At 36.7% G+C, this 144179-nt stretch overlaps 1 protein-coding gene across 1 annotated transcript; it reads right to left on the reverse strand.

The window, feature by feature from the left end:
- Nucleotides 1-17907: 17907 nt before the first annotated feature.
- tmem200a (transmembrane protein 200A) lies at nt 17908-104387 on the reverse strand. Its single transcript, XM_039747466.1, has 3 exons — nt 104220-104387; nt 103010-103380; nt 17908-21754 (listed from the first exon to the last, which is right to left on the reverse strand). Exon 3 carries the CDS (start codon nt 21736-21738, stop codon nt 20263-20265), a length of 1476 nt encoding a protein of 491 aa, XP_039603400.1. The 5' UTR covers nt 21739-21754; nt 103010-103380; nt 104220-104387; the 3' UTR covers nt 17908-20262.
- Between the last annotated feature and the right edge of the window lie 39792 nt (nt 104388-144179).

The following is a 144179-nucleotide window of genomic DNA, read 5'->3' on the forward strand; positions in this document are numbered from 1 at the left end:
ATTTAAACAGCTTGTTGTTTAAATTCCTATGCAGATCATTAATATACTGTATATTAAAGATAGCAGTTGCCCCTATGGAACATCACTGTTAGCATCAGTCAGTTCTGATAAGGTTCCTCACACCATAATCCTCTGCTTCCTGTGTCTGATCCAATTTGTACCTATCTGAAAACATCACCTGAACTCCCACTTCTTTTAGTTTGATGCCCAATCTCTCATGTGACACCTTATCCAATGCTTTCTGAAAGTCAAGATAAATAATATCATATACTCGACTCTGATCATACTCTTTTGTTGTTTCTTCATAGAATTCCAGCATATTAGTAATACGTGACCCCCGTTTTCTGAACCCATGTGACATTTACCCTGTGTTTGTGAGTTTCCTGCAGATAACTCCTCTGATTTTTTAACAGACATCAACATAATTGTGGAGGTTGCACATGAGTGGGCCAAGCAGTTGACCAGAGCAGGCTAGGCTTCTGCATGGGTTAAGGTCCTTCGGTCCTCAGCCATACAATTGAAAATGCAACACCAGTTAATGGACAGATCATTTAAACATATCCAGACCAAAAACTGTCAAAAATAGATGCATGATGCTGTTACCCAGGCATGGAAATGCACTATAGTTTGTTAACTCCAGGAAGTTCATAAGCTTTATATAAATGAAATGTGAGAAGTTTGTGACACCTGCAGGACAAATTGTGAATTACACATCCTGCAAGGATCTACCCATCTACATTCCAAACTAAGTGACTGAACTCAAGCTTATACCAGAATCTGCCTGGACTTCATCTGATAACAAAGGTGTAAATCAGAATTGTACTGATATCTTTCAAGAGGTCCCTCTGCAGACCTCTTCAGCCAGAAGGTGTGAAATGGACTCCAGCAAGAACAAAGACCAGTAATAAAAGGGATGACAATTATCATGGACAAAGATAACTCACCTATTAGAAGACACTGATTATTGTAACTGAAAGTGATTTAATCCAATTAGGAGAAGGTTCAACCATCATTTCAAGCCACCTGCCCTCCATCTTTCAACGGAAGAATAAAAGAGAGGCAGAGAATGACAAATTAGGATTCTCTCAGGGCACCCTCTCTGGGAATCCCTCAGGGTGGGGGAACTCTCCAAAATGACAGAAAACCTATGAAATCTGCTCTCTGAACCAAAAAGTTATGAGTCACGTGGAGAGCTGAAGACAACAAACTCTTCTCTTTGTGAGCCTAAGAGCTGAGATCCATTCTGCCAAGCCAAAGCTGTACAGTATGTCAGTACTCTGAAAAGGGCTGAAAAGCTTTTGTACATGACACAGCAAAGTGCCTAACTGAGGAGGGCAAAGTATACCATAAAGAAGGATCATGGTGCAAAGCATGAAGAATCCTCCACTTAAATCCGGATCAACAATAAACCACTCAGCAGCGGACATCATTCATAAATGACTCGGTATCATAAAACTGTTTATCTGTGCAAAGATAAATTAGGATTCTATATAGCAAGTAAGCATCCAGCCTCTCTATGTTATATGCTTGTCTGTCTGTGTCCAGTCTTATATGTCGATATTTCTATGCATTTGTCATACTTCTATACTCCTTGTGTTTAATAATACAATACAATACAATACAGTTTATTTTTGTATAGCCCAAAATCACACAAGGAGTGCCGCAATGGGCTTTAACAGGCCCTCCCTCTTGACAGTCCCCCAGCCTTGACTCTCTAACAAGACAAGGAAAAATTCCCAAAAAACCCCAGTAGGGAACAAATGGAAGAAACCTTGGGAAAGGCAGTTCAAAGAGAGACCCCTTTCCAGGTAGGTTGGGCATGCAGTGGGTGTCAACAGAACAAATCCTCAATACAGTATAAAAATAAAAAGTTTAGAAGTACGTAGCAGAATTTAACAGAAGATGAAATCAGATAATATGATTTGGATTTGTTTAGAGTCCTGGAGACCTCATCCATCAATCTGCCACCACCATTTGGCCATTCCACGGCTGAAACAGTGCTGGGCCAGTCAATCCAATGAAAGGGCCCCTCTTTCCTACGATTCCTGCGATCCTCCATCAGGGATGACTTTACCTTACACAGGCAAAACAACTTGGCAGGTGGGCCATGGCACCAAGGGCCACATTTGGGTACCGAGAAGAGAAACAGAATAGGTGAGGGTTAGTATCCAATTATAACTATCATGTTACTTATGTTTTAGTGCTAGTGACTAACAACAGAGATGCAATATGTACAGTTAATCAGCAGCTCTAGTCAGGATATGCTAAACTGAAGTAGCGAGTCTTCAGCCGGGATTTAAAAGCTGACACCGAAGGGGCATCTCTTATAGTAGCTGGCAGACCATTCCACAGTTTAGGGGTCCTGTAACTAAAAGCTCGACCTCCCACTGTTATTTTATAAATCCTTTGAATCCTAAGCAGACCGCCATCTTCAGATCTTAATGTGCGCTCTGGTTTGTAAGTCATGATAAGTTCCGACAAGTAAGCCGAACCTTGGCCATTTAATGCTTTATATGTTAAAAGGAGGATTTTGAAATCTGCCCTAAACTTAACCAGGAGCCAGTGTAAGGATTTAAGAACTGGAGTTATGTGTTCGTATTTTCTTGTTCTTGTAATAATTCTTGCAGCAGCATTTTTATTAACTGGAGGCTGTATAAAGAACAGTTTGAACATCCAGTGAACACCACATTGCAGTAGTCAATCCTACTAGAAATAAATGCATGAATTAATTTCTCAGAATCCTGTTTATTTAGAATTAATTTAATTTCCTAACATTTTTAAGATGGAAGAAACATGATTTGGACAACTTTGTAATATGCTAGAGTCAAAGATAACTCCGAGATTTCTGGCTGATTTAGTGAAATTAATGGGGATCCCAACTATGTTAAATAATGACAAAATATTGTTGTGATCAACGTCATTCCCTCCAACAATTAACATCTCTGCTTTATCTGTATTTAAAGATAAGTAGTTCTCATCCATCCACTCCTTTAATTCACTAACACAACTAATTAAAGGAAACATTGGAGAAACTTAATTTGATCTAAATGAAAGGTATAACTGGGTGTCATCTGCATACGAGTGAAAATTAACATTATGTTTCCTAATGATAGATCTCAGTGGAAGCACGTAAAGTGAAAAAAGTAAAGGTCCCATAATAATAAATTGTATTATTCTATATCCTAAAATGAGTGTGCCACAGTTACCTTGATTCGAGTCTAAACTCAGGAGACCCACCTCCTATAACAGAGAAAGGTAAAGTAAATAAAGTAGGAGCCTTGGTGAAATTTTTTGCTTAATTACCGGTATTGCCAAAGGCAAACCTGATAATTAATTAATCAACTTAAAATTCACTCAATTCCTATATTTAAAATGACTGTCCCTGGGTGGGCAAGTTAAAATTAATTTTTCAAATCCTATACACTGACTGTAAGTGTCTTTGTATTAGATCTTCTGAATCAGATGACTTTATTTTTATTCACAAAGTAGCTGTATAAGCCCATGCTGTAAAAAAGCCCGGGGTCCCAGAAACTATTGAAATGTAGAGATGTCAGGTAATTGAAAGGAACTACTCTGGGCATCTCCTAGGAGGATTATTTTTGGTGACATTCTCACCTCACTTGTGTATTAGCAGCAGGAGGAAAAGTAAAAGGGATACTGTTTTACCAGTGAAAGCTGCTAAGCGACTTTGTCTTTCTTCTGATGTTTCGTTTTGCTGACATGCTGGCTTTGCTTGTGTTATTTGCCGTTAAGTGACCCCAACTCCACCTCTCACTTCCAGGCCGGACAGACACACACACACTTCCACACGTAGACGTTTATATGAATGTGTGTATGTGTGTGTGTGTGTGTGTGTGTGGCCTCAGATGGATGGATGTCTAGTAGGATGTCGATTATAGCCAGTGCTACCAGGATATTTCCCCATACTGTGAATAAGTAGATGTGAAAATTAATGGATTTTTATTAAACAGGAAAATTTGGTTTTCTTTCTGAAATATGTGTGGTCAAAGCATTACAACTCTGGAGATGACTGAAGTGATTTTTAATTTCCTTTTCAATTTAATTGTTTTTATGTTTTTCTTTTGAGATTGTTTTAGTGCACTTATACTTTGGCTAAGGCAGCTGTAAAAAGAGCCAGAACGTTGAGTGTATTTATGATCAACTATACCTTTTACTATCACATTACTTGAAAGTGTTTCTGTCTGTTTCATAATAGAGGTTCAATGCTGATGCTGTAATCCAAATAAAAGGTATCAAAAAAGTAAATTCTCTTTACCTTGTTTCCACTGCTGAAAATGTGTCAGTATGGAAAGGTCTCCTAAGTAATCTTGACTGCTCACCCAGCTCCTAATCAGAGAGCCAATGTCTGTTCTGGCAGAAACAAGTTCAGGGACCGTCTCTTAATGTCTGATACTGAACACACTGGAGATTGTGGGTGCACATTTGTTTTGACATAACCACCCTAAGTGAATGTCTTGTCTTGTCTGGGTGAAGCGTGTACATTCTTCCCATTCTCTGATGTTTTATTTTGTGTGTTGTCTTGTTTCATCCCATATCTCAAAGTTAGTGAGTGAAATAGACTGGCACACATTGAGGCTGTTCTCCTGCTACAGGGATTAGATTCTGCTTCCCAATTAAAATTAAATGAACAGATAGATAGATAGATAGATAGATAGATAGATAGATAGATAGATAGATAGATAGATAGATAGATAGATAGATCTTTATTTGCCCCCAGAGGGAAATTTGGCTTTTTAAAAAAGTGCTTTAAATAAATAAATACATAAATAGGTAGATAAATAAGTAAACAAATAAATACACACACACACACTGTTCTGAACACAAGCTGGAGTTATTATAAAGCAAAAAAATTCAAAAGAAAGAAAATTTCTGACTTGGCTGTAACAGTCGTTGAGTTTAAATATAAGATAGTTGAAAGGAGTATGCAAAATTTGCTAATTTTTTGTATATTGTCTCATCATTGTGAATGGCTCTATTACAATTAGTGTCCCAGTAATTCTGAAAAATTATGAAAACATTTGTATTTATTACACAGAGGATTTCATATTTTTGATGGCACTTTCATACTTAAAAATAATGTATGCTTTCAAAACAACGTTTCTTGCAAAACACCCAAAAGGCAGTGGGGAAACATATTCATATTTATTCACAATCATATCCATTAAAAAATAAAAACATTGAATGTAATTTGGCATTTAATTTTGTTGGCTTTTCGCTTTTTTTCAATTTAATTATTACACAAACAGAAGAAAGCTCTATTTGTATGACATGTGAAATGTATACATTTAGCTACATTAACATCTTTACCAGTTACTGCAGTGGCACCCAAAATGAAGAAAACAATTAACACAATCATAAGGGAAAAGACAAATAAAGTGCTTGAAACTGCCTGCCTGTTAAACTGTCTTCATTTGTACCAGCAAATTTGTCTTTATGTTGTTTCCTGGTAGCAGTTTACATATGAAAAATCCAATTTCTTATACTTAGGACTTTTAATACATTTGGGACTTTACATACCACTCAATGCAGAGGTGTGTTTATGGAGTATACCATTTATTTAAAACCAATAATAATAATAATAATAATAATAACACCTTTATTTATCATACATTTACATGCATCTCATCTGTTTTCCACAGATTAATCAACAAAAACAAAGATATACCAAAGTTACTTGGATTATTATCATTAATTAATACTATCACAATTTCTAATACTGTAAGTATACAAAATCAACCAGGTATTGTTAAGCAAAATGTAATCATTAAAGTGCAAAACAAACCTTCACTTTTATCAGAAAAAGGTTTTCTTATTAAAATATGTATACATAAAGTCAGACAATAGAACAACCAGATCTAATTAATATATATATAAAAATAAATACAGTATATTCGGTATATATGTTCATTTTACCTAGGCATATGTACATGGTAACCCACTGAGTAGAAACAGTTTGATATTATTAAAGTTAATGAAAAGATACAAAAGCAAATAAAATAGTCCAAAGCAGTTTCAGTTGATTTAGAATATAGATTGAGGGTTTTTTTTTATTCCTGGATGTGATTAGTTGGCCAGCTGACACGGAGGAAAGGAAAACAAAAAAAACTGTTACGATGGGCCATAGGAGAAAAATCAACCTCTGGTGGACCACATTTGGAAGGCAGAAGCAATCACATCAAATAGTTAGGTGTGAAGGTTACCAGTTTCTGCATCATGAAAGTCAGAGTGACCACCGCTGGGCACAGTTGATGCTGTCATATAGTGATATTTATGACAGTAGTATTATTGTAAAGAAAAGGGGTGTGGCTAAGCTACGGAAGGACAAGAAGATACTTACATTGGGGTAGCGGTGTATGTTTGTATGTGAGGCATTCAATACAAGTTTCTGTGTTCAAGATACTTATCCCCTACTGGACATTCCATGTTATGACAGATACAGTTAGCACCATCGATAATAAAGTTATCCAAATCCTCCTTGTTTCCTCCAGTACCCCAGGTGATTGAAGAGAGAGAACACTGGGCTATGTGCCACCACACAGGATAAGGGCAAAAAAACTAAAGGACAAGCAATGGATTAATGCTGGGTACTTGATAAAGCATCAAAGAGCTAAACTTATAATCAGATCACTATATTATGATATATTTACTGGAATGCCAGATTTAAAAAAGAGAATTTTTAGAAGTTTTTTTGAAATGATTGGTGATATATAAAATATATTGACATGTGTTGTGTAAATGAACTGAGCTGATAAAAGTGCTGAAAATCTTTCTTCCGTCTGCTCAGCTGCATTAACAAGAGCACGTAGGCTTAATTAAAGGATGGCCATGTGTGGAGTTCATTTAGAGTATAACAATAGTTCAAGAGTCTGCTTTATTTACTAACTATTTTTCACAACACAAGTGAAAAGGAAAGCAGAACTTGAATTAAAAGGAAATTGAAATGTCTGACAGAGGCCAAACTTTTGTCTTTCAGTAAATCAATTAGCTAATCTTTATTTCACTAATTTTTAGAGTGAGACTGCACTAAGCGGTTAAATAAAAAAAGCAAAATCATTTTATAAAAGTACAACATAAGAGCATTGAATATTATAAAAAAAAGTAGGTGTTGTGGGAAAAATGGACTGTTATACATACAGTAAAACGGATTTCTTCTCCAGGTAAAGAGGTTCAGTTAATCATGACACCTAGGGGACCTCCATTTCTCATTTATTCAGAAATTTTAGTGCAGTTATATTTATTAATCATTTTTGTAACAGTACAGCTTCAGTAAACAGCCAACAAGGCACTGCATACCAGTATGAAAGAAGTTCATAAAAAAAATATTGGGTATACTTTTTTGTATGATCATTTTATAGCTTTGCATTAAATGCAACAAATATAATAATCCCAACCCAAGCAAACTAGCCAGGCTTGGGATTTGCAGCTTGTTGATTGACAAATCATTTCTGCTTGCCATTTTAAAATATTTATCCATTTTCCAATTAACCTTTCTTTCTGACCAACGTAAGGGCAAGCTTCTGTGCTTTTCCTACCAAGCAAGAACAGGAACTGTTTAAAAATTGATGTCTTATTCAACCATGCCCCCATTATGTTCAGTTCCATCTTTGAGTTGGGTCAGTGTTAAAAGAGAATGGGAAAGAGTAACAGCCAGTCATGATGATTACTACAATTATAGTCTAACAAAAAAGTCAGGCATTTACAGCAGACATTGTGAACTGCCACGCCAGCAGCTCCAACAGCTGTTCACTAGAATACAATAAAGGTCCGTAAACCTTGAATTAAATGGTGGAACTGGTAAGGTGCCCATTATTTTGGAAAGATAGTTCTGGTTGTGGATGAGAAGTAATTAAATAAGAAATGTTTACGTTTAGGGCGGCACAGTGGCGCAGTGGTAGCACTGCTGCCTCGCAGTTAAGGAGACCCAGGTTCAGTTCCTGGGTCCTCCCTGCGTGGAGCTTGCATGTTCTCCCCGTGGGTTTCCTCTGGACGCTCTGGTTTCCTCCCACAGTCCAAAGACATGCAGGTTAGGTGAATTGGTGATTCTAAATTGGCCCTAGTATGTGTTTGTGTGTGTCCTGCGGTGGGTTGGCACCCTGCCTGGGATTGGTTCCTGCCCGGGATTGGCTCCAGCAGACCCCCGTGACCCGGTGTTTGGATTCAGCAGGTTTGGAGAATGGATGGATGGATGTTTACATTTACTGGGGAAAAAATTATACTGAATGTCACCATAAAAATCTAAGCCATGTTTATCAGAATGTGTCAGATCTTTCACAGTTTGAAAATGTTTGCTAAGGTCAATCATTTCCACATGAAAGTGAATATTAAATTTATCTGCACATCATTTATTAGTAGTGATATCAATGCTGCTAAAAACATCGAAGGGGCAGAGTGTGATATAGGAGTAATGAAAATTAGTAGTCTAATCTAATTCTATGATTTACTTTTACTCTATAATGTCAGTATCTCAAAAGAAATAAAATCATATTGGAGTTTTAGAAGAAATTTGATTTTCTTCCTTAAAAATAATTCAAAATAATCTTTTTCAACCTACAATGTGAATTGTGTGTAAATCAAGCAAATTGACTTTTTATGTCATAGCATTGAAATACTGTATACATTTTAATACACATTTATTAGGAGATTAAAGTGTTCAAGTCTTGGTTCCTTGGCTTCACATCTTGTCTTCATGTTAGCAGCTGCTTGGTCTTTATTTTGTCACAGTTACTTTTTACTTTATTGCTCATTTTGTTTCTATTTCTTTGTTTATCATGATCATGGCTAAATAGTCACCTCAGTTAACACTTGAGGTTTGAACTCCACACTGCCAAGGCTATCTTGACCTCCTCCATCATCATCTTATTGATGCAGTTTTCACACAGGGAATTCATGTAGGGGTGTATAATGTCTTTTTGATTAACAGAAGTTTACAAACCAAAGCAGATACAAGGCTGCCTCTGTTATCTATTAGAAGAACTGGGTGGGCATCTGACCATCTGTGTACCCACTTCAAACCAGCAGCCATAATATAACTAACTAAATGCTTATGAACTCTGTTCTGGGGAATGTTACTTTTAAAATTAACTTAGTTACACTATTCATTACTTACAAAAAAGTAACTAAATATGATAAAGTTACTTATTATAAATTGGTATGAGTTACAAAAAGCATGTTACTCTTTGTTAGTGTTTCTTTTTTGCAATAAAAACTGCAACCATTATTGGCCAGCATTTTTATTAAATCCCAAACCCATATATGAACTGTTGTGAACTGAAGTTCCACACATGCCCAATGGGTGTGAGGTCTCCAGATGCTCCACAAAAAGGCTTTATGGACCACACCAGGCCAGGCCTGTTTTGCATACCTGGAAAAAGCCTCACTTTAATCACTGCACAAAAAGATCAAGAGAGCCAGAAAATCCAGAGAAAAAATACAATACTTCCCAAAGAACAACTACAGTTGCAGTATACAACTTCTGGCTCTCACTTCTGACCAGAATGAATGGCCAGTAGGAGGAGCCAACAGCCATGACATCATGGTGACCTTGCCTGCTGGGACAGCCCACAAACACAGGGAATGGAAACACATTTAAGGGGGTAGAAACAAATAACAAATGGTAAATGAAACCAGCAGAAATACCAAAAAATAATAAGTCGAAAAGTACCTAAAATAACAGTAACACATAAAGTACACATACATTCAAACTAATACATAAGCATGAACCTTTGTAAAGCTGACTAGAAATACAACCACAGCTGATCATTTTCTTGTGTTTTATAAGTACATTTAGTCCTTTAAAGGGTTGTGAAGTAAATGACATCCATCTCTTTTTTCCATCTCAACATAAGCCTCAAAGAGGTACATTATGAACAATGGTGCTGCACCATCTGATCACACTGCTTCAACATATCTAAAGCAAATACCTGAATTTAAAAAAAATTGATACTTTACACTATTCATAGGCTTCTCTTACTAGATTACATGGAGCAAACAATTTCCTGATTGGCTGTGCGATTGAACCCAGCAAAAGACAGGCATACCCGTGCTGTCCTTAAAATGACCAGTCAGCTCAGAAAATCGGAGTGTAACACAGGAGAAAGAACAGTCAAGACAAAGCAAGGCTCAAAATCAAAAGTCAAAAAGAGAGAGAACATCAGAGGCAAATCATAAACCAAAGATCAGAATGAAAAGGCTGAGCTTTAGTTCAATAACAAGTAAAGTGAGTCACTAGGTTTGGTCCAGACTCAGATACAAAATGTCCATTGAGACAAACTTTTTATCCCTCACCAATTACCCAGAAGTCATGACCCTAGAAGCCACGCCCTTAGCAACCAGGACATTCATCATGATGACTGACACCACAAAATGGCCACCTTATTTTAAGAAGTTCAAAAAGATGTTAAATCAATTTCTAAACAAAGGCATGAATCAAGAAAATAAACCCCAGAAATGACACATAGGTGATTTTAATAGCTTTAGAAAAGGCTGGACAAAATTTAAAAGAAACTCTGACTATAACAGTACTGTCCACCACAACTGTATCTTGCCATACACCCAGTGCTGCTGCAGCAATCACTGGCTCCCTGTGAACCCTAAACTGGGTGGATTAAATTTACCCCTCAGCACATGCAGGAATACATGTTGTAATAAAACAAGAATCTTCCACAACGAGAAAAAGAGTTGGGGGCGTCCCTGTATAATGTCCAATGGACAATGAATACAAAAAAGGCAAAATTACAATCAAAGTACTTTACAGTAATTGACAATGGTACAAGACAAAGATGGTGTTTTTATACAGTGAAAAAATGACAGGTAGAAGTGCGTTGGCAGGAGATAATATCATAACCGTCAGATGGAAGTGACATCATCAGAGGGAGCCAGAAGTAAGGTGATACTGGAAGTGACGTCATAGGGATGAAGCCAAAAGTGACTTCATGGCGAAGGCGCTGGAAGTGACATCATCATCGGGAGTCAGGAAACCACCGAAGTGACGTTTGGAAGCCATCTTGGAACCTGGAAGTGTGGAAGGTAAGTTATTTTTCTTCTTTTTGTCTGACGAAAGAGAGAGAGAGAGGCATTAGTACGACATATCAATCCCTTGTCTCGTGCTATTTCACTCACCACAGGGCTTGTTGACTGCTTCCTAAGCGCATGTGTGTGACAATGTATACTTATAACTTTCGTTTTGTTCCTTTCACTTGACAAGCGGCTGTTAAATTTCTTCCTTACTAGCTGTAAACAGACGCCCAGAACATGCCTGTGGAAGATATTATACTGACATAGCATAGCATATACTATTTTCTAATTGTACTCAATGGACTCATTTTTGTGCACCAGACCCACATGTTGTTAATGAGTTTGTTTTAGATCCACCCATTTATATCAAAAAGCATACAATACATTATTTTTCAACAGTTGTTCCCAAAATTAGTAGAATTCTTGAGAATAATACTGACACAAAAAACAAACACCTGGGGCCTCATGTATAAATGGTGTGTACACCCGTTTCCACACACTCACATCGCAATGTATAAAAACTGAACTTGGCATAAAGCCACGCACATTTTCACACCAACTCAATCCCTGGCGTAGGCAAGTTCTCTGCTTGGTTTTGCAAACTCGCAGCACCCAGCATCAAAGCAGTGCTTTTGTTCCAGTGTGGTTTCCCTTTCTTTTTTAGATCCACATCCATGATGCGGCTTTATCAAATACAGAGAAATTAACTGCATATTGTTTATTAGTTTAAGGCATCTGATTATAATTAACCCATAACAATATAATTGTCCATGGAATGGCCAAACTATTCAAAATACCATAGCTGCTTTAGCGTTGTTACTCACACTGTACCACTTGGAGTATTTATATCACTGTACCTGAATGTGGAATCATAGCTGTACAGCAGCTGACTGGAAAGAGAATTATCGTTATACAGCATCAAGCACACACTGCCTCAGCCATGCGCACAGTCTGTTGAACTGCTCTCATATGACAAACGCTTCAGAGCCTTTCCTGTAGGGACCTCGCGGTTAAAAAACAGTTTCATCTCAAGAACTCCAAACGCACTCAATCAGTCCATCAAGTGCTCTTTGTAGAACTGTTTGTACTTATTAGTACAATCACCTCACTGTAAACTTGCGATACAGTTACAATGCACAACCTGAGCCACTTTACAAAACGCGTATTTACATATGATGACAATATCATTTTTAAGATGAAATGCAGCTAAGTATGTTTATTACATTATACAGATAAAATGTTAACATTATTTAAATAATCCATATTGTTAATAAATCAACATGTGAGGACACGGTGTCGCAGGACTAGCAACGAGCTGGTGCCCCGTTCAGGGATTGTTCCTGACTTACACTGTATTCTTGCTGGGGCTGGTGCAACACTGGAAGAAAAGATGGATAGAATAATGAAACATGTACTACGAAGATATTTCAATGTTCCTTAAAAGTTTTAAAGAATCAGCGTTCTCAGATTACAGATGGATATACATCTATTACAGAGCTGATTGTGTGGTGATTAGTTATTTGGAGAAAGAAAAGTAAGGACAGGAATTGGAATTAGTACTGCTGCAATAAATTATTTCATTGATGGTTGTGCAAGGCGAAGCAAGAATCTTGTGTGAGGCATGAACAATCTCTGGACGGGGTTCCCATGTTTAATAACATGCTTTAACTCATGAAAATGATATCAATTATACATCTCAGTATTTAAATTATTCAGAGAGCTGTAATATCACGAATGTAATGGATTCTGTGTCCTGTCGGAAAAAGGGATTGAGAAAGCCTGTTTAAGAAGCACGTAGTGATTCACACACATAGAGCACATATGAAGATCAAATACAAAACAAAGCATTTAACATGCTACTTTAGTTACGATGGGATTTGAGAAACTAGTAAATTAAGTGATTTTAAGATGACGCTTATGATGTTCTACTTTAATGACAAAATAAACTACAAGATTAAAGTGGAAATTTCAAGATTAAAGTTGACATTTCAAGCTTTTTTCCACTGTGTGCCTATTTTTTTTCTTTTCTTTGTACCCTAATTAGCTTCCATATGACTCTGAGATGGTGGGCTACGAGTTCACTTTTCACGGCGACTTTGATATCTGACAACTTCTTACTTATTTCTGGCACTATACGCCTTTCTGAACTTGAGCTTTCGAGTTTCTCCACCACTCTGTCACTCGATCATCATCCTTTTGCATATCCTCATGCATAATGCTGTGCGAAGAATTCGCATTATAACATGATGTAAGCACAAAAGCCGAAATGTGCTTACGCACAGAAAATTCCAGATGCAGGAATCTGTGCGTACTCCAACTTCCGGGTTCTTCCACTCCATAAATCCCAATCAGCGTGAAAACTAATGCACGTGCACGCGCCTTCTGTCCCGCCCCGTCTCCTCCCAGAATTACGCCTCTTTGAATATGCAAATCAATATTAATAGACCTTAAGCTCAACGTTCTGTGAAAAGGCAATGGCAAAAGCAAGAGTGAAAATATAAGAATTTCAGCGAGGCAAAGAAAAACGTACTACTTGTTGGTTTATACAGTGGTGTAATCAACAAAAGGTAGTTGATCGAGTGACATAGCGTGTTGGAGTAACAAGCTCAAGTTCACAAAGTCGCATAGTGCCCGACATAAAAAAGAAGTTGTCACATATCAAAGTCGCCGTGAAAAGGCGAGATGTAGCCCACCGTCCAAGTGCCATATGGAAGCTTATTAGGGTACAGTGAGAAAAAAGGCACAGAGTAGGAAAAAAGCATGAAATGTTAACTTCAATCTCAAAATATCCACTTTAATCACGTAGTTTATTTTGTCATTAAAGTAGAACATAAACTTTATCTTAAAATCGTTTAATTTACTAGTTTCTCAAGTCCCATCGTAACTAAAGTAGCCTGTTAAATGCTTTGTTTTGTATTTGATCTTTAATGTGCTCTATGTGTGTGAATCACTACGTGTTTCCGTTCTTTCTCTTTCTCCCACAGGACACAGAATCCATTACATTCGTGATATTACAGCTCTCTGAATAATTAAAATACTGAGATGTATAAGTGATATCTTTTTCATGATGATAGGAGTTAAAGCATGTTATTAAACAGGGGAACATGGTGCGTGATTGTTTGCGGCCTTCGATGAAATTATTGTAGCAGTACTGTCTCTTTCAAACATAATATCCTCCAATTCATGTCCTTACTTTTCTTTCTCCAAATACCCAATTGCCACACTTCTGTCACGTGCTCAGGGTGAACCTTCTCTCATCTGTGAAAAGCACAGGGCACCAGTGGTGCATCTGCCAATTCTGGTATTCTATGGCGAATGCCAATTGAGCTGCATGCTGCTGGGCAGTGAGCTCAGGGCCCATTAGAGGACATGGGGCCCTTGGGTCACCCTCATGAAGTCTTTCTGGTTGTTTGGTCAGAGACATTCACACCAGTGGCCTGTTGGAGGTCATTTTGTAGGGCTCTGACAGTGCTCATCCTGTTCTGCTTTTCCCAAAGGAGCAGATACTGGTCCTGCTAATGGGTTAAGAACCTTCTATGGCCCTGTCTAGCTCTTCTACAGTAACTGCTTGTCTCCTGGAATCTCCTCCATTCCCTTGAGACTGTCCTAGAAGACACAGCAAACCTTCTGGCAATGGTACATATTGATGTGCCATTCTGGAGAAGTTGGACTACCTGTGCCAGTAGTGACACTGACTGTAGCCAAATGTGAAACTAGTGAAGAAACAGTCAGAAAAGATGAGGAGGGAAAAATGTCAGTGGCCTCCACCTGTTAAACTATTCCTGTTTTGGGGGTCCATCTCATTGTTGCCCCTCTACTGCACCTGTTGTTAATTTCATTAACACCAAAGCAGCTGAAACTGATTAACAACCTCCTCTGCTACTTAACTGACCAGATCAGTATCCCAGAAATTTCATTGACTTGATGCTATACTCTCATTAAAAAGTGTTCCTTTAATTTTTTTGAGCAGTATATATATACTGTATATAAACTGTATATATATATATATATATATATATATATATATATATATATATATATATATATATATATATATATATATATATATATATACCTTGTACACTCCGGCTCACTTCCTGGTTTCACAGTAGTCCTTTATATTGTCCTTGACCAGGAAGTGCTTCTGTCCTTTGGTCCACGTGACTTGTCACCCCTTCCGGGTCAGATGGAGAACTTGTAATTTCTTCAGCCCGGAAGTACTTCTGTACTTCCGTCCCCATGACTTTGGAGTACTTCTGGGCTATGTAGACACTAAGGACTCCCCTGTCTCCCTGCAGCAGCTCCTGGCGGCTCCCACGGCATCCAGCAGGGCTGTGAAGCCAAACTCCAGATCCCATGATGCCTTGCGTGAATCTGGGGCACCACTATGCTGCAGGGAAGTTGCCAACTAGCAGTTACCTTTCCATGTGTTTTGGCCACATGCCAATCACTGCCAGAAACTGCCATTCACCCTTTCTACCTGGAGAGTCTTCCACAGTTCCTGGTTTTTATTGTGAACATGCTAGGTAGTTGGTGAGGATAGTTGTGTTAATTATAATTACTCTTTATTATTAGCTCTGGGATTTTTTTTGCCATTCTGCTCAGTTTCTTGACTTTACTTTTGGAAGCTGTACCAGGACTTGTTTGATCTGGATTGCCTTTACATTTCAGCCAGTTACATTTTGCCTTTGTGCTCAACGGAGCAACATGGTGAATGGAATATTCTTTTTGTGAAGAATAAATTTTTTATTTAACAATGATTCAGTGCTTTCCCTTAATCCTAACCAGGGTTTCAAAAAGGAGAGCAGATACTTCTTAGTGTAAATCTGAGGGGTCAAAATAGAAAGCTGCTAGTAGACAGAGGAATGAATTTGCAAGTCTGTTATGGACCATTCAACAGAGTTGATATGGAAGCTGTCACAAAAGCAGACCACAGACATCGAAAAAGTTTGGGGCTGCCATCCGTATTTATGCCTTGGTTGCAAATGGGTTGATTTGGTTGTGATGTTCACAGGTTTAAGTCCAAAACAGAACTGATTGTAAAATGAAAAGATGACTTTAAAGGAAGTGATGTCATCAGGACCGGAAGTGATATTATCACTTGTGCCAGAACCGGAAGTGTCATCATCTGTGGTGCCTGTGCCGGAAGTGACGTTATCACTGGCATCGGGACCTAGTGAGATATCCTGTGGATGGTCTGCAGAAGATTGAGGAAGGGAGATTGTGCAGCTTGCCACCTCCTGGTCTGGCGTGGTATTACTATTCTTAAGGCCTGTCAGCTGTCTCCCAATCGCATGTGTGTGACAAAGCTTATATCAGTATCAAACAGCTAGTTGGGCATGAACCTGTCAGAATTTACAGGCTTCAATTATCCAAATATAAACATGGCACAGAAACAATAAAATGTTTCACTTAATTTACTGTATCAATACACAAAAAGATATTTAATATTTTGTAACAATCAAGACTGAATTCATGCTGTAGAGGTAATTTAACCATTAGGAAGTTTGAAAACTCCTGAATTTAATTTTAACATGGCAATATTTCAGTTTGAAACAAACTAACAGGAGCATAGTTTTATAGTATGTGTGGGAAAACTTGAGGAGCAGTGGGACAAATGGCTATGGTACATTACATACAATTCAGGACAATTTAATTCTTTGGAAGCTTAAGTAAATTGAGGAAAACCCATTACTGGAGGAATAAAGAAGTAAGAAAGAAATTTGAAAAGAAAAAAAACAGCTGTATATAATGTTGTATGGGAAAGGTCATAGACGTAATGAAGTGTATTAGGAACAGTAAAAGGAAAATAAAACATACAGAAAAGGAAATGGCAAATGTCATCAATTCACATTTGGCCAATTTTCACTTGTAAGTAAATATGAAAATACATCATTAGCTACAAAAATAATGATGAAATACTAAATTTGGAGGGTGTGAACCACTGACTCATAAGAAATGGATAACATCTATCCAAAAGTGCTCATGAATGGTAATGACATTAGAAAATATTTGCTCATTTAAGCAAACAGCCTGCTCCACCAAACATGTAGTTGCAACTTAGTACATATACAAGTATATACATCACGATCATGGTCCATGGTATGATTGTTGGTGCCAGAGTTGGTGGTTTCTGGGACAGGTTTAGTAACTTTTCCTTGCTGTCTTAAGCAAAATGCTTTTCCTACTGAAGCAGCCCCATGGTTTAATCCTGCCATGCCCATGCTTGACAGCTTTTTCTGGTTTTTTTTGGTGATGATCAATGTTGGCTTTATGAGGAATGTGTCTTACAAAACTTTGGCCTTATCAAGCAATATGACATTTTCTGCATGGCTTGGGAGATTGAGTCAGTTTTATTGCAAAATGTGTATGGGATTGCATGTTCGCTGTTGACATTCTACCGAACTTTTCAGACTTGTGGAAAAAATGGGAATTACTGTAGTTATAATATGCACAGATTTGCCAATTACTGTCAAAAATTCCTACAGCTCCTTTAGGTCTGCCAATGGCTACTCTTAGTAACCTCCTTGATGAGCTTTCTTCTTACAGGTTTCACCCAGGTTTGGAAGGACCTCCTTGTTTCTTGGTGTGCTATATTTCCTCCACTTTGTAAGGATGGTTTTTAACAGTGCTCTATTATATGCTATATGTGTACCCTCTCTGGGTCTATCCATTTTAACATTAGGTTATCTTAGAAATTTTTTCTAACGATTTTTTGATGAGAGTCATTTTACTTGATGTCTGGTGAATTAAATTATTTTTGTCCATGACTAGAATTACTTTTTTTTCTTGCTGTTTTGTAAGTAGTGTTAAGTAGAGTCTAAGAAACAGAACTCTGGCATCTAAAACCAAGTTATTGATTACAATATGTTATAAAAGGGCAGATTTTAATATATATTTTATTTCAGAAACATGTCAATTATACATTTTGATTGAGGCATTTTGGTATTTTTATTTCAAAAATAGCAATGTATATCAAGAACAATAAATATATTTAGTAAAAGCTCATTAGCAAAATATCTAGCTAGTCTGGTACAGTATACAGACATAACGTACAAGAAATACTCATATATCCAAACTTAATGAGTGCTAGTGCTCTTTTGACACAAAAACATGTTTTTGGTATAACCAGAATTATCTTCTTATACTAAAATTGCAGGGATAATATAATCTGGCTAACACAACATTAAAATGTTGGTTTTAATTATAATCACAAAATTACACAGATAAAACAAAAGAAAACATTCTGAATGAATACAGAGTTCAATACCTGAGCACTGACTTCACACAAAACTGCTAGGAAGCCCAGTATAATAGTAACAGAGGAAACATAACACCAGAAAAAGCGAAAACCTTAACATTAAGGTCTTTGTTTGAATGATGTCCAGAAGACAAGCATTTCAAAGTATACACATGGATACCATGGTTACATTTCCATAAAGACTGCTGAAGATTTTCTTTATGGATTATGTTTTACCAAAAACAAAGTTGTTGCACTGCTCAGTTGTGATCTGCTAAACCAATCCTGCACTACACCCTGACTTTGATGGATCAGTACAACACAATATAACACACTAATTCAGACCTGTACAGTTTCTTTCTAGTTTCTGTGGTTGTTACTACTGAGGGACTGTGGTACCTCACAGCTCCAGAGACCTTGGTTCAATTTCTGGTGCAGTCAACTGCTTGTCGGAAACGTACATTTTCCCACATTGCCTTGGGAGGTCCTATATTACCAAAACATTTAAGTCTGGGTCATTGATGACTCAAATTGAGAGAGAGATTTATTATTTCTTGGAATAAAGTATTCTTTAAACAGACCAAAATCTTCCATCCATCCATCCATTTTCTAACCCGTTGAATCCGAATACAGGGTCACGGGGGTCTGCTGGAGCAAATCCCAGCCAACACAGGGCACAAGGCAGGAACCAATCCAGGGCAGGGTGCCAACCCACCACAGGAACAAAATCTTGAGCACCTCAGTTAGGTCTTTATATAAAGGTCTGGTAGCTACATGAAAATAAAAATATATGTTCAGCGATTCTGCTTACAAGTAATGTAATACATTATAGGCCAGTAGTGGTCACAGTTTGGATATGGCCAAATTTTGCTTTGAGTGGTAGAATTATTTTAGTATTTAATCGGGCACAAGGTATGAAGTAACACTTAATGGGATACCAGAACATGCCAGGTTACACTCAAGAGTCTGCAATTAAGATAACCTGCACATTTTTGGACTGTGTGTGTGTGTGTATGTGTGTGTGTATTTGTGCATGCTGTGACTGATTAACCAGATAAAACCCCACATGCACATGTGCAGAACACACAAACTCTATCCAGATACTGATTGGTCCAGGTCCCTGGAGCTAACCATTAAATTCATGGCACAAAAGGTACCATATTATAGGATCTTTTTAGAATCTAGAATACTGTACCTTGCTGAGCCCTACAGTCTATCTTTTCCATCAATGTGTAAAATAATTCTATTCCTTACAAAAATCCCATTCACTGTTAGTCAATGCGTACAGAAAGAAGAATACAGTAGATAGTTACACAATTAAAAACATACTGAATACAAGGATAAAATCAGTGGCATAAAACAAAGAAGATGCATGAAAACAGAGAAAGTGGTGTCTTATTTTGTTGCTAATTTTTATTAGGTGCTAAATTACCTGATTACAAATGTGTTTGCTCTTCAGTACTTCAGTATTCACAGTTATCATTTATTTTTGTTTAGCAGATATTATTTCCTTTAATCCCTATACTCTCACTTGTAAGATGGAAAGGTGATAAACTGACATTGTTTTCCATCAAACATTTGGATATTTGGTGACAGTAATAAGAAAGCTACCCCTGAGGAACACTTCCTTTTTGCCCATGTGAATATTCCTATGTTTGAAGCCAAACAAAAACAATACCCTTTCCCATAGATATCTAATTATTGAGAAAATGTGTTCTTTGCTACAATATTTATTGGTGCTGTTTACCTTTTGTAAATGTAATGATTCATTAAATGAAATGAGCAATACTTCTTTTTTTTCAACACACAGGTATTGTTGAACTGAAGTCCTTCAATGAAAAACGTAACGCATGACAACAGCGTTCAAGTTAATTCAAACGTCTGCGTTGGAATCTATGACAATGACTGTTATACACACATTTTTTATTATTATAATAAACACTTTTTACGATACACACAAAAAAAGTGTTGCAAAGCTTTTTCCAAAGTTAGAATCTTGTTTCCGATGTGCCACGTTTTAATGTGTTGCTGATAAATTCATTATGTTCAAAGCTCAGATTATTATGAGATCTTGAGATCATGAGTAACTTCTCCTTTTTAGTATAATCCCTTTTGTTAGCGACCTGGGGCACTGGCAGGCGGTCCATTGGATCTTCATTGTTCTCTAGTTTCACGTAGCCTTTGCTGTTACTTCGATCCAGTCTTGGCCAGCTTGGGTGTTTCCGCTGCTCTGGATACACTGTTAAAGTACAGGGTCCTCTGTCTAAGTCCAAAGATTTTGAATGGGCAGAGAGCATATGAAGGGAAGTGTTGGAGCCAAAATCCTTTCGAGCAGCACCTGGTGATAAATATGTCCCTCCTGTTGATACAGGAGATAAAGATGATTTGGATGAGCTCTGGGATTCAGTTGCTGAATTGCTTCGTAGCAGCACAGGAGTGGGAGGTTTGTATGTTTCAGTAATATCCATTGAGGGAACAGCTAAGGAATCCATTGAAGGCTGTCTCGGCCCATTCCTGCTATATTCCGAATCCTCAGTTATGTTATCAATGTCAGGCTCATCAATAACACAGTTGTTGAGTTTAATAACAGGCAGGGTGAAAGCACTAATAGACGATGAGACAATTGACTTTGTGTCACATTTTTTTGAGCTATAATTCTTGTCATCTTTCATCCTGTTGCTATCTGGCTGGAGTCCAAAGACTGACCCAGATCGGTCCCTGCATATGGGAAGAAGGAGATCTGGACCACCTTTGGCTTCGTCTGCTAAACCATATTCATCTTCTGTTGAGCTAGTTCTGCGGGATACCCTAATATCATTGCCAAAGCCAGAGAATGTCAGCAAAGTATTAGCAGCTAACCTTGAGGCACACTGGTTCTCATATATCTCATTTTCCCCTAAAGGAGCAGTGTATGCCCCATTCATGTATTTCTGCTCTTTAATTCTCAAACTGTGGATATCAATGACAGTGGAGTAAATGTCTCGCATGTGTATAACTTTGGTCTCTTTATCTCTGTTTTCATGAAGAATGGCATTTGCGCAAATAAAAATAAAAATTCCAATGCCCATTGTGAATGGTCCGAGCATTTTCATTTTTTCCGAATGTAAGTGTTGCTCAAAAAACTGAGCTACTATTCCACCATTGTTCCTTGCCAACTGCATTTCACTGGTTGATGAATCAGAGTTTTCTGTTAAGGCAATTTCTTTCTGTGGCCAGTATCCAAGCACTGCCATTGCAATCCCAACCACTGAGATCAATATCCCAAGAATTAGGAAGAATCCAGAAGGAGAGTATAACCGTATCTTCCCTCTGACGACTACAACATCAGCTCTGGGTTTACGCTTTGCTTTTTTCTTCTCCTGCTCTGCAGGTGTAGAAGGCAATGGCAGATGATGCTGAGATCTGGCTGAATCCTGCCTTTTCAAAGCAGCCAGGCCAGTTATTACTCCACCAGTTGCTATCATAGTTCTGTCTTTTTTTCTGAAATAAACCAAATGAGAAAAAAACATTAGATAGATCATCATTTTTGACACAGTCTCTTTTCACTTTATTGAGTTTAAAGTATGCAGTAAAACAGTAAAACAAACAGTCAAACACCTAATTTAAAGTAAATCACATAGTCTGTTACATGTTGTGTAGATGTTTGGAATAATAAAACAGGTCTACCACTCAAAAAGCTTCATTGTGCCATGATATATTGTCATTTTTGTATTGCCAAGCTGTACCCTGTTTGCCTTCTATGACTGCCGAATGGCCGAAAACTCTAGGCCTCTTTTTTTATATTGTCTTCTGTAAAATGTTAGGTGTCAATCTTCAGTTCTTTATCTATTAACCTAAGGCTATTTTTTTATCTACAGAGGACCTTTATGTGCACATAAACTATGAAGGTCAATGCAATGAGGTATTTTTAGGGATAATAATCAATCAACAAATTTCCTAGGGACAAGCAAAGAAACAGTTTAAACTGTGTCTGCCCTTATAAGGTAAGAATTACAGTAATTAATTCATTAAGAAGGGACCTTGAAGATCCAAAGGGCTCCCCTCATGCAAAATCCACAAAGCCAGCCATAAAAAAGTAATTGGCACAATAAGCTATTGCCAGATTATACTAACGAAATCGTTTGTGTATAAACTATCGGTGGAAGATGGAGTTGGTGAAAAGTTACCAGTGTGAACCTAACATCATGGCACACTCATCAGAAAAGGAGTCTTTCTCCTTGTCCTCCTTGCCCAACTGTTCCCACTGCAGATGACCATTAGTTTATTAATAAACACATGCCCACATGTGACTCCAGTCACAGGTAGAAATAACAATAGGCAGCATTTTACCAGAAATAAGTAAATAAAAACACTGGAGTCTCAAAGGGTTTCATTATTATTATTATATTAATTTCACAGAAGTCTTCCCATCAACTGCAAAAAACTGGCCAAGAACAGAATAGGATTAATTTTAGTTTACCAATGAAGAAACATTTATTTGAATATTTTCTGAATTCAGTTGAAAAGTAGGTTGATTTTAAATACAGTAAAACCCACATTTCGCATTTTTCCAGTAACCAATGAAAAAAGATATTAAATGTAAGAAATTGTCACTGATTTGTCAGATCTTATTATTACAGGTCTGGGTTTATGATGTTTAGCTTTCTTTTTTTATTCACTAATTATGGTCAGGTTTGAACATTGGCTAATTAATTTAATTGTCCTTTCTGTTGTTTCAGACTGTCATTCCTTCTTATGGGCATGGACATGTTATTACTAGCATCTCTGCCAATTTCTAAGCACTGTAATGGTTGTATCTTCAGTTAATTCTAAATAATGACGCTGAGGCAGGTGTGGAAGCAATAACTGCATTTCTTCTTAACAAGATGAAGAGTTCAACAACACACACTACCCAAAACGCTACCCTGCTTCACCAGGCACCTTTACATTTCCAGTCCACCAGATGATTGCACAACTTAGAAAAACAGCTAGAATTCTCCTAATGGAATATAATACAATATATACTGTAAGTAGTACATCACTTTACTATAGTAAAATATCAAATAGTTTTGATTCATTTTGTACATGCAGGGCACATTTAGGAAAGATACATGCTCTGTACACATTCATAACAGATTTAGATCACTTGCAAAATTTATTTAACCAGTCTTAAAAAATCAAGTATAAGACATATTTAACCCTAAAAAACATGCATTTGTTCAGGCAAGAACGTTTTTATGTTAATAATAGTATCCAAAAGTGTTAAATGCAGCAATAGCTAAGTATGGTAACGTTAAATTGGGGTTCAACTGTAAATGCTGTTTTTTCTGGGTTGGGGGCCCACAAATTTTGCACAAAAATGAGAAAATAAGAAGCATCTTAGTTGAACAGGCACAAACCACTTGCATGCACTTTGTCAAAAACGGTCCTAAAACTTCATACTTCAAATCTCTTATTTGAATATTGGAAAAAAAAAATATGAAAACTGGAGTCTGGATTTTAATTATATTTTTTTGTTTAATTCTTTAAAGTTGAGATGAGAAATGAAGGCAACTATTTTTCTTATATACAGTATGATGGCACTGTCTAATATCACCTGGCAGCAGTTGTGCAAACGCTTCAGTAAAAGGTATAGCCCATGCTGAAAACGCAGAGGGTAACTGAGAAGTCAGCTAAGATGTTGTACAAAAGTACAAATAAAAATGAAGTTCTAGTCAATGAAGGATATTTACCACAGCAAAATAATACTAACACCCTAACAAGAAAAGACTGAAACTCAGATCACATGAAAAGCCAACTAAGGAGTCATAAACACCACAAAGAAAAAAGTCACCACAATATCCAGGAGTTAAAACAGAACTGTATAGTCACTCATGAAGCAGGAACATGGGAACATTTAAATATGCTGCTAGATACCAAACTGGCTTCAGATGAATGTGCTGCAAATGCCACTGCCAAGCACAGTAAATGAAATTGAAAGACGCAAAGGTAAAAAATAAGGATGAATAGAGACATGACAATAGTTCAATTTATAATATGTGCTGCACACGCAGACATAATTAATTGTGATTCACCCTAGAAACTAATTATAGCATATAGAGGGGAAAAAAGTAAAAGAAACAGGTTTACTGATGGACGGTGAAGTCTGATTACAGTATTTATGACGGTGGATAGAGAATCTGCCTCCTTGGGATTTGGCTTCAAATATAGCTGTGGTCTGTTTGGGTTTTACCTGTTCTTCTGCATTTGTTTTCTCCGTAATCTCCATTTTTCTTTCACTTGCTAAAGACAACTGTGGCAGAATGACTGGCAATGGTAAACTGACATAAGGTGGATATGTATGTACACCATGTGATGGATTGTGATGTGATGTATTGTCCATAGTTCATTTTCACATTGTACCTGATTCTACCAGGGTAGGTTTTAATTCCCTATGACCATGTAATGAAATAACCTGCTCAGAAAGTATTTGGAAAATCAAATAATTCAGTCATTGAAAATCAAAGTAATAATGGATTTCAGTTTGAAAAGCAAGGCTGAAAAAACATAGTGAATTCTTGTGTATGGCTTTAAGGAAAGTTACGTAGCAGAAATGAAAAAATATGTTCTTTTTTTAAAAAGAAATCATTGGTTGACTTTTCAGTTATGCCACAGAGGTATAGGACACACTTTTGAAATGAAAATGGAAAATTATTTAGTTCATCAGGCTTGTAAATTAGATGAATGTGAAATGGTTTCAAGCACGTGTACCAATATTTTAATAACTCTATCACATTCTTTACATCATGAGGTACTACTACAATTATGTCTGTTAAACACAGATCTTAAAAGCAGATATGGGGAGGATAGCGATCTTTAAGCAAAAATTGTATAGTATTTTCTTTTTGATAACATTGCTGTATTAACATAATTAAAAAATGAACCCAAAGTGCTGCAAATCACTTTAATCATAGTCATCAAGAGAGGGAAAGCCAGGTTTGACAGCCTGCATTAGCTGCAGGCCTTGGCTTCTCTATCATACCAGGTTCATTAAAATGCCATGCACTCATCTTTCAACCCATCTATCCATTTTGTATACCAACTTAATCTAATTCAGTTGTTTTGGAAGACACAGAGTACCCCAGAGGCACTTGACTTAAGTCAGCAACTAAATGACAGGACACCAGTTGATTACAGGGTGCACTTTTCAGCCACAGTACTTTAATACAATTTTAAAATGTCAATTAAAAGAACATACTTATTTTTAGGATGTGAGAGGAAAATGCAAACAAAAACTCACATGGAAAAAAAGAAAAAGAATGTGCAGACTCCAAAGAGACAAAGCTGGGCTCAGCCCTTGCCTTGTATCACCTTTCTGTGGCTCAATTCCTGTTCTTGCCAGGCGTCTTACTCTGTTTATATATTTTGATTAAAAAAAAGGCTAAATTTATAATGGATAAAGGTCTGCTGTTTTTAATATGGAAATGTGACCCAGATTTTAAAATATACCATGAGTGTTTCAGATGTGCTGTAAAGAAAGAAATAAACAGAATTTGGATTAACAATGTAGGACACTGATGACCCACTCACAATGTTTACTTTCCAAATTTACTTCATTTCCTCTGAAGCTCTTTTTTAGGGAAATGGCTGTTAATGCATACTATAATAATCATCATCTCTATAGTATTGTTGCTACTAGTGCTAATTGGCATCTGTTTTGTCTGATGGAGCTTAGGGAAACCAAATAGAAAACTGAAGGATGATAAGAATAGAATCAGAATAAAAAGCAGCTAAGAGAAACCCACAGAGGATTACCACAGTGAAATACATCTGAGGGCAATTAAGCCGATTTACATTTTGACTGCCTACACAATACCTGATATAAAAAATATTCTCAATTTTCTTACTGCTGACATTTTGTATTTTTAACATTCCTAGACATATTGTAACAGACAGTAAAAAAGAATATCTATTATTAAAATTATATACTGAAAAAGAAAGAATCAAAGTGAACAGTCTGAGAATGATTACAATTTTGGAATCTTGCAAAAAAAAGTGAATCACACCACTATGATGTGTAGGTAAGTAATACCATCATAATTAGGAGCTATTGTAATGGACAGACAAATACAACAAAAGGCTAGGGAAGCTTTATAGCCTGCCTGAGTGCAGAAACAGGCAATTTTTTTTCTTTAACTGTGTGAACTGTTAAAATGCCTAATAAGTCAGTCGGAAGAGAGGGATATGGTGAACTGGACCAGCGTATTAAGAAATGGTGTCTAAGGCATGGCACATTTTTGCTGGTCCCCTTTAAATAACCTTAACTGGCTTGAGATAATACACTTAATCCACATACAGTACATATTGCGATACAGGCTTGACTATATAATATTCCCACTTTACAGTGCATCTTAACAACAATTTATTATTATTATTTTTAGAGAAAAATAAATAAGTAAACACTATATATTATTTTGAGAAAAAATGTAAAAAAATTAAAAAGATTAGCTTTACAATTATGAAACACATTTCCTCCAAGTGCTCCGGTTTCCTCCCACAGTCCAAAGACATGCAGGTTAGGTGCATTGGCGATGTTAAATTGGCCCTAGTGTGTGCTGGGGGTGTGTGTATGTGTGTGTGCGTCCTGTGGTGGGCTGGCGCCATGCCCAGGGTTTGTTTCCTGCCTTGCACCCTGTGTTGGCTGGGATTGGCTCCAGCAGACCCTCATGACCCTGTAGTTAGGATATAGAGGGTTGGATAATGGATGGATGGATAATGAAACACACAAAACAGACATTAAAAAGTAAAAATGTATACATTCTTCACTGTCTCTGTTTGAATTCAACCCCCCCAAAATACATTTTTATGAGTTTTTGGATTTCAGAATTGAATGTGAAACAAACTTTGGCTATTTCATTCATCCTGTATACTTCTACAAATGCCCTGGCAATATCAAAATGTACAGTGCAAACTTAAGGGGCATTTAACAGATAATTTTACTGGCACCTTAGTAACATTCCAGAAATTAACATTTTACAAAATAACATAATCAGTATATATGACAACAACAACAATTTCCTTCATTTATAGCCCAAAATCAAACACAAGGAATGCCTCCGTGAGCTTTAACAGACCCTGTTTTTTGACAGCCCCTCAGCCTTGACTCTTTAAGATAACAAGAAAAAAGTGAACAAAAAAAACTTGTAGGTAAAAGAAAATGGAAGAAATCTTGGGAAGGGCAATTTAGAGAGTGAGACCTCCATGTTAGCAGGTTGGGCATGCGATGGGTGTCAAAAATGGTGCACACACAATACAATATGTGAAAATCAGGAAACTGAGAGGCAATAACCGGCACTGATATTATGTAGCTTTCTTCTTCAAGGCTTTGTGAAATGTGTTAAGTAAATTTTAAAACTTTTATATTTAAAATATAAATTTTAGAAGAAGTACATAAATAAACCACTGGATATGTATTTCATTCTCAATAATTAAACCTATTTTTTGCATTCTTATTTTGTAATGCTAAAAAATTAATATTACATATTACGGCATGAAAATGTTGCCCTTACCTACAGCGATCACCTTGTCACCGCAACCCACACACCGGCCATGGCAAGAAAAGTGAGAGTTTTATTGTAATTTCCTTAAAAAATGACATGGGATTGACAACATAAAACTGACAAATCTGTCTTTTGAAAATAGCATGCAATGTCTGTGCAGAAAGGTTTCTTAATTTTATAGGAAAAGTAAGTGTTAAAAAAGTAATTTCTTGGTGAAAGACAAAAGGGTTAATTTTGTTGTACTTAGAATAATTTTTTGAGAACTCCTAACTCCAAAATTATCTGTAACTAAAATAAAGGAAATGTTTTTAAAGCTTAAAATCATAACATACTATCAAACATTTTACTAATTACAGTTTCAAGAGAATATACACATTTCAGGCACATTTATTAGGGGACCATGGGCTTAAACGTTCATGGTTAACAAAATGGCCAAAATGACATCATAGGCAACACCAATGGAGACTTGCAGCACAGAAAAATATCATTATCAGATGACTCATGTCTTACTGAAACAAGCACCAAGAAATATGTATGCATATGTTCCTGGAGGTAATGAATATGCCACTCAGTTGCCTGAAATTTAAAGACAAGGACAAAAAATTCTGAAAATAGCATGTAGCATAAAAGCCCTGGCCATCCATACAACTTGAGCTAATTATGAAGGTTTAAAGGATAAATCCATAAACATCTGATTTGTACACATACAGTATGTCAGTAGCTGCTTAACATAAACTAGCTCCTAGAGAACAAGACAAGAAACCATAAATAAAAATGTAAGCAAATAGGAGCACAATACAACAAAATACTAAAGGAATTAATGTGACAAAACATAGATGTACTGTACATGGAAAAAGTATTTCAAATCTAAGAACAGTAGATTTATTCCAAAAGAGAATAGCTGAATATCTAACTATTCTAGGACTGCTTTTAACACAGGAGAAAGGTAGTCACCATGATTAAGCAGCCAACGCACAACTATGACAGAAAACATGGTCCACATTATGTTATCGTGGTTGTCTTGAATTCATGGTACAAGGTGGCCAGTCAAGTATATAAAGGAAAACAAAGAAAACAAAAACTTTCAGATACTTAATTGACCTCAGAACCTTGAAAGTGAAATTATGTAAGTGTTCCGCGCTGTACTAAATCCTGATGCTTCCCATTTAGAAAGGACTACTATGTGTATGTGCAGTGCTACATTGAATATTCTAAAAATTGACTAACTACATAAAATGTAAACATTTAAGCATATGAACAACTTTAATTGGGGTCTGTTCAGAAAGAGAGATTTAATAATCTTGGAGCTCAAAAAGAATCTTGGTTTGCTATTGGCCAGTGCCAGAACACATGTGTTTCAATTAGCTCATGAAAACCCAGATAGGCTGATCCAGATTAACACGCATTCATGGCATTATCTACAAGCCCTTATGCGTTAAGCAATACACAGTTGATCAACCACAGATTACAAATCTAATAAGTGGGCCAACAACCTTCCTTCAAGCCTGCAGGGCAAGATTATCACCATGTCCAAGAAAAGTGGAGCAAAACAACAGCAGCAGCTGCTAAGGAAAGAGAGATTAAACGGAGGAATATCACCAACAGAGTGAATGAGTAAGACAGTTAATCAGTGAATTTCATGTAAATTTTGTGCATGAATTAAAATATTGAGCAAAATGCACCCCTGATAACATTAACTTACAAGAAATGTGATGTGCGTTGAAGCAAGCATTGTATTCTGTTTTTGCAATATTAATGACATTCAAAAAGTGTGAAACCCATGCTGTTGAGTGTTCAACATATACAGAGTTGTTCTAATTTTACTGTGAACAATTATGAATGTTATCCTGTCTGTCTGTTTTGTCCTGTAATTACATACTGTACCAAAAGAAAGCAAAAGGTAATTACTTTCATGTAAAAATTTTCAAAAGAAGATTTGGAACAGCACTCACTCTTTGAATGGTAGCTTACTCTGTTCCAACCTGACACCCTGGATATTTGGCCTCAACATTAGTAATTATGCGCAAGGCATCTCAAGGCGTTTATCCAAAGCAACTTACGAGGGATGAAATCTAGTTAAATAACCATCTGTCCAGATGAGTATGGCTACAAGTGACTCACAACAAGCTACCTAAATAAGTAAAAGCAAGAGGGAGCCTAGGAAGTGCTACAGACAACAGCAAAAGATATCAGCCAAATTAACTACAATACAATACAGAATATTGTTGCCTTATTCCATTAGAATACCCCAAATTGAAACTGCATTAATAAGCATATTAGGTGTTTGCGGAAGAAAGGGGGTTGTCAAAGGTTTTTCTTTAAAAGGCAAGGGGCTCTGCAGGAGTGATGAAGGTGGGCAGCAGGTTTCACCAGTGAGACTATTATCAGTTATTATTGCTCAGAATATGCTGCCATTGCTTAAAGTAGGTTGTTGTACTGGCAATTCCTCTTTGATGGTTGTTATTTTTTTCATTCATTGTGTGTGTCTGTGTGTGTGTGTGTGTGCGCGCGTGCAGATACTATTTCAAAGTTAGGCTGCATACTGTATTTTTAACCCTTCACTGTAAAGCTGCTCTTTTGCAGGTTAGTTTCAGAGCATTGGTTACTCCAGTAACTGAGCTGGATTTTGTCAAAATCTTTCTTTCTGGAACAAGCAAATCCTGAGACCACTCCAAAAAGCAGGATTAGCAAGTCATTCATATTTTTGTCCTCACAAATAACAAAACTCCGGCTTAATCTGTTCCAGAATTGCAGGTATTGTTAAATCCAGTATTTCTGGAAAGGAATTAGCTGCATTTCTGTGAATCCTAACTTACTTTAATTGGATTTTACACTAACCCTGCTTTCTGGAACAGACTACAACTCTGAAATTAAGGCTTGCTCATTTGTTTGGCAGTGGTTAACTTGCATGGGACTCCTACTTAATTTAACAAAACCCTTTCGTAATTGATTCCTACTGTTTTACTGTTTGTAGCTAATTAATTGAAGCCTGAAACATTTTAAATAAAACAAAATGTAGTCAAACTCGGACAGCAAATGTATTGAGTAGCCAGCTTAACTATTGTTACTCTAATTACGGCACTCAGTGCCACCTCCAGTTCCTGTTACAGTCGTGTCCTTGCACAAAATAATGGCACCCATAATAAAGCATCATGATAAAATAAAAATAAACAATAATTAATTTATATCATGCCATAATGTACATTTATAAAAAAAAATATAATTGAAAGTTTTATATTTTGAAATATGGAAAAATGTTAAAGAATTGTATGAGAAAAATTTACTAAAGACAAGATAATAATATGTATAAGCATGAATTCACAACAGTGCTGAACTAATATAATTGTATCTTTAGAGACAAATGTATAGTTGAGGAATTCCTTGTGTGCTCATGTTCCACTGCAATCCAACTCACTCCAGTTGCTTTTTATACATAAACCAATATTCTCCTCACTGGACTTTAGTAGTATAACAACCACTTTGAGTAAATGCAAATGTTGACTTTCCATACACATCTCACACAAACTGAGCCTTCCAATTTTAAAAAGGACATCACAGCAGAGCAGTAGTCAGTGCTTCTGCCTCATGGGTCAGGTGCCCAACATTTAATTGCCATGCCTGGTTGTTATGCATGTGGAGTATAAACATCCTTCATTTTGTCTGCCTTTGTGTTTCCTTCCACATTCCCACAGATGTACTGTATGTGCTAATGTGCATGAGCAGGTTCTGCAATATACTGGCACCATGTCAGGGTTCTGGCCTTGCATATGATTATGTTATACTAGTAAAAAAAAAACACAGTCATTTGTATAGAATGCATTTGTCTATTAAGGTTCATGACAATGTGAAGCCTGCAAGAATAGTATGACTACAGACATACTGTGTATATATAAGGTTGATACAGAGTTAATATAGTTAAAAGCATAATGAAACATGCAGGGAGGTGAAATGCAACAAAAAAGTCAAAATGATGAAATTTAGGGTTGTGTACTATGTTCACTTTTAGCACACTAGTTACTCTATTCTACAATGTTTCTTGGTACTTTCTAAAGCACTCTGTGCTCTACTCACAATTAACCCAACATTACACTAAACTGTTTCAGCACCTTACAAAATGTAATTGAAAAAGGACTCAGCAACAATTCCCTCAGAAGATGTCTTATAAGTATGCAAGTAAGTGACTCCAAGTGTGACTCGTTTACTTTTCTTGCTTCATGAACTGCTTTAAACCTCTCTGTCATTTGAAATGTGCACATTATGCTCTTCAGAGTTACAAAGGGAGAAGTGTCTGTCATCTTATACATCATCATCATTATCATCATGGATTCTTGAAAGCATGGAATAAAAGAGTACTGAGAAAAAAATATCAATTTATACTGTAAGCTGAAGTCTTGTTTTTGACCAATTTGATTTTGATCTGCTTGGCTTTCGTGAAGCATACTACCTCTTCCAGTGCTTTTTAATTAAAACAAAAATAGGAAATAACAGCAGTATTAATTACTTTATATTTAAGTCACTGAAAATGTTTTACCTTAACTAAAATTAGGTTTTAGGTGAAGACCTGAGAACATATAATGTGAAAATTTTGCAATAATGGTTGAGATTAGGACAGACACAAATACTTTTAATGGAACTGTTATTAATGAAATATTTTAAAAATACTGTACTCCGGCAGACCCCCGTGACCCTGTGTTCGGATTCAGCGGGTTAGACAATGGATGGATGGATGTACTACACTTTTAAGAGCTATGTTTACTTGATAATGGTCATATTCAAAAGGAAGGAGAGACAGATTGTGTAGTAAGTTATCATCTGCTAATGCTGTTATGCAAGATATTAAGCTTTTTGGGGTGTGCCCCAATTTTTGTTATTCTAGACCCAAAAAACCCTAATGTTTAGGCCATATTTGGACCATATTTAGTGCAGGAAATTACACCCTTAAGATAAAGGGAAAACAAATAGATGTCTTTAGCTAAAATAATTAGAAGGACTTGAAATTGTGTGTGCCACATCAGTAAAACCCAGGGGTTCACCCCCAATGAGATACAAGGGTTCTAATTTACTGCTATTCACAAAACTTCAAAAAAATGGATATTGATAATATGGGTCTGTGGAGTATTTTTTTATGCTACTTCAAGGTTGCTGACCACAAATATGAAAATAATTTTTGATTTTTAATCTGTGGTCCTAACAGCCAATCCCAGAAGGGTAAAAATGACAAATTTCAAACATAAGCATATACAGTATAATTTTAAACTATTCTAAGGTCACCAATTACAAATATGGTGTTATTTTTGATTTTTAATCCTTTATTAGGCATCTAGCCCTTTAAGGACCTCTGTCCTTGAGAATAATTAGACTTTAAACATTTAAATTGAAGCATACATTTTAATATTTCAAATATATTTGACACAGCTTCTCTATTACTTACTTCTATTTTATGAAGAAAATCATTATATCTCTTATGAACATCCCAAATTAGGGCAGTTCATTCATTCAGACTTTTTCCATAATGTCATGCTGCCTCCCAGTATTTGTCCTTTTGTCATGGTCTCTTATGGTGATGGTGTTGCTTAGTGGTGGTAAACGTGGTATACTTTTAATTTGAGGATTGTCTATTATTAGGTACGGGTTAAGGCTAATAGTCAAGCTCAATATTTTCAAGTTAAAGTTATTTTTCACAGTCATGGTATACATTAAGTTGCCATGGGCAATTGTTTTCTTAAGTGAAGCACTTTTTTGTCAATAAATTTGAAAGAATACTGTGCCTGTTCTGCGGTGGGCTGTCACCCTGCCCGGGAATTTGTTCCTGCCTTGCACCCTGTGCTGGCTGGGATTGGCTTCAGTGGAACCCCCTGACCCTGTCTTAGGATATAGCGGGTTGGACAATGACTGACTAACTGACTACTGTGCCTGTTTGCTTAACTCTTTTCATGACCATCTTCCAGGAAAGAATGGCTAGAAAGGAAATGTGCCCTTTCTCTGTCACAGAAGTTTTTTTTTTCTTTAATATTTCCTTTCTTGTATCTTTTTTTTTTGTTTCTCCATCATGTTGTAGACCATTGGCTTTTGTTATACCCACTCAATATTTTTCTTGCCCTTTGGGTCTGTTGGCGGCTAGCTTGCACTTTAAAGATATCAGTTCTGAGACTTTCTGTGCTGTTTTCCACCTGCTTCCACTCTGTTTCTACTTAATCTTGAGCTCTTTGACCCCAAATTTCGATTCTCTTTTAGCAGTCTTGCAACCACTGCGTTTTTAGTCCATATGCTTTTTGCACTAAGCTGAGGTTAAACTGAAAGCAAAGTGTAAATGTCAATGGAGAGACCTATTGAGATGTCACCATCCAATGCATTACAGTCTGTCACAGACTGAATGGCGAAGTCGAAAGTGCCATTTCTCTTTGCAAGCTGTCAGTAGCGATCAGCTCTCACATTATTAGTTTCCCTTAACACTTACAACCAGACTGGCTACATCCATTAATGCATTAATTATTACAGTAGCGAAAACCATAAAAAACCTGCATTTTAAAGAGTTGAAAACTGTTGTTTTGAGACTGGGCATAGCTCCAAAGGAAAAAAGACATTCAGCAATAAAAGTGGTATGAGAATAGAGATCCATTAAATAAACCAAGACACTGCAAAAAACCATGAAGTCACTGATTTGATTGTGCTCAAAGTTATCCTTAGACAGAGCTGGCACTCAGGTGATGAAGTGGAATGATATGAAAGATAAGTATTTTAAATATACATTCTTGAGGAATTTTACAGAAGAAAGACTGAGGAAAAGCACATTCACTCATTAGAGATAGATGAAAGGAGAAATAATCTGCTGCAGCCTATTCAAAGTTTGGTTCACCATTGTTGAAGGTGAAGTTAGTGAACTTAGTGAAGTTTAAAACAGGAAATACAAAGAGAAATGACAATTCTTCATTAGTAACTTAACATTTTTTTTTAAATGTTCATGGCAAACTCAACTTAGCCACCATAATCATAATAGTCCCACTGCCCTCATCTCAAAAGAAAGAATAATTCTGGAAAAGCCATGTGCAAGTTATATTGAGTGCCACAAATGATATACAAGCATCAAGAATGTAAAACGAATGAATGGATTTACCTGTGTATTTTCAGCCCTGCTCGTCACCATTTTTATAAATAATAAATGTTTAAATGTGTTGATGGTAATAACAAGCAAAGGAAATTTTAAAAACAGCTCATTGTCCAGTCATTGCCCATTCAGAACAAAGTGTGGAGCTACACCAGGGGTGCCCAATGCGTCGATCACTATCGACCGGTAGATCGGAAAGGGAGTGTAGGTAGATTGCGTTTTTTTAAATGTTAGTTTATCATATATCCTCCCTATGGCATTTGCCACTTGATTGACATACAGGGCAGCCAGTCTGAGATCTCTTTTCTTCTCACAAACTGGTCATGCCAAGCGCACGATCAAACGCGCAAGCTACTGCAAAACTCCAGCTATCTAAGTGATCTAGTTAGCCTTCCAATTTATATCAACTAAAGAAGGGATTTAAACAAAAATTTGTTGTTTATGGGCTGGATGTAGAATTGGAAGAGGATTTTTTTCTCTCACAATGTCACAATCAAAGTGTTTGTCTGATCTGTCAATCTATCATTGCTATTTGAAAGAAGGAAAATGTGGAAAGACACTTTCGAACTGTTCATAAAAACTATGAAACTGACTTCCTTCCGAAAAACAATCTGAGAAAGAGAAAGGAGAGGGAACTAAAATCGCAGTTAATCGGACAGCCGTCATTTTTCACTTGGCTGAATTCAAAAGCAAAGGCAGACACACCGAAGCATCGTTCCGGGTGAGTCACTCGATCATTAAGCATGAGAAGTCCTTCCAAGATGGAGAGATGATAAAAGAGGCCTTTGTTGAGGCAGCTGGCTAGTGAGAAATTCCTACTCAGATTTCAAGACCCCTGGCTGGAGAAAAAGGAGTTTCTCCTTCTCATTAAACATGCAGAATACAAGCAACCTAGTGACGATCAATGGCCGCTAGACTTGGCATTTTTTTCCAATCTGACCAACATGTTGAATGAGCTTAATTTACAGCTGCAAGGAAAAGAGAAAACCATGGTCAATATGATGCTTTCAAACGAAAAATGCAACATCTGTCCTCAAAGCTGCAGTGCCTTGATTTGGGGAACATCCAAAACCTCTAGTCAGATTAGGAGATGCAATGGAAGGCGTGTGTGCAACTTGATAGCATACGCTACATAGAGAAGATTGAAAATTGTCTGTCAGACTTTATCTAATGGAAAAAAAGTAACGATTTGAGTGTTGCCCAATGTAGCGGAGTAAGAGTAGTGTTTCTTCTTCACAAATTTACTCAAGTAAAAGTAAAAAGCATGGTGCAGTAAAACTACTCTTAGAAGTACAATTTTTTTAAAAAGTTACTCAAGTAAATGTAACGGAGTAAATGTAACTCGTTACTATCCACCTCTGATACTCAGTATATATAATTTTTAATGTAGGTAGATCATTTTGACCTGGCCATTTTAAAAGTAGCTCGCAAGCCGAAAAAGTGTGGGCACCCCTGAGCTACACTGTATCAAAGTCTGTATTGTTAATATTAATTTGTACTGAAAAATTTTATTTATATTCATTTAATGCTCTGCGGCTACAAAACTATAGGCTATTGGCTATTTACCTTACTCCTCTTTAAGAGTTAAGAAACAATATTTCAGTTGGTATCATTTATACTTTTCAGATAGTATTACTCTACTTTATGCCAATTATGCACAGCAGTTATATTCATGTCTATGAATGAATTCAAGATTAATTTTTTTTAAAAAATACATACAAAATGAGTCTTAGAGTTGATCCATTGTAAGACTGAGGTCTAAAACAACCTAAAAGCCTATTGATTTGGTCTAATTCTAAATTGGACTGCTGAGATCAAGTTATTTTAGTAAGTCAATTATTACTAAAAAGTATTTTTTATTTTTACTTTAAGCCTTTTTTGAGTTAAATATTTTTTTGTTAACAGTGTTGTCTTCTTTGTCTTCTTGGAGATATTTTAGTTTTGTTTTTTACATATCCTGATGCAATATATATATAAAATATATAAAATTATTCAAAATTTAAATACAGCACACACTCATATGAATACTTGAATTGTTTGGACAAAAATAGTCATTAGATTATTGGTAACAAAATAATTATTTGTGGTGGCCCTTATTTTAAATTTTGAGGTTATGGGTTCAGATCCTATTACTGACACTCTGTCATCATGAAATAGTCACTTCATCTGCCTTTGCTCTAATTTGAAAAACAAAAGATATGATACCGATTATATCTCAGATGTTTTAAGGCTTCAGTCAAATAATAAATAATATTACCGTAGATCCCGTTATATAAGCCGAGAATTTCATCCTAGATTTTTGTCGGTTTATGCAACTAGTATCGTTTCAGATTCAAGATTTCCAGTGCAATGCCGGTTTTGCCAATGAATACGGAAGTAAATAATGATGAAACCACAGAGCCATCTTTCAGTATGAAGAAGTAACTTTGCATGCCGGTACTTTAAATTAAATAAAGAATTTATTCAAAAAAGTGTTTTAGTTGTTGATTTTATTAATAAAATTTATAATAAATTATCGGGAAGTTTAAAATAAAAATTTTTGTTTTGATTTACGACCAACATCTTGCGTTACGACCCGAATGCGGTCACGTGTATCCGCTTGCGCGATTGTAAACAAACAACCAAGAGCGTTAGTAAGCGTCAGTCGGAGCCCAGATACATGTGTTTGTGGATGTAATTTCGGTCATTGCAGTGATTTACCTATATATATAATTCACTAAGACCATGCAAGCAAGACACATAATTGCTAAGGAAGGAAGAGAAGGTAAAGAAAGCGATCACAATCTAAATGAAGATTGAAATTGTGTGGAAATATGAGAGTGCTGTTCGTGTGACCGATCTCGCTAATATGTACAGCATGTCGAAATCCACCATCTCGAAAATTTTACAAAGAAAAGATTTGCATAAGGAGGCTCCTTCTAAACAATAACCACCTTCCGTTTCATTCTCCTCCTCTTCCCTTCCTGTAGCCCAAAGATGTCAAATTAAATGGTGAGTACAGTATGAAATTGTTGTTTCTAGAATAGAATAGAATGCCTTTTATTGTCACTAAACACATCTACAATGAAATTAAAAGCAGCTCCTTCAGTGCAGAAAAAAAGTTCTTGTTTTTTTAGCCTTAGCATAATGCCGGATCTGCAGCCCCGCTTCTGCTTTCTTTCCCTCCTCCGTCTGCGTCGTCTCCTAGACCCGACAACAATCCATGGAGAGCCCGCTGGTCTCGCTATGTTGTCTGGGATGTTGTGCGTGTGATGAAAAACACTCGAAACAGATGTCTGGCTCTGGACACCGATGTCTGTAAGGCTGTGACGGGTGTAGCGGATGTTTGCCGAACCGATCGTGCACAAACAAGGAAAAATAAAAGTACAGAAACAACAAAAAAGTGCACTGAAAAGGAGAGCCCTGAGCTGCTGCGACCATGCTCGCCGCCATGCTCCTAGCTTAATCTAGCCTAGGAGAAACCATCCTATTCAATGTTAGAAGGACATGGGGTGGGGGTTCCCTTTCAAAGTCTGTGAATGTGAATGTATACTACAATGGAGTAGAGTAGCATATGGGGACCAGTTAAATCTAATCTTTAAGCTGATACCACTTTCATCTATACTTCTCTCTTCTTCTCTTTTTGCTTCTAGAGAACACCATTCAGAGCCACAGCAGCCTGCACCCTCACTGGAGCTTTGCAGACCTTGATAACCATTGACATTTGCATTAGTTTTAGTGAACTTTCTCCTTCCATTTCATATCTTACTGTGGAAACCGATTGTGATTATTTCTCCTTTATTCTGTCCAGAACATGGCCCATTTTACTTGCATCCGTTCATCCTATTGGCTAGTGTTGTTGATCACTTGCCTGTGAATCTCTCCTGCTGTGTTCTTCATTTGCATAAAATCACCTCTAAGTGCAGCACAGAGTATGCAAGTTTATGGCAAAATATTAATAAATATCAACAAAAAATACCAACAAATAAACACAGAGCAGCTATTTTTCTTTTTATTTAATGTCACCACATTTCAATAAAATTAGCAAAAGTGTTTATGAGATTTTGTAAGTTTTTCTATTCCAGGGGTGTTTTTTTACCCAAAATATTGATATAAGGATATGTCCATTTCCAGTGTATACCTACTGACCTGGATGCACAGTCCTGAGAATTTTTTGTTTTTGTTTGTGAATAAGTGAGTGAGCGAATGAATTAACTTTGCATTTTATGTATATATACATATAAATTATTTGATCTTCATTTTGTGTGATATTTTTATGGTATTATTCAGCTGACATTTTAGTAACACTGGTGTTTTTAGCCTAATACATTGTGAAACACAGTGTCTCTCCTTTGCTACTTCATGTGGGAATTACTTCTTGGCTGCCCTTCACAGCCACTGATGCTTTTTCACAGTTCCTTTCATGTGACTCCAATGAACCTTTTTCTTCAGCATTTTCTGCCTGCACATTAAAACCCCCAGCTCCCTTTTAGACCTCTCACTTTTGGATAAGGTAGTTTGCTTTGCAGCTTGACTGAAAAACAGTAAATGCAGCATTGAGACATTGTCACTCTCAGAAGAGCCTACACTGAAACTTATGCCGGTAGAACTGCTTACACTTACAATTACCTCACTGTAAACTTGCTCTACAACTGTAACATTGCACAACTTGAATCACTTTATGAACCATTTGCACTATCTGCACTGTATGTACATGTTTATTGTACATATGCTTTCATATTGTAACCCTAATATTTTTATCATATTATTATTATTGTTATTTTATCATTTGATAGGAAAATAAGTTTATGGAGAATTTGCATATTGAATCTCATTGTACCATACAATGACAATAAAGGAATTCAGTACAATTCAATAGAAGAGAGTGGGTATTTACAGATGATAATGACTGGCTAGGATGTATTCTTAATATTATTTTTATGATGAAATCCATTAAAGTATGCATATTACATTTTGCAGATAAATCATTAACTTTGTTTAAATAATGTATACTTTTAATTAAGAATGTGAGGCTGTGGTGGTACAGTGGTAGCGATGAGCTGCCGCCCCATCCCGGGTTTGTTCCTGCCTCGCACTTGTTGCTTGCTGGGACTGGCGTGACCCTGGATGGATGGAATAATTAAACATGTATAACAAAGATTTTTCAATGTTCCAGAAAAGTTTTAAAGAATCTGCGTTCTAAGCATACAACTGGTTTTACATTTATTGCAGACCTCATTGTGTGGTGATTGGTTATGTGGAGAAAGAAAACAGAAGGACAGAAATTTGGGGTTGGTATGTTTGACAGAGATAGTACTGCTGCAATAAATTATTCTATTCAGGGTTGTGCATGTCCCAACAAGCATCTTGCTGGAGGCAGGAACAATCCCTGGATGGGGGAGGCAAGAACAATGCCTGGACAGGGTGCCAGCTCATCGCTACCGCTGCGCCAATGTGCCCCCCTCCCCCCACATGTTTATAATATGCTTTAATGCATTTCATCATGAAAATGATATCAAGTATACATCTTACTATTTTAAAATGTTCAGAGAGCTGTAATATCATGAATGTAACATATTCCATGTGGCGATCAAAGCCTGCACGCTCCTGTCTGTGAAAGAGAAAACCCATTTAAGAAGTACATAGTGACACACATAGAACATATAGAATATTAAGCATTTAACATCCTACTTTTGATTTTTAGATGAAGTTTACGAAGTTCTACTTTAATGACAAAATAAACTACAAGATTAAAGTGGAAAGTTTTTTTCTTCACTATGTCACTATTTTTTTTCTTTTCTCTGTGCCCAAATATTATTCCGTATGACACTCAGACGCTGGGCTAAAACATATTTCACTTCAATATCTGACCACTTCTGTTTTATTGCACTTCTGTGCACTGTTTGAACCTTTGAGTGTCATTCCATCAAGTTCATTCTGTTGCTCATACCACTGCCTAAGCCACCAAAAAGTAAGCTTTTCCTTGCCTCCACTGAGTAGGACCTCCACTGTTCATTGTTTTTAACAAAAGACTCAACTGAAAGGGCTATTTATATTGATTTCCATATTCAAATATGCAAAATTCTGTGAAGAGTTGGGGTGGGGCGGCTGGCGTGTGCACGTGTGTTATTTTTCACACTGATTAGGATTTATGGAGTGGAAGTACGTGGAAGCTGGCTTATGCATCATTTTGTGCATCTGAGTTTTTTTGTGCATACACACATTTCCACTTTTGTTTGTACGCCATGTTTTAATATGAATTATATTCATGCCATTATTCATGAGGCCCCTGGACACAGCAGAAGAATCAAGAATTCAGAAACAGACAAAGAAAAAAAAAATGCCTATATTCCTTTTGTACAAGGGATTCTTGTCCTTATGATGTGCTGCCATCATATGCCTTGACATTTACTGATTTTCATTGTACAGGTTATATCAGCATTAAAAGTCAAGCTAAGTTGTATTTTTCTTGCATATTCCAGGGATTTGTTCTTCAGTTATAAGGTATGTATATTTTGTGGACTGGTGATAGGCCCTAAAATAAAACAACCTACCGTTCAGGGAGTGTATGCCTCTGGCAAAATACAGCATTTATCTTGACTTTCAGGAAGCATTTGATAAGGTCCCACATTGAGAGGTTGGGCATCAAACTAAAAGAAGTATGAGATCAGGGTGTAGTGTGTAGATTAGTTGTACTGGCTCTGACACAGGAAGCAGATGGTTATCAGAACTGGCTGATGTTAAGAGTGGTGTCCCTTAGGAGTCAGTGCTAGGGCTGCTGCTATTTTTAATATATATAAATTATTTGGATAACAATATAACTAACAATCTGGTTAAGTTTGCAAATGATTCCCAGCTAGGTGGATTGGAAGATAATCTGGAATCCGGTAAATCATTACAGAGGGACTTGAACAGCATATATGCTTGGGCAAATTTGTGGCAGCTAAAATTTAATGTACTGTAGAATAAGTAAATGTAAGGAATTACACATAGGAAGCAAAAATGTTAGGCTTGAATACCCAATGGAAGGTATGAAAATTGAAAGTATACCATATGAATGGGATTAGGAGTTGTAGTGAAACTACACTATCACTATCACTGTCAACTTCCAAACAGTATTCAGAATCCATTAAGAAGGCTAAAAGAATGTTAGGTTATAAAGAATGTTGTGTGAAGTGCAAGTCAATGGAGGTTATGATCAGGTTTTATAATACACTGGTTAAACCCCATCTGGAATACAGTTTTAGTGTACAGGCTACAAAAAATTTAGAAGCATTAGACAAAAGTTGATTCAAGGACTGCATGGGATGAGTTAAAAGGAAAGATTAAGGCAGCTAAACCTTTTCAGGTTTTTTAAGTAAAAGTAGATTAAGAGGCGACATCATTGAAGTGTTGAAAAGTATGAAGATAATTAGTATAGTGAATTGAGATTGTTAAATTAAAATGAGTAAAACAAAAACAAGGGAACACAGTTGGAAACTTGTTAAGGGTAAATATCACACAACCACTAGGAAGTTTTTCTTCACAGATAGAACCATAGCCACATAGAATAAGTTGCCAAGAGGTGTTGTAGTCTCTCTGACTTTAGGCAGCTTCAAAGTAAGACCTGATGCTACTTTGGAAGACTTTTAACCTGAAATTGCTTCAGCTTGGGCATGACATTAACCTGCAAGCAGGTCCTACAACCTAAAGGGAAAACTTGGGGGTTAGTGGCAAGATTGGCACTCCAGCCACAGTAAAAATGCATACACTGTTTCAATGTGGTGCTGAGGTGTCACCTGCTACATTTACCCAAACCAAGTTGTCTGTCATGTGGTGGATGCAGCAGCACACTGTAATCTATGCATGCTCTCAACCTCTCTCCTCTGCACTCCTCTGCTTTACGTGGATAGATCTGGTCAGATTTGTTAGGCCAAATGGCCTGTTCTTGTCCATATTGCTTTAATGTTCTAATATGAGATCTGTTTAAATTACAGCATGACCTCATGATACTACACTCCTGTGCAAGTAAAAATAGAAACCAACTATGTAAGTTGTGCAATGTTGTTTCATATTTGGAAATATTCCAAAAATGTACTTTTCTCATCATCTAAAGGAAAATTAAACCCTAACACTAAGCCTAATACTAAGATTAAATATCCTAGCAGTTCCTGAATCCACACACCACTACAAGGTTGCTGTGACAAGGAGCAACAGGGGTTGCATTCCTGCAGCACCCATCTATTGTGAAAATATACCACTGAGCGAAAATAGCTTCCCTATTTATATAATTAGCATTAAGACAAAAGCACAATGATAGAACAGTCAATCAACTGTCTAATGAACAACAAAATATCTTCAATTAGCTGTGCTCTTCCTCCTCTTTTGAATCTAATGAATATGGCTGCACCTCTACATTTTGCAAACTGTTAGAATAATTGACTTTTTGTTCCTATTTTCATTGTACACATAATAAAGGGCTGTTGCTTTATATGGGAAGCTGTTTTTAAAGTCTGAGAATGATCCATGAATATTTTTTTTTGCTTTAGGTCTATGATTTGAAGCTAATAACTGTGAGCTTAAAGAACAGCAACTGCCATATTCTGTTCTGTATAAATGATGTGCTTCAAAAGGAGCCAGAGGAACGGTAAAAAGTAAGAGTGGGACTAGAATAAAGCAGAAGAAAAGAGACTCAGATCTAGTTGAGAAGATTGAAAAGAGTAGTGCTCTTGGATCTCTACAAGCCCATGTAAGGATCAGCAAGCCCAAAAAGTTAAAAAAAACATGTTTTATTATAAAAAAATAACAAACATTAGGTTTGGTTAAACACAAGGAATAAACATGAGCACAATCATGATTACCAATAACTGTAGCTTTCTGTTATCTACCATCAACATCACTGACACCAAGGCAGTTAACTGTTGCTGAGTGAGACTCCTTTTCCTTTAACCCTTCTGAGGCTTACCAAAGGATGCACTAACCTTCCTCTGCCATTCAAGCACATAACCAGCGTATAAAGTGCTGTCTGCTGAAATGCTTTCTGAAAATCTGGTAATGGGCAGTGTGTGATTTATAATACCATGTGTGGTTTTTTTTTTTATTTATTTTCAGGGAACCAACACAATTTTAATATGCATGATTTCAGGAGGCCGAAGAGGCTTATTTGGCAGTCATATAGCAATACAGCACCCACAAATTTTGCAGCCTTGCATGTAATGTTCCTAAATGATGGTGTTCATATTCACTTTGCTAATGAACTTTTTGCTGGGGTGTCTAACAGCCTACCTCTCATTCAGACTGCCTGATTTTACAACTGCATAAAGTCAACATAGAACAGATAAAAACAGATTAAGGCCATTAAATCTACTTATTTATAAGAATCCACTTATTCCAATTATCACAGTTTAGTTCTAAATAAAGAGTATTATACATTTATAAATATTCATCTTCTTGCAAAATGTTTAAAGATGATAATTTTATAAAAATGAAATCTTTAAATATATAAATCTCTTATCACAATCAGGACATTATCATAATGGAGGCCCTAGGATTAATAAAAGTTCTGGGAATGTGTGGGTATATGTGTAGATATTGGTCAAAAATCTCTGGAATAGAAATGTAACTTTATTTTAGCATTATATTTGCAGATGAATTCAATGACATTTATTCATCAGTCATTTTAAATATTTTGTTGAGAAAATGCTGAGACCACTGTAAAATGCTTTACATTAAAACCTCTGAGAATCACGTTGCTTTTACAAACTCAAGGTCAACAGTACATTACTTACCCCATAATGGTATTACTGCTTTTAAAAGCGGTGTGCATTTAATATTCGAATAGCTCTTTATGCACTGCTGTAAATTTTAGAGGAACAAAAATCACTACGTGAACACCTTGTAATATATTTGCCAAGGAATGGCTATTCTTTGTGCAGATAAACTGCTTCCTTTTCCTGAGTAGCAAAAATATAAATGGTTGTATGAGAAGCCTTCATTAATTTAATTTTAAAAAAAAAACTCTGAGTAGTGTGCAATTTTGAAGTTAAATTAAATTGATGACAGTTTGTATAAATGAAAACTGCTGTTATTTTTGAGGTATGCCTGATAACATTAAAAAGACGATCCTGGCAAGAGTGACAAAAGAAGAACGAAGAAGCATGCCAGTTCTGGTGCCATCAAACTAAGAAATACGGAATCATTTTCCCTTATTAGTATCACAAGGTTAATGGACCATCTTAATGTATCCTTTAATTTTGATAGTGACCAGACTCATATAACAACTGAAAGTGGATTGCTAATAGAAAGAATTAATGTGGAAGGAGTCAAAAACAAAACCTTCTAAATTTTTTATGTCTGACAACACTGAATGAGTGTACTCTGATGTGCCTATAAAAAGTTTATAATCCAGGAGAAATTGTGCAAGAACCAATACTAATAGTGCATGTACTGTACTTGATAAAGGGTGGCATATTGTGTGGTGTTTCTGCCTCTCAAATCCATGGTCCTAGGTTTAAATCCTGGGTCTGGCGTTTGTCCGTATGGATTCACCATGCTTTCTCTGTGGTTTCACAGGAGATACTCCTTTTTTCTTCCTACATCACCAAAAAACATATAGATTAGTGTAACTGGCAATTCCAAATTGCCTCCTGTGTGAGTAGGCCCAATGATGTGATAGGTCTCTGCTACCTCAGAATGGATGAAGTTGGACTGAAAATATTAAGTTATATGTTTAATACAACAATTATCTGACTAAGCCGGGATAGGCCACAGCCTATTTTTGAAAAATAAATTATATATGTTATTTTTACTATTTCAGTTTATTATCAATGTTAAAATAAATACAGCTTCACTGTCTGTCTGTAATGTGGTGGTATTTGATTTGTTTAACCGAGTTTGCTAGTCATTCCAGGCATATGTACTGTATAGCAGCTTGTAGGGCATGTGCATGGTATAATTACTGGTTAGACTACTTTTTTTTCCTTTGTTTTATTTTTGTATCAACTTACTTTTGTGTGTTCATGTTTACCGACAGGTTCTGTTGTGCAGCGGTCTCCTAGCATTTTGCAGGAGTGCACTTGAATTATGGATGTTTTAAATGCATGTCTAGGCTGCACATACACCAAGAAGTCACATCTATCTATCTTTAGGACCAGATTTTGTTTTTCAAACTAGAGGATCGGGGTATAATCCAAATTTTACACACAACTTTATATATGATGGACCCTATTAATTTTTCTAATTAAACAATTTCATAATTTTTTTATATTCAACTACATAGCAACCCTGCAAGTCAAGATGAAGTTTACTATTTCTCTTCAATGATAACAGAAAAGGAAAAACACAAAATATTTGAATATTTTTTTTTAAGTAATGACAACATACTGTATAAATGGAAAACCACTACATGCATTATAAAGCTCATCAGCTTTAAAAAAAATGTTTGTTGTTTTGGAACTGTTTAAATAAAATAAAGCAAATGTCACCAAATAGTCTGTTACTTCTGTTGGTGAGATCTCTTCTTAAAAGCAGTTTTTATGCTCTTCAGAGAGAATGTGAAAATCATGTTGCACATACCAGCCTCTCATGACTGTACATTCAGCTTCCTACTACTTACGTCCTATTCGAAAACATGGCTATTATTATTATCATTGTTTTACTTGTCTGTAGAGGTGCATGTTCATTTCTTGGCCAACTTTTGTACTTCTAAGTTGTTATTGAATAGTAATGTGGCTCTGCTCAGTCTTCCTAGCTTCCTAACTGATTCAAACTGCTGTGAGTGCTTTTCTTTAAACAAACCCCGTGCAGCATACATTACACTGACTATAAAATATATACTGTACTTGTTGCGTATGGCTCGGAAAGAAAATGAAGGCAAGCTGTTTGCTTACTCAGTTTAAGTAACTATCAAGACAAAATCACTGACATTTTTTTGGGATTTTATAAATATCAGCCAAACTGTGACTTTAAGTCTCAAAAAGAGGACATTGTCAGAAAATAGAGGATGTCTATCTATTCACCTGTCTATATATTTTCTATATTTGTTATTCTTTAAAAACACTATCAACAGATCAACTCTTAATGTACTGTGAAAAAGTAAAAAAAAAACAATTATAAACAGATTTAGTTGCATCTGTGTGATTTTTGTTTTCTTATAGATTGTGCTGTTTTATGACTCTGCTTAGGCTATGAGTCTGATTCAAGAATGAGGTTGGGAGTGGAATGGAACCTTAGGCAGATGCAGGAGAAAGCTGGTAGGAGTGGACGGAAATTTTGTTATGAGCGGGATGTGGCTATGGTAGGAGCAGTCAAACGTGGGGCTAAAATATCAGTGCCATGCAGACCTCTACTCTGGACCTTTTCAGGACCATCTGCTGTCCTTTAACCTTAACTTGACTATATTTTGTTAAGAAGAGAGTCATCTACTATCTTCCAAAAATGATTTGTCATATTGTGTATATATGTGTATGGCGAGGCTTGTTGATACTATACCAAAAGAAAAAAGTATAGCAAAGCCTGAACTACCACTTGCACAGATTAATCTTTGAAATAATTACAGTGAAACTCTAGCATGGCTGTCACCAGGCAGATTACAATTTCAAAATATTCTTGCAAAATTATAAAAATTATAATAATAATTTAAAAAAAAGAATAATAATATATGCCCTTAGGAGGTTAGTTTGAGCTTGCTTTCTCATTTATACTTAGGTAAATTAAGTGTGTTGAAAGTGTTGGTGAGGTTAATTCATCATAATCTTTTAAACATTTAATACTGTAAAACTAATGCTCCTTTATGCATTTGCAGTAAGAAAAAAGCATAAAAATGAATACATCAATGTAAATCAACATTAGACCATTTGTACTGAATCAGCAGAGAATAGCACACTTTACATTTTATGAGCTTCTTTTAATGTCATATATATGTCTCTGTTCCATTCAGGCAAATACTAATGGTTGCACTAAAATCAGCATTTAAAATCATCAATTATTGGATGCGAACCCTCATATTGATTTTGAAGGTATGGAAAGAGTTGAGTGAAAAAATAATTTCTTGTTGAATTCTCTGTAAGCTTATACTGCCTTCATTGGTTTACCAGTCCACAATTTTGCCTGAGGTCCATGGTTTCATTTGTTGTTGTGTCACTGGGTAAAATTCTATCTTGCACTCACTGATTATTTCTGCAACTTATTTTGATCCTACGTTTACAACAGAAGTTAAGTGGTTTGTGGGAAAAACTTGGAATTGCTGGTTTCCTGCTTATCTGCAAGTTTTGAGCTCTCTTGGCACTATGGTGGTTTAAATTGAGCCTGCAGGATCATGAATATGAGGTTCTGGTTAGGTCAGCAGTCTGTAGCTCTTATCACTGTGATATCCATAAGTGATATCTGAAAGTGCTTTCTGATGATAAAATAGTCTAGCACCGTTATCTTTTCCTCTCAGTGCTTTGTTGTGTAAGTTGGTATTTAAAAGGACCAGCTCATTCGCTGCAGTGAAGGACAGTAGATGCAGTTCATCGTCACCCATTTCTCCCACAAAGTAACCTTTGCTGCCTGTGATACTGATCCCTATCTGACACCCTTCTATATGCCAATAAAGCTGTTTTGAGTTTGAATCTGTTTTTTTTCTCCGCCTTATTTTTTTAGACAGAAAAACTATATAAAAAAAAAGAAGTTGGAAAAAATCATAAGGAATTAGGTGAAGCATAAAATAAAAAATATAAAAAGAGAATGAGAAACACAATGAGAACAGTAGTAAAAGAAATTTTAAAAGCTACAAATGCAAGGATACCAATAATTAAATGCTGAAGAATTAATTAAATTGAATGGAAACTCAGACTTTCAATAAAACATCCAAGAATGCAAGAAAATTCTGCAATATTAAGATACTACCTGATACTTTTAACCTATGGGAAAAGGAAATTAAAAATACACTGTGAGAAAGAGTGGATGTTGAAGACAATCAGGTATGGTTTCAGACTGGGGAGAGGAGCTGACAAGAAAGTAAAATTCTAGCAATGACTTTTGTAAACACTGAGAAAGCCTATGATAGAGTGCCAAGAGAAGAGATCTGGTAGAACTTGCGAATGAAAGGTATGAATGACCAGTACATAAGACTTATCAAAAATATTGTGCTAAAGAACGCAGAGTAGAAATGTGTGAAGAAGGAACAGATGAAGAGGTTGAAGTGAAAGTGGAATTACATCATGGTATGGAACTCATTACTGTTTATAATAATATTAGGTGACATCAGCATCTTGACTTAGGCAAGGGTACAACGGAAGAGCTGAAAATCTAGTTTAAGCAGTGGAAAGATGCTGCAGAGGGGCACGGGTTGAAGATAAGTGGATTAAAAACTAAATAAATATTTTGCCACTATAGAATGGGTAGAAGTGGAAAAAATGACACAGAGCAGATGAGTTAGAGGTCCTTTTAGAACTTAGGATCAATAATTCAAAGAAACAGAGGATTAGAGTTGGAAGTTAGACAGAGAATCAGAATGGAGAAATTAGAAATAGTGTAGCTAATGCCCTCTGACAAAATAATAAATGCTAAAAAAAGGAAAAATGCTATTTAAGATTTGCACAATAAAATTATTCTTAACCATCTTCCATTTGTGGTCCTAAATAGTTCATACTCTGAACTGTTGGAAATAATGACTTTGGTCTACTTTGAACATTCAGTAGTGCAGCTAGGTCCTTCTTGTAACATTGTGGCCTCTGTATGAGCATAACTGCATGTACTCCAAAGAGCACCCGATATAACCCAGCATCCTTTTAGATTCATACAAACAAAAAAGACCCAATTTTAACAGCACCTGATTCAGGATCCTTAAGGCACAGGCTGTTATTCTCTCTGTTTAAGCCAGATTTGCATATATTTACAACCCAAGTCCTAAATCCTTGCCCCTTGTTGTTTATTGAGAAGTCGACCTTAATACCTTACCAATATCTTTTAGAAAGTTAATTTAAGTGTTGAGAATAGTAATTGAAGTACAAGAGTAAAAATACAGTCAACTAAATTTCTTTTAATGTTTGATGTGGTTTCTGTATATCTGATCTGTTGGCCAAAATGGGGAAAGGAATAGGATGGAATGTGCTATAAAGGGGCTTAGTGGCTGAATCTGTGTCACAGTGGCACTTTTCTCTTGTGCTTGTTAACAGAGTAAAAATAAAAACTCTGCTCTTCAAGAACACTTGTGTTTTTGGATAATTCATCCGGTTATGGGCTCAGAGAGTGCAAAGAAACTGCATGATTATCCATGAAGTAAAGAAAGGTTTTTTGTTACTCGTTGAAAGTTCTAGAACTCTGTGAGTAAAGTTTCCTTAGTCGTGGTCACTACAACTCTTAGTAAACTTGGTAAGTGATGACAAATGGCAGATAGAGAAGTTAACCAAGGACAAGTGGTCAACTTGGAAGTCCCAGATGAAGTACTGTTTAATGGCAAAAAAATCTCTGGGATATTATTGGCAGTTCAGAGAGTTTGTCCAATGATGCAAATCAACTGATGCGACAGGAGTTTCAAAGAAAAATGAAAAAGGCAACAGCAGTGTTGGTCACTTCAATTAGCTCAGAGCTATATTATTTTTTTTATAACCTCATGTAACGATGATCCTCATGAAATGTGGAGCGCATTAAGAAGACATTATTAACGGGACACCACAACAATAAGATATTTAAGAAACAACTTCTGACACTTTGAATGAAAGACAATATGCAATTACAGGACCATTTGAAAAAAATGATATATTTGACAGGTTAATTGTCCATTAATGCAGCTGTATCCAAAGAAGACAAAATTATTTATTTACTGAGCTGTTTACCAGATAGCTGCTCGATGCCAGCGACTGCCTCAGAAAGTTGTGAAGGACTCACTCAATGTGCTCTTATCAGTGGGGATTTAAAACGTCAACAAGCAAAGGAGGCATGGGTAACAGAAACTAAATTTCAAGATTTACCACTGAAGTGGTGAGAAAAAAGAGCGAAAAAAATCGGATGCATTAAAACGTTACACCAGTGACAAAAAATGCCACTTCAACAAAGAGAATGTCCGTCTAGGGAAAAAGAAAAAGAATACTAATGTTGCGAAATATCACGTAAAGCCTGACACACAAAGAGAAAGTACTGATACTGATTTTGAAGAAGATGTGGATGATGCTCAGAACAGTTAGAACAAGCATCAGTTGCCAAACAGTATTGCTATGAAGGAGACCTGTGGCATCAACACTTGGGTCATGTTAATGGGAAGAAATTAAAGAAAATGATGAAGAATAAACTAATGATTTTTATGAATTGTCCACTTGATGCTAAACTGAGTTTCTGTGAAGGATGTGTTGAAGGGAAAATGCATAAAAAATCTCATATGCCAGTGGGAGGAATCAAATCAACACATCAGCTACAGTTAGTACACAATGATGTTTGTGGGTCAATGCAAACTGAATAAACTGGAGACAACTGATACTTTGTGACCTTCATTGATGATTTCTTGCATTACATGGCAGGTCTATTTCCTCAAGAAAAAATCTGAAGTGTTTGAGAAATTTAAAGAGTTTGAAGCAATGGTCGCTTTTTGAACAGATGGTGGTGGGGAATACACCTCAGACCAATTTGAGCACTCTCTGAAGGAGAAAGGTATTCATCATAAAGTCTCTGTGGCTCATACACTAGAGAAGAATGGCGTAGCGGAAAGCATGAATCGCACACTTGTTGAAGCAGCCTGAAATATGCTTGCACATTCTGGACTCACCAACATGTACTAGGCAGAGGCAATCTACAAAGCAGAATCTGTGCGAAAACATGTTGTAACAACTGAGATAAACCAGAACAAACATCATATGAATTATAGTATGGCAAAAAGCCAGATGTTTTTCTCTTAAGAGTGTTTGGTTGTACAGCCTGCAGTCATATACCAGATGCTGAGAGTAAGAAGCTTGAAAAACAGGCAGTTAATCTGAGGTTTGTCAGCTATAGGCTTCAGATTATTGAATGAAAAACCTAGAAAGTTGTGATTTGATTAGATGTGAAATTCAACAAGACTGATTCCGGTCAACTGAAAAAACAGGTGAAGTTGAATACAATGCCCCACAGTTAAAAGACATGAATCTTGATAACTCAGAGGATGACTTGAAACAGCTAGAGTTAAGCCAATCATCCAGGCAAATTCAACCACAGTGAGTGCTAAGACCTCGAATAAGCTTTGGCTATGATGAATATACTGAAACAGCAAGAGAGCAATCAAAACACTTTGCTTTGCATGTTGATGAAGTGATTACAATTGAGGAAACGCTAAGAAAGTGAGCATACAAAAGAGTTGAAAGAAGCTACAGAAACTCAGAATGCATCACTGATAGTGTTGAAACTACTACAGTTTCATCAAAAAGCAATAAATTGCAAGTGGGTGTTCAAAGTAAAACATAGCCATGAAGGATCAATTCATGTTCAGTACTGTTCATCTGAGGAAATGCTTGCCAACATCTTCACCAAACCCCTAGTGAAAATACAGTCTGAAAGACTGTGAGAAAAGCTGGGTCTTGTAAAATAGTTTTCATAAGTATTTACTAAAGCAAGAACAAATGTTGTATTGTGTTTGCATATCCACCTATACTAATTGTTTTAGTGCTTAGAGTAATTGTTTTGTGTGCAAGTGTACCTATAAATTAAGTTGGGGGTTGAGAATAGTAATTGACAGAAAAGTAAAAATACAGTCAGCTAATTGTCTTTTAATGTTTGGTGAGGTTTCTGTGTATCAGGTCTGTTGGCCAAAAAGGGGAAAGGAAGGGGGTGGAACCACACCGCTTGTGTGCTATACAGGGGCTTAGTAGCTGAATCTGCATTATGGTGGTGTTTTTCTCTTATGCTTGTTAATGGAATAAAAAAACTCTTTTTCAAGAACACTCCTCTTTTATGGAGAATTCATCAATAAGTAATACCATAGTCTCTAATACTACCATACAGGGTGGTCCAGATCTAATTATGCAGATCTAGATCGTCTGGATGACTGATTTATGCAGGGACGATTCCAGTTCGGGGCAAAGACGATTCTTCATGTCATCATTTCGCACACTTCTCGATGGTCAGAGATTTTTCAGGTGATTTTCAATGTAATAAACTTAATAAGTTATAGCGTAATGACAATTGCATAATTAGATCTGGACCACCCTATATTTGTTAATGGTAGCTAATATTTTAGCAAACTAATACCTCTAATATCTAAACCTCTATATCTAAGGTTGTTTGCTACATTGCTGGACCTTAATAATGTTTTATTTTTGTCATTTACAATAACTTTCATTATTATACTGATGGTAAAAGCTCAGGAAATTGGACTAATGACTTTTTTGATATAATGGTACAACGTCCAGCAAAAATACACAATTTGTTTGTATAAATAACCTTATTAATTTTTGTGAGAATTCTAATAGAAAAAAATATTAATTACTGGTAATTTAGCTTTTAGCACATAATTTAGTTTAATGTGTGTATTCCTTGTAGATATGTCATGTTACTGATGCCTTCATAGCTGAAAACTTTAAAAAACACACATTAAATGTATTTGCTTTTTCCTTGATTTTTTTAATTCCATCCTTCTGTTCTTAATGCCTTTTCTCTCTTTGTTGTTAGTTCTCTTACTATTAAAAACTGAAAGACCCTTTAGAAACTGATGGTGCATTAGTATCTATTATTCTTCTCCAGCTGCCTTTTGGCATTTGTGTTTCACCAGTGTGAACATTCAGCCCGACTACAGACAGACACCAGGGGCTTCATGTATAAACGGTGCGTACGCACAGAAATGTTGCGTAAGAACTTTTCCACGTTCAAATCGCGATGTATAAAACCTACACTTGGCGTAAAGCCACGCACTTTTCCACGGTACCTCATGCCTTGTTGTACGCAAGTTCTCCACTCTGTTTTGCAAACTGGCGGCACCCAGCGTCAAAGCAATGCTACTGTTCTTGTGTGATTACTCATTATTTTCATGACGCGGCTTTATAAATACACAGAAACTAACCGCATATTGTTTATTAGTGTAATGCATCTGATTGTAATTAACTCGTAACAATATAATCGTCCAGGGAACAGCCATAGTATTCCAAATACCATAACTGCTTTAGCGTTGTTACTCTCACTTCTCCTTCTTCTTCTTCTTCTTCTTCCAGCTCCTCCCGTTAGGAATTGCCACAGCGGATCATCTTTTTCCTTATTACTCTCACTGCACGACTCGGAGTATTTATATCACTGTATCTGAGTGTGAATCACAGCAGCAGCTGATCGGAAAGAGAATTATCGGTATACAGCTTTAAGGACACGCTGTCTCAGCCACTGCAAAATGTTTTAAAGCCTTTCCTGTACAGACCTCGCGGTTCAGAAACAGTTTAATCCCAAGAACTTTAAATGCACTCAATCAATTGCTCCTTGTAGAACGATTTGTACTTATAAGTACAATCACCCCACTGTAAACTTGCACTACAGTTATAATATCACACAACCTGGGCCACTTTATAAAGCGCGTATTTACATATGATGACGATATCATTTTTAAGGTGAAATGCAGCAAAATATGTTTGTTAAATTATACACATAAAACTTTAACTTCATTTAAATAATCTATATTCTTCACTGGGAGTGTCGTGAAGGATAGAATAATTAAACATGTACTACGAAGATATTTCAATGTTCTTTAAACGTTTTGAAGAATCGGCGCTAAGCTTACAGATGGCTTAACTTCTATTACAGAGCTGATTGTATGGCGATCGGTTACTTGGGGAAAGAAAAGCACTGACTGCAGTGACGGCTACGCCAATATATATTGAATATAAAACAGAAAGAGAAAATAACAACACAGCTAAAAAGGCAGCGACAAATTTCGACAAAAGATAAATGCTTGTCATGAGCACGAGGCTCATGAAACACATGTTTAATAATGTGCTTTAGCTCCTATCATCATGAAAATGACATCACGTATACATCTCAGTATTTTAGTTATTCAGAGAGCTGTAATATCACAAATGTAATGGACTCTGTGTCCAGTTGGAGGAAGAGAGCCAGTTTAAGAAGCAAGTAGTGATTCACACACATAGATCACATACGAGTAGAAGATCAAATACAAAACAAAGCATTTAACGTGCTACTTTAATTACGATGTGATTTGAGAAACTGGTTGATTAAACGATTTTAAGATGAAGTTTATAATGTTCTACTAAATGACAAAATAAACTACGTGATTAAAGTGGAAATGTCGAGATTGAAGTTGACATTTCGTGCTTTTTCCCCACCGTGTGCCTTTTTCTCTGTACCCTAATAAACTTTCATATGACACTCAGACAGTGGGCTTACAACTCTTCTTTTCACGGCAACTTTGATATGTGACTTCTTTTTTATTTCCGGCACTGTGCGATTTTGTGAATGTGAGCTTTCAAGTTTCTCCAACACGCTATGTCACTCGATCAACTTCCTTTTGTTGGTAATACCATGGTTTATTTGAACAAATAGTATGTTTTTCCTTCGCCTCCACTTGGTATTCGCTGAAATTCTTATATTTTCCCCGTGCTTTTCCCATTGTCTTTTCACAGAAGGCTGCGCTTAAGGGCGATTTATATTGATTTGCATATTCAAATAGGCGTAATTCTGGGAGGATTTGGGGCGTTACATAATGCGCGTGCACGAGCGTTAGTTTTCACACTGATCGGGATTTATGTAACGGAAGAACGTGGAAGTTGGAGTACGCACAGATTCCTGCATCTGGATTTTTCTGTGCGTAAACACATTTCGGCTTTTGTGCTTACGCCATGTTATAGTGCGAGTTCTACGCACGGCGTTATACATGAGGCCCCAGGACACAAGGAAGTCCAAACACACACTTTTATTTTCTTTTTCTTCTGCACACAACACCGTGCACCAATCACCACAATAAACGCAGTCCTTTACTTTACTTTTACTGTTATTGTTTTTTCTCCTTCTTTTCTGTCGCCTCCACTCCTCTCCCACAAGTTCCATCCTCTACCTCCCGACTCCAGCTCCCCAAATGGAGTGAGGTGGCCCCTTTTATGTTGCACCCGGATGTGCTCCACACCCATCATGATGATTTTCCTGTAGAACTTCCTGGTGTGGCAGAAGCACTCCAGGTGTGCCTGGATTCTCTTCCGGCAGCACTTCCTGGTGTGGTGGAAGTGCTACAGTCCAGGGCTCCGGGATCACGAGCCACCAAGCTCCAGTCATGTGGCCCAGATGTAAACCAGGGAGGCTGTCCTCTCGTGTTCTGGGAGAGGTATCGCCTCTCACCAGCACCTTCCATCCCCCAGGCATCCCAACTGGGCTAGAATCCCAGTCATCCATCACACCAGTTAAATCTTAGTCTTATTTCTTCATAAGCATTTTGATTAAAGGCGTTGTTGTTTTCTTTATGTAATTTAGGCCTACTTGGTCTTCAGGATTTTTTCTGTTCTCCTTTCTCTAACACTGTAATAGTTAGAACACAGCTTATAATTTTGGTAAGTTCCATTTTAAGTCAACTATTGTACATTATTACAGTGAGATTCTTACAGGCATGTCTTACACAGACCCATAAGAGTAGTACTGTATATTACAAATAACATGCAGTAATGAATAAACTTTAAGTGTAACATCAGACATTATATATAAAACACACATAAGATATGCTCATAAAGCTGCCAATATGATCAGCTGTTGTAGTATCTTTCATCCTTAGGATAAAAATTATGTCTGAATAAAGCAACTTCAGTTCTTGTGGTCCCATACAGCCCCTTTCAATGAAGTATTCTTATAAGCTAAACCTATTTATGTTCAACAATCCATACATCTTTAACTTTACCTTACTCCGTTGTTTTTTTACACCACTCCATTAGGGCTGCAGACAAATACCAGAAATATCACATTTAAAGAGGCCTCAGAATAATTCTTGCATAACGAGAATGAGCTCAATGCTATTAAAACTTCCTTTTACTTTAAGATTGCCTCTATGTATGGTGTGCTAACCTTTAACACAGAATCCCAAGGGCAATAAACTAAATAAGTCTACTTTTGCTGTGTCCATCTAAGATGTAGGCAGTAAACACCCAAGGGAGTAATTGTGCCCATAAACATAATTGTTTTCTGCAGGCTCTGCCTGTATCTGTGAAACATCAGACTGGAAAGGAAGTAATGGACTGCCTACAGTTCAGGGCAGTGTTCTCACACTGGTAGTGATCAGTCTCTGTATTATTAAGGGGATAGATAGAATTCTGAATTCATCACACCTCCCTATCTTCTGAAATAATTATGTGCAGCTATAACCCCACTTTAATTATTTGATTGTCACTAGTTCAAGCATAAAATAATAATTTTTGAGATTACTACTGTTGTTCATTCTGTTTTTGATTATTCCTTGCTGAACAGTATTTTTAATATTAAAGGCTATGAATATGATGTAACCTGTCTATAGTTTTTTATCGTATTACTCAGAGCATTTTCCCTTCAAACTCAACATGATCTGTAAGCTACCACAATCCTAAAACAATCTTACTAAATTTTGGATTTGCTTCCTTTATCCTTAATAGGCTAAAATATTTATCAGGCTAAAATATTTCTGGTACTGTATATAGTTCCCTACCAGTTTATGTGCCCGGTGCTGTACAAATGTATACATTAATACATGTATACTGTAAACTCACCCATTTTTTTTAAATCACACTTGCTAAACAAGACACATACATGTGCATTAATAATAATTTTTTTCTTAACAAATTAATTTTTAAATATTTTCATTGACAAGCACAGAGCACTATACATATTTATAAGAAGGGTTTCTGTGGAGTCCTCACAGAAAGACCCACACAGACATAGTGAGAACACACAAACTCCACACAGGCAGTTACTGGGATCAGGATTTAAACCTAGGATGCTTGAATCATGAAGTACAAGTGCTAAACACTATGCCACAATCTACTGTATAATAAAATGCTGAAGTCTGTTTGTCCAGTCTCTCTAAGCAATCTGATTGGTCACTTCAGCTTTAATATGATTGGTTAGATTGGCTTTGGTGATGCAGTGAGGAGTAAAGGCATGAGCCACACAGAAAGAGTCACAAACATGGCATAATACTGGATAGGAGGTGAGGAATGTGCCTTGCAAATAATGAAAGAGTTTGAGAATTGGGCTTTACAGGAATGCACTCAAGAGAGGAAGTGTCAGTAAAGTGGCATTCACACACACACACACACATACGCCAGAGAGTAACAAATATTTTTTAGTTATTCAATTACTTGCCTGTGACATGTACAATGGCTAATACAACTAGAATTATATAGTATATTTAAATGATGGTCTTAACTTCTAGTGCAATGCAAAAAAATATTTTAAATAGGCTTCTGGGAATAGTATTGAGAAACCACTGAACTATAAACAAATGAAGAGGTACTGAGGCATAGGATACATGCAAACTCATCCTATGAATCAGGAAGAGAAAAACTGCATTGGGTATGTACTGAGTGGGAAGAGACAGAGAAAGGAAGAAACTGAGGGAGGACTCCGGGGAAGAGTATCAAGAAGAAGGAAAAAAATGACAATAATGGATGACATTTATCAAGGAAAGATGTACAGACAAATGAAAAGAGTAGCTGAATGCAAAGTCAAGTGGTGATAAGTGTACCTTAGATCTATATTAGGTAGAAACACTTCATGAAGATGCAAACTTCTAAATATTAATACAATAATATTGTAATGTAAATGCTAAAGCAAAATTCTTTTGTACAACATATTACAGATTAGACTAACCACTGTGGTCTGTGTTTATTTAGAAAATCCTTAGACCAGCTGTGTTTCCAGCAGCACCTTGGGCATTATGCAGTATACAAAACATTCACACAATACATTTTTGTCAGACTGCACGTCCTTATGAATGGCCAAAATACTTGACACTTGCAAGGTTCTACTTGTTTCTGTAAGTTAGTCTTAATATATCTTAATACTAAAATCAAAGTAGATTTAAAGCAGTTTAAAGAATTACTGCTTATAAACAAGAAGAAGATATCTGAGTTTAGCACACGGGTGGAGTGCTTAGTGCTGCTGCCTCACATGTCCAGCCTAGTCTATGGAGTTTGCGTATTCTCTCACCCACTGCATGCATTTTTCAGGGTGTTCCATTTCCTCCTACGTTCCAAAGATGTGCATATTAGGTTAGTGTCACTGGTGATTCTAAACTGGTCTAGTAGCTGTGATTATCTGACTTGTGCCCTGTTCCCTGCGAATCTGTTATGGCCTTAGTGGATTCAGAAAACGAAGTGTTTGATGGAGTATTTACAAATTCAAAATAACGAATATACTCATTTTAGAGTTAGTATGAGTTAGTATGACCAGTATTTACATGCATGTAAATTATAACTCTAAACCAATAATTCTTTTATACACCCTACTGGGGATGAGGGATTAAACTTCATGGAATAAATTGCACACACTGGTAAATTTCTAGCCAATTCCCAATGTGAGGTTTCTGTTGTTCATATTTAATTGTTATAATTTTACTGTTTATTACAGCATTTTAAATGATAGACCTAGCTTCTTTCAAGTTTGCTACATATAGTTTAAACAGTCTGGAAATAATCTACCTATCTGCCAAACCAATATATCAGTGCCCTATTTAAAAATATACCCCAACACCCTGCACCTTCTTATCCATCCCCAAGTTTTAAACCAGGCCTTTAACAGTCTGATCTTCTCCTCCAGTGTTACCTGAACTAGCTCAATCTTCAAAAAGACTGCATGGTCTCTTTCATCTTGTTTGATGTGGACAAAAGCGGCTCCATTAAGCTCAGGTCGGGATTATTTATTTTTATTATTACATTTAGGCCTGATGCCGTTATCCAAGTTTTCTTATAAAGTCAATGTGGGAGAATAAGCAAGTTAAGTGACTTGCTAAGGGTCACTTATTGAGCCAGGGGTGTTAAAGAAACAACTAACTACATGGTTTAAAGTCCACTACACCGCAATACCTGCACATGTCAAGGGAGTTCTCACATATTTCTACTGGGCACTTTAAATACCACACAATAATCTCAGTTTGTGTTCCCGCAAAATGGAGCTCTTACTTCAATTAATTCCTTCTCATTTTTGTATGTGTCTAGAAGGTGTTTACTAGAGTCTTAGTATGCTTATTCTTAAACTGCCCCCCAGACCAATATTTAATCAATTATGTTGACCTCTTTTGTAAGTCACTTTGGGTAAAACAGTCTGTTAAACAAATAAATGTAAACATAAATGTAAGTTGTGATCCAGCTCTGCAAGGTGTTTCAATGAAATTCTCTAACTTTGGAGCTGCTACTCCAGTACAGAATGCATCTCCAGGGTTACGCTTTTCTCAGATAGCGGCCTGTCTTAGTTTCTTAGGATTAGAGGATCCTGTTCCGTGGAACATTTCATTCATATCACCCTAAAGCACATCTAGAATTCCAACCCCCAGTACCCCCAGCTTTAATAATATTTGATACCTCACTTATCATAATATTTAAAAAAGAAAAGGGGAAAGAATGTGTTTTTTTTACTTTTACATGGTCATTTGTGAGTAATCCTTAATTAATTAATTGTTAAAAACTTGCATCCCTAATATTCTTTGACATGTAATTAGTTTCATCCATTAAAAATATGATTATTGATCTGTTTCTGAACCTGCCTAATTAATTTAATACAAGGGAGGATACTGGAACCCAAGTTTGTCTAATTGTGATTTGATTAAACCTTTTATGTTGACAAAACACTAATTAATTCAGTCACTCAGTCAGTCTTTAAATATGTATAACATCTTTATTGGTAAGGGGTACTACAAAGGACATTTTTTCTGAGAGGGTACTTCTGAAAAGAAGCAATTTCAGACTACTATTTAAAAAAGATTCCCTCCATCTCACATTAGCAGGGAGAGTCAACACTGTCAAGATGAGCATCCTTCCCAAGCTTCTTTTTCTATTTCAAAGCATCCACACATATATTAACAAATATTTTTTTAAGAAATTAGATTTAGTCATAACCACATTTATGTGGAATTTGAACTACCCACATATCTACCCAAAGGGCGACTACAAAGACCTAAAACAGGAGGGGACAGGGCACTACCTAACTTTAAATTTTATTACTGGGTGGCAAATACACAAGCTATAAAGATCGATGAATATACACAAGCCTGGTCTGCAATAGAAATAAAATCTTGCAGTACTTCTCTATTTTCCCTCCTTTGTGTCCCAGTTAATACAAATTACCATCAATACACTAATTACCCTTCACTCTCTCAGAATATGAAACCAATGTAGGAAGAACTTTAAGATAGAGAAGCTTTTATCAGTTATCCCTACGTGACAGCCACCTTTTTCCACACTCTTAAACATATACACTATTTAATGTCTGAAAAATGTCCAGGATTAAAATACTTAGAGACCTGCACATAGATAATGTCTTTGCATCCTCTGAACAATCACGCTTAAAACTTTTGATCCACACAATTCTTCTAGTATTTTCAAGTTTGAAACTTTGCTAAACAGAATCTGCCCAATTTTCTTTACGTCCCACCTTGTTCTATTCCTGAAGAAATATTGCTCAGCCTTTAAGACTCCGATAGCATCTCTACAATTTCTAAAAATGTTTTAAAGTCCCTTTCCTTCAAAGACCCCAGAGGATCTGTCATTTAATATTTCAGAAAAGAGTGGAAAGCAGCCATGCATCGAATACACTCTAGCTCCATATGCGTAAAGCATTCAATCAATTAACTTAAAATATTTTATAGAGCACATTTATTTGAATTAAAACTGTCCAAAATGTTTCTAGGGCAAGTTTCAACCTTTGAACTTGCAATCTAGCTTCAGCCTCATTTGGCCACAAGTTCTTTGTATGCACCAAATTAACAACATTTTGGACAAAAACCTTTGCCTTGGCATCACAATCACTCATTAACAGCTGTGTTTGGTGTACTCCCAGACGGGCTGAAAGTAGAGAAAGACAAACAAACTGTAATTGCCTTTATTAATCTACTAGCACACAGACTTATCTTGCTCAACTGGATGAATCCCAGCCCACCACTTTTAAGTTAGCGGGTAAATGATGTTCTATGGTACTTTAAATTGGAAAAGAATCAAATTCCCACTTAGGAGATCTGCTCAAAACATTTTTAAAATACGGTAGGATCTAATCCATAACATTTTAGAATAAGCTTCCATTTCAAGGAAACGGTTACCCTTTCTTTCTTGTTCCTGTTATAGAGTAGCATTTTGTTACTGGCTCTGGTCTCTTTCTCTCGGGTGGGGGTTGAATTTTGCTTTGCCTTGTTAAAGTTCAACTTGACTGTATAGAATGTTGTCTGCTTCTAAATAAAATCAATAAAATAAATAAATAAATATAAAAATAAATAAATAAAAGGATAATGTTCATTGTTTCCAAGATACTGTAGGTAGGTATACAATTCTCAAGTAGCAAGTCTGGGAAGTTCACTTCTTGTATATTTCATCCCTTCAGCCAAGTGGTTACATTTCAATAGGGCTTGCAACTTGTGAAGTGTAGGAGAATAAAGACAGACAGTGTCCGAAGGGAGGATTAAAGCTTAGAGTTCAAAACTATACATAAGAAACTCTGTTTCACCAAAGAACTACTTACCAAAGATAAATTGTTAGCAACACTTCAGCCGATACAACACTATGCAATGTCTAGTAGAGGGGTATGTCAGATCTTTTGGCCAAAGTTGCTGATCGTGTCCGCAGACCTCGTGAGTTAAACTATTGCTAATTGCTGGGCATGTCTGCTTTACTGACCAACTTGCTATCTTCCAGCAGAATCGAGCTTGCTTCTTTTTGGGATAGCAAATGGTTGTATGATGTGTCATATTTTTTAGAGAAAGCCTTTGAGCTTATAGATATCTTCTTCATCAACCTATAAATAAACAGAACTCAGCATGGGAAAAAGTCCTAATGGGTTTTGTTTAATAAACTATTCCGCAAATTACTTAAGTCAAAAGTTAGGGCACAGCAAAAATTTGCTGGCAATGGTTCTTCATAGACCTTCTGAAATATGAGACCCACAGAATGACACTGAAATTAAATTACTAAAATTTGTTCTCTGCTAAGACAGTTTCAGAGAAATCAAGAAGGAGCCAATAAATCCAAACTCTTTAATGTCTTGCAAAAGGAAATTAAATATAAATCTCCAAAATGCCTCTAATATATCCTGTGTTTCATTTCTGAACAGATCTGGGTTTCCAATTGAATTGACTATGTCAAAGACACTACTAAATTTATTTCAATCCACCTTTGCATGTTGAAAAATCTCTCTTTTAAGAGGATTCACATCTTTGTTTATTGCCCTGTCAATTACAGGAAGACAGCGGGTCTCTGTCTATTTTTGTTCTATGTGCTTTCAGTCAATGCACATTTATCATGCGAAAGTTAAGCTCATACAACGCAAATGTGTGTGATTCTTTGGCTGACACCATGAGCTGCTTCCAGAAGGGCATCTATTTGCAATTGACAGATGGGGCTCTACAGCAAATTTCCATTACATTCCCATGAAAACAGTAAGATTACTTTTTTCATAAATGATTTTCATAAAGAATATGATTAGTAAAAAGATATGAAGAATAATATACCTTTTGTAATTTTAGCTATTAACTGATTTTTGCAAACTATTTTTTTCAAAGTTAACAATATATAAATAGAAAAGAGAAAAACTAAATGCTTTGATTGCCTTAAATATAATCTTCCCTGCTTCACAAACACTCATGTGCTAAAATTTAGCAGGACAATTTTAAGTTTGAACAAAATCTATGCTCTTAATTTTTGTTGACATGCATTATTTAAAAATGATTGAGCAATTTAGGCACATTCTTTACTAATGACCTACATAAACATCTAAGATGTTGAAAAAATGCTGAGGCTAAAAATGGGTCATATGATTTTATATCCATTTAAAGATAATTTCCAGCAGACAAAATCACAGGGAAAACTTCCAAAGATAAACAATCCACAGAAAAGTATTAATCTTGACATTTTTTCCAGGATATTTTTATTTTTAAATATCTTACAATGTTTTAAGAACACATAAAAAAGATGTTAAAATGGTATTCATTTCCTAGAATAGTTTTTCACAAATATTTCAAATATCTGACCAAAGCAAAGACTACATTGTTGTAGAAGTTTAATAAGTAGCAGAAAATGCCCATTTTTTAAACATCTACCACTTTTATATTTATTAGCTTTGAAGCCAGAGCTCTCATTTTGTCATCTGTATTTGCACTATTTTCTAACATGTGTCCTATACTTTCAAACAACCCTTCTGCACCCTGCAAAACAACATAGTCAAGTTAAAAAGAAGGCATTACTTTTTTTGTTGATAAAATAATGTGCCCATTTTCTTTAAACCCTTATCTAATACAGCATCATTGAAACCAGAGTCTATCTCAGCCCCAACAGTAGTAACACACACACACACACAGCAAACCAGTTACAGACGGGCCGAAGGATGAGGTGGACAGTGAGGCAAAACTCCACAAGCCACAGTGGGCACATGAAGAAACTTTGGCACACATTAGACCTTTGAGCTATTACACTGTATTCAAGTATTAAAACTCCTTAGCAACTGAATGTAAAACATATACCCAGGAGAAGAAATTTAGCACTGATGACAGTGTACAATCTTCTCTGTGTGCAATGTGCAAGATGGCTTAATGGCAATTATAGTAATTAATTAAACAGTAAATGAAAATTTAGACTTATTCACACATAATTAGCAATAAACACACATGATCATATTCTCTTCTAGTGGAAAATATAGGCTGATGTCAATTAAAAGTGAAATGTTAAAGAAAAGAAACATTTTAAAAATGAAAACAAAAAACAAACTTTGTGACTAGACTAGCAATCAAAAACAGTTATCCAAAGTGCATGAAAGCTACCATTCTCAACAGGTGACACTTTAGTAACAAATTATTCCTAAACCAGAGCAAATGAAAAATGTATTGCTAAAGAACAGAGACATACATGTGGGTTATTACTGTTGTTTAAACTGTGGATGAAGATCCATGCACTGTGAACGAGAGTATAGTAACATACATTGCTTGAATGTTATCTAATGATGCAACCAAGGTTTTTGCAATTGTTTGTTCAGTGAGTCAGTTGTCTTTATAAAGTTTAGATTTAACTGTTTTAAACATCTCCAAAGATATGACATAAAATGTGCATATATAAAACTAACTAAGGCAGAGTGCTGATTTCATATTGATGTTCCTAGTAGAAATTACGACATGTGGTCATAAATTGTCTGTATGGTATATTTCTCTACGCAAGCCTGCCAATAAATATTGTAAATAGCTCACAGAATCTCCTCAGGTTATCATGTACAGTCATACCACTCCAAACAGGCAGCAAAGGCTAACTATTATTGACCATGCCTCCCCACAACGTGACACCTGGTGCTCTGGTTGTGTGCTGTTTCAAGACCAGTTTCAAGATTACACCATTATCCCTGTCATATCCTTATAGAGATACATTGATCATCATTTTAGACAAAAGTGGAACTCATCACTGAAAATTACCCAATGGCAGTTCATGCTTTATAATCATGCCATCAATCCAGATAAAGTTAATTATGATTACCAGTAAATGGCAGATGTTGTAATGGATGCATAGAAAGCAATTCCATGTACAGTGGGTACGGAAAGTATTCAGAACCCCTTCAATTTTTCACTCTTTGTTATATTGCAGCCATTTGCTAAAATCATTTAAATTAATTTTTTCCCTCATTAATGTACACACAGCACCCCATATTGACAGACAAAAAAAGAGTTTTTGAAATTGTTGCAGATTTATTAAAAAAGAAAAACTGAAATATCACATGGTCCTAAGTATTCAGACCCTTTTCTCAGTATTTAGTGGAAGCACCCTTTTGAGCTAATACAGCCATGAGTCTTCTTGGGAAAGATGACTTGGGAAAGTTTTTCACACCTGGATTTGGGGATCCTCTGCCATTACTCCTTGCAGATCCTCTCCAGTTCTGTCAGGTTGGATGGTAAACGTTGGTGGACAGCCATTTTTAGGTCTCTCCAGAGATGCTCAATTGGGTTTAAGTCAGGGCTCTGGCTGGGCCATTCAAGAACAGTCACAGAGTTGTTGTGAAGCCACTCCTTTGTTATTTTAGCTGTGTTCTTAGGGTCATTGTCTTGTTGGAAGGTAAACCTTCAGCCCAATCTGAGGTCCTTAGCACTCTGGAGAAGGTTTTTGTCCAGGATATCCATGTACTTGGCCGCATTCATCTTTCCCTCGATTGCAACCAGTCGTCCTGTACCTGCAGCTGAAAAACACCCCCACAGCATGATGCTGCCACCGCCATGCTTCACTGTGGGGACTGTATTGGACAAGTGATGAGCAGTGCCTGGTTGTCTTCACACATACCGCTTAGAATTAAGGCCAAAAAGTTCTATCTTGGTCTCATCAGACCAGAGAATCTTATTTCTCACCATCTCAGAGTCCTTCAGGTGTCTTTTAGCAAACTCCATACGGGCACTGAGGAGAGGCTTCCGACAGGCCACTCTGCCATAAAGCCTTGACTGGTGGAGGGCTGCAGTGATGGTTGACTTTCTACAACTTTCTCCCATCTCCTGACTGCATCTCTGGAGCTCAGCCAAAGTGATCTTTAGGTTCTTCTTTACCTCTCTCACCAAGGCTCTTCTACCCCGGTAGCTCAGCTTGGCCGGACGGGCAGATCTAGGAAGGGTTCTGGTCGTCCCAAACGTCTTCCATTTAAGGATTATGGAGGCCACTGTGCTCTTGGGAACCTTAAGTGCAGCAGAAATTTTTTTGTAACCTTGGCCAGATCTGTGCCTTGCCACAATTCTTTCTCTGAGCTCTTCAGGCAGTTCCTTTGACCTCATGATTCTCATTTGCTCTGACATGCATTGTGAGCTGTAAGGTCTTATATAGACAGGTGTGTGGCTTTCCTAATCAAGTCCAATCAGTATAATCAAACACAGCTGGACTCAAATGAAGGTGATCTCAAGGATGATCAGAAGAAATGGAAAGCACCTGAGTTAAATATATGAGTGTCACAGCAAAGGGTCCGAATACTTAGGACCATGTGATATTTCAGTTTTTCTTTTTTAATAAATCTGCAACAATTTCAAAATTTTTTTTTTGTCTGTCAATATGGGGTGCTGTGTGTACATTAATGAGGCAAAAAATTAATTTAAATGATTTTAGCAAATGGCTGCAATATAACAAAGAGTGAAAAATTGAAGAGGGTCTGAATACTTTCCGTATCCACTGTATGTGAGAGTTTGTCTTATAGTCTGAGGCTCTACCTGATAATGCATGGAGAGTGCTATATATCTTTTGGAAAACACTGAAAGATTGGCTCTGTTGGTCCCAACCTGCACATACGCCAGTGAGACTTGGAGAATGACAAGGGGCGTATCCCAGAGACTCAATGTCTTCCATCAGCAGTACATACAATGGATTTTGGGAATCACCTGCCACAATCAAACCACAAAGTGCTGCAGTGAAGTGGTTTACTGAAACTGGAAGACGCTGTCACTGTTAACCAGATGTGCCTAGCAGGTGTGCCTATATGTTACGTCTGCCTCATCATCAAATCCCAAAGATGCCGAATGATTGGAAACTGAGGAACAGTAAATGGAAGCAAGGGTGCCCATTGAAGACCTGGCGGGAGACTTTTCAAAATGATCTCCCAGCCCTCGACAGTGGAACGACACTGCAGCTGTGGCTTGGGACTGGACTAAAAGGAGAACACTCGTTGCCCAGTGCACCACACGGCACAGGTTGCATTAAGTCTAAGTAAGTTGGATATGCCTTTGAGGTACACCTCCTAGGACTCCAAGATCCTTCCCTTATTTCCTAATAAACAAGAAAGTCTTTTTGCATGTAACACTTACACCACCATTTTGGTGTTATATCCGACTAATAAATGCATCCAAGAAATTCTTAGCGTATTGTAGTGGTAATTTATGAGTATCAATGCCACCATTTACTTGACCCAATCTGATTATTGCCTTTTTATGGGAAGTCAAATAGGTAGTTCTCTAACACCAGTCAAGCAGAATGGACATGCAAACTTAATTAATTCTACATTTGGGTGTAATTACTTTCTGTTTAAGAGTGTAGTAAGCAGCTGATTAAATGCAAAAAAAAAAACATTTGCCATCACATGAAAAAATGTATGAATTATGTTAAAATCTGAAATGTTATTTAATATGGAATTTCCGTTTATTTATTCTAATGCAGTCTTTCATTAAGCCACCCACTCATTACATTACAGATTCATCTTCCACACCTACATTATTCATGGGTGTCATGACACACCTAGACATAAAAAAAAAACTAAAAAAAAAACCAACTTGTGGCTAAATACTAAACCAGGATTTGTGAACAGTGAATCGTAATAGAGTCAATAAACCACTAATCAGAGCAGTAAATAATATTTATTGTATGGGACAAAAGGAGAAAAAAAACCAAATCATAGAGCAGTGCATCCTAATTAGGGAAAATACCAACTACTTAATTACTTCACATGCAAGACTGAAAAATGAGAGCTCAAAAACCATTGCCATGCTGTAGCACTGGAAGAACAGAGAAGATAGCCAACACTTTGAAGTGGACAACTGGCCAGACTGGAGTAATACAGAAAAACAAAAACAAGGGAGCTGCCATTTGTAGCAGTAGTAGAAGTAGCAGAAGCATTGTCACAGATACAGAATACAGTGAAATTCATACTTGCATGCTCAGTCACATGCAACATGTTGTCACTCTCTGGCAACATGATAATGCTTCAATAAAATGAATCTGACCTAGGCTGTAGTGCTAGTATAAAAGAGTATGTGGGTACATTTACTTCTCTGATGCAAAACTGAGACGAGGCCACTTCTGGCTGGATTGTGTATTGGCTGGCTGCACATATTAGACAGAAATACTAAAGCTGCCTGGGAGATTGGCAGGCTACCCAGAAAAAAGACAGTCACTGCCTTGCTAGATAGCCAGCTTAACAGCGACAGGACTCATTGAAAAATGTCTGGCTTAACAGGAACACCTGAATAACACAGGAACTGGACAGGTACCTTTAGGGGTGGCATTGTTGGCTTCACAGAAACATAAATAATAAAAATGTTTAAAGCCTCAAGATTATTAGATTAGCATCAGGTGTACCTTTTTAGATAATGCAATCCAGTTGCTAACAGAAAATAATACTGAATCTGTGCAGATGTTATTGTTTTGCCATGCAACAGTAAAAATACAGTGATTGTATTTATTTTCATTGTCATTTATACTTTCGTTACTTCCCAAGAGGAAATTGGCTTTTTGCATGTATTGACCTATTCCCTATCCATTCACCCCTTTCATTATGTTCTTATAAAAAACTACAATGAACACAATAGTCTTGAGAAGTAAACCAATTGGCTGAATATATTGCAACAGTGGGAAAATCAGGAGAAACACATTGCAAACCAATGGCTTAAAGGTTGTAAGAAAGGAAGGATTTGTTTTTTTTTTTTTTTGTGAAATCAGAATCAGAAAATAAGGAAATGTTTTTTAACATGAATTTGGGACTGTAATCTAAAAAGCAGTGACAGTAGAACAGTGGCATGAAATAGGGGTTACAACTGAAGAAAACTTGTACACAAGTTTAAAAAAGTCACATTTTCATTATGGTAAAACTGTTGCAGTCCTTGAGTGAGTGTGCTGTTCTTTTGCATTTGTTTGCATGTTTTTCATATCATTTTGTTTGGTTTATTGTTTTTTATTGACTTGTGGGATTCAAGATAGCTGGAACATCCATGATGTCAATGAAATTGGGATGACAGGGATGTCTGAAGTGGTAAAGTATTACAATGAATGTGGTCAAATAGTATAGTGTGCAGTGCCATAATGTCCATTTATCTCTAAAAAAAAGAGTCCTGATAGAGTTGACAAGTTCTTTTACATCTTCTGATCTCTTTAAGATGTGCTAAATTCTAGCTTTTAGTGCTGTTTTTAATGATACTTTAATTATGTGCAAGGATATTTTATAGACTGTTGCCATTTTGACTGCATTTAGTTTCTGCCATAATACTTTTGTTTGCTTTCAGTACCGTCGTGGCTTTGCCTGTTAGGGGTTAGTTAATGCAGGTAGGCACCCACATTAACTTTAAAGGATCTGATATATGATGGTGTAGGAATAGAATGTGTATCAGTATTTTTTACGACTGAGCAAAAAATAACCAGGAGAAAGTTGGTCTAAGAAACAAGTCATAGTCAGACAAAGCAGGGGTTCACAACGGAGTAATTAGAAAAATTCAGGAACCAAAACCAAAAGGATAAAGTTAAATCAGTAGTCAGGAGCAAAGTGAAGTCGAAACCAGACAAACAAATCTAGCCCTTATGGCCTAATAATAAGGAAGAATTGACAATAAGTTTTATCCACTGAGTGATATTATAGGAAGTGACCATTGTGTTTTATCACTTCTGTGATCTAATTTGCATGACAGTTTTGGTCATGTAACACCTTAAAATGGTATCGGAAAAAATGTAAAAATAAATATCTTAAACTGAATCAAAAATAAAAAATAAAACATAATGAGAAAAACATATAATATGCAAAAATACTTGTACAGCAATGCTTTAATATAAAAGATGGAAACTTTAGCAACCTTATAATAAAGCCTTTGTAATTCTTCCCCTTTTTAGGCTGGAATAGAAGTGATCAGAGTTTCTTAACACTGCATACTGTTATTGTTGTTTGACTACCTGCTGCTGCTGAAATTTGGTGTCTCAGAAAACTGTTTCCTATATATAAATAATTTTATTTTAGGTGTCTTAATTGTGACAAAAATGAACAAAAAGAAACTTGTGAATGCAGCTGCTATGTTGAATTTAGACTCCTTGTAGTAAAACCAACTTAGCTGCATTGTCCTTGTGGTTTTGTGCCAGTGCCGTTGGGCTAAACTGAAGCAGGTAATAATCCAAGCCTGCAGTAACAGTGAAGTGACACACTGTAAAGCTGTTGGTCAATACAGCTCATATGTAAAAACAAATCACAACAACAGCATTTATCGAAAACCATCAATAATCCCCCAGTGTCCTGAAAAGTCAATTATAAAGAACAAAATATGGCACAAATCTAAACTTGTGCAGAAAAGGCATTCTCTAAAACTGAAAATATGGCAAGAAAATAAGCTGAAGTTCCAGAAAGGCCCTCAACATTTCTAAATAATGCACAGTAAGTCCCCTACATATGAACATTCAAGTTATGAACTTTCAAAGATGTGAATGTGCATGTCCAATATATTAAAAATTATTTAAACACATGAAAAATTTTAAATGTAGTATAACTTCAGATCTTTGTTTACGTTGAGTTGACATGCTTTATTTCAAGCCCAAGATGTGTGGAATTAAGTGTGGAAACAGCTAGAAGCTCAGTAAGGGCAAGTTCTTCTTCACTCAGAACCACATTAACATGCCACACAAAACCTGTAGTGTGGTGGAGGGATTTTAGCTGACGGGAAACATCCATCCATCCATTTTCCATCCCGCTGAATCCGAACACAGGGTCACAGGGGTCTGCTGGAGCCAATCCCAGCCAACACAGGGCACAAGGCACGAACCAATACCGGGCAGGGTGCCAACCCACCACAGGACACACACAAACACACCAGGGCCAATTTAGAATCGCCACCTAACCTGCATGTCTTTGGACTGCGGGAGGAAACCCACGCAGACACGGGGAGAACATGCAAACTCCACGCAGGGAGGACCTGGGAAGTGAACCCAGGTCTCCTAACTGTGAGGCAGCAGCACTGCTACCACTGCGCCACCGTGCCGCCCTGACAGGAAACAATGGAAACAAAAATTAACTTTTGTTGTTTATTATTAAAATACACAAGAAATCTGTATCAAAATACAAATATTAACTTTTAAAAGTATTTTCTTATTCACAAATAACTGTACATGTACATTTTTTCTATAGAAACTGAGGGTTGGAAGTTGCATTGTGTTCATTGGGTGCCTAAGCTAACTTTGCTGGACTTAAGAACAAAGTGGACTTGGGGACATGTTCTCAGAATGGAATTCGTTCGTATGTAGGGGACTAACTGTATACGTTCCTGACGCAAACATATGAGAAATATGTGCTTCAAAACTGAGAGTGAAAATAAAATTCATTGTTAAGAAAAGTTTGCACGTAACATCAGATGTGGTTTGTCAACAGAAGCAACATGGGAGAAATCAAAAAGTTTTCAATTGTCTGACAAGACCAAATATGTTTGTTTGTTTGTTTTACATTCTGCACTAAGAGTTTTGATTAGTACAAGTCTGTCATTTTATATTACCCGAGTATGCAATTCCTATAGTGAAGCATGGTCGTGGCAGCAGTATACATTAGGAATGTCCCTCAGCACCACTGTTTATAAGAACTGTGAGAAAATATAAAAAAGGAAGTGGGGAAGTAAACACAAATCTCGTATTCTGCAAGAGACAAGATATTTAGAATAACATTAATCTTTCAATAGAATGATAACTGAAAACATATAGCCAAAGCCATGTTGCAATGGATTGCCAGAATAAAAGGAAAGAAAAATAAGAAAAATGTATAACCTTGAAATGTACATAGAGAGTAGACTTATCCTAAATAATTAATTGCAGCACTAATCACCAAAAGATACATATTAATTTGGATGGTCTCTTGAAAAATATATAATTACTTTATAAATACTTTTTAAGGATCTTTACAAAGGTGACATAGGTAGTGCTGGTGTCCATGGTTACAGCGTTCTAAGTTCAAATTACAGCTATAACTCTCCCATTGTGCTTGTGGGCTATCACTCTGTACTTTAGTTTCCATCATATTCCAAAGAAGTGATATTTAGGTGTATTGACAAGTTTAAATTGAGTATAAGCCTTATGAGGAACTTGTTCTGTCCAGAATTGGTTTCTTCCTTGTGCCAAAAGCAGGAAGGTGGAGCTTTTGTTTTTCAACAACCCTGAACTGGATAAATATTTCCAAAGATTCTTGCCTACCAACACCTGTAATGGAATAAGGAGTATACGTTTGAATTGTATTTCTAAAGAAATACTGAAAGTCATATGGAGATACTAAGGGTAACGTGGGCTTACAAGCTGGGTTTGAGAGACAGTAGGCGAGTATTCACACGGAAACACCAAGAATCACTTGTTTACAATTCATAGGAAAGCACTGCTGTTTACCAAAGACACTGTGCGTTGAGCAGATGTAGTGTAAGGCGTCGAAAGACTTCTGACAGAATCATTATCATTTGTTTTTAAAATAAATGTTTTGGCAAGAAAGCTTTGTTTTAGAATTTTAAAAATGATGTGTAGTAAGCTGTTAATGCTGAATTTGTAAACATTAATTTTTTTTAACCTGTTTAGTTCATTGGGGGCCAAGCACATAAACATGATGATGGAACAAATGGATGAATGAATGCACAATAGAATTAACTAAAGTTACCATTGTCAAAACCATGTAATCCAAATCAGAGTAATAGTGGCTGCAGGTAATCCAAGCAGCAGTTTTCACAAATAAAGGACCAGTCCTAATTGGGGCACTAGATCTTCTCACGGCTAACTCACACTTAGATCCATACCTGTATACAGCCAATTTAGAAACAGCAGTTAGCCTAATACTCATATCTTAGTGGACTTGGGAAGAAGATAAATTTGATCAGAGGAAAAAAACTCTAAAAGCCAGTGGATAATGTGAAATCTCCCAAACAAATAACACACGGGCGTGCAATTCAAGTACTGTGTGCACAGTAAGAATTGAGACAATAAACAGCACCTTCTGAACCATGATAGCTTTGTGATTCTCTTTATGTACTCTTGTATTTCTTGATTTAGGATGTTTATTCATATTTAAGATGATAAAAGCATGTAGCTAGTATTTTTCCTTTGGGAATTTAAATACAAAATACTGAAATTGACAATGATAACTATAGTAGTTTTGCACCTCCTTTTGTTGTTTATAGTGGCACGTATAGTGGCCCTATTATTGTTATTTTGTGACAGGATTAAACGTGGGTCGACAAGTTTGATGCCCCAGCATTTTCCTGAGGGAACCTGCTGTGTATTATTTGACCACACCTTAATTTTACAAAACAGCAATACACTAATTTTTTATGGACAATTTGACCCCAGAAATTAACTTTTGTAATACAACTGTGCTCTCTGTTCTCTCCAATAACCAAATATAAATCACCAATTTCAAGCAACATTACCAATGCTATATCTTAAGTTAATTTAATGGAATCTTGATAAAAACGTGCAAATTTCTATAAAACACTAGTATATATCTTCATAGGCACCAAACTTGCATAAATATTGGAGGGGCAAAATAACATTAATAATTAAACTAAACATTATAACAATTCAGTTTGGCTACATTCAACATTCTATTATAGATTCACTAAATTGCTTGAGTTTAGAGATTCATCATCAAACTTTTCAGCAGACTGCAGTAATGCTTTTATTTAAATGAACCATTAACAACTCTAATGCATATGATGTACTTATTTTTCAGCAAAAGATGGAGTGGAAATTTTGAATATATGCTGGCATTTTACTCCACTTTAGATTTTTTTTTATCATTTTTGATTGTTGTACTATTTGAGCTTTAATGTTTAGTATAGACGTGTGTGATATAATTTATATCATTGATGCAAGTTTAATTACTAATGTCATCCTCCATTGATTTCTCCGTCTATTATTAGACTGATGACACTTGATGGTCATGTCTGGTTTGATAAAAAGTTCTTTAAAGTCAACATCTTGCTGAAAAACCTTCTGTGCATTGATTAGATGATGATATTGCATTCTGTGCATACACTGGTATGGATATGGCATACAGAAAACCTGCGTCAAATTTAAAGATAATTATTACATTTCCACTTCATCAAATGTTGTGATTATATTGGGTTAGTCAGTTAATTTCTGGGACCTAAATTAAATTTATAAGGTTATGGTTTACTGATCTGCTATGGTAAGGTTATGATTTTGCTGTTACTGGCACCCAAGGCTACTGGTTAGAGTAAAGTTAAAGATCTGTCCGTATAAATATCCTGCAATAAGATGTAGTCTCAAACACACCTCACATTAATTTTTTAGCTCAATTTTACCAGCTCAACCTTTCCCAAGCAGTACTTAAAAATTTGGGGAATTACAGCCCCTCTGACTTTAATACTGGGATGCAATTAACCCAAACACACTCACCTATTTCCCCATTTAACCCATCTGCTAGACACAGTAGAGTTTTGCCAGATTGCCAGTGGCCTAACTAATTAACATAATCACATATTCCATCCATCCATCCATCCATTGTCTAACCCGCTGAATCCGAATACAGGGTCACGGGGGTCTGCTGGAGCCAATCCCAGCCAACACAGGGCACAAGGCAGGAACCAATCCTGGGCAGGGTGCCAACCCACCGCAGGACACACACAAACACACCCACACACCAAGCACACACTAGGGCCAATTTAGAATCGCCAATCCACCTAACCTGCATGTCTTTGGATTGTGGGAGGAAACCGAGCGCCGAGGAAACCCACGCAGACACGGGAGAACATGCAACTCCAAGGGAGGACCCGGGAAGCGAACCCAGGTCTCCTAACTGCGAGGCAGCAGCGCTACCACTGCGCCACCGTGCCGCCTTAATCACATATTAGATCTAATTATTACCTAAAGAATTGTACTTATTCTATTGAAATAGGCTATCATACATCACTGCTTAATAATGTTTGATTTGGTTTTGTCCTAACCAATACAATCACAGATTAAAACAAGTACAGTAGGACATCTACATTGTAGCCCTATATCAAAATTTTAAAGATATTTTATGAAACTCAAACATAATTATGTGAAACAAAATAGATCAGCTGACATCTAATTATAATGTGACTTCGAAAGAGGTCTTGCTTACTGTAGCTCCTCTTAAAATATGAGTGAATAAAGCACATATGTAACAACTCACCCTGGTTTAAGAAGAACACTGGTGCTCTTAAAATATTGTGTCAAAAAATAGAAAGTACAATATGTTGAGAAAAAGAAAGCTGCAAGTCTTCCGAACTGCATGGACAGATGGTGTTAAAAAGTATAAAAAACCTCTCTGTATGGTCTGCTCTGACTATAATTTTAATTAATGTATGACAACAGAAATGATCCTTGTGTACTGTTTAGAACAATTGCTAATCAAACAAATGGGAATTCTTTAACTGCAATGCAAAATAACTACAGACAGTGCACTGTAGACTTTATGAACTCTTTAAAAATAAAACTTATGATATAAGATCCCAGATGTAAACATCACTTCACAAACTAAATATTGAAGTATCAAACCTTACCTCTCCTTGCACACACCACTTTAGTGAATTTACCTTAATAACAGATCAGGAAGTCATAACTTTCATTTCTAAAATCAAATTACTTGTTCCTTAGACCCAGTTCTACCAAAACTAGTAAAACGCTCAATGAATGTTTTAGCAGGACCCATTCTGAGCATTATCAATAGTTCATACTGAATGGCAAAACTCCTGATACACTAAAAGTATAAGCTATCAGACCATTGCTTAAAAAGCCAGAGCTAGACCCACATATGCTTAATAATTATACACTCATTTCTAATTTTTCTTTATAAAATACTTGAAAACGAAGCTGCCAAACAGCTTAGGTCTCAACCTTACACATCACAATTTACTGAAGAAATTCCAGTCACAGTGCAGAAACGGAAATAACCTGTGCTATAAATCTGTTATTAGATTTAAGCACAGTTTTTGACACCATTGACTACTCTCTTCTGTCACATAGGCTGGAAAATTATGTTGGGCTTTCAGGCACCATCCTTGAGGTTTAGTTTATATTTATGAAATCAATTTCACTGTGTACACATTATATAGTGTGGACTAAGCCCCGGACACAGACAGGCAGACATGTTGTAAAACACCACCACACGTTTATTAACACAATATTTACACAGTCCAAGTAGTGCCACACAACCCACTTTACCCCAAAGTCCAGGCCTCTCACATATCAAAGCATATCATATATCATTGAGGAGTTTTATTTAATACGTAATACATACTCTGATTGGGTAGCTTCTAAGCCATCCGCCAATAGCATCCCTTGTATGAAATCAACTGGGCAAACAAACTGAGGAAGTATGTACCATAAATTAAAAGACCCATTGTCCGCAGAAATCCGCGAACCAGCGAAAAATCTGTGATATATATTTAGATATGCTTACATTTAAAATCCGCGATGGAGTGAAGCCGTGAAAGTCGAAGCGCGATATACCGAGGGATCACTGTACTTGATTCTGAATATAGAAAAAACAATTATTATTTATTAGATAGAGTGATGCACTCCACAACAATATTCTGTCACTTTTTTAACACATTCAAACTAACCATTAGTCTTTACTAAATCAGCACACAACTTAGTATGTGTTGGTATATCTTTTAAAGCACAATTACAAAACAATTTAAAACCTGCTTAAAAATATTGAAAAATAAAGACAGTTTCTACATAAGGAGGATACTAAGAAATTTGGTCATACATTTATTTCTGTTAGTATTGACTATTGCAATTGCATTATTCACAGGTTGTCCAAACAGTCCAATATACATTTTTCAGTTAATTCAAAATCTAGCTACAAGAATCATTACAAGTAAAAGGAAGTACAACCACATAATTCCTATTCTTAAGTAGTTATATTGGCTTCCAGTTAAGATTACGGTTGATTTCAAAATCCTCCTTCTTACATATAAAGCCCTAAATTGCCAAGGCCCTGCTTACTTACATGAACGTACCATAAATTACAAACCATTAAGACCTGAAGATGCCAGCCTACTAAAGATTCCAAAGATTTCCAAAATAACAGTGGTAGGTCAAGCTTTTAGCTACAGGGCTCCAAAGATGTGGAGCAATTTACCTGCTTATATACTTTAATCTAGCATATCCTAGAGCTGTTCATTAACTGTGCATATTGCATCTTTGTTTGTTAGACATTTGTACAAAAATGTAAGTAATATAATAATTTTGAACAACTACTAACTCACATCTTTCCTGTTTCTCTTCTTAATGTTCTGTGCTGGTGCCATTGCTCTACTTCCAAGCTGTTTACCTGCCCATGGAAAGACTTCTGAGATACTGAGAGCCCCAGCATCAAGGGATGGAAAATTTCTATTGTCAGATTAGACAGCCCAGCCCAGACTTTACTATAGAATGCCTAGGAGGAGGTGAATGGCCAGTTGGCCAAGGTCTCTGGGAGTGTGAATGTGTCTGTTATCTTTTGTCTTTGTCTATTATAATTGACCACTGACCTAAGTTTTTGACTTCCTCTCCTCTTTTGACAATTGGCCATAGTTCAATAATTTACTAATGGACAGATACTGTATGTTGGATTCCATTTAAGTTAATCCGTTTCAAACTACAACCCCAAATCAGAAAAAGTTTGGATGGTATGGAAAATGCAAATAAAAAAAATGCAGTGATCTTAAATTTTTCATTGCAGACTGTATGACCCCAAGATATTTCATATTTTGTGTGGTCAACTTCATTTCATTTGTTAATATACACTCATTCCTGCATTTCAAGCCTGGAACGCATTCCAAAAAAGTTATGATGGTAAATCATTCACCACTTTGTAATGTTACCATTCCTTCCCACAACACCTAAAAGATGTTTTGGCACTGAGGATACCAACCAATGATGATTTACAACTGAGTTTTGTAATAATACCCAGGAAAAGACTGAAAGCAAAGGTACATCTGGATAACTTGGTGTCCAATTGTATCTATGTTTGTTTAGGTATCACTCAAACATGAAAATAGGATGGTAAATTAGAGATATGCCATCTTAGAATATGCATTATATGGCATCTCGATGCAGTAGCAGAGAGGGTTCTGTGAAACTGATGTCATTGCGTTTTCTGTTGGCAAGTATTAAGTTCCTCCTTTATGATGTCAGAGTCTAGCTAGCTTTAAAGCTTATAGGTGGAAGGTGAATAACAGTCTAAGTAAGGATGCTTGGAAGCAGAAAAATTGGTTATGACCTCATGGGATAATACATATTTATATCATATGTATACAAATTTTTAGAAACAACGAGAGTTTGGTAAATGCTTCTACTTGAACTATTGGGCAAAATTTGTCTTATTTTTTCCTACATCTTAAAGAAGCATATAGTGACTTAACTGGAGGATCTAAATTGGGCTCATGTAACTTAATGTGATGCATTCGTTACCATTTTGAACCCAGGGTTTCACAGGATGGATGCTCTGAATTGGTGAAGGAGGTTAGAAAGTGTATGTATGAATGAATGGATGGATACATTTTAAAAATATTTTTAAAATGGAGTTGTAATAATAAAAAATATGTGGCAGCCTTTACAGATGCTGTCTCCTTTTTTACAATTTTTTTTTCAATTACTTATGTTTTTGAAGTTATTAATTACAGTAATCCCTCGCTATATCGCGCTTTGACTTTCGCGGCTTCACTCTATCGCGGATTTTAAATGTAAGCATATCTAAATATATATCACGGATTTTTCGCTGGTTCGCGGATTTCTACGGACAATGGGTCCCCTTGGGATTAATAAAGTATCTATCTATCTATCTATCTATCTATCTATCTATCTATCTATCTATCTATCTATCTATCTATCTATCTTTTAATTTATGGTACGTACTTCCTCAGTTTGTTTGCCCAGTTGACTGCATACAAGGGACGCTATTGGCGGATGGCTTAGAAGGTACCCAATCAGAGCATGTATTACATATTAACTAAAACTCCTCATTGCTATAAGATATACTTCCTGTGCGGTGCTTGATTGTTTGCTTGTCTCTGTCTCTATCTCACCCTCTCTGACATTCTCTGCGCCTGACAGAGGGGGTGTGAGCAGAGGTGCTGTTTGCACAGAAGCTGTTTGCCTAGTGCAGGGGTCCTCAATCCCAGTCCTGGAGAGCCGCAGTGGCTGCAGGTTTTGTTCTGACCTGGTTGCTTAATTAGAAAGCAATTCTTGCCAATAAAGCACTAACAAGCTATGAAATTAAATTAAGTCTGCGATGTCAGGTCATTCTCATATCCTAGATTTTCTTTCCCTTTCTATCATGCAAATGATTTGAAGGCTAAAATGGATGAGTAATTCTCAGTCCTTCACTTTTTTCTCTTCATTTTTCTTCCAAGTATTTAATTAAACCCAGTAGTGCAGATAAATACACACAGGTGTAAATGTAAATAAGCTAAATGGAGAAATGCTGCTCTCTCTTGTCATTTGCATGTTATTGATAATAAGGAGCAATTAAAATAGCTGTTTAAAACAAAATTAAGCAATAAGGGCTCAAAATCACTAAAGTGAAGCAGAAGTGTTACTTTAGCAATAAGTGCTTTTTATTAAGCAACTGAGTTGGAGCAAAAACCTGCAGCCACTGCGGCTCTCCAGGACCGTGATTGAGGACCCCTAGCCTAGTGGATACGGAGGCACCTCTAAAAAATGCCGCTTTATCGCGGTGCTTCCAAAAGCACACTTATTGATTTTTTGATTGTTTGCTTTAATCTCGCTCTCTCTCTCTCTCTCTCTCTGACGTTCTCTGCACCTGACGAAGGAGATGTGAGCAGAGGGGCTGTTTGCACAGAGGATGTTTGCTTAAAAGATACTGACGCTCCTCTAAAAAATGCTGCTTTATTGCGGTGCTTCGGTAAACTTAAAAGCACACGTATTGATTTTTTGATTGTTTGCTTTTCTTTGCAAGCCGCTCTCTCTCTCTCTGAAATTCTCTGCTCCTGAAGAGAAGAAGATCTATTTGCATTCTTTTAATTGTGAGAAAGAACTGTCATCTCTGTCTTGTCATGGAGCACAGTTTAAACTTTTGACTAAAGGGTGTTATTTCATGTCTAGAGGGCTCTAATAATGTTAACAGTGTGGGAGAGTTTATAAGGGCTTAAAATATATATACTGTAAATAATTATACAAACATATGGTTTCTACTTCGCGGATTTTCATCTATCGCGGGGGGTTCTGGAACGCAACCCCCGCGATCGAGGAGGGATTACTGCATTAATATTAAGATTTGGCCTGTGGCTTGTTACTATAAATTTTTGAAAGAATTTTTAAATGAAACTGAAGAGTTGCAGCTGCCAATGCAGACTTGAGTATCAGCTCCTCTCAACTGGACAAGCTGTGAACTTGACAGATGTCACAGGTTGAGGCATAAAGGATTGGATGGCTACCTATGTCTATTACATCTGAGAATGTAAGAGACTCTGAGAACATAAAGTGGGATATATTAAATATTCCTGTATTCACCTGGTAGCACTGTGACCACTGCTGCCCAAGAAGCTCCATTAGACCCATTTGGAGGAGCGGCTCATCTGAGGATGGAAAGCATGAAAGGGCTCAAATCCAGAACCAGGATAAAAGTTACATTCAATGATGGAAGAGGCAATGATCCGGAGTGAGGATAACAGTAAGGAGAAAATGATTCAGACCTGGCCTGACTCCGCATAATGAGAAATGTTTGATTACTTTTATATAAGGTATATGAACTATTTCATGTCATAACTAAGTTATGGTGAGTTCAGGTACTGTGGCAATTTGTGTACTGCAGAGACACTATTTTAATGCTGGACAACTTTCATCAGACTGAGTGGAAAACACATGAGAGAGACTAGAGATCTAATTGAATAAGAAACGGTGCAAATGGGAGCAAAGTGCAATTAAAACTAAATGGGCAATTCAGACATCAAAATGTGAGCTGAATTCATTCATGTTACTGCCCAGGGAGTTAACTTACATCATTCTGGCTGAGTCAGCAACAGAAATTACTAACTCTGTTACCAATATTTTATTAAAGCTTTACCCTGAATGCTAGTAACTTCAATAAACAAATGTCAATCAGTAAATTCCATTCATGGACAACACAAGCAAAACTTGCTGTATTCAAATGTTAATGACTTTAAACATAAACCTGTGGTCTGACCTTACCTTACTTCCACCTACAAGCCTGTTATTAACAGCAGCAGCTCTTATATATATTTTTGAGCTTCTGTAAAATTTTCATTCCCCATTTCAAACACAATAATCTATCTATCTATCTATCTATCTATCTATCTATCTATCTATCTATCTATCTATCTATCTATCTATCTATCTATCTATCTATCTATCTATCTATCGTAGTGAACTGATTTTAATTATAACCAAAAAACAGAAAAAGCCTAAAGGCACTAATAGCAGAGTGCTATATATCTACTCCTTGTAAAGTATTGCATACATAACAACTAAATTTAGTATATTTACAATTTTGCTTGTGTTCAATCCAAGGCACTTGACTTATTTAGTGAACAGTTCAGATACATTATTATAGTACAGGGATTTTTGCAAGCTTAATGAGTGGATAAATGTAATTCTGTAAGGCTAAAGCAGAATGAGGGCCTTCAACCTTAGGATCTGAGGTTAAACTTGATAGCATCTACAGCAGTATTATCCAGCCTGGGCTTGTTGACTTCTGTGTCAGATGTTTTTCATTATAATTTGCCTTATAATCAATAAAGAAGGAGGAAAAATCAATATAGTGTAGTATCTCCTTGCGACTGCGGATTAAGTAGATTAAGTAATGACTGCTTTTACAGGAATGGATTGTTTGAAAGTTCCTTCAGCAAAAAAGAATAATTCCAGTTTTTGCTCATGGTATCACATCTTTTTCGGGGTTGGATTAAATCTCTCTGCAGTAAATGAGATTCTTGAATGAAGTCCAAAGGCTGCATTTTTCAGCACAGATGGAACAGTAGTTAGTTGAGAAGGCTGGGTACACCAACAGTTAGGAAATTATTTTTTTAAATAATCAAAAAAAAGACATGAAAGATTCTGATTGTGAAGATTTTAAGAATGCTAGAAATCCAAAATCTGAGTCAGAAAATATTACTCAAGTTAAAACAGATATGGTTTCCAAAGAAGTTTCTTTTATGTAGTTGTCCAGTACAAACCAGGAGTCAGAATGCAGAGAGGAAGTATAGTACAGTGAAAAGGTACTGCAAACTGGAAAGGATACAAGAGCCTCTGCAACGGTATTGTGCCCAGGGAGACTTCTTATGTTTACCCCTTCAGCTAATGCAAAAGTTAAAATCATAATTCACATGAATAGGAAAATGAATAAATTATGTGCATTTGATAACATGTGTTTGTGTTTATACTTCATCCATTCAACCAACCACCCACTTTCTATGCCCACTTTTCCATTAATGATATTTAACAGTTTTGACATTTCTGTTTCAAATTGCCATGGGTAATAAATAATTCTACTGAATATTTTGCCCCATAGGGAGCTGACCTTTTGAAGCATGATGTGTCATTTTGATACTTACGATCTATAACTGAGATGAATACACTAAGGGCAACATAGAGTTAAGGGCTTAGAGTCACTTGTTTGCAATCCATTGGAAAGCATTTCTGTTTACCAGACACTGTACATTAAACAGATGTAGCACAAGCAGAAGAAAGACTTGTGATAACATCTTTATTGTTTCTTTGCTTGGAGCAGGCTGTATATCTTACCGTTACACTGCACAACTGAGATGTCAATTAACCCACAATGCATGTTGGAGTTTTGTGGATAAAATAGATAGATTATCCTGAAAAAAGCAAGAACATGTAGTAAGAACTTGCAAACTCCACATAGGCCATAACAGGCCAAACTTTGCATCTAGGCCTACAAAGTTACAATACAGTAACACTAATCACCTTCTCAATATGCCACCCTTAAACTTGTGTGTACATTGAGTTGCCAGTTCATTAGATCCACCTATCTAGTAGTGTGTTGAGTTAATCTGGGTGTAGATTCTATGATATTCTGGCCAGGTTGTTCAGGCATGTTGTCGCATGAGGAAATGACTACATTATGGTTTGATTTGATTAGAACGGCCACCTCATCCCAAAGATGTATCATACGGTTTTGGTCACTAAAGCATTTTGATATTGCTGTCATGTGCCCCTTGCCAGGAAACCTAATGTGTGCCAGGAAACATTCCCTAAATGATCACATTGGCATCACTGGACTGTACTGTTGCCACCAAACAAGTTGGCTCCATGGATGCATGTTGCTATCATCAAATTCTGATCTTTCTATCAGCATGTTGCAAAAGATAACTGGATTTGCATGATGAACCATTTTTTACTCATCAGTGATCTAGTATTCTTGCTTCTATGCCCTCTAGAGACACGCTTTCTGTTTTTTCACTGACAACATTAACCTTCCAACTTGGTCTTATAGTCCAATAAGTGGTACATTCTGAGCTGATACTCAGAAAACCGATATTGAATTTGGATATGATTTACTAAGTTGTGGCACATCCCTTTGTTTCTACGATTGACTGAAAGGTGGAGTAAACCTGGAGTTAGGCTGAGGAAGTAGGCGGCTTCAGCTGTGCAAAGCACTGTGGATGCGGCAGAGAAAAAGATGAAAAGTGTGTTGTTACTCTGTGTTTACTTAGAGCATTAGTTAGTTTGTTAAGCATATTAAAATAGTAATAGTGTTTTCTAGGAACAGTGTGCATGTAATGAAGGAATAACATATACATTGCAACAGCCAGGAAGACTAGGGGAGCCAAGAAAAAAGTTAGAAAACCACCTGGACAACTTCATTTAATTAAAGAAACACAACATCATTGTGGCCTTCAACTGAAAGAAAACTTGGCCAATCCAGCCTTTACAGAAATAAACAAAACAGCCCACAATAGCTTTCCCCAATATACAAGAGCTGAAGCAAGTCTGTTTCAGGCAGCTTGGAAGCTCTTCTCATATTCAAGTTAAAGGTCCAAATAAGACCTGGGGCCTCATGTATAAACGGTGCGTACACACAGAAATGTTGCGTAAGAACTTTTCCACGTTCAAATCGCGATGTATAAAACCTACACTTGGCGTAAAGCCACGCACTTTTTCACGGTACCTCATGCCTTGTCGTACGCAAGTTCTCTGCTCGGTTTTGCAAACTGGCGGCACCCAGCGTCAAAGCAATGCTACTGTTCTTGTGTGATTACTCATTATTTTCATGCCGCGGCTTTATAAATACACAGAAACTAACCGCATATTGTTTATTAGTGTAATGCATCTGATTGTAATTAACTTGTAACAATATAATGGTCCAGGGAACAGCCATAGTATTCCAAATACCATAACTGCTTTAGCGTTGTTACTCTCACTTCTCCTTCTTCTTCTTCTTCTTTCAGCTCCTCCCGTTAGAAGTTGCCACAGCGGATCATCTTTTTCCTTATTACTCTCACTGTACGACTCGGAGTATTGATATCACTGTATCTGAGTGTGAATCACAGCAGCAGCTGATCGGAAAGAGAATTATCGGTATACAGCTTTAAGGACACGCTGTCTCAGCCACTGCAAAACGTTTTAAAGCCTTTCCTGTACGGACCTCGCGGTTCAGAAACAGTTTAATCTTTAAATGCACTCAATCAATTGCTCCTTGTAGAACGGTTTGTACTTATAAGTACAATCACCCCACTGTAAACTTGCACTACAGTTATAATATCTCACAACCTGGGCCACTTTATAAAGCGCGTATTTACATATGATGACGATATCATTTTTAAGGTGAAATGCAGCAAAATATGTTTGTTAAATTATACACATAAAACTTTAACTTCATTTAAATAATCTATATTCTTCACTGGGATTGTCGTGAAGGATAGAATAATTAAACATGTACTACGAAGATATTTCAATGTTCTTAAAACGTTTTGAAGAATCGGCGCTAAGCTTACAGATGGCTTAACGTCTATTACAGAGCTAATTGTATGGCGATCGGTTACTTGGGGAAAGAAAAGCAAGGACTCTTGGGGCGGCCACGCCAATATACACTCACCTAAAGGATTATTAGGAACACCTGTTCAATTTCTCATTAATGCAATTATCTAATCAACCAATCACATGGCAGTTGCTTCAATGCATTTAGGGGTGTGGTCCTGGTCAAGACAATCTCCTGAACTCCAAACTGAATGTCAAAATGGGAAAGAAAGCTGATTTAAGCAATTTTGAGTGTGGCATGGTTGTTGGTGCCAGACGGGCCTGTCTGAGTATTTCACAATCTGCTCAGTTACTGGGATTTTCACGCACAACCATTTCTAGGGTTTACAAAGAATGGTGTGAAAAGGGAAAAACATCCAGTATGCGGCAGTCCTGTGGGCTTAAAATGCCTTGTTGATGCTAGAGGTCAGAGGAGAATGGGCCGACTGAATCAAGCTGATAGAAGAGCATCTTTGACTGAAATAACCACTCGTTACAACCGAGGTATGCAGCAAAGCATTTGTGAAGCCACAACGTGCACAACCTTGAGGTGGATGGGCTACAACAGCAGAAGACCCCACCGGGTACCACTCATCTCAACTACAAATAGGAAAAAGAGGCTACAATTTGCACGAGCTCACCAAAATTGGACAGTTGAAGACTGGATGTTGCCTGGTCTGAGGAGTCTCGATTTCTGTTGAGACATTCAAATGGTAGACTCAGAATTTGGCGTAAACAGAATGAGAACATGGATCCATCATGCCTTGTTACCACTGTGCAGGCTGGTGGTGGTGGTGTAATGATGTGGGGGATGTTTTCTTGGCACACTTTAGGCCCCTTAGTGCCAATTGGGCATCGTTTAAATGCCATGGGCTACCTGAGCATTGTTTCTGACCATGTCCATCCCTTCATGACCACCATGTACCCATCCTCTGATGGCTACTTCCAGCAGGATAATGCACCATGTCACAATGCTCGAATCATTTCAAATTGGTTTCTTGAACATGACAATGAGTTCACTGTACTAAAATGGCCCCCACAGTCACCAGATCTCAACCCAATAGAGCATCTTTGGGATGTGGTGGAACGGGAGCTTCGTGCCCTGGATGTGCATCCCATAAATCTCCATCAACTGCAAGATGCTATCCTATCAATATGGGCCAACATTTCTAAAGAATGCTTTCAGCACTTTGTTGAATCAATGCCATGTAGAATTAAGGCAGTTCTGAAGGCGAAAGGGGGTCAAACACCGTATTAGTATGGTGTTTCTAATAATCCTTTAGATGAGTGTATATTGAATATAAAACAGAAAGAGAAAATAACAACACAGCTAAAAACGCAGCGACAAATTTCGACAAAAGATAAATGCTTGTCATTAGCACGAGGCTCATGAAACACATGTTTAATAATGTGCTTTAACTCCTATCATCATGAAAATGACATCACGTATACATCTCAGTATTTTAGTTATTCAGAGAGCTGTAATATCATGAATGTAATGGACTCTGTGTCCAGTTGGAGGAAGAGAGCCAGTTTAAGAAGCAAGTAGTGATTCACACACATAGATCACATACGAGTAGAAGATCAAATACAAAACAAAGCATTTAACATGCTACTTTAATTACGATGTGATTTGAGAAACTGGTTGATTAAACGATTTTAAGATGAAGTTTATAATGTTCTACTAAATGACAAAATAAACTACGTGATTAAAGTGGAAATGTCGAGATTGAAGTTGACATTTCGTGCTTTTTCCCCACCGTGTGCCTTTTTTCTCTGTACCCTAATAAACTTTCATATGACACTCAGACAGTGGGCTTACAACTCTTCTTTTCAGGGCAACTTTGATATGTGACTTCTTTTTTATTTCCGGCACTGTGCGATTTTGTGAATGTGAGCTTTCAAGTTTCTCCAACACGCTATGTCACTTGATCAACTTCCTTTTGTTGATTATACCACGGTTTATTTGAACAAATAGTATGTTTTTCCTTTGCCTCCACTTGGTATTCGCTGAAATTCTTATATTTTCCCCGTGCTTTTCCCATTGTCTTTTCACAGAAGGCTGCGCTTAAGGGCGATTTATATTGATTTGCATATTCAAATAGGCGTAATTCTGGGAGTATTTGTGGCGTTACATAATGCGCGTGCACGAGCGTTAGTTTTCACGCTGATCGGGATTTATGTAACGGAAGAACGTGGAAGTTGGAGTACGCACAGATTCCTGCATCTGGATTTTTCTGTGCGTAAACACATTTCGGCTTTTGTGCTTACGCCATGTTATAGTGCGAGTTCTACACACGGCGTTATACATGAGGCCCCTGCTGTTCCAGGCATGCCCATTTTTATTTGGTTCCAACCTGAAGGGATGAGGTCTTCACTGGACTCCTATGGCAGTGTCACTTGCCAAGGCTCTTCTCAGTACAGCAGATGGAAGAGTTAGCAACAACACCTCTGCCTGGTTTAGGGAGGAATCACTTACCTTGCTTAAGCCCTGAAGATGACCCCAAGGCGTACATGTGTGACAACATGTACAAACAAATCTATAACCATCTTTTTAACTGCCTCAGACAAAAGATATTGATTGTGATGTGCTGTGAATTGACTTCCTATTAATAGTTTGAACGGAGCGTTTTTATTGATGTGCTGCTAAAAATGCCAATTATTACAATTAAATTAGCCACGGTCCATTAGAAATTTCTTTTCAATAATTCTCATCATTCTTCTTTGACTTCTGTAATCCAAAAGTAGTTTTCATTCAAAGGATCATCTATCACTGGTAGTTTTTTGCTGCTTGCTCCATTAACAGTAAACCAGTAAAATGGCTGTGCATGAAGTGCGTATGATGACAGCTGTGAGGGTTGTTCTAATCGACATGCCTAGCTTTAACTAAAATGCCTCATTTAAAGTCATGAAGGGTACTAGTTTTGCTGATTTCAATGCTTAGTTGAACACAAATTAATTCTAGAAATACTGTACTGGTTGATTAAAACCATATACTACTATCTCATGGTGTATGATGTACTCAAATGTATCATTTGTGTAAAAGCGTGGTTATATACTTTATAAACTGGTAACTCAATACATTATGTATTATATTTTAATGGTACACACACTTTAAGTGCCCTTCTCTTGGACTCTGTTAAAATATTTCTCAATCCATTGTCCAAAGGAAAAAGATGAAAGGAAGAACCAGTGCAGGGCCTGGTTGGCATTCTTATTCTCACACCCACAGAGGTCGAGTTTGGAGTCACCAATTAACCTGTGTGGGATATGACCGACCTTTCATCCCGGCCAATACCCTCAGGCCGCCAGGTGGAGCCCTGCATGCAGCATAGAGGTACCCTGAGTTCCAGCAGGGCATCATGGACAGTGGAGTTTTTCATCACAGCCCTGCTGGATACCATGGGGACCTCCAGGGGACGCTGCAGGACGGCACAGAGACTTTGGTTTCACCTACGCCCCGGAAGTACGTCCAAGTCACATGGACAGGAGGAATGACGTACTTCCAGGGAGAAGAAAAGGACTTTTTATCTTACCCGGAAGTGATATGGAGATCACATGGACTGGGCATTGGAAACACTCCCGGGTCAGGGACTATAAAAGACTGAGAGAGATACTAGAGCGTTGAGCTGAGCTGGGTGGAAGGGTGGCAACGCGTCTGGGAGTGTGGAGGACTATTGATTATTTGTATTGGATTTATTGAGTGAGTATTGTGGAGAGGAAGGTGCTTTGTGCACTGTTGATTATTAATAAAGTGAACTTTTGGACTTTTATCTGGCATCTGACGTACTGTATATCAGAAAACCAATGGAGAATGTGCAAATGTCACAGAGGCAGTGCTCAGATTGGGACCCAAACCTGAGCCTAGGTAGTTGAAAGGTAGCAGTACAAATCAATGTACCATTGTGCCTCACTTCCATGCAATATTTATATAAAAATGAAATGTAAAGATACAAAATGTTGCATTTGGACTAATGGTATGTATAATCTCTACCCTTATGTTCTTTATTCTGTAGTTATGTTACATTATATAAATATGTAAGATGATAAATTGATTAAAAGTTAAAACATTTCTTTAAAAAACAAGTAAAAGGGGCACCTTTCAATTTTCCCACATATGCCAAGGATTTTACCATTAAGTTATCAAGCACTTGGCACACTTCATTATAATGTGTGGATGTGCACAGTGACAAACACAACATGACTATCTGTAACAGTCAAAAGGTAATTATCGTTTCCTTACAACACTTAAAAAACAAATGTACAATCAGTAAGCTCCACCTGCCACATATCTGTTACCTTTTTACATTTTTAAATCTTTCAGTATCATGTTAGTTACCTACTGTGGCCTCCAATTTTGTGAACACTGCAATTGTAATTAGCATCTCTTTATCTGTAGTGTATAATTTATTTAAATGAAAAGCAATAGCTGACCCAGAAGTAACCCTGCGAGACTGCATTTTGTACTTCTCTTAAACAAGTTCAATTAATCCGTTGCCCAATCTTTATTTTGCATTGTATTTTTCAAAGTGAATAATGTGGCAAAAACACTTACAGCACATTAAAGTGCATTTAATATCACAGCATATATTTCAGCTTAACAAGAACTCAGACCGTGGGAGTAAAAAGTTATTTTTAATTGCTGTACTCTATCTGATAAAAAATAAATAAATATATATATTTTGCATGGTTTTAGATTTTTGTTCTGGAGAAAAGAAAAAAGTAATGAAGTACAGGCAGTTGGAAAATTTAAGAAACCCATGATTCATACTCCAAGTAAAAAGTTATCTGTTGTGGGGTACAGCCCGGACACAGACAGGTAGACATGTTGGTTCGCCACACACATTTATTTACAACTCTATTTACAAGTGGTAAAGTGCACAACCCAGTGCCGCAGCACCAATCACCCCTTCAAGTCCTGGCCGCACAACAATGCCTTGCTCAGTCCTCAGACCGCCTCCACTCCTCTCCTCTGAGCTCCGTCCACTTCCACCCGACTCTTCCTGTCAACTGGAGGGAGGCGGCCCCTTTTATTGTCACCCAGATGTGCTCCAGGGGGTTCCGGCAATCACTCGCCGACATGCCCCTGTGCGGCGGAAGTGCCGGCTGCATCCCCGGAAGCACTTCAGGTGTCCCTGCTCTTCTTCCCCCCAGCACTTCCTGGTATAGCGGAAGTGCTAAAGGTCCAGGGCTACAAAGGCATGGGGGCACCCCCTGGCGGTGACCACGGGCCCCTACAGGGTGGAGCTTCAAAGCTCTGTACCCGTGGCCCCCAAAGGAACCAGGGCGGTCGCCCCCAGATGGTCTGGGGAAGGCACAAGCCCTTCTCCGGTCCTCCTGGGCGTCCCGGCCGGGTCGCCACCCCAGCCACCTCTGACACTGATTAATATGATTAGAGATATTAATATTGATTGATGCTTACAAACTTCATGCTTTGACCTTTTGTTTTCACTAGCTATTTTCAAATACAGCACATAAAATTACTTGTTTAATTGATAATAGCATTTTCTTATAACAGTCCAAGAGTTCTGGGGAAATAAGTACTTGGAGTTGTGTGAAAAGCCCATAGTTAACAATATTCAAAAGATTTTTAGTTTCTTCCTAACCTGAGCCTTTGTTTTACTACATTCTTTACATCAGAGCCTTTAAGTTTACACACATATTATAGGTTTTACAGGGTCATTATTGTCACAGGTACAGAGTGTACTGAAATTCTAACTTGCATTGTTCACCATCCTTCTTAATATTCACAAAATGTGAATAGCAATTTCCTTCTTCCCTAAGGTAGAGAGTATAACCTCTATTTCATAGCCCTTGGAATTTGTAGATATTTCTAAGTTTCTAATCATGCAAAACAAACATACAACCTTCAAGTTCCATGCCACTTTGTGTTAACTTTTGAAGTTTTCATCATATCATTGCTTGAGTGTCTTTTGGTTGGTTCAGTGTTCAATGATCAAAGTTGCTTAATCCTGTAATTGTATTGCTTTTGTCAGAATTTCTTATTGCTTAAATTAAATCAATTTAACTGCAGGACACCACATTAAGTTTTGTCCTGGGAAATTGTCAAGTAAAGTGTCTGGGAGTATCAGCTTTGTATTTATAATGCAGCTCAACCCATTTATTTACAGATAAAATATCTTGTATAACCTCCACATATGAAAGGTACTTTCTTTCATGTAGTACCTGGTACTTGGTGCTTATAAGCCAAAGGTAGTAAAGTATCTTTCAAAAAGGTGTTTTGAAAAAATAATCATATTACATCAGCATTTCTAAAGCATGAGAAAAACAAGCACTAGAACTACATAACACTCTGTGATTATTGTGCATTGGCTTTTCTCTAATTTCTGGAGCCATTTTCTGTCCCTCTAAAGCCCTAAATTCAAAATGCATATCTGATACATTTGCCTATATGACAAAGCAACCAAGTGCTTAATGGAAAGCATCACTGTGCTTGTCTCAAATTTTTTGCAGTTGCTAGCTCTTATGTGTCATTTAGAGCTGGGTATCAGCACTGATTCTCCGATTCAATTTGATATTGATTTTATCTTGACTGAATTAGTGTGCACTGATGATTTGAACTGGTGTTTTTTTTTAGAAATAACCATGTATACAGAACATTAATATAATATGATACATTTCAGTAAAACTTTATTTAAAGGGTGTCTACATAGTGACTTCATAACATATGCATAAGCATGGAATGACATTTAAGAAGAACTACTTGATTAGTAATGAGCAGTTAACATTAGCATTTGGAAGATGTAGAAATGTATAGTAAAACAAAATATCATTCCTCTTAAAAAAAAACAAAAAACTTTTTCACAGCACTGCACTCATTTAAAATTCATAATAATTTAACTAACATAATGGCAATGGGATCTACTTTATAAAATATCTATATCATCTTGCAAAATAATACTGTTATAAAATTATCATACATAGCTTCTTAAATAATAAATTTTATTCAGCAACCTATTTGTGTGTTATGAATCTCCATGTAGACACCCTTCAACTAAGCTGTTAGCCAATTTTATTCCCCTATTGGACATTTAAAATAATCTTGAATTAGTCAAAATTAAAGATACAGTGGGAAGTCTCTCTGTCTTTCTATAATTCTACAAGTTACCCATATCTTCAGTTGCTCACTTGTAGCAGCCATGTTAATCAGTCTCGAAAATGTGTCCTCACAGTCCTAAGACAAAAAGGAAGCATTTTAAAACAAGAATCTAGAGCTGATGCTTGTTGACAGCAATGAAAATGAAAAAGAAAAAGAACAGGCCATCATGACTGATAACGCCGCTAGTATGGAGCTACTTCGTGTTAGTTGCTTTACGCACATGCTCATTTTTATATTGCAAGCTGCTCTGAAAATTCCAACAATTATCCACTTGCTTTGCTGGGTAATACTGCAAACTTTTTCCATCGTATCAGTACTGCTAGCCATGTGCTTAAAGAGAAGCAAAGTTTACTGGACTTGCCAACTCACAAACTTCAGGTTGATGTGGTCACACAATTGAACAGCACATTGGAAATGCTAGAAAGGATTTAGACCCGAAGTAAGTCATCTCAGCAGCTCTGTATATAGGCAGCAAGGTTGCTCCCGGTGTGACTGGCATGCACCGCACTTATCTGCAACATATCCACCACAGGTGCCCAGTCGTTTTTAATGTGTGATTGTCCCTTAGGAATCTACAGTCCTGGATCTCCAGCTGTTACAAGTTTGGGTTACTCTCTCCAATGGCCTGAGATATGGTGATGCTTTACTTCCTAAAGCCTCAGTCCAATAATTTCACTCAATTGCTTTCAGATTGGTATACCACACTACAGTTCAAAAACCCGAATCATTTGTCAAAAGCCCTCGTTTTCAACAATGGTGTCAGGTCTCTTATCTTTACAGATAAAAACTGCTACAGATTCTGTTATTTTTTGGGCATGAATTAAACGGAAGCATGGAGCTACCCGCTATTTCCAGTGCAGATTGTTTAGGCGCTACTTGCTTGGATATCAACTGAGATTACGTTTATGGGTGACATCGTGATAAATGCTTTCTCAGATTTGCTCTGTTATAACAATAATTAATATCTGAGTTCTACAGCTTGAATATGGCTTTGCTTTTATCCAGTTCTTTACTGATATGCCATTTACTGTATATGCCATTTTTGAGTCTTTCTATACTTGGATTTTACCAAAGTAATTTACATTTGCACATTTTAAAATAAATTATAGTTTCAGTAATAATTTAGTTGTAAATACAATTGGGTAAAACTAAATACAAATTTTAAACCATGCTATAGCAATGATTCGGTTGCTTTTCACTTTTTTAGTGAAAAGATCTTACTTAAAGTTAAAAAAGTTTCAAATGATTTGTCTTGATTTTAACTTTCACTTTAACAAAACCAGAAATTTCAATAAGAATGTATTATCCACCATACATAAATATAGTTAGAATTTGTTGAAACAACTGCATTGATTGTGCTTATATATTCAAAAATATATATTTAAATATACTAAAACAGTAACAGTTTAAATATTTTCAATATGGTATATTGTACAATATTATACATTTTTACACATGTTTTAAAAAGATATATATGTTGTAATAAAATATTTACAAACATACATCTAACACATATGTAATTTGCATACTGTACTTGAAAGAAAATGAAGAGTAGTCTTACTGCCCATTCTTTGTTGGTTTTATGGTATATATTTTAGGGAATTTATTTATTTGAATTAATTTATTGACTTTGAAAATACACTGCATTTTATAAGCACGTTAAATTCTCTTTCTTAGTAAACTGTCATTCTTCTGTTCTGTAAAGTCACTGCCCGTCTGCACACTCATTCTTGGTCCTACAATTCTTGACTATCAATGTCCCAGGAAAGGAGTGATGCCTGTGGCTGTAGGTCAGGGGCATCAGAATTATTTGCCGTTTTTTGGTTTTATGCAGTTGTGTGATGGCACCCACTATAATTTGCAATATACTGTATATATAGCCCCGGACAGAGACAGACGAACGTTTTCTCACCCAGAACACACATTTTATTTACAATATTTACAAAAGTCAAGTCCAGGCCTCACAGTCCAGTGCCTGCCTTCTTCGGGCCGCCTCCACTCTTCTCCAATACAACTTCATCCACTCCTCGCCCGACTCCAGTCATCGAATAAAGGGAGGCGGCCGCTTTTATACAAGCCCGGATGGGCTCCAGGTGCTTCCCAACACCCCTCCGCGGACACTCCCCTGTGTGGCAGAAGTGGCGGCTACGCACCCAGAAGCCCTACGGGTGTCCCCAGTCTTCTTCCCCCCAGCACTTCCTGGTGTGGGGGAAGTACTGAATTTCAGGGCTCTTCAGGCACCAGGGCGCCCCCTGGCGGTGACCTTGGGCTCCTACAGGGTTGAGCTTCCAAACTTCTGCACCCGTGGTCCCCCGTGCAAACAGGGCAGTCGTCTCCTCGTGGTCTGGAGGAAGCGCAAGCCCTCCTCTGGTCCCCCTGGGCATCCCGGCTGGGTACCACCCCCAGCCGTCCGCCACAATATATATAATGCAATTTTCCCCTCCCCATCTCCCAGCTACATCTGTCAACTACCTCCCAACTCCGGCTCGCTTGCTGGGTCTCCACCAGTTCCGGAAATGCTCCTACTCTTCCTTCCATGTGACTTGCCAGCATTTACGGGTCAGATGGAGAATCCCAAGTCTTTAATCAGGTTGTAAGGGAAGTATGACTCCCAAGGTCCTTTAATAGCTCTCCCTGGCGGCACCCACAGCACCCAACAGGGCTGAGAAACCGGACTTCAAGTCCCAGGATGCCCTGCAGGAATCAGGGGCACAGCTACACTCCAGGGAAGCTAGTGTTTTGGGGGAGTCAGTGTCCTGAAAAAGCTGCCTTCCCCCATCCTTCCACTTCAGGGGAGTCCCAGGCCAGGTTGAGCTGCCGGCCGTCCATCACAATATATATATATATATATATATATATATATATATATATATAGTCACAGTTGAACTACAGTCAAATTAATTGGTCAGAGTCACACAGTGAGGCAAAGGCAAGAATTCCAGTGCCAGTCAGTGCAGCTTTTAAAATTTATCTGTGTGTTGATTAGTATAAAATAACAAACTGTGGCACCTAAACCAGTTTTATGAAATGTGTATATGCATACTACTTTTAAACTCAAAGCTAGAATTAATAGTTTCATTACACATTCTGTGTGCAATACTTAATTTCACCTTTTTATCCAGTGAACCTATATAACTCCATTATTTATTTACCTATGTTTGTTAACCCCAAATATATTGAATATTTGTTTATTGATTACATTTTCAGTGGCTCAGTAAATGGCAGGTAATTAATAAATTATCTGCACAAAACAGATTGAAATTGTGGGCAGTGAGACATTGTAACTAAGGTGCTGAATGTAAAGAACAATTTTGCAATTCTGTCCTTAATGCTGTCTAATTTTGTGAGCCAGGGCACACAACTTGAAAGCATGACAAACAAATAAAACATTTGTGCAAAAAAATAATATTAGCTAAGTAATGTAAAGTATTTTTTTTTTAATTATAAGATTTGAACAGTAAAATATGTATTAATTTCAACATACTAGCATAGAAACAGCAACAATTTAAAACAATATCCATTGCACTATTAAGCAGAAGAATCTTATCTTTTACTGAACAAGATTAATTATGTGCATTGTTGGAGATGAGTTGTCTAGTGCAAGTCCAGTTGACAAAACTGACATGTTTTTGCCTAGCTGTATCTGTAGCTACAAACTGTTGAAAAGGAAGACCTTAGTTCACATTCACCCAGTGCAAAGTAACATGATAACATGTTGTATCATAATGTGTACAATTGTGTTCATCCATCTGTCTGGCTTCTAAATCCGTTTATCCAGTAAGCTGAACCTATTCCAGCAATGTCAGGCAGTCCATTGTAGGGCATGTTCACACATATACAAACACACATTCACTCATACCATTTAAGTCCAATAACATCAAGCAATGTAATACATGCTTGATTACACTCAGATCTGTAATATGCAAAAAAAAAAAAAATCAGCAATCTCAGGAGCTATCCTAAGCTCATTACTATGTGACATCATTTTCACATTTAATAAATCATTTATTATATGCACAGCTGGTTGAAGTTGGGAGCATGCACTGATACAGCGCATTGCTGACCCCTCACCCCCCGACAAACCACCTAAGGATCCCAAATTAGAACCTGAGCATAGCTGTAAATACACTGTATTTGTGGATTAATATAAGGGTCATTGATTGGAAAAGATCACATTCTTGTGATGCATCCCAACACATCAAAAATTTCCATGGTGGTCAAATATCTCAAAAATTGCACATTTATTTTGTGTGTCCTTTAATAATTTATTTTTCCTGAGAAACATCTCAGCCACCTGTTTAAAAACAGCAACACAGTAGATTAGGGACTGTCACATAACAGTCTGCACACTAGTGACTATTAACCTTACAGCCTTCTTTCAGACTATAGCCTTAAATTCTCCTCAAATGTGATCTTGTGCTTCTAGTCTTCTGTTAATTCTTTGGGCCAATTCATTCTACCTGGTGCCTAAGGTGAATGACTTAACTATCCCATTCCTGGAATGGAGTATAGATTTGCATGTCCATTGCCAGGGTAGGTTTCTCTCTTTATCTCTCCATCTATTCCTCTCTCTCTCTCTCTGCCAAGTCTTATGCCATTTTGAGTGGTGCCATTTGTATCCTTGTCAATCATTTATATACAAAACTATCCCTCCATAGCTCCTATATCTTTAGAAGTGTCCAGAAAATTAATTTCCCAGAAAAACAAAGTTAGTAAAGATGTGTCACTGTTTTTTTAATTTTCACGATATCTTCACCCTTTCAATATCTCAGGTCATTTAGGTTCATGGGGCTCATATTACTCCAAACCATTCATTTACTTACTGGACATACTATAATTAATTCAATAGCAGGTCAGAGGAAACGAAGACTATTCAGAGAAGCAAAAATGGATAGAGCTTCAGCTCATCACAGCACACAATAACCTATGCATCCCCACATGGTGTCCATAAACAGACCCTAATTACCCAAAGAGAAATCAACACAGACACAGAAATAATCTGTAAACACCATACAGGCAATAAAGATACAATTCTAATCCAGCCTCCTGGGTGACAAACTATCAAAAAAGAAAAGCATTTTGAATACTAGTCATCCATTTTGAAACAATCTAAACCCAGGAGACAGGCTTTACTTTCATTAGGATCAGGCACAAAATTCAAATCAAGGTAATATGGTATACTTCCTTTTGCCCGATCCATACTTTAATTCCTTATAAAACACTATTTCAGTATTCAGTAGTTCTTCATATATAAATAAAACAGCAAATATGGTAAGTGCATAAATACTGTTATGGGCTAAAAGGAGAGGAAAGTAAAATTCCCTCCTTTGCACTAAATTCCTGCTACAGAAATCAACATACTATTTAGTAACTAATAAAAAAGCTGAATATACATAAAATACCATGTTGAAACCATGTAGCCTTTGGACTTACTGTACCTATACAGATTTTGACAGCAGATTTTATTCCAAAATATAAATATTTCCTGACCCTAAATCTGTTCTCTTCTTCTAAGCCTTCAACCATTGTATTTAGTGTACCGTCTTTCCGGTCATTTTCGTGTCCAAGGTCAACAAACCATTCTTAACAGAACCTTTGACATTCTATAAACTTTCATATAATTCTCTACTGCTGAAAGAACACGTAGCAAAAATACAAGAACACAGCACTCTCAAATCAGCTTGATGCAATTCAGGGTCATGGTGGGTGTATACTACCCGAGAAAAGATGTATTTCCATATATGTGTTGTAACTGGCAATATAAACATGAAACAAAGAAAATCCCATGATAAATATTTCAGAATCTCTTCACTTATCGGGTTCAAGGAACTCATCCTAAGCAGCTGTCACTACTTGATCCCAGGTGCAAAATCATCCCAACACCCTTTGTCTAGTTTAATATATATGGATCTAACAACATGACATGGTTTAATGTTCAGCAATCTGAAGTCAATGAATATTGATCATCAATATCAGGTTCATTGCAATAGTAATCAATAGAATTTTGTTTTGGTTCAAGACTACAAATGGCACTGTATATTGCCTATGAACACTAGCATTCAGTAACCTTAATGCCTTTAACAGAGGTTATGTGGTTATGCCTATCAAGAAGAAAATCTATATTAAAAATCCAAGGAATACTGTGTTAATTTTTTGCCCAAGTCTACTGCCAAAAGCCATGCTTGATGAGTAATGCTGAGTTTTCTCTGTAAATGGCATTGGTTAACAAGGCTGTGTGTGCTGGGAATGTGTGTGTTGACACGGGGGAGGGGCAGCAGGCAGAGGGCGTAATATGGAGGCGTTGTGAGTGTAGGTGTTATGCACAGTACAGTAGTACTATAAAGCCAGTTCATGCATAATATGAGCACTGATATGAAACAGACTCTGCCTGTATTATTATAAATAGCCAATGTTTATTCCAATGAATGACATAAAATGTCTGATGGTCTCACCATACACTATCTCTAATCCTATGTACTGTACATATCTTTGTTCAGCTTCAGCTCAAAGTTGGATGTGAGTAGTTTGACTATGGGGCTTTTATTTCTGCCAAATGATATGATATGATATGATATAATATGACATTTCTACTGTCTTAATGTTTTATAGTACATTGGATTCAATGCAATAGCATGTTCAATTTGATTTTATTAATCAAATACAGTTCAACGCGTAATCTAATGTGTTTTGTATCTGTTCCTAGTTTGCTTCTCTTTATCCCTCACTCAGCTAAATCTTCTATAATTAAAAACAGTAAAAGACGTCCAATAGTAAACATTCCCAACTAACCCCAAACATATGACTGCCTTTCTGACTGCAACTCAATGGCTATTTTTAACGAAGACAATTGCTGTGAGGCATTAGAAAATAAAAATCTGCAGGCTGTTGAAATGTTCCTTACTCTTCTGAATCAGATAAGGATGCCTTATCATATTTCACACACATACCATATCTAACCCAAAGGAAAAACCCTTTGGTGTTTTTTATCAGGTATTATTCCATACATTATTACAAATACCAATTTGTTGCGTTTCATTCGAAGATTCTGCTGTTTCAGTCTAACACTATTTTAGTTTTGAAACTATTTATGCAAGCTAAATACCAACAGACAATTTATACACACATAATTATTTAAAGCTTCCATTATGCAGGTATTTAAGTCTGTATAGTGTATCTATAGTATATCCAGTGTTTTCACAGGCAAGAGTTTTATGTGTCTGCATGGGTTTCCTCTGGGTGCTCCAGTTTCTTCCCAAAGTACACAAAGACATGCATGTTTGGTGTATTGGCAATACTAAATCTGGCCCCTGATATATGTTTGTGTGTGTGTGTGCGTGTGTGTGTGTGTGTGTGTGTGTTTGTGTGTGTGTGTGTGACTGTGACAGTGTGTGTATGTCTGTGTCTGTTTATGTTTACCCTGTGATAGGCTGGTGCCCTGTCCAGGGATTGTTCCTGCTTTAAGCCTGATGCTTGCTTTCCCGCAACCTTGCACAGGATAAGTGGGTTTAGAAAAAAGTTGGCTGGATTAATGGATGGACTTTTATGCACAGTTACTGCACAGTCTCCAAAGATAGCAGTAATGTTGACGACCTGGGCTACAAACGTTTTTCATTTGCTAAATTGGTTTGGCTTAACTTGCTTATGAATACAATCTTCTGTAGGGATGTGAGTGTTAGGGTTAAGTTTGATCAAAATGGTATAGTATGTTAATATTTATGCAGATTTTTCTGTCTTTTTTAATTATGATTAGTAGTAATTTAATACTTTCTGATAGGCCAGTAGCCATTCAAAATGGGCAGATTTCAATAAACCATTGCAGAAAAATGACTGTTTTTATATTTGTTAGGCTGCTTTTATACTCTACTTCTCTATAGAAATAAAACTTTCTAGTAGGGAAAGAATTTTGTAAATAGTCTCTTGTGTCTGTCTGATAATGTTAATTGACATATATTGTTAGGGTCATTTATATTAATCAATTTGAAGTTGTCCTACTTTAATGTGGGCTTAACAAAATCTGTATTTTTGTGTGGCACATAATCTGTGATGTATATTTTACCTTTAATTGTGTTATAGTGTTTTTAGGGTCTGTACTCAGTGGAGAGCTATATGAAATTAAACTGGAAATTGAAATTACTGATGAGAAAATCACACTTGTCTAAATTGGTTTTATAAAATCACTTTGTTTATTTTTATTTCATACAGTAACTTCTGGAGAATCTGAACATACCTGACCAAATTCTCAGTCTAGAATCTCACAGTATATCTCCTTCAATCATCTAACAATCACATGTTTGTTCCCATAGTGCTGGAAAATCCTCTCTACAAATATCAGAACTGACAAATCACTTTCCATCTGCAGAAAAGACTGTAAGCTGTCCTGTTTAGATAATGGATAATACACTAAGACAAGGCCATTTCTGGGCATTTAATACCTGCTGTTCTGTTATCTTGTCTGACTATGTTTATTAAAATGACTGAGTGAAAGGTAGGAAGCAACATTACAAGGGATACTGTAGGGCACATTAAAGTCAATCACATTTACTCACTAATAGTGGGCCCAGTTTTAGATTCCTAATTAATTTGTGATGTGGGAGTAAAAAGTACCAGAAAAAAAAAAACAAAGAAACTATTTGAAAATTTGCAAGCTTCAAAAAGGTAGCTCTATCATCATGCCACTGTGTTCCCCACAGATTGTTAATTATGTTTGATGATTGTACTACTATTAAATATTGTATTTCCCGCTTACAATATTAACCACTTTCATTGAACATCATGTTGGGAATGTGTTTTACTAAGAAAAGTATAAGAATTTAAACAGTATCCCAAATAAATATTAGGAGTCTTCTATTGATTTTTAGTGTTTAACAGAAAACAATTTATTGGGCTTCTAATGACTTGCATTAACTTGTGTTTAATGCTTATTATGTATTGCAAACTTGCCACACTGTTTATAGATGCCCCTGGGGAAATCCTGGAGCATTATTTGTTAGCGCCTATATTACTAAATGTATTGGTGAACATCAGCTGTGCACATGTAAAGTTTAGAGACAGCACAAGGAAACAGAATAAGTCATTTGACTGCTGAATGGTGGAACATTAGTTTTTAGATCCAATATTGATTCAAGCATTTGTTTATACCAGCTGTACCAGTAGATGACTGCCTAGTGGACTCAGAATTACATTTATTCTGTGAAGATGTGTACAAAAACCTCTACTTGTTTAAAATAATTGTATATAAACACCCTCAAAAGTATCAACAATTAACAACAAGAACATGTACAGCAGAGCTAAATCACATACACCCCATTTCATTTAACACAGCAGCTATATTTCCTATATTCTACATGCACAATGTATGCCACAGTATCTCCTAAGTGATTGTCATATAGGACATATGGCACTGCCCTGCTACCTAAATGCCAAAGTCAAACAAAGAAACAAATTTATTTATGAAATGTTTTCATCAGATTCTTGTTGCTAGAGGCAAACGTCAGAAATGTAACTTTCATCAAGTTTACAAGTCTGCCAAGTGAATGTGTTACGTAAATTTTATTCTATGGCAGTACTACAAATTTCACTCTTCATGGGTTGGATGATAGCCACAATTTGTAGTGAACAGATTATCAGCGTTTCATAATGCAATTTTCAGTTAAAGTTTGCATCTGATACATAATTGTAAATACACGCATTTTTTATATATTTAAATTCAATTGATTTGCACCCGAAAAATGTGCATGAAAGCAGAAGCTGTAAATTTTCATCCTTTTATTAGCCTACTATATAACCAAAAGTATAAATATGTAATTATCTAACATATATATATATATATATATATATATATATATATATATATATATATATATATATATATATATATATATATATATATATATGTCAAATCAAATAATTTATCAATCAGTCTCGCTTGCTGTCTAGCCCGTGAAACGAAGGCAGCAGTGGAGACTGTTTCCCTTGCTCCAGGGCGGTATTTTTGTTTTTGTCTAAATAAAAACTTTGCTGCTGACTCGGTCAATACTCTAAGGCTTAGGAATGAAGGGAAACTATATTATGCTGTACATAAATTGTAAGACACGGAAAGCATCGCTTTTTCAGTGTGGCACACAGATACTCTATGTGTCTGTGTCACCGAATACGTTCACAATATCTAGAAATAAAACATAATCCATCTGCGGTGGATTTCTCAAGATACTAAATAAATCATCAGAACATCACATTCCTCACCTGTAAAACTTTTCACTGCGTCATGCCTTCCAGGTAATAGCCGGTGAAGCGATGCGACACGTGTAATCCGTAGTGCTGGGAAATGGTTTTAAAGTGTGTCGATTTGTACTCTCCATAGACAATCCTTCTGTCCGACTTTTTGCTTTCCTTGTCGGTTCTTACATATGATCCAGCTTGGAAAAGATGCGCACTTCCATGAGGGGTCTTTCTCCTGCTCCCACTTTGTGGTGTTCGCTGAGACACTCTCTTGAACTGTCTTCATAACAGCAGATTCCTTCCAAACGCCTCCGGGACTCGGAAAAATAAATTATCTGCCATCATTCACAGGAAGCTTCGACGGGGTTTTCTCACACATGTATCCATTTAAACGTCTGCACATCAAGGGGAAACCACACCAGTTACAGATAGATAGATAGATAGATAGATAGATAGATAGATAGATAGATAGATAGATAGATAGATAGATTGTGAAACACATTAGTGAGGCGGTATTTTATTGCCCATCTATCTATTCATATGTAAAAATATACAGAAAGAATGAGAGGATATTAAATCTAACAGAGGCATATTGCATCTGTCTGTTAACTGTATATATATATATACAGAAAGAGAGTGAGAGTGAAATAGATCGTTAATTATATGTGTGAATACAGTTGTGAGAGTATATAACGAACACACATCCAATTAACACAATGGATAACAATAGGATAAAAACATAATCAAGCGGACAAATAGGAAGCATGCGTGTCCATGTATGTGATGTTGAAGCTACAAATGTAATGTACATTTTTGATATTCAAGTATAGAAGTTCATTTGTGGGTTTGTGTCTGTAATTGAATATTCTATAGTATTCTATAGTATTTCTTTCTCGCGTACATTCCAGCTGCAGTACTATATATACGGTCCTTACACGATATATTTCTTTCGTTGGCAGCAAACTTTAAAGGTTTTTTTTTTTTCATTCCAAGTGCCACAAAAGTGTGTACCATTCAATACATTCAAGTATTGTCAATATGTTATCTCTTTTTCGAACTAGTTTGTTTTGCAAGAATGTATTAAGAATGTTCCCTGGCGTTTGATTATACATTGTATGTTAATTCTACATAAGACGGGATATAATATATCTCTAAAGAAAAGCTATTTAATGTAAAGTCGAAGAAAGCCGTGAAACAAGAACAGGAAAAAAAAGTTTCCAAATGCAAGACCCACCTTTCAAGAGACTCCGTATTCAAACACTTACAATAAAATGAATCATATATTGCATTAAGCAAAAAAGTTAGCCGTCTTCCCCCTGCTGAACTGACGATGAGAGATTTCCTCTGATTCTAAGTGTGGGGAAGGCAGCAGCGTCCGCGCCCGTGAACAGATAGCAGTGCTGTTCCCACGGTTGAGCGCCTTGTGAGCGCGTGCGCGTAAATGGGCATCTCTCTGCCTCTCTCTCTCTCTCTCTCTTTCTCTCTATCTCACTCACTCTCTCTCTCTCCCACTCTCTCTCAAGAGTAGCGTGCCACCGCGTGACGTGTCTGTGCAACTAGAAGTGACGCACAAGATCCAGATAATGTCAAAATCAATAACAGTAAAACACAAATGAATTACTAGGCTTTTACTTGTTGAGCAAATTATGTGAATAACATCTGCGTTTAGCATTATCTTGATTTTAATTCATGGTAATATCTGCTGAGTTAATAAGAATTACTTCAAGAAATCCAAAGGACTTGGGCACCACTTTTGCTAGCAGAATGAAGCATTCTGCGCTAAGTTTGAACATTCTTATGTTTAAATGCGCGTGTTCATTCACGCTTTGCGTAACGCATTTGAAAAGTAATGTTTAAAAACAAAAATGGTAAGTGATTTGCATTACAAGTTTTTGAATAAAACATGAAACTCAAATTGTTTGCTAGAAATATGTAAAATTATTAGAAGGTACCTTAAAGTGTGAAGATACAGTGGCTATAAAAATATTCACCGCGTGGACGTTTTCTGTATTGTTATACATTTGACTAATTATGTGACTTCTAAAATCAATTGCCTGCATCAGTGATGATTTAGGCATGTCATAATAAAGGGAGTGAGTAGTAGTGCAATTGATTCATTGTATGTTTTATATTTGCAATTGTTTTAGATCACTTTGCACAGATCTGTCTTTTTTTAAATAACGTCAATAAAGCCAAATTAAATCTACTATGATTCAATGTTGTACAACAACAAAATGTGAAAACTTCCAAAGGGTTACATTTTTTATAGACACTTAAATGATTTAAAGTCAACTTTCAGTGAATATATGAAGATACCATAAATGATTTTATTTTTTAGCATGTGGAATTTCAATACAAGACACCAAGTGCACATGTACAACAAACAAAGCTTTAAAGTATATAATGCAATGTATGGAGTTTTAACATATCGTTGCACATCATTTACTCCACTAAAGTTGCACATATATGTCCTTTATTTTTTTTCTTTTATTTACTGAACTGAATAAATCATCCTTGTTGCCATGATAAGATCCAATAGGACATTCAGAGCCTATGTGGCATACGGTCTGCCTCTCCTCTACACACTTATAGATACTCTGGGACCCCATATCACCCCAGAGTCTGCACATTGTCCATGGTTTGTTCTGGATGTGATTTAAATTACACCAGAGACATCAAGAGAGATTGAAGCCACATGGATACTTGTACGTTTCTATCAGGTGCCATTCTGGAGGGGCGTTTTCCAACCATTAACTCTTCCACTTTAGATAAAGATTAGTTGGCTAAGTAGATTAAGATAAGTTAGTTTCCACTTCCGTCAATTTCCTGGATATATTTGTGTGACTTGAGAGTTTTCTTAGCTGCTGGGTTTTGAAATTCTTGATATCTATATGAATTGGTAGATGTTCATCATTTGTTATTTGTTTATTTTGTCATTTATTTGTACCAATGCATTTTTTCTTCTGAGATGAGGGGAGTGATGTTACTCAATGTAGACAGCCAGTGTAGTGGGATGGATTTTACAGTGTCAGTGATCATCCTCATTGTTCTATTTAATTAAGCATCCATCTTCTTGACATGTGTGCTGTTAATCCATGTCAAAGCACAATACTCAGCTGTGGAGAAAACCAGACCTAGGCCTGCCATGCATAACACAACTAGTGGAAGCTCCCTGTAAGGTTGATGTAAGCTTCTGTATAATATTGTATCAGGTAATGAACTTCACTGCTGTTCCGGTAGGGTGTTGTTGGAAGGTTAATGACCTGTCAAGTACCATTCCTAGACATTTATGGTTGTTATTATGGGGTAGAAACTAGCTGTTGAAATTCATTATCATTTATTGTTTGTTATTGAGATGAAAGTAGCATTCTTAGCTATTTAAAAGACCCAGATACAGTATCCTTTTTCAAAATACTCATTTAAAATTAATAGGTCTTTATCAAGAGTATCCTTTTGTGACTGAGACAGACTGCTGTTAGATCACCATTGTCCAGTCATTGGCTTATCCAAATTTCCTGCTGCTAGCAGGAGGCAAGTTGCTTATATACAAATTAAATTGTAGGGGTATGAATACAGATTCTTGAGCTAGGTCATTATTTTGTTTAAACTGTTTCTTTTTAAGGCATTGAAATTAACCATGAATAATCAATAGCTAAGAAAGGAATTTAATACATGAAGAATGAATTTTAATAACCTGTATATTAAGCCCTTTCTCCAAACAGTATTATGTGCTGCTCTAAGATCTATAAATACATGTGATGTTTTGGGCATATTTTGAAAATTGGTTTCAATGAATATGGTCAGAGCAAGGACTTGGAGCCAGATTTATAAAGCCTGTGTTAAGCACAAAAAGAGGCCCAAAATGTGCATATGCAACTTTCCACACAAAAATGAGGATTTATAAAAGAAAAAACTTAATGTGAGAACTTGCGTGCATGTAGGGTAAATCTAATCGATCCATATCAGACATTTCAGAGAAACTGGGAAAGAATGAAACCATTTATCACGTGGGGGAAATGCAGCCAAACCAGCTAAATGACTGCTAACACATGTAATAATTCATATCACCAAGCCATGATTATAATACTGTATGTGTTTACATGACAAACATATTAAACCTTAAGAGTGACAAATATGATGAACAGATTCTAATTTAGTTCCCTTTTAAGAATGCAAGTTCTTCATATTTGCTATTTTTGTCTTTTTTTGTTTACATAGGCTACCTGTTTTCACTCTCAGGGAATTGGCTGAGAGGTCAGAAATATCTCAGCCAAGCTTCACTACATCATGACCGCTGTGCTGGAAGCTATTAACCAAACGACAAAATGCTGCATTCAGTTTTTGTATGGTGTGTGAGTACATGCATAAGACATAACATCTTTTTGCCAGAAGTGTTCAGTTTTCTTAACGTAATCAGAGCACTTTACGGCACTCATATTGCAATAAAGGCAGCTCTAACTTGTTAACCACAAGCAGTTTCATTCCATTAACGTACAAGTCATATTTGATGCCAAGATGAAACCAACAAACGTCGTGGCTTGGTGGCAAGGGTCAACCCATGATTAATTTGGTAAAGTATCTTTGGCAGATGACTTGCTGAAGATGCTATGTATGTGATAGCTGACTTGTTGGTAAGGTAGCTGACCGATCCCTCAGTTTTTCATATGGCCTACTGTATACTATTCATTGTAACAGCAATTATATTAATACATACTAGTCGACGCCGTAGCATACGGCGGTGTAAGAACAGGAACGGAAAACGGTGAGAAAGGAATTCAGAAATCAAGAAGAAAGAATTACTTCATGAAAGACACAGTTGTGAATATGTATTGTAAATAATAATTATATTTGCACACACACACTAATGTGCATTCATAGTCTGAGTCCCGGCCTGAATTGTGTGGGTGGTTATCTACCAGTTGCAAGAAGTAGATAGTGTGTGTGTGCATATATAATTATTATTTACAAACATGTAAATAAACATCAATAAGAATAAAAATATACTACTTTATAAATCTTGATCTCATGTTCATTACAGCATAATATCCTAATTGATGGTCAAGAGGGAAACAATAACTCTAACAACTCTAATTATGCAATTTTCGTTACGCTATAACTTAAGTTTATTACACAGAAAATCACTCGAAAAATCCCGGACCATCGGGAAACGTGAGAACTGACGGCATGAAGAATCATCTTTGTGCTGAACTGAAATCGTCCCCGCATAAATCAAAGTCATCCAGACGATCTGGATCTGTATAATTAGATCTGGACCACCCTGTATATTGTTTTAACTATTTACCTTTAATCTGTTGCACAGTACATTACCTGTTCGGTGCTCTTCACCCAGCTAAAATTATTCAATTAAAAATTGCATGTGCCCAATTTTACATTAAAAGATTAATGCTTTTAAGACCTGTAAATGTGAGGATTATTTGTACTTCATAGTATTACTTTAATATTCCCAGACGGTACTGTTTGATATGCCTTTTGGGTGCCAAATCCCATTGCATTATAATAATGACAGTGTTTATTTTCGTCAGATTGTTTTACTGAACTACATTTCCCCTACCTACAGTATATATGCTTTTGTGTACAATGCAAGCAGTTTATAGTGCCGAACAATGGGCTATTTAAGTATCATATTAATGATTATTCTTTGTAACAATCTGATGTGCACTACCGACGGTTCCTTAAAATGCAGGATTTTAGGGAACATGAAAACTTACAGCCTTTCGGAGAAAGGCGACTTCATTCTTGGTGGCTTATTCCCTTTACACTTTTTTAAATCGGTTCCGGATTTGCTATGAAACGATGCTCAAACCGTCCACATGCAGTGGGTGAGTAGACCCACGTGTATGTGCATGCATTTTGGATTATTGTAAAATATATCTATACTAATAAAAGGCAAAGCCCTCACTCACTCACTCACTCACTCACTCACTCACTCATTCATTCACTCACTCACTCACTCACTCACTCACTCACTCACTGACTCATCACTAATTCTCCAACTTCCCGTGTGGGTGGAAGGCTGAAATTTGGCGGTTCATTCCTTACAGCTTCCTTACAAAAGTTGGGCAGGTTTTATATCGAAATTCTACGCGTAATTGTCATAACTGGAAGCAGTTTTTCTCCATTTACTGTAATGGAGATGAGCTTCAACGCAGTGGGGGCAGAGTTTCGTGTGACATCATCACGCCTCCCACGTAATCACGCAGTACATAGAAAACCAGGAAGACCTCAAAAAAGCGCTTAAGAAAACATGCATTATATAATTGAGAAGGCAGCAAAACAATAAGAAGCGAGCGAGTGACATATACAACCATATTCATGAGTTCTGCTACTTCGGAAACAAAGCACGATGTAAACCTACACTTTAAGTTCATAGACAGGCTGCCGCTGGCGTTTGTAATTTAGTGCCTGCCCATATAAGGCCGTCCGTCAGCAGCAATCCAATAGCAAACTGCCACAGGTAAATATTCACGGGTGAAGGACTGTGCTTATGGAGAGGAAGATGAGATGGTCAGGGTGGTGTTTGACACAAACTCAGCGAAACTGCGAGAGAAAGTTTTAAGTGCCAGGACTAAGGTAACATTAAATACAGCCATGGACATAGCAGGAGATGGCACCAGCACAGCTGGGAACCTTCGATGCATGTACACCGAGTGGCTCACGTGAACTGACGCAGTGCACAGATAAAAGGCAACAGTTCCAAAGAGCGCTGAACAAAAACCGAATTACACAATTGAAAAGGCAGCAAAAATATGAAGCGTCTCATACATACAAGCATATTCATAAATCCAACTACTGCGGAAACAAAGCACACGTTGGAAAAAGTCAATGTCCCGCTAAAGGAAGACAGTGTAAAAAAAACCCGTGCATGCAGTGTGTCAGGTCTCAGGTCTATATATATATAACCCGATCTACATACTCGAATAATGGATACTTTATTCGCCATCAATGATTGTTTTGGTAAAGCCATACTCAGTGTATTCATTAGATGAACGGTAAAAAGTAAGGCGAGGGAGGATGACTTATTGAGGCATGCAGGCTGTAGTGCGTCAACTCTATCTGAATTGCGCGATCACATTTGAAAAATATATCTTTTCAAGTTCTATTTAGTCCATATGTGTCAAACTCAAGGGTCATGGGCCACATCCGCCCGGCGTAATTATATCCGCCCGAGATCATTTTATATACTGTATTATTGTTATTAAAGCCGGGTATATGAAGCGCTGGTAACACAATAAACTACAGATCCCATAATGCAGCGCTTCAGCTGCCTTGCCGAACACTTACCGCGTTAATCAAGTCTACCTTATGATGCTGCAAGTTATTGCGAAGCTAGCTCACACGATGCTGAAGAGAAAAGTTGATTCTGAAAATAGAGCCTTTAAAACCGATGGGAGGCTGAGTATATGTTTACTGAACCCGTGTGTCTCATTTGTGGAGCTAATGTGGCTGTAATTACAGAATTTAATCTAAGACGGCACTATAAAACAAAACATCAGGGTAACCTGAAAGACCTGAATGCAATGCAGAAGATACAGAAAGCAGAAGAATTAAATAAGAATCTGACACTTCAGCGGACGTTTTTACCGTGCACAATCACAAAGTGATTTCAATTGAGTCTGCTTTTATGGGAGACACAACCACTTGCCCCACTTTCCCTGTTGCCAAGTAATGTTAAACCAAGTCGTCACTACGGTGTTCCCAAATACGCACTTTGCTGATAAACTGAGCGCACTGAGTTTGCACGGCGCTTTGGTGACTTTGAAGAACAAAAAAGTCGGTCTACATGCGGCTCGAACCTTGTGCATGTTTGGTAGCACATATCTGTGTGAGAAGCTCTTCTCAGTGATGAAGACTAACAAAACAGCACACAGGAGTCGCCTCACTGATGAGCACCTGCAATCCATCCTGAGAATCTCCACAACACAGAACCTCACACCAAACAGAAACGAACCTGTTGCCAAAAAAACATGCCAGGCGTCCAGCTCTAAAATGACATATGAGCAAAGACAACTGAATGATTTGATTTGTTATTGCTGAAAGGAACACATTTTATTTATATTTCCAGGTTTTGTTATGCAGTATGTTCATATTTGAATTTGTATAATTTTGACAGGATATATTTTTATGGAGAGCAAAATCTTTTGGGATATTTAAAATCTAAGTTTATTTTTTTATAAAATATAAAATTACATAAGAGTAAAGAAATTTGAATGTTTGTTCTTTTAATGTTTACTTTATTTCTAACTTGTATAATTTAGACAGGATATATTTTTATGGAGAGCAAAATATTATAAGTTGTTTAAGGTTTGAGTTGATTTATTCAGGAATAATATTCCTGTCTGTTTTTACCATTCCTACCAAAGATATTTCTGTCGACTAAATAAAAATTCCTTCTATTTAAAATTTAAATAGAACTTGAACAAATACGATAGTTCATAATATCCACGCAGACTTGCACGTAAGAGCGGGTGTCATCCGTTTTAACAAACAGCGTATTGCACTGATACGAAATAGCTGTGTGTGTATATATGTAGATATGTATGTATATGTATATATATGTTTATATATGTGTGTGTGTATATATATGTGTATATGTATAGATATGTATATATATATGTTTGTGTGTGTGTAAATATATATATATATTTATATATATATACATACTGTATATATATATATATATATATATATATATATATATATATATGACAGCAACACTCATCACTCACAACAGTGACAAAACAATTACATTGACAATCATGTTACGTTATTTTAAAATGTTTCCTTTTCTTTTCATTGCTTCTTTAACACACTACTCTCCTGAAGCTGGTATTTTGTAGTATATATATATATATATATATATACAGTATATATATACAATATATATAATTTTTAACGGAGAATCTGCAAACACCTATGTTGCTTTTCTTACTGAATTGACGGATGTTTCTATGTATTTAATTTACACCTTACAGCACAAAATGTTAATTTCTATTATTGCAAATGATTGTATTTAAACGTTTCATGCTAAATCAGTTATGATAACAAAATCTAACATTCTCTAGGAGTGATGCTGGTGCCTTGCCATTTCTTAAATTTAATTTAATTCTCTTTCTCCGCAGCGTGCCATTAAAGACCAGACTGATTTTTTAGTTTTGCATATTGCACTGCATTTTTTATATGGCATGTGGATACTGGCCTCGCTTCACTTATGATATCTAAATGTGTGTTTTATTTAAATGCACACATGGCCGAAGTGAAAAGCGGCGTGGCGTCTGTATGGGAGGCCACAGGCAGCGTGTGGAAGGGTTTGGAAGAGGACGAATAGTAATTGAGAAATGCCGTGTGGGCTGTGTTTGGGCAGGACTGGTTTTGAGGTGGAAGCAGGACGAACCAGAAGAGAAATATATATAAGAGATACCAGGTGATAGTGACCTTCTGCTCAGACGCTGACACCTTATATCTTTCCCAGACCATCAAAATGCACAGGAGAGGTAGTTGAATAATGCACAACCTCTTGCACACTCAGTCCTTCTGCTTTTTGGTCTCCCACTCCTTATTTCTCTTGGCCTCTCCTTCAAAATTAAATTTTTTTGTCAGTATTTCATGACAAAAAAAGTTCATTTATTGCTATAATTAAAACTTCTTTAGGGCATCCTGCATTGAAAAATGATCCCAGACAGGAAGATTGCTTTTACAATCACTTTTTATTTAATTTAGCAATATAAAAATCCATTTTCTTACCATCTGTTTCAATAATTTCCTTATTGGCAATATGCATTGGACTCACTAGTCTAGCTGTTGCCTATGAATAAATCACATGTGTGCTTCATGGCCTGTCACCTTTAGAGGGCTCTTTTTTATGCTGTGTATGCCTTCTTGAACAACAGTTTAATGTATGGCCTATCATGTCTCATAATGTTTCTAGATTAATTTCTCCCAAAAGGTTTGAAGGTTTGTGTATCATTATATGCAGACTGTACTTATCTGTTTGATATTATATTTTCTTCATCATAGTTGTCATACTTGAAAATAATTTCTCAAAAACATGTTACTCTAATCTCAAACAAAGAATTTTGTATTTAGTACAGTTCCATCCTTCATAATCATTATCTTGTAATTGAGAGGTTAAGTGGTGTTTAGTTTGAAGTTACCTTATTGTCTCCTGAGTTGGAGGAGTGCTTTTAACAGCTCAGCAGAATAATATACTTCTAAGACAGAGGAAGTTCAAGTGGTGCAATAGAATTATAGCTGAATCTAGGTTGGCTCAAAAGGCACCCCATTCATTTGACTATTCTTTAACATTCACCATGATTTTCAGTTATGAATATGTGTCACGGATGCCAGATGAGATAAGGCAAGGATGTCATTGCTGCTCTTTCAACAACTGCTTGGCTAAATTAGGAAACAAAGAAATAGCATCAACGTTACTATCTTGGGCAAGTAACATGTTACATAAAAGATACCACTTGATGTACTGGAGGAAAGCACTTCACTGTAGCATGAAGGCTTCCATACTGAAGTGGTACAGCACATTGGGTCAGTTTCCTTGTGTTACACTGGCATATATAGAGATTTCTATCTGGACCCAGTATCTTATACAATTGTGAATGTGGTACTTTTCTGAAGCACACTACATTTATTGTAAAATATAGTAAATTGTACATAAAGTGATATTCTCAAATCTGCTTCCAGTTCAGACTCATAAGGGGCTGAAGCTGATGTCTGCAACATCCAGAACAAGGCAAAACTATCCTAGACAGCATGCCAGAACATCTCAGGGCAACATGAAGAACAGTGGTACTACACTCTTAAAAGTAAAGTTACTCAGATTAGTGCTATAAGGGAACCATTTTTGCTTCATAAAAGAACCATCCATATAAAGGTTCCAGAAAGAACCTGTATTTACTTACAGTAACAGATTCCATAAGTAAACAGAAATATATAATAGATTTGTGAAATACCAATTGCTTCATAATTTTAAAAGAACTGTTACTGCATACAATAACAGAATAATATGTTATATCCTGCTAGGTACCCTACTGTACATTAAAGACTTCAGCTTTGGCTACATATTAAGAACCTTTTCAAAGCCCAAACAATCAATTTCTTATGGAAAGTACACTTCCCAGAATGAAATGGCTCTTTGTCAAGCAATGGTTCTACAAGGGGCCACAAAATCCAGTAAAGTGCCATTTTTAGAACCACTATTTTTAAGAGTATTCTATTCACAAGGAGCTACTTAAGTGAGCCAAAAATGGTAGTGAATTTTCCTGCATGGTTCCTGCAGCAGTGTAATTTATTAAAGTACAATGAATGACAGGTCTTTAGTTGGCTGGGAGAGTGAATGAAATGGCTGGTGGTTAAACAAATGGGAAATAAATCAGTCTTGGCTTGACTTTTAGATTTAAAAAGCTTTAGCACAGAAAGATAGAGGAGAACCATAATCTTCTCCTTCCCATATTCAACTGAAAGGTGAGAAGCATGATGACAGGGTATACCACATATACTGTAGCTTAGGCATGATGATTTGAAGGCATTGTCCATTTTCTGGAAGCAATTTCCTTCACTTACCCAACAGCAAATATAGATGGCACACTATAAAATACCAAAACTCTATGTGCGCTATCTACTCTGTGATGGCAAGTAGACTTATATTTGCTTACAAATATGATTATTACAATGCATATAATTCATGATAAATAAACGGCAAGACCTGGTTCATTTTCATGAGTTTAAATCATTAGTTAAATACAAAATTAAATTCTGGTTAATTTCTGAAGAGTCAATTTGTAAAAAGTAATTTTATGAAGTGTGTCCTGTAATTTAACAGCAATCATTGTTTATTTGATTTCAGCTCCAGGTTTAGCAAATATGTGTTAGAATGTATAATTGAATTGACAGCTGAACGCTGAACCAATATGTTTAGGCATGCCTTGATTGAAATGGCTTTTTTCTTCAATTATATTGCATATATGTAATGAGAAAATGTGTGGGTATAATTACACATTATATTTCTCATCAACTATCTTCTCACAATTTTTAAGTCATAATACAGAAGTGGTGGTTGGTTGTTTACCCAATAACAACAGCGCCTATAGCAGTTGCTTCAAATTAGCTCCTTGTTTATAGTATTCATCTCAAAGCAGTGGGTGATGTGGTGGTGATTAGCACTGTGATTAACAATTCCACCTCACGGCACAACAGTCTTTGGTTTGATTTCTGGTTCATTTGCTGTCTTCATTGTATTTGCATGCTGAGCTTTCTCCTGGTTCTCTGTTGTTTTTTAAGGTTCCATCAATAAGAAATTCTAAACTGGGCTAGTATGAGCAAAATGAGGGTGTACATGTGAGCACAAGTGACTGGCACCTAGCATAAGACTGATTCCAGCCCAACCTCGGATGCTGCCAGGATTTGCTCTGGCAAACATTTATTGGATGTTCTTAAAGAACATTTCCAGAAATGACTACAGTAAACAAATTAAATAGTAAGATACAGTACATATGAAGATATTCTTTATTTTGCCATTTGTAAGAGTAACAGGTAATCTTCTACTGTCCTTCCAAGACTGAAGGATAATAAGAAATCTGAAAATACTGTATTTATTACAGATTTGCGGTGTTACCCAGTGTTGTCCAGTTATTGTTTCAAAACTTCACTATTAAATTTACTTTTTTCTCATCTGAATAGATTAAAAAAACCTATCTTTCACTTGATTGTTTTATTATGTTCAGAGGCATCAAAAGGTTGTATGATCTTGGGTTCAAGTTGACAGGTCAGTTGATCTGGCTCATATATTTGGCTCCTGGCAGGACAAAAAAAGTGTCCATATATTCTAACTTAATATCACACTTTTATTAAAAATATATACCATTTTGGTCATGCTCCACAGTTTTAGTCCTTTGACATAAATTTGGAAAATTAATATTTTGGATGCTACACACTTTGATTACTGTTTATAGGGTAAATCAGAACTTTTGTTCTATTTGTTTAAAAAGCATTATGGATTTTCTCACGTTTTAAATCTATTCTTAACTTGTAGAGTGTGTGAAGAAATGACAACCTGCTTATATACGATACATGGAACGGTAAAAAGAATCACAGTTGTGACGTGTCAGCTCTGAGTTGCAGTTCCACCATTCTTCAGGTGTACTGAAAAAAATGCATTAAAATTTTTTTGTGGTTATATTTTAAAAACTATCTTTGACAATCAGGGGGACTTACATAAAGAAGAACCTTGGTGATTCATGATTATATGCAGATAAACAAATTAATCAGAAAGTGTTAATTCAATTAACTTTCATTTGTCTCCTGTTATTCAGTTTTAGAGAGCTTAAATTCCACAAAAGGATGATTGAGACACCAATGTTTAATGTAATTAATGTAATTATATATGAGCAGGTAGTCCAGCACCAGTGGGCCATTATGAGACATGACTCAGCTAAGTGGTTATGGGTATTTGGATTTAGCAGAGTACAGCTTCAAATATGCTGGAGAAACAGCAGTGCGTCTGTTGTAATGGTGGTGAAATGGTTAGCATAATTGCTTCGAAGCAGTTGATCTAAATTTGATTCCAGACAAGTACACTTAACTTTTTCTTTGATCAAATATTTTCCTCACTATTTTTGTTTTGGCCTTATACTGCCCTGATAGGTGCCACGTTGTCTCTGTAGTCACCTTTTGCAGTTTTTGTAAGCATAATAAAAATGGTATATCACACAGTATTTCATGACACTTACTCTGTGCCAGAGTCACTCTCCCCCAACCCCCATGATAACCCAGGACAGCATTAGAGCACCATGTGGCATATATTTTAAGTTCATGAGTAAGTTTTGTGAAAATATACCCAGCCATTTTTGGATGATGCCAGAATAAATATACATACAAACAGATGCCAACTAAGCTTTATTTTTTTGATTAAGACAAAGACAAAAAGTAAAGCAGCTAAAACAACATGCTTGCAAGTAAGCTATTTTTATGTTTTTTTCTAAGCTTTATTTATTTAAAATTAATTTTATTTATATGCTTATTTAATTTTTTACCCAATCTTTTTATTGTTTCTATGATATAATGCTTCTGTCGGAGTAAATCTGGTTGCAGGGGATGTCTTGCCATTGGACACTGCTGGGAGTGGCTCATGAATCATCTGAATTATTTTGGATTCCATTGTATTTTTGGATGTGAGACCTTTTCTATCTACCTGGCTATGCTTTCATACCTTAAAGGAAAAGTACTTCATGACTTCTTTAGAAAGTAAAAACATAAATGCCAGATTTCAAAATCTGAATATGTTATCAGCTAAAGAGTTCCTAAGCATGAAAGTCCCAAAAAATCACAAAAAAACCCCACAGGAGGGAAAATACTGTCAAATGCTGGCTAGTTACAAAAGAAGGCAAGGAAGACTCTTTATAAGTAAAGATTTATTTTAACAACAGGCTCTGTTAAACAAAACTACGAGTAGCACAAAGACATAGAAGGCAATGCCTTCAAAATAGACAACCCAGAGGCAATGTTGAAATACACGATCAAGAAAGCAAAGTCAAAAAACACAGCAAGGGTTCAAAATATACATAATAAACTCCAGACAACTCACCAAGCTACAAACACACCCTCAATGAACCACAAGGGGCATCAGTCCTCATACATCCTGTTCCTCCTCTCTTCCTTTTGCCATTTAAGCCGTTGCCACAAATCCCCTGTTGACTCTAAACTCATTCTGTTTTCAGCTATGCCCTGGAATCATTTTTTGGATCAAGGCAACTGCACTTTTATTCCAGGGGCAGCAGACTATCACTTTCTTTAGCAGTCCTGATATTTCTACACCTATGATATTTTGCTGCTCTGAAAGGCCTGGGTCACCAAAGTATACCTCTTGGCTCCCCTTTCACCAACTGGAGTAACATGGGCCTACTCCAGTTCACTGATTATGAAAGTGAAAAGGAGCTGGCAACAGGAGTGCAGAAGGTGTAATTTGGAAACTTAAGAATATCTATTTTGTTTTAGAACTTAAATAATAATAAGGTATTCCAATAACAATCAAACATTATTAAAAAGAAATATTCAAGCTTTTCATAAATATATTTTAGGATCAAACATAGTACATTCATTCACCTGTAACTCATAGGCCTGTCAAAGCAGATTACAAATTTTTAATGAGAACACTGATGCCGCTAAGCAGACAAAGATATGTGGTATTTATAAGAAAATGTAGACTTCAACAATCACACCCTAACTCTGAGATCTGGTTTACATACAACTCTGTTCAGGAATTGTTGCCTTCAGGCATGTTTCAAATAATGTCACAAGAAAAGTCAAGTCCCTCTTGGGCAATTCTTGGAATTCATCAGTAGCTTTAAAGCACTGGTCTAGCAAGCAGTTCTAAATGGTGTCTCAAGATTGTTCTATAAGAAAGTTTTACTTTACAGAAATAAAGTTTCAAAGTATATGATTGCCCATGCTGTCAAAAGACTATTGCATCCTATCTAAAATTGGATCAGCACCAAAGAAGCGTTCAACCATAGCTCCATTTTAAAGTTTTTTAAGCACTTTCTAATGTAATTTTTATGCTGTTTTCCTTTAGTGACCAATAAATTTAATCGATTCAGGTATGAGACGTGATACAACTACCTTCACTCAAAAAAGTGTCACTAAGTGTATTTTAAGAATCCAGCTGAGTACATTTATTTCACTTAAAATATCCGATGGGTATCTGGTAAGCCACTGGGCCATGTTGAAATAATGCAAAAGTTCATCCTCTGAGTGAATTGAAAATATCCTTTACCTAAGCAAGCACCTTACAGACACATTCCAGCATCTGTCCTTTTGAAATCTAGTAGATAGCAGTGTTCAAAAATAGCTAAGTAACCAGATCATAAAAACAGTTTTAACATATTAATTAATTAACATTGTAATATAGATTAGCATTAGACAGCCCTTCTTTTAAGTGTCTTTAATATTCATCAATCCATCCATTTCCAGACCTGTTTATCCGGGGAAGGGTTATGGGGCAGTGGGTGCCTACCCCAGCAATTACTGGACACAAGGCAGGAACAAGACCTAAACAGAGCACCAGTCCATCACAGGGTGATCAGAAACACGGGATAATTTAACAACACCAATTTACCTAACCTGCATGTCTTATTTCATTGTGGGAAGAAACCTGGGTACCCAGAGGAAAACCATACAGAAATTGGAGAACATGCAAATTCCATGCAGGGAAGACTCAGGATACAAACCTCAGGAATATATAACACAAGACAATAAAACCTGGAACAATGTTAGGGTCCCAAATGGTATGGCTTGTGGTTGAAATAGTTAAAGACACCATTGTAGAACTTGGGTGCAGCTTAAGTGCAATTCAAAGTTTTTACTTCTATAGGGTGATAGCAGACTTGTTACAACTGAAGCATTGGAGCTTTTTGTAGAGTGTCTGCACTGAGATAGTTAGTGGAGTGGCAGAGGCAGCTCAGATTTAGTGTTATTAAGGGCCTAAACACTAGGAATTCTACACCAGGCCAGGCGGCGGCAGAGTGTATTGACTATCTCTCCCAGCCCCTTGCAGACCTTTCCCGGGAAATCCCGCCTGTTGCTGGCCCCAAGGGTGACGTCACTTACATGCACGAGGACGCCACTCCCAGTTCCTGCACCGATGACGTAATTTACCTTCCAGGCCTTTAAAACTGACATCTTGCCTCAGTACAGGCAGTTCTGTTCTGGACTCTGACCTAAGCACATCGTGCAACTAAAAAAAAAAGCAATTTTTCAGCCGAGAAAATATTATACGGGCGGCTGCCCCAACTCTTTATGATGTCTCCGACTTATTCTTGTTGCAATATATATATATATATATCTATACTAATAAAAGGCAAAGCCTCACTGACTGACTGACTGATTCACTGACTCATCACTAATTCTCCAACTTCCCGTGTAGGTAGAAGGCTGAAACTTGCCAGGCTCATTTCTTACACCTTACTTACAAAAGTTAGGCAGGTTTCATTTAGAAATTCTACGTGTAATGGTCATAACTGGAACCTACTTGTGTACATATATACAACCATAGCCTGCAGCTCGGTCGCCATGTGAGGCGGAGTTGCGTCCCTCATCGTCACACCTCCCACGTAATTGAGTGCCTGTCCATATAAGGCCGTCTGTCAGCAGCAATCCAATAGACACGCTGCCACTAAATATTTGCGGGTGAAGGACTGTGCTTATGCAAACGAAGATGAGATAGTCAGGGATAGACTAGTGTTTGGCACAAACTCAACGAAAGTGCGAGAGAAAATTTTAAGTGCCGGGTCTTAGCTAACATTAAATAAAGCCGTGGACATCGCAAGATCGCACAAGATAGCACAAGCACAGCTGAGAACCTTCGATGCATGTACTCCAAGCGGCTCACGTGAACTGACTGTGAACGCAGTATGCAGAGAACAAGGAAGAGCTCCAAAGAGCCCTGAACAAAAAACGCATTACACAATTGAGAAGGCAGCAAAAGAATATGAAGCAAGTGACGCATACAAGCATATTTATAAGTGCAGTTGCACTGCTGAAACAAAGCACGGTGTAAACCTTAAGTTTAAATTAAGTTCACAGACAGGCTGACGCTGGCGTTTGTCAAGCCTATGACGAATACGATATTCGCGAGATACAAGTTTAATGAGAAGACGCAGGGTATAAACGAGACTTTTGATCACTCTGTAACGAAGTTAAAATTGCTTTAACGCAGTTAAAATTGCTGGTGAAGGACTATGCTTATGCAAACGAATAGGAAAGCAAGGTGTAAAACTTAAGTTTAAATTATGTTCATAGACACGCTGCCGCCAAATATTCGCAGGCAAATCCACAACTTAATACCGGGAACACCTGTTAGACATCTTAGATTCATGAGTACCGATTTGGGTAGTGAACACTTCAATGAATGAAACCTGTTATCTTTACAACGGTTGACAAACACAGAATATAACTTGAACACAACACATCCTCCAAATACGAACTTGATTGAAAGAAATAATGATAATCAAGTCCTTGATGACAGCAACACTCATAACAGTGACAAAACAATTACATTGACAATCATGTTACGTTATTTTTAAAATGTTTCCTTTTCTTTTTCATAACTTATTTAACACACTATTTCTCAGCTGCGAAGCGCGGGTATTTTGCCCATATATATATATATATATATATATATATACACAGTATACATATACAGTTATGGGGTGCCAAACAGGCAAATACATTGATTTTCTGAATATATAAAGTCGGCGTCAGAATATATAAAGTCAAAACTTGAATATATAAAGTCAGTGCTGGAATATATAAAGTCATTCCCGAATATATAAAGTCAAAACTTGAATATATAAAGTCAGCGCCGGAATATATAAAGTTAGCGCTGGAATATATAAAGTCAGCGCTGGAATATATAAAGTCAAAACTTGAATATATAAAGTCAGCGTCGGAATATATAAAGTCAAAACTTGAATATATAAAGTCATTCCGGAATATATAAAGTCAAAACTTGAATATATAAAGTCAGCGTTGAAATATATAAAGTCAAAACTTGAATATATAAAGTCATTCCCGAATATATAAAGTCAAAACTTGAATATATAAAGTCATTCCCGAATATATAAAGTCAAAACTTGAATATATAAAGTATGTATTTGCCTGTTTGGCACCCCATATACAGTATACTGTATATATATATAGATATATATATATATATATATATATATTGTGGAGCCGACCCGGACTCAGACAGGCGGACATGTTCTTAATCACCACCACACGTATTTATTATGTACAATATTTACAACAATTAAGTCACTCAGACTCAGTCCGTGCACAATTACCCCAACACACACAGTCCTGGCCACACAAATGCCTTCTCTTCGGGCCGCCTCCACACTCTGTTCTGCCTCGTCCTGCTTCCACCCGACTCCAGCCTCGAATGAAGGGAGACGGCCCCTTATATCCATTCTCCAGATGAGCTCCAGGTGTTTCCGACACTCTCCCATTGGCCATGCCCCAGCGTGGCGGAAATGCCGGCTGTTCTCCCGCCAGCTCTCCGGGTGTCCATTTAAGTATTCCCCCCAGCACTTCCTGGTGTGGCGGAAGTGCTGAGGTAACAGTTCCCCAAGGCATTGGGGCGCATCCTGGTGGTGACCACGGGCCCCTACAGGATGTGGCTTCCATGCCCTCAACCAGTGGCCCCCAAAGCAACCAGGAAGGCGGCCCCCAAGTGATCCAGGGTGGGCGCAGACCCACATTCAGTCCCTCATGGCGTCCCGGCCGGGTCGTGGCCCCTGGCATCCCTGACAATACTGTATATATATATATATATATATATATATATATATATATATATATATATATATATATATATATGAACTCGTAAATTGAACTGCATTGAAAAGTAAATGGAAACTGAGCAAACTTCACTTGAAATTAGCTGCTGATCAGCAAATGCCTCCATGACCATGTAATAGTGAATAGTATTTAGTTCAGCTATGGGCAATATCTATGAACTATTAATGTATAATTGCAGCTTTAGTTATTCATCCCCATCTTCCAGTCAAGAGCAAGTGCTGTGGCTTTTCTGCTTTTGCCTGTATTTTTTATTAATAGTTGCCCTATGCTTGAGGATGCACCCAGCCTAAAAGGTATTGATTTTGAGAGGACGGTGGGAAGGATTTTGAAGTAACACCAGGAACTATTGTTTGTCAGCTTCCTGTAAGAGAGAAAGGACCTCAGTTCGTAAGTCTGCCTGTGACCTATTAGCAACACTACCTTCCCAGCCTCCTGGACACAAAAGATAAAAGTTAGAGCAAGATGGTGTCTGATGAAAGCACACCAGTTTGAGCAACCCATGAGATTTCAATTTTGTTACCTCCCCCCCCCCCTTTTTTTACTGCCAAAAGTAATATCAGCATTATCAGCATTAAATGGGGATGTTGACTGTGGAGCTCTTCCAAACATCTTTCTAACCTTGTTTTACAATCTGTGGATTTAAAATGAATCTGTTTGTTACCTTACAGATTTATAAATGAGCAACTATTTGGGTTCATCAATGAATAAAGATCTTTTTGTCCACACATTTAGGCCCATTAAATTGTTTTTTAAGTGCACTATATTTATGAGAGGAGGAACAAAATTTTGAAAGATGTTAGTATCAAAATATTTGTAAGACAATGTATTTTTTTCCTTGCACATTCCATCTTTTAGAAAATCTTTCCTCCATTTTCATCATCCAGGAAAAAATGAAGACAAGAAATAAATGTGTGAATGAAAATAATGTGTGTGAAACAGTAACTTTTTCCAAGGAACAGAAGCACATCATCACAATCTACCACTTTTGGACTAGTTAGACAGCAAAGGATTCGAGGAGCACCAAAGTTGCCTGGGAAGTAGCACCAAGTCTCCACCATATCCACAAGTCTACAAGACAGCTATATGAAAGCATGCCTCACCCTGGTTTTCAGCCAGCTACAGAGAGGTCGCCCCAAACCACCTAACTTCTTCCTTCACCACAACAATGTGCCAATACATTGCTCTGGGAAATCACTAGAATTCATTAAGGTCTCTGGCTTCTTCATACTCCCCAGATGAGATACATTGTGGTTTCTGGCTGTTACCAAAAATCAATCAGCCACTGTGTGGAATGCAGTTTCAGGTCCAAGATTAGGTCTTCAAATGAGTTAAACAAGAACTCAAGAGACCAACTGAATGACATACTGAAACAGCATAATTAAAAGGTCTTTTCTTATTATACACATTCCTGTTTTCTAATGCTCTTATTCAAAGCTAGTACTTCACCATTTTCTGAAAAATAACTTACTAGTCTAACAATTAGCAGGATATGAAATAATCCTACGCAAATATTCTAATTTAGCTGTAATAAAGCTTTGTTTTATTCTGCATAAATATTCAAAGCCATTAACATCCTTTGCAATTATTGACATTTGATATGGATAGTGTACACTTGATGTTTTTATTGGGGGTGTATTGCTGACAAATTAAAGCTGGCTTTAATTAAACTGATAACTCAAAATTTATTTCCAGACAAAGGCATTGTTGGCACAGATCTGTATGAATCATTGCTTTTCATTAGTGGTGACACATACTAATTACCTTTGCTGCTGAGAAATATAAAATGGTGTTTTTAGAGAAAATGTGACAAATGTTCGCTTTCACAGATAAATCCTAACTGATTAGACAATGATGCTCATGCACAGTTGAGCAGCATTTTAAGTTTTAATAAAGGAGCACCAATAATTTAGGGCAATGTGGAGGATACTATATTTCAGTTCTTAAGTGTCATAAAGTAATGTTTAATGCAAGTAATGTATACACATTAGTGGAATAACCAAGATCAGAAGTCAATTGGCATCATGCTGTTTCCCTTGACTCCTTTAAAGACCTTTTCTCAATTACTAAAACAAGGAAGCTGTTTTTAGTACTTTAAATGCTGCATCCAGAAACATTTAAGTCAGTAATTCTTTTCTTAATAGTTATTAACAACATTACAAATGATGCTTTTCACAGAGTAAAATACTTTACATTGCTCAATACCAGAGGTTACCAAACAAATTAAGATGTACTGTATTGTAAACTGTTTTTGTTTAAAGCAGTTTCTTATTAAGAAGGTAAGTCCCACTTTTTAGTATAAATCTGCATGTACTGCATGATAAGGAATGATGATAAGGGACAATCTAGTTGATTTCTAGATATTATTTTGCAACTCAAACCTGCACTACAAGCTAATGTATATTTTTGTAAAGTGTGTATAAAACCCCATCTTGAAAACATCCTCAATGCAAAGTAGACTCATTTAAAGTGTTCTGTAAGAATAAATTGTTGGCCATAATAAACAAATCGAGGCAAGTCAAACTTAGTAAACAATATCAATTAGGATGCTGAAATTTTAGACATGCAGAGTAGATGAGCATTTTATTTATAAGCTTTTGGGAAAAAAGCAAATGTACCTAGCTTTTCACAACTCTGTGTCATGGCTTATCTAAATACAGTTGCAAAGACATGTCTTGTAAGCTTCTATAGAGCTGCAAGTTAGTATTCACATGAACAATGAACAAAAGGAAAATATACCATTTGTATAAATGTAGTGCAATGCTGTTGCTTCATAGATTTACATATTGTATATTTATGAAGATGAAGGCCACGGAAAAAAACAGAAAACTAGCCAATGCATCAGCAAGGACTCCAGCTGCAGTGGGTTCTTTTATAGGGCCTCAAGTGACAGCAATAATTGGCAAAACACCTGAGGTCTTAACTATAGCCAGTGGTCACACCAATGGAGCCCCAGCAGTGTTTCTTGACACACTTTTGCTGAATTTTGCTAATTTGTTAGCTGAGAGAATTCTGTGTTAGAGTGTCAGAGAGAGAGAATGTGCAGCATTATTCATAATGGCACTCAGTTTTGTCATCATTCTCTTCTCTGTTACTACCTCCAAGGGTCCAGAGTGCATCCCATAACTGAGTCTGCCTTTTTAATCAGCTTATTGACTCAGTGGGCTTTTCTTTAAGTGATGTTACTAGCCCAGCATACCAAATTGCACTGGCCAGCACAAAGTTGTAGAAGATGTGAAGGATGTCACTACCCACATTAAAGGAACGTGTTCTCCAAAAGACAAAAAGCCTACTCTGCCCTTTCTTAAATAGACTCACCAATCACTTTATTAGGTACAACTGTTTGTTAACGCAAATATCCAATCAACCATTCCCATGGCAGCAACTCAATGCATTTAGGCCTGTAGACATTGTCAAGATGACCTGCCGAAGTTCAAACCAAGCATCAGAATGGGGAAGGAAGATGATTTATGAGACTAGCTGGTCTGAGTATTTTAGAAACTGCTGATCTACTGGGATTTTCACACACAACTATCTCTAGTTTTTACAGAGAATGGTCTAAAAATGGGAAAATATCCAGTGAGTGGCAGCTATCTGAGCAAAAAAGCCTTGTTGATACCAGAAGTCAGAGGAGAATGGCCAGACTGGTTAGAGCTGATAGAAAGGCAACAGTAACTCAAATAGGCACTCATTACAACAGAGGTATGCAGAAGAGCATCTCTGAACACACAACACTTTGAACCCTGAAGCTGATGGGCTATAGCAGCATTGGACTGCATCGGGTGGTAATCCAGTCAGCTAAGAAAAGGCAAATGAGGCTACAATTCACACGGGCTGACAAAAATTGAATAATCGAAGATTGGAAAAACATTGCCTGGTCTGATGAGTCTTGATTTCTGCTGCGGCATTTTGAAGGTAGAGACAGAATTTGGTGTCAGCAACATGAAGACATGGATCCATCCTGCCTTGTATGAAAGGTTCAGGCTGGTGCTGCTGGTGTAATGGTGTGCAGGATATTTTCTTGGCACACTTTGGACCCCTTAGTACCAATTGAGCATTCTTTAATTGCCACCACCTTCCTGTGTATTGTTGCTGACCTTGTCCATCCCTTTAAGACTGCAGTGTATCCATCTTCTGATGGCTACTTCCAGCATCATAACAAGCCATGTCATAAAGCTCAGATTATCTCAGACTGGTTTCTTGAACATGACAATGATTTCACTGTGCTCAATTGGCCTCTACAATCATCATATTTCAATCCAATAGAGCACCTTTGGGATGGGGCGGAACGGAAGTTTTGCATCAAGGACATGCAGCCAACAAACCTGCAGCAACTACATGATGCTATCATGTCAATATGGACCAAAAATCACCTTGTTGATTCTATACCACAAACAATTACATCAATTCTGAAGGGGATCCAACCCGGTACTAACAAGGTGTAACGAATAAAGTGGCCGGTGAGTGTAGTTCCTCTGTATTCTGAGACCAGTCCAACCTGTCATGGATGTGCACCCCCAAGTACTTGTAGTAGTGCACTACCTCTACGTCCACTCCCTGAATAGTGACCAGATATAGTGGCTCTTTGGAGAGATGAAAGCCAAAACAATTCCTTGTTTTGCTGATGTTAAGATGCAGACAATGCTCTTTGCATCAAGAAACAAACTTTCTCATCTCCTTTATTAAAACACTGTATAAGTGCAGAGTCATCTGAGAATTTCTGTAAGTGACATGACATGCTGTTATATTTATAGTCTGAGGTTTACAGACTATAGGAGGACTATACAGACAGGAGACAGGACTGTTCTTTGTGGTGCTTCCTTTACTGTGTAATGTTTTCAAATACAAAACTCTGTTATAAGCTACGAAGAAAGCACTTTTTTATTAGGTTTATGCATTACAATGTATGCTTCTGCTGAACATATATTGTAAACCGTTAAATCTGCTATAGTTCTCTACTTCAATAATATTTGAAATGAGAATTCAAAAATAGGCGGAATTTATTTTTTTTAATTGGCAGCTCAGCATGAGCAAAACTAAATCTGTGAAACCAGGATTTAACCAGCTGCTCCTTAAGTCAGATAAAAATCTACTCCCTGGAAGCACTTGCCACTGACCCAAATAATACAGGAAAAAACTATTGGTAGAGTTCCTGCTTCTTTCAGAAAGCTGATCAGGCTCCTGCTGTTAGTTTCCCCAGTGATACACTCATTTCTCTAGCATATCACACTTTTAGAGCTTGGCATAAAATATAGAGAGTGCATAAACAGTACCAGTTTCTTAAAAAGATGGTAATTCTTGCCTCTTACTGGAAATCTATATAGGAGGTGCAATAATGGCACCGCCCTGGAACAAAAACCTGCTAGGTGCATATTGCATTTTCTCAGCAGAATGTTTGCTGTTTCTCATGTTCTATAGGAGGGCCAGAGAGTGCAAAGTCTTGAGTTTTCAGGCAAGTATATTCCCTATCACGGTGGCATGAACCAATCACAGTATATATTTGCAATTTGAATACAATAAGATGCTATGACCTAATTAATGATAAAAGCTCAAACTATGCAAATAACTGCATATAGTAGCATTCATAATTAAAAGATCTAAATTATAAAATAATTGTTTAACTTGTAGTTAATTTTTAAACTTTTGTAATCACAGTGACAGCATTTTGATGTTGCAACTAAGAAATAAAAGTGAATGCTTTTGTACTGTAAGCTCTTAATATACTGTAAATGCCTGAAATAATGCATTGAATACCCTAAACACATGAGGGCCAGAAATGAGAAGTAAATATATTTCCTCACCACTAGAGTTTTGCATAATTCAAGATTTGATTTTATGATTGTACATGAGTAATTCCGTCATTGGCAAATTGAAATACAGTATATACAGTATATATATAGCTTATATATATACGAGGTGTGGCAGAAAGTCACAAATATATATATGCAATAAGAGCTACAGTATATTATGTTGAAAAGCCCAGGAGCCACATCTCTCAGTTTAAAAACTAAGCCACACAGAAGAAAAGTGTACTGGAAGTGACATTCGATTATGGCACCAGAAAGTGGCAAAGTGTTACATGTTGTTAAGTCATGAAAGTATAAATCTCTTGATTGCTCAAGGATATGGGATGGCAAGTAAACCAGCAGTTGTCAGTAATGTCCGAACGTCTGAAACAAACAACCAGTGGAAGAACTGCAAAAAAGATGAAAACCTCTTTGAGTCCCTGTGAACACCTTCACCAGTGAGCCTTCCACAATCTTTAAAAGGTCAGTCTACTTAGACAGCCTCAAAACTGCCTTACTTAAAAATACACAATGATTCCACTCATTCAGCTGCCAGGCCATGTACTGAAATCCTTTGGGCTGCTGGAACTTTATAGATTATGGAGATTATGAGAGGTTGGATTTCTCTGATTCTTCTACGGCTTGACTGCTCCTTGTTCCTCGCTGACCCTTATAGCCTGATAACTACTTTTCCACCAGGGAGCTGATAAGAATACATACACATATAAATGTAAAAGGGTGCTTTTGCAGATATCCTCCTACTCATAAAATCTAAGTTAAAAAAAAGGAAGATATAAAAAGAAAAATAAAAGGCAGCAAATAGAGAATTAAGATAACCCACAGTTTCTCAATTTTTTTTACTTCTCTAATAATTTAGGTTGCTTACTCACTTAACTGTTTTGCTTAACAGAATAGTAGAAAGGTATTTTAAATGAAGACCAGAAGGGTAAACATTTATCAGAAACCAAGCTGAGGTTTTGAGGTAGTCAAGCCAAATATTAAACCCGGAATTTGTTTTCAAAAATTTTAAACCAATAATTCTTCAAACCCAGAAACACAAAAAAACACACCAGAAAATGCATGCGCACTGTCCTTTACACCATTTCAAAGTGGAAATCCTGTTGATATCCATATTCCTTAGAAACCTTGTGACAATCACACCACAAAATGGGGTGCCCATGGAAAAAAAAAACATTTACTCTTTGTTTTCTAAAGTAAATCTTTTTTTAAAAAGAATGAAAAATATTCATAACACTCACCTACCTTAAAACAAACCAAAAAAAAATTGGATGTGAGCATCAGTAGGCTTTGTGCCCTACAATAACAACAACATTTATTTATATAGCACATTTTCATACTAATAATGTACCTCAAAGTGCTTTACATGAAGTAAAGAGAGATAAAAGACAAAGGAAGAATTAGAATAAGACAACACTAATTAACATAGAAAAAATAAAATCTGCAGGGGTTCCAGGTCACAGGACCGCCCAGTACCCTCTGGGCATTCTACCTAACATAAATGAACAGTCCTCTTTATATTTAGGGTTCTCTTGGAAGGACTTAATGATGATGGTCATGTAGACTTCTGGCTTTTAATCCATCAATGTAGGACATCACAGTGGTTTGATTAGGTGGTGATGGCGCAGATCACCACCACAGAAAACCGGGAAAAGAACAGAAGAGAGAGTAGGGGTCAGTATGGATTTTAGAGCCACCATGAATAGTTATTATAATGAATTGAATATACAGAGTATCAGGATTAAATGGAGGTGAAGTTATCAGAAAGTCATGTTAAAGTAATGTGTTTTCAGCAGGTTTTTAAAGTGCTCAACGTATCAGCCTGGGGAATTCCTATTGGCAGGCTATTCCAGATTTTAGGGGCATAACAGCAGAAGGCCGCCTCACCACTTCTTTTAAGTTTTGCTCTTGGAATTCTAAGCAGACACTCATTTGAGGATCTAAGGTTTCAATTTGGAATATAAGGTGTCAGGCATTGTGATATATAAGATGGAGCGAGATTATTTAAGGCTTTGTAAACCATAAGCAGTATTTATGGCCCTAGGAAGCAATTTACCTGAACTATTCTATAACATTTCAGTAATTGTTTTCCGCGCTTATGCTGATCTTTCTGATCATAAAATGAATCATTACGATAGTAAATGACAAGAAGAATTCATAATTAATTGCAAAATTACGGTATTTTGCAATTCCTCTAGATTGCCTCTTTCTCTTGCACGATTTGGCTCATAAATTAATCAGCACATTGTCATCTCATAACAGAGTTAAGTTTCGAGTTTGGTATTTTTCCTTTGAGATGTTTTACCTCTAGACAAGACACACACACACACAAACACACACGCACACACACACAGATAAACACACACCCATCATTGAGATATCAATGTTTGCGGTATCAGGGGACTCAAAAACGTCAAGATCTGTCAAAAACCGGACATCCAAATTTTTGATGAATCTAAAGCTTTCGCTCCTCCCCCATTGATGATAGATCTTTGGTGGGGGGCAAAAAAAAAACCCTCTCTCTTTCTCCCCTTCCTATTCTTCATTCTGGCCTTCAGCCAGTCACTTCAAATTCTTGTTACAATTTTTTTGTACATTTTTAATTCTTTTATGTTAATAGTGTTTCTGGTGTTAATTATTTGTTTTATTCTGTGTTTCTTATTAGTTTTATTAACTTTCTAAATGTTTCTATGTGTCATGTGTTTTGTGGGTGGTCCCCTAATAGGCAGAGCCAACTACTCATCACAGTTAAGGGGCTGCCCTGGCCCTATAAATGTTGTTTTTTGTGGTTTGTTGAATGTGATCAAAGTGTTGATGAGTTCTGTTATGTACTGCTTTTCTTGTTATTTATTGTTCTGGATTTTACCTTTTTTGCTCTGTTCTTTCAACTGTTCTTTGGATTTGCATATTGGAACATTGTTTGCTACAAGGGTACCTATTTTAGGTAACTCCAGGTATTTTTTTTACTCAATGAAGCTAAGTTTTGTTAAGAAGAACAATTTTTTGTGAAAACAAAATCTTTTATTTATAAAGATCTGTGTTTGCTCTTTTGTTACTAGCCAGGTTTTAACAGTTTTCCCTAATCTAGTGGGCATTTAGAGGTATTTTGGGAATTGGTTTGCTAAGGAACTAAAAATTCATGACAGAAGAAGCTTTATAATGCCTTATGGGTTCAGTACAACCGAAATCCTGAAATCACTTTCAACAGTAGGAAACGTATTACTAAGGTTGATAATCTTATCAGCTTTATTTTTCCCACAATGCCAAACATAGGAATGACATTTTGTGCCATGGTTACTACACAGCCCAGATTGCTAGGGGCATGCCTACAGAAGTCACCTGGAATTACTCAATAAGGCTTTTTTAAAGTCCAACTTTGAGTATATTTAAAGACTTATTTTTGTGTTTCTTTTGATTCCTACTTCTTCTTAGATACTGGATCCCATTTAAATCCCTGGTTAGGGGATTCTGCTTATCCTGATTTAATTCTCTTCCTGGTCCTTGTGCACTTCAAACTGCTTACTTTACCAGTGGCAGAACACAGAGATTTCTCCAGGTATGAAAGACCGGATTGAAATTATGCATTGTAATGTTCTGTTTATAAAGGTATAATAAATGTATTCTGAGATTTGTAAGGTAAGGAAGACAATTTTAAGGTAAGATAGTTATACTGTACCTACTAATCGCTGTGTACTTGACAATAATTACCCTATTGACCTGTAGAAGCAACCCAGTTATTCAGATTCCAGCCAAACACAATGTGCTGCCTCCTTGCAGCTTGCTTGAAAGTACTGGCCTACTTCAGTCCTTTTTTTTCTCTTAAATGGACATGCCCAGTGTCTGCTGATTCATTTTAAGAATAACTTTTAACATGTTGCTCTTCCTTGTGATAAACCCAGTTTTTCTACTTTGGCATGCAGAAATGCTCCTTCATTGGTGCTATGGTTCCCTCTATTTCAAAGTTTACTACAGGACCATCCAATGTCTTTTTCACTTTAGAGGTGCGCTTGCCTTTATTATCCCCTTCCCAGCAACAAAATCCATCAAACTATTAAAAGGAAATGAGAGTACATTATGAACACATAAAACAGTTGTGTTCCTCTGTATAAAATACTGTTTGCAACATGCTTACAGTACTGTATAAAAAAGACACAAGACTTCTACAAGATGGTTGAAACAAATGTGATATGTATGTTAATTATTTGGTATTATTCATCAAGCAGTGCTGAATAATAATGCAACACAATCAGTTGTGAAAGTTAATACATTTTAGTAAGGAGTGGAGTCATTTTCATCTGTGTAATCCCTTACGTAGACACAAATCAATGGTATTTATGCAGTATCAGTCTTTTCCTCCTTCATACCACATATCAGTTGACTATGTTACAGAAATATTCTTCTCCCTCTGGAGTCAGTTGATGAAATCTAGGCAGCAATTTAATTATTGATGTAGTCTGACACAGTTGTATACCACCTTTAAAATGTTATAATCAAAAGTAACGTAACCCTTGAAGGGAATTCTAGCAAATGCTAGGTGGGTAATACAAAGTTGCTAATATATTAAAATCTGAACATGAAAATACTTAAATTATTAAAAACAAATTTTCTAGCTGATTTACAATTATAAGTAGAATCATTTCCATAATCCTTATTTTTACTTTTCAAAAATTACATATATTTGTGTAGCTTGCCAGTAGTTCTAAATAATTGCACCATTTTAAATTTGATTTGAGTTTTTATTAGACATATCTACATTTATATTATTTTTATGATACATTAATCATGCAACATTTCATATCTTTCAGAAGAGCACTTCCACCAATCTAAAATATGTGTAAGTAGCAAATTGTTGCTTAAAAGATGGGTTTAAGATTTTTGAAGATATAATAACATTTTTGCAAATGTGACATCCCGTTATTTACCACAGACATTTGCTTTTTCAAGTAAATCTGTGTTCGATAATTGCATAATAAATAACAAAAACAAACAAATACATTGGCTGTAGATAATTGTTACAAAAATGGGCACTAGTTTAAAGGTAAAAGAAAACCCTGTGATCTTACTGAAAATTTTCACTTTGAAGCAATAATAATTATTATTATTAATAATAATAATAATAATAATAATAATAATACATTTTATTTATACAAGGTGCCTTTCTGAGAACTCAAGGACCCCGAATAAACAGTAAATAAATAAATAAAAAGACACATTATAAACAACTTAAAACATCAGAAAAAAACAAAAGATATAAAATTAAAACCAAAAAAAGCCACTGTAATCATAAAGAAAAAGCCATTTTAAAAAGATGCGTTTTAAGTTTACATTTACAGGTTGAAAATGATTTCATATTTCTGAGCTCAGTAGGTAATGAATTCCAGAGCTCGGGAGCAGAACAGCTGAATGCTCTGCTCTGCATGGAGGTTAGACGGGCGAGAGGGACGGTGAGATAGATGGAGGAAAAGGATCTACGGTTACGGGAGGGAATGGCAACATGAAGAAAGTCAGACAGATATGGAGGGACGAGGTTATGAATGGCCTTAAATGTTAATAGCAGAATTTTATAATCAACTTAATCGGGAGCCAATGAAGCTGCTGCAAGACCAGAGTAATATGGTGAATAGATGAGGTTCAAGTAATGATGCGAGCTGCAGAATTCTGGACTAGCTGAAGCTTATGGAGAGATTTATTAGAGAGGAGTGAATTGCAATAGTCCAGACGAAAAGTAACAAGACTGTGAAGAAGAATGGCAGTGGTATGGGGAGTGGGGGAGATGGGGGGTTTGTAGATGTGATTAATATTACGTAGGTGGAAATAAGCAGACCAGGTGATGTTATTAATGTGAGATTGGAAAGATAGAGTACTGTCAAGGATGACACCCAGACTCTTAACCTGAGGTGATTGGGAAATGGAGTTATCAATCACAAGAGAAAGATTATCAGCTTTGGATAATGATGATTTTGAGCTAATGAGAAGAACCTCAGTTTTGTCACTGTTTAAGAAAATTCGAAGAAAACCAGGATTTAATTTCAGCAATACAGTCACTATGCGAAGATGGTGGAAAGGAAGAGGTGGGTTTACTAGGTAGAGCTGAGTGTCATCAGCATAACAGTAAAAATGAATGTGATATTGCCAAGGGGAAGAAGATAAATAATAAAAAGAAGAGGCCCCAGGACACAGCCCTGGGGCACACCTGAAGTAACAGTGGTGGGTTGGGATGTGAAAGTTTTAAGCTGAATGAACTGAGTTCGGCCTGAGATGTAGGATCTAAACCAATCAATTAGAGTGTGGATAATTCCAATCAAAGATAATCTATTAAGGAGAGTGGTATGACAAATAGTATCAAAGGCTGTACTCAGATCAAGAAGGATGAGAATAGTAATTAAACCGGAGTCAGCAGCCATAAGAAGGTAATTCGTAATTTTAACAAGTGCCGTTTCTGTACTGTGAAGGAGGCAAAAACCAGACTGGAACTTTAGATAAGTAGGACTGAAGTTGGATAGCTCCAAGAATTTTGGAGATAAAGGGCAAATTAGAAATAGGGCGAAAATTATTGATGTTAGTAGGATTAGCACCAGGTTTTTTCAATATTGGGGTTATTGCAGCAGTTTTAAAGGATGAAGGAACAATACCAGTAGTGAGAGAAGAGTGAATTATGGCAGAAATGAAAGGGACCAAAGAGGTGAGGCAGGCTTTAACCAGAACTGTAGGGAGGAGGTCCAGCTGACAAGTAGATGACTTAGATTTACAGATGAGATCTAAGATTTAGTAGTTCAAAAGAAATACAGAGAGAATCTGGACAGAGGTACTGATGTATCCTCTGGATTTTCTCATTAAAAAAGGATATAAGAGAATTACAGAAAGTAGTCGAATAAAGGTGAGATGGTAAAGAGTCTTGAGGTTGTGTAACATTATTAAGGAATGAAAACAAAGACTTGGTTTTACCTTTATTACACTCTAACTGAGTGTAATAGTTAGATTTGGTTTGTGCTATACAGTCCTTGTAATAAAGTAAATGATTTTTATGCATCTCTTTGTGGACAAAGAGTTCATTTTTTTTATATAACTGTTCAAGTTGCCTACCCTTTGCTTTCAGAAGCCGAAGTTCAGGCGTAAACCAGGGGGCAGAAAAAGAAAAAGAAAAAGAAACAGATTTGGTTTTTAGCAGAGCAAGAGAATTAAGAATACGATTGAGACCAGTGTTATAATATAAGACCAATTCTTCGGGAGTGGATAAATTATAAAAGTCCATTTGGGAATCAATTCTAGAAGACAGAGAATTCAAGCTAATATTCTTAATGTAACGAGATATGAGATGGGTGAGATTAGTAATAGAAAAAGTAAGTTTAGCATTAAATGAAAGGAGAAAATGATCAGTTATAGTGAGTTCATCTGCCGTAAAATCGAGAGGGACAACACCAGAGCAGCAGATCAGGTCCAAGATATGTCCTTTACAATGGGTGGGAACACCAGTGTGCTGCTGGTATCCAAAACTCTCCAGGCTAGTTAAAAAGTCTCTAGTGAGAGGGCTATTGATATTGTCCAGATGTATATTAAAATCCCCCAAACAGAATTATATTTAATGTAAACATTGATTCAAACAATACTCACAAAAATAAATTTCCATTTTTATAAGACTATGACTTGCTGAAAGAGTGAAAAGCCAATATACTGTAAATATAAAGTAAGTTGGGTGGAGGTTTTGCTGTCCTGCAAGTCATTTCTACTGTATGGGTTTCAGTAAGGATTATGATTTCTCTCAGAATAAATAAAATAAATATAAACCAGTACACTTTCTGGGTTTTGTTGCCCTGTCTGCCAGTTACAGCTTGTCCACCCACTACCATTATCTATCTTAAAGTAAAAAAGAAAAAAAATCTTCAGACTCACCTCCCAACATTCTCGCTCTTGCTGTTATTGCTAGCCTCTCCTCCTCCCTCCATCTGAGCTCTTGCCCCAACTCACTTCTCAACTCAAGTTACTGATGGCCTTAAGGCAGCCTGAAAACCCACCCTGGGTTCAATTTTAGTCAAACCCTGGTATCACTATCAGCATTAGAATGGCACTATTTTTGCTACAGGAAAGCCTGAGGACTATGAATTTGAACAAAGCAAGTGAGTATTTGTGTTGCTATCATATTTGTAGCGTTTAGTCTTTCATTGTTTGCTACCAAGTTTTATCAGTGCTAGTGAAGGTGAAGCAGATTGCAGATACATCCATTTGTCTATTTTTAACCTGCTTGTCAAGTTCGCAATTGAAAGTGAGGCTTTAAACTATGCAGGTCTATTAAAGTGCACCATGTTTTAATACCCAGCAGAAAGGAAAGTATAAGAAACAACAGCACACTTCTTTTCTCTTAACAAAATTAGGCTTAATGAGAAGTTAAGCTAACTGTTTCCTTTCAGTGCTTCTAGTAAAACTCTTTAGGTGTAATCTATGAGATGAATGCCCATTTTGTTGGCTCTGTCCCTTTCAGACAAGATCTATTCCAAGTCTTTTGGGCGCAAATATCTACATGTCCTAGAGAGTTATTTTATAGTCTTAATTAATCTTAACTATTAGGAATTTAAAAGATTAGGTTTTGTATTTAAGTTAATAAAATAATTGTTAAGAAGTGATAAAGTCAAAGTTAAACATAGTAAAAGGTAAATTTATATGAATATTTCCCAGTTAACCGTTTGAGCAAAAAAATGTGAATTTATTTGCTGATGTGGAGATGAACAATATCCTGGGTTCTGCCTCTAGTGAGAGCCACCAATGCTGAGTGGCTGATAATGCCCATTGTGCAGCAATTTCTTATTGCATCTTTCCCATGCTCAAAGTTAAATATAAATAAAATGTTAATGTATTCTTCTTTTTATTATTAATTGTTGCACTGCAACTGGCAAGGTGCGCAATTTGGTGTATTGACTTTGCATTTGCATTTTATTTATGTCTCCCTCAGTTGTTTTAGACAGTCTCACCCTCTTGTTAGGGGTTCTTAGCAAATTAGATTATAAATCGGCCTTTAGTTTTGGCAATTTCAATTTACCTTTGAGGTATTATTTTTAGTTATATCATCTTAGCTACCATCTTGGATGGGTATTTCCGGTGCCATTTTTCATCCTGGAGACCAGGGACGCTCTAGCATCTCTATGGACTTCTCCTTGAAAGTTATGACTTCTAACCAATTATTTGATAGGGTTAAAAGTCTCTCGGAAAGGTCACATCCTTATCCAAGCATACAGATTTCTAAAACAAATCCCTTTGCCTTGAATTTTTAAATTTTTTTTATTCTTGCCTGTTGTTTGACTGTTATGACCTTAATTGAGTCTTGTCTCCTGGTCATAAATAACACTTGGTAGTACTTCAAGCAGAACACTGTTATTATTTTGCCATTTCAAAAAAGACACTTTTATGCTTGTCCATAATCCTCTGTTACAATATTATATTCCTTTGATGTTGGTATTACTGCGTTGAAGCTTTTCTTTTATAATCTCTTAAAATCTTTTTAATTTTAGCAACAGTCACATCTTCTGTCTGAAGTGGTAAATCCACATAATGCATAGATCAAACAAACAACAGATTAAATATGTTATACGTGTTGTCGGACATGTGTTGATGCAGAAATTTCCTGTACTAGTAATATTTTTTACAAAAACCCATTAAAATAAGGAATTTGATCAAATGTACAAGACATTTTTAATATTTTAAGAAATGTCAAAAATGGAATGAAGAAATGGATTTTCAACTTTCATGTTTTGCAGCACTTGAATATGCTGTATTGCAAATTTCCCCCCTAATGTGTCTTTAAGTAGTGATACAAGTATTCTTATTTAGCAGAGAGAAAGGATTTTAACTCACTTCAGCAGCTAGAAAATGGAAAATGACTGTCCAAGTACTTCTGAAAAAAATTAGCATGTTCATCTTCTATTGTGAAAGATGAGTGACAGTTACTTTCAAAGTTGTGAAACTAATTAGAAATGCTGGGCCATTTGCAGCTTGCATTCATCCTATTTGTCAGAGTTAGGGCTACGGCAGTGGGCCTTTGAGCAGTGTGCAAGCAGGAATCAAGGACCATTATATGTAGTGGGTATCTTGGAGCAGGCTAAGGGAGTAAAGTTGTGTTCTAACTTAAACTACTTGTTGAGCAGGTCTAACCAACTTAGTACGGTGATGAATATTATAACCATTACAAAGATGCAACTTATGAAACACACATATACATATATACAGTATATATGTATACTAGCAAAATACCCGCGCTTCGCAGCGGAGAAGTAGTGTGTTAAAGAAGCAATGAAAAAGAAAAGGAAACATTTTGAAAATAACGTAACATGATTGTCAATGTAATTGTTTTGTCACTGTTGTGAGTGATGAGTGTTGTTGTCATATATATATATATATATTTATATATATATATATATATATATATTTACACACACACACATAAACATATATATATATATACATATCTATACATATACACATATATACATACATATATATATATCTACATATATACACATACATATACACACACACATAAATACATACACACATACATACATACACACAGATATATACACACAAATACATATATATATATACATACATACACACATATATAAACATATATATACATATACATACATATCTACATATATACACACACAGCTATTTCAGTATCAGTGCAATACGCTGCTTGTTAAAACGGATGACTCCGCTCTTACATGCAAGTCTGCGTGGATATTATGAACTATCGTATTTGTTCAAGTTCTATTTAAATTTTAAATAGAAGGAATTTTTATTTAGTCGACAGAAATATCTTTGGTAGGAATGGTAAAACGAGACAGGAATATTATTCGTGAATAAATCAACTCAAACCTTAAACAACTTATAATATTTTGCTCTCCATAAAATATATCCTGTCTAAATTATACAAGTTAGAAATAAAGTAAACGTTAAAAGAACAAACATTCACATTTCTTTACTCTTATGTAATTTTATATAAAAATAAACTTAGATTTTAAATATCCCAAAAGATTTTGCTCTCCATAAAAATATATCCTGTCAAAATTATACAAATTCAAATATGAACATGCTGCATAACAAAACCTGGAAATATAAATAAAATGTGTTCCTTTCAGCAATAACAAATCAAATCATTCAGTTGTCTTTGCTCATATGTCATTTTAGAGCTGGACGCCTGGCATCTTTTTTTGGCAACAGGTTCGTTTATGTTTGGTGTGAGGTTCTGTGTTGTGGAGATTCTCAGGATGGATTGCAGGTGCTCATCAGTGAGGCGACTCCTGTGTGCTGTTTTGTTAGTCTTTATCACTGAGAAGAGCTTCTCACACAGATATGTGCTACCAAACATGCACAAGGTTCGAGCCGCATGTAGACGGTCTTTTTTTGTTCTTCAAAGTCACCAAAGCGCCGTGCAAACTCAGTGCGCTCAGTTTATCAGCAAAGTGCGATTTGGGAACACCGTAGTGACGACTTGGTTTAACATTACTTGGCAACAGGGAAAGTGGGGCAAATTGCACTGGTGCATTTGTGTCTCCCATAAAAGCAGCTTCACTTGAAATCACTTTGTGATTGTGCACGGGTTAAAACGTCCGCTGAAGTGTCAGATTCTTATTTAATTATGCTGCTTTCTGTATCTTCTGCATTGCATTCAGGTTACCCTGATGTTTTGTCTCATAGTGCCGTCTTAGATTAAATTCTGTAATTACAGCCACATTAGCTCCACAAATGAGACACACGGGTTCAGTAAACATATACTCAGCCTCCCATCGGTTTTTAAAGGCTCTATTTTCAGAATCAACTTTTCTCTTCAGCATCGTGTGAGCTAGCTTCGCAATAACTTGCAGCATCATAAGGTAGACTTGATTAACGCGTAAGTGTTACGGCAAGGCAGCTGAAGCGCTGCATTATGGGATCTGTAGTTTATTGTGTTACCAGCGCTTCATATACCCGGGCTTTAATAACAATAATACAGTATATAAAATGATCTTGTGGACTAAATAGAACTTGAAAAGATATATTTTTTCAAATGTGATCGCGCAATTCAGATAGAGTTGACGCGCACTACAGCCTGCATGCCTCAATAAGTCATTCTTCCCTCGCTCTTACTTTTTTACCGTTCATCTAATGAATACACTGAGTATGGCTTTACCAAAACAATCATTGATGGCGAATAAAGTATCCATTATTCGAGTATGTAGATCGGGATATATATATATATACATATATATATACCCGCGTATCGCAGCGGAGAAGTAGTGTGTTAAAAAAGCTAGAAAAGAAAAGGGAACATTTTAAAAATAACGTAACATGACTGTCAATATACAGTATTTGTTTTGTGAGTGTTACTGAGTGTTGCTGTCATCAAGGATTTAATTATCATTATTTCTTTCAATCAGGTTCGTATTTGTAGGATGTGTTGTATTCAAGTTACATTGCGTGTTTGTCAATCGTTGTAAAGATGACAGGTTTCATTCATCGATTTGTTTCTTACTGCATCAATAAACAGCTCGTCTTCTTCTTTATCTGAGACCTGACACACTGCATGCACGGGTTTTTTTTACACTGTCTTCCTTTAGCGGGACATTGACTTTTTCCAACGTGTGCTTTGTTTTGGATTTATGAATATGCTTGTATGTATCAGACGCTTCATATTTTTTGCTGCCTTTTCAATTGTGTAATTCGGTTTTGTTCAGCCTCTTTGGAACTGTTGCTTTTATCTGTGCACTGCGCCAGTTCACGTGAGCCGCTCGGTGTACATGCATCGAAGGTTCCCAGCTGTGCTGGTGCCATCTCGTGCTATGTCCATGGCTGTATTTAATGTTACCTTAGTCCTGGCACTTAAAACTTTCTCTCGCAGTTTCGCTGAGTTTGTGTCAAACACCACCCTGACCATCTCATCTTCCTCTCCATAAGCACAGTCCTTCACCAGTGAATATTTACCCGTGGCAGTTTGCTATTGGATTGCCGCTGACGGACGGCCTTATATGGGCAGGCACTAAATTACAAACGCCAGCGGCAGCCTGTCTATGAACTTAATTTAAAGTGTAGGTTTACATCGTGCGTTGTTTCTGAAGTAGCAGAACTCATTAATATGGTTGTATATGTCACTCGCTCGCTTCTTATTGTTTCGCTGCCTTCTGAATTATATAATGCATGTTTTCTTCAGCGTTTTTTTGAGGTCTTCCTGGTTTTCTATGTACTGCGTGATTACGTGGGAGGCGTGATGATGTCACACGAAACTCCGCCCCCACGGCGTTGAAGCTCATCACCATTACAGTAAATGGAGAAAAACTGCTTCCAGTTATGACCATTACGCGTAGAATTTCGATATAAAACCTGCCCAACTTTTGTAAGGAAGCTGTAAGGAATGAACCTGCCAAATTTCAGCCTTCCACCCACACGGGAAGTTGGAGAATTAGTGATGAGTGAGTGAGTGAGTGAGTGAGTGAGGGCTTTGCCTTTTATTAGTATAGATATACAGGTGCCGGTCATAAAATTAGAATATCATGACAAAGTTGATTTATTTCAGTAATTCCATTCAAAAAGTGAAACTTGTATATTAGATTCATTCATTACACACAGACTGATGTATTTCAAATGTTTATTTCTTTTAATTTTGATGATTATAACTGACAACTAATGAAAGTCCCAAATTCAGTATCTCGGAAAATTAGAATATTGTGAAAAGGTTCAATATTGAAGACACCTGGTGCCACACTCTAATTAACTCAAAACACCTGCAAAAGCCTTTAAATGGTCTCTCAGTCTAGTTCTGTAGGCTACACAATCATGGGGAAGACTGCTGACTTGACAGTTGTCCAAAAGACGACCATTGACACCTTGCACAAGGAGGGCAAGACACAAAAGGTCATTGCTAAAGAGGCTGGCTGTTCACAGAGCTCTGTGTCCAAGCACATTAATAGAGAGGCGAAGGGAAGGACAAGATGTGGTAGAAAAAGTGTACAAGCAATAGGGATAACCGCACCCTGGAGAGGATTGTGAAACAAAACCCATTCAAAACTGTGGGGGAGATTCACAAAGAGTGGACTGCAGCTGGAGTCAGTGCTTCAAGAAGCACCATGCACAGACGTATGCAAGACATGGGTTTCAGCTGTCGCATTCCTTGTGTCAAGCCACTCTTGAACAAGAGACAGTGTCAGAATCGTCTCGCCTGGGCTAAAGACAAAACTGCTGCTGAGTGGTCCAAAGTTATGTTCTCTGATGAAAGTAAATTTTGCATTTCCTTTGGAAATCAAGGTCCCAGAGTCTGGAGGAAGAGAGGAGAGGCACAGAATCCACGTTGCTTGAGGTCCAGTGTAAAGTTTCCACAGTCAGTGATGGTTTGGGGTGCCATGTCATCTGCTGGTGTTGGTCCATTGTGTTTTCTGAGGTCCAAGGTCAATGCAGCCATCTACCAGGAAGTTTTAGAGCACTTCATGCTTCCTGCTGCTGACGAACTTTATGGAGATGCAGATTTCATTTTCCAACAGGACCTGGCACCTGCACAAAGTGCCAAAACTACCAGTACCTGGTTTAAGGACCATGGTATCCCGTTCTTGATTGGCCAGCAAATTCACCTGACCTTAACCCAATAGAAAATCTATGGGGTATTGTGAAGAGGAAGATGCAATACGCCAGACCCAACAATTCAGAAGAGCTGAAGGCCACTATCAGAGCAACATGGGCTCTCATAACACCTGAGCAGTGCCACAGACTGATCGACTCCATGCCACGCCGCATTGCTGCAGTAATCCAGGCCAAAGAAACCCCAACTAAATATTGAGTGCTGTACATGCTCATACTTTTCATGTTCATACCTTTCAGTTGGCCAACATTTCTAAAAATCCTTTTTTGCATTGGTCTTAATTGATATTCAAATTTTTCCAGATACTGAAATTGGGACTTTCATTAGTTGTCAGTTATAATCATCAAAATTAAAAGAAATAAACATTTGAAATACATCAGTCTGTGTGTAATGAATAAATCTAATATACAAGTTTCACTTTTTGAATGGAATTACTGAAATAAATCAACTTTGTCATGATATTCTAATTTTATGACCGGCACCTGTACTATACTATTATTGCTATTACAATGCTGTCTCAAGTGTGGTGATATTATTAGGTTTGTAATTTAACTATCACACAGGATTGAAAGAGGAATGTAATTTTTCATGAACAGTACTTGGAAACATTTCATTTCATTTATACAATCTTTACATTCACGCACATTCTGCGCCTAGGAAGCAGCTTAAAGACCTAAAGAGCAGTGCGAAATCGCAAGGCAGGAGACGACAATGGTGCGCTAAGCTTTCTTTCTTTATTTCAACAGGAAAGACAAGAAAACGCAGCCATGAATCCACCCGAATACCTTAGCAGAACAAGCCACTTCCAGGTTCCTTCCTTCCCTCTGGTCCCCCTATGATGACATCACCAAGTCCCACCTACCTCAGCGGTTCCTTTCCCAGCATTCCCGTTCCATTTCCGTCCCCACAGCATTTAAATATCCGCCATTTTCATCTGTTGATTGTCTGTAATGAGTTTCATGCTTGACCCAAAACAAGACTGTAAAACGAACCGGTTTTCAGTAAACGGAGACGGACTCCCCAACACTTCCAACTCGTATCTGTGCTTCATTTACATTATCTATCATCTATCTCCCTATAATTACATAGCATGTTATTATATTTTACCTTATTTTGCCTCCATACTCATAAAAAAAAACTACCAGATATTCTTCATCTTTGGGAGAGCACCTTTTGAATGCCTCTTTATTCTGTTATATGCTCTACAGACATTTATTCATTTGGTCCAGTTTTTCAGTGATACCAATAATTGAACAAAGAAATACATATAAAGGCAAACATATATTGTTCAATCTCTTGACACAATATACGTTTTGCAGCATTACTTACTTAGTTTGGTTTAAGTATTCAGTTTATTTTCTGTTTCAGTTATAAAACACTACGTCGTAATTATTTTCATCTGTATATAGCTCCT

Source organism: Polypterus senegalus, chromosome 3 (assembly GCF_016835505.1).
Source record: "Polypterus senegalus isolate Bchr_013 chromosome 3, ASM1683550v1, whole genome shotgun sequence".
Classification (NCBI taxonomy): Eukaryota; Metazoa; Chordata; class Cladistia; order Polypteriformes; family Polypteridae; genus Polypterus; species Polypterus senegalus.

Coding starts and splice junctions, on each gene's coding strand:
- tmem200a (XM_039747466.1), bottom strand. CDS start 21,738: ATGATAGCAACTGGTGGAGTAATAACTGGCCTGGCTGCTTTGAAAAGG.